The sequence below is a fragment of the Gymnoscopelus microlampas genome (assembly GCF_963454915.1).
Source record: "Gymnoscopelus microlampas genome assembly, chromosome: 4".
Classification (NCBI taxonomy): Eukaryota; Metazoa; Chordata; class Actinopteri; order Myctophiformes; family Myctophidae; genus Gymnoscopelus; species Gymnoscopelus microlampas.
In genome coordinates, this window is record NC_139941.1 from 30,082,632 (window position 1) to 30,226,810 (window position 144,179).

Here is a 144,179-nt window from a genome sequence, read left to right on the forward strand (position 1 = left end):
GTCTTTCCTATGATTCTTTCCTTTGCAGACTGGCTTCCAGAAGATCAACTGAAAACTACCAGGAAGGCTGTACTTGTCAGCCATCTGTTAGCTCAATGGGTTGAGACGCAGTATTCATGATCCAGAAGCCATGAGTTCAAATCCCGTTGATGCCTTTCCTATGATTCTTTCCTTTGCAGACTGGCTTCCAGAAGATCAACTGAAAACTACCAGGAAGGCTATATTTGTCATCCGACTGTTAGCTCAATGGGTTGAGACGCAGTATACATGATCCAGAGGCCATGAGTTCAAATCCCACTGATGTCTTTCCTATGATTCTTTCCTTTGCAGACTGGCTTCCAGAAGATCAAGTGAAAACTACCAGGAAGGCTGTACTTGTCAGCCATCTGTTAGCTCAATGGGTTGAGACGCAGTATTCATGATCCAGAGGCCATGAGTTCAAATCCCATTGATGTCTTTCCTATGATTCTTTCCTTTGCAGACTGGCTTCCAGAAGATCAACTGAAAATTACCAGGAAGGCTGTACTTGTCAGCCATCTGTTAGCTCAATGGGTTGAGATGCAGTATACATGATCCAGAGGTCATGAGTTCAAATCCCACTGGTGTCTTTACTGTGATGCTTTCCTTTGCAGACTAACTTCTAGAAAAACAAGTTAAAACCACCAGGAAACCTGTAACTCTCAGCCAACAGCATAGCTCGACTGGTAGAGCGTCTGTCCAATAACATGACTTGACTTGAGTGGGTTCGATTCCCACTCGAGTCAAGTGTCCCAGGTGACTTGGGGCAACGGATAAATTGACTGATATCCGTAGAATAACTTGTAGGAGTGTGCTGGTTCAAATCCAGTACAACCCAGGACCGAGCGGTCCTGGGTTCGATTCCCACTAACGTCAAGTCCCCGGTAAATTGGGGCAGCGGATAAATTGACTGATATCCGTAGAATAACTTTTCTTGTCTGGATATCAGTGAATTTATCCGTTGCCCCAAGATACCGGGGACACTTGACTCGAGTGGGAATCGAACCCACTCAAGTCAAGTCAATCAAGTCATGTTATTGGACAGACGCTCTACCAGTTGAGCTATGTTGTAGGCTGAGAGTTACAGGTTTCCTGGTGGTTTTAACTTGTTTTTCTAGAAGTTAGTCTGCAAAAGGAAGCATCACTAAGGATATCAGTCAATTTATCCGTTGCCCCAAGATACCGGGGACACTTGACTCGAGTGGGAATCGAACCCACTCAAGTCAAGTCAAGTCATGTTATTGGACAGACGCTCTACCAGTTGAGCTATGCTGTTGGCTGAGAGTTACAGGTTTCCTGGTGGTTATAACTTGTTTTTCTAGAAGTTAGTCTGCAAAGGAAAGCATCACAGTAAAGACACCAGTGGGATTTGAACTCATGAGCACTGTGAAATGTTAAGCTTAACTCGCCCTTAACTTTTCCAATGCAAAGTCTATGGTAGTCTTAACTCACTACGGATGCAATACCGTGTTTGGCCACCGTTTTATCTCTATGGCAGGTCTGTGGCGCTGTTCCTCACTCTGCCAGCCAATCACAGGCTAGCTCAGTTTTGCAGGAGCAGCCATCTTGCTTTTAGTTCTTGTGCGGACAGGACCCATAGAGTTAAGACTGGCAAATATGTTTGTATTTAACGATAGAACGCAAAAGTACACTACTAAACACGTGCATGACATAGTACGTTTAGTCAGAATGATGTGTTGGCCATGTTTGATTAAGAAAATGGTCACGGAACGTACATTTTAAATGGGTTCCAATTGGCTTTTCAGTTTGCATATCCGGTCTTGAGCGGACACGGAAACAGCGTTGTGTATTGTGCATGTGCCGTACCGGATACAGTAGGCGGGGGGTCCAGACCGGACTGAACTGTAAATGGACGCGTCCCCGAAAATACTGCGAGAGTTTTTTTTTTCTTTTTATCATGGTGGAAGGGCACCAGTGCATTACTAAATAGGCTGTGACATAGTCTGTTTAGTCAGCATGCCGTTTTTGCGTTTTATTTGGGCCATCTTTATAATTAGTTACTGTTATCCTGTTAGCTCCGTTTCATTGTAATGATTGTATACATCTGTATAGCCAACATGACCGTCATATCATGACAGTCATGGCTAGTTGTTCCTGTTTTTTTTAGATTTCTACATTGACAACCCGTACATCTACATAAACGTTAACATTTCAAATATAAAGTGCTGGCCCCATGGCCATGAATGTAACAAGTTAAAACGTCTGGGTCTAAGTACCTGTATCTTCTGTATTGTGCAATAAAAAGCATTTTAATCCGATTGGCGGCCATTTTTTTATAGAGTTATAATGTATCAGAGTGCAGTACACCTCCCAACCGATAGGGTTGCATTGTTGAAAGCATATGAAAAAATGGCCACCAATTGGATTAAAAGGCTTTGTATTGAAAAATACGGAAGATACGGTTACTTAGACCAGGGCGTTTTAACTTGTCACATCCATGGCCATGGGGTCAGCACTTTATATTTGAATTTTGAACATTTATGTAGATATACGGGTTGTAAATGTAAACATTTTAAAAAACAGGAACAAGTAGCGCCATGACGCTTGTGACAGACGAGCGTCATGTGAACCATGGCTTACAGCTGTTCAGAGTCGCACACCCAACCAACCCCGCCCCCTCAGTGGGTGCGCAAAGTTTACCCACGGACTGAACGGTCAGTCGGCGGTCAGTGTGAGAGAAGAACAGAGAAGACGATACATGATTATTACTGCAATTGATTTCGTTCGTTACACACAACAAAGGTAAGTCACTTGTTTTGGATGAATGAAAAGTTGACTGATGAATACATGTGCATGTTGTCTTGTTATTTGGGTATGGATAAAATGGCAAAATGCCCCACTCGACCCATGTAATCTCCGATTGTTTGCAGTCATTTGTGCCATATTGGTGAATGTAAATTACATTTAAATAAGATGGTTAATCATTGTCGTTGGGTATTTGAACACAGATAATAATAATACACATATTTGTATAGCACCTTTCATGACATGAAATGCAGCTCAAAGTACTTCACAGAGCAAGAATACAATAACAGAAAAAGTAGCCTACAACTAATTTAACAATAAAGCAAAAAAAGATAAGCAAAAGTATAAAACAACATTAAAATAATTTTAAAAAAGGCAGTAAATCAGGCAAAACAGTGAGGACAAGACGGACAGATGGACAATGGTTGGTCATTGTGGTGTTTTGATTGATGTGTAAACACAAATGATCATTACATTCAAAGCTGTTGAAGCACTTTGTAGTTGTTGCATGTTAATCCGTCACCCTCATTATATAAACTTCAGTTTAAATATAGGTATTACATGAAAATACGATTGGTTTTACTAGTAAATTTAGGTGTTGTTGGACTACTGATTTCTATGTTCTGTATACAGCTGTACTTGTTGTGGCCAGTGAATTTCTGTAGGCTAAGTTCTCCCCCTCCCCCATTCACTCACTCTCATTCAACTAGCATACTCTGGTTGGTTGTACAGTTCATGTTGAGAATGTGAGACTGATAGTCAGGCTCCCTGCTGCTGCTGGTATGCTTGCATTGTCTTGTACATGTGATAAACATCTGCTGTGGTCTCCCCCCAGTGATGGAGAGAGACATAGTGAGATATAGTCAAATCAATCATCATAATGTTTTGCTACTACTACTGTTTTACTTCTAGCTTTATCATTTTTAAATCTTCTATATCTTATTATTATCCATACCGTTGAGGAAGCTTTAAGTGCCCTGTGTGTCTGTGACAATAAACACAATGAAACATTGTAGGTTTGGCCAAAATCACTCTAGATTTAGATCACACTTGATTGTTGGTTCTGTCATTGTCAATCAGGGTTTCTTGGTTTATTTCAGTAATATGCTTTGCATATTTACGTTATTTGCCACATCTGCCTGGTAGTATGTTTACATATAAATCCTTATTATTTGTATATGATAATTAATCATCAACTAAAAAGCCCTACATACAGCAGCAGTGAAGTTTACCATTTGTTGAGGCCCATGATATAAGCTGTGTTGTGAATAAAGTCTAAACTATACTGTGGGACACAAGCCATCTCTCATAGCTCTGGGCATTTACAGAGCTATGAATCATGAGCCATGGCTTCTCACACACAATACAATTATAATATAATTAAAATATCAACTTGTTTCAAAAACTAAAAATGTATAATGTATAAGTCTAATACTTTCTCTTCTTCATTTGTGATAGGCAAACATGCACAGAAGAATGTCCTATTTCCCTGGAAGAGTACATGTTACTTTCCGGAAGGGGCCACGTGGATATCTCCTTGAGGGGCCTTCAGATGAGGCAGCACTTATTATGGACAACGTTGGTGCAGACAAGCCTGACAAGCCTGAAGCATTGCCAGAAGACCTGGTTAGACGAAACGCCTTAACTGTTGTTCGAGAGAGAGGAGGGGATGCCTCAGACAGACAAGAGGTGTTTGGGGAATATGTCCGGCAGTTTGGCAAATACCAAGGGAAGTCCTTTCGGTGGCTTCTAGAGAACGACGTGGGATATATGATATTCCTTACCAATAAACTACAAGCAGAGGAGGCTGCAGGAGTCGTTGAGAAAGAGGGACACAACAAGGACAGCTTACATTCATTTATCAACTATGCCCACAGCTTTGATGAGATCCAGTCTCTTATAAGATACAAGTCGCAAAAGCCATCTGGAGACAGATACAAGTCACAAAAGCCATCTGGAGACGACGACGATCTGGTTAGATTTGGTCGTCATAAGGACAAAACTTACCGGGAGATTTGGGACAACAGGGCCGGTGGCTACGCAGCCTTCGTACTGCAGAAAAAGTGGTCCAAAGGTACATGGCCGGACAAGCTGAAAACATACCTGATGAAGAAGAAGGAATCTGCCTCCGTTTCCTCTGCGTCTGTGCCTGCCTCAAGTACTTCTACGGAAGGTTGTTTTTTAATGCCAGCCGTAGTATTTTAGTAAGATGTGTCTGTAAATGTATTACATTTCATCTTCATTACAGCTCAATCATTTTAACAGATGCTGTTATTTTAAAGCAACCTATGTACTGTGTAGAAATTACATTTTTACTACATTCTACATATTTTCTGTCTGCAGGCATCACAGACTTTGGAGACGATGATTTGGACAGCTTCATGGTGATAATGGGGTCCCCCTCTAAGTTAGCGGTGCATTGCTGTAAGTACACATTTGTGTGTGTTTGTTGCTTTCTTCACTGATTGGACATTAAAGATCAATTATGGCTCAATCTGTTTGCTATTAATGTATGTCTGCTATTTCAATCTTTTTGTGTTACCAGCTGTTGAAACATCTTCCTCAGTTTCTGTACCAGGACAGGCTACAAGAGAAAAGGGTTTGTTTTGAATGAAATATACAATTTGTGTGACAGGTTATTGAGACACCATGAATTTATCTCATAACCTGAACAAAACCTTTTTTTTGCCTGTTGTGTTTTCTGTGTTCTGGTCATGTTCTGGCCATGTCCGTGTTCTGTGCATGTCAGTGTGCTGTCCTGTCCACGTTCTGGACTTGTTCCACTAACCATTGTTTGCATGCGAAAGTTCTGCTAACTGAGATAGGGAACATGAATTGATCCAGCCACGATGATGGTGAGTACCCATTTTATTCTGTATCTAGCCTAGTTATAAGTATAAAACATACAGTATTTTTTGTGCCATTTTGGTTCCCCTGCTTAGACTATTATGTAATGCATTTGACAATTGAGTATCAACCTATTTAAAAATGTACTGGTGTGTATGAATGAATTTGGTCTTTTCACCACATTGAATATACAAGATGTTATTAGTATAATGTAATATACATGTAATGTCACGAACAATATAGTAGATGCAAACATTATTTTTTTTGTATGGGAATAAGATGGTGTGTGCCTTTAGCTAACCATTTGTATATTGCCAATCCTACAATGAGTGACACGATTTTGTCTGTTGTATAGTACCATCTGCTACGATGTCCAGACCACCTGCTGGTACTGAAAGTAAACTGCAGAAGTCGCCAAGAGATGGTAAATACGCTATGATTCTATTCATCTGTCCAAATATGTGTTATGCGGTGTGGCGGTATCTGTTATGCATAAATATGTACTTTTGTAGACTCAGATGTCCCTGCTTTGAAGACGCCCCCTGTGCCTATTCCGCCAGAGCTGATGTGTCTGATGCCAGCAGGTCCCCCACAAGTGGAGAGGACAGGTTCTGCTGCAGGCATGTATTATTTTAAGTGATTTTCATGTTCATTTTATCTTCATTCTACACTAACACAACATATCCCTCTTTTCAGGAACTACACCAAGTTCAGATAGACACTCTGCGTCAGATAGGCCTGTTGTTTCACACACTGTCCCACATCCACTAGTGGCTCCACGTGGTAAGATTTTTTCTCTGTTTTCTCTTAAAAGGTTACTGTGCTGCAATTGCTTCCTCCATAATTATATTGTAATAATTATATTGTAATAAACAATTTGATCATATTATCATTACATTTCAATAATGTCCTTTTCATCCTTGTTCCCTCAGTTGGCCCATCGGTCCCTGTTCCTCCACACATCACATGTGACACCAGTGAAAGCACTTGGAAGTGCAGTAGTCATCAGCAATGGTTCATTAAAGAAGAGCTCAAATCTCTTGGGCTGTGGCCTAACTTTGAGCATAACCGTAAAGCAGGACATGCCATTTCGTTATGGCGTCACCCTTTTCAGCCAGAGCTCCTCGACACCGTGTCGACACTCCCACCCCGAAACTTCTACCAAATGCATCCGTTCTTCATTTGGAAACCAGAGAACGAGATAATGGTCCGGCTGAGGAACACTTATGTACTGCCATGCCTTTATGGCTGTCCAAAACCTAATGTAGCACAGTCTGGTGTGGGTAGGCCTCGGGTGGTTGTTGGCATCAGTGGACAGTATTATATATTTTCCTCTCGCCTCCAATGCAAGGTGTGCAAGAAGCACTGGTTTGCTGACAAACCTAAATGGCTGGAGAAACTACCCAAGAGGTTCACAAACATTTTGCCATCAGTCCTTACGTACAAGAAGGCCCTCTGCAAGTCTGTGATTGATGAGCTGAGGCGCACTGGCAAGTCACCCACAGATATGGCAAACCAGTTAAATGAAATGATGCACCTCAAATATGAGCGAGCTCATTTGGCATATCTCCACAACATTCAAAATGTCTGGGATGCTGAGGCTGGGATGTACGGACAGAGGACAATTACACGGATGGTGAGGAAGGATGACACACCCCAGCCTTTTGGAGAATATGACGACATAAAGGCCTGGTGTGGAACATCAGTTTCTGGACACTACGTGACCGACTGCCTCATTGACGAGTACCGACGGCAAGAGCCGGCCATCACCAAGATGCTTCAGGGCACCTTCGGACAGGTCTGTATATGTAGTTATTCATACTGTATATTCACAGGTGATATAATGATACTGTATATTCACAGGTGATATAATGATACATGCATATTTATTAACGTAAATTTATATTTATTGACAGACTGAACATGTTAACTAATTCAGAGATTGAGTGCAGATATTTAGGCCCAAAAGCTCAGTATATTGATTTAATCTTGATTTGGTTCTTTCTTACTGCTGTTGTTGCAATGACATCTGATTTTCCCTCTGGGAATATCAAATGGCTTATCTTATCTTAGGTCTGGCGGTCTGACCACACCAGGAAGGTGGCACGGAAGGTTACACTGTCATCTGGTGCCATGTCGAGCTATGCAGTGATGAATGAGAACTGGATGATTGTCTCCTGGGTGATGGTGCAGGCTGAGACAGAAAGGTCGCTGCGGCCTATGTACGACGGGTTGGCTAAGAGGTACAGTGATGCAGAGGTGGAGAAGGCCAGTTACCAATGGGTGGACAGGTGAGAATAGTCATATTTTCTTTCTTTATTATTGTATTGCCTATCACCCCCACCCCTCCAAATCACACAAGGTTTCACCTTAATTTGTGTGATAATACTGTACATGTTGTTTTTATGCTTATTACAACACACCAACCTTAGTAAGTCAAATGTACTTGTATGTGCAAGTACAAAGGGATAAAGAATTATGATGTGTGATTCTCAAAATTACGTTTGAAAAGCCTTTTATATGCCTCTTTTTTTCATCCAGGGACTGCTGTGCACCATTTAAGATCCCTGACACTCTCCCTGATGAGCACCTCAATTGGGATGCCTGGAAGACAACAGATTACATCATCACTAACGCCACCGCTGGGCCTATGGAGAACACCTGTGCATCCCGGATACACTTCAACTCCAACATTGTTGTCAAGTTGGACCTGTTCCACTGCATGCGCCGTTTCTCACGGGAGTGCACATCTGAGCATCATCCTTTGTTCAGCACCTTCTGTGAGTTACTCTCCACTGCCTTTTCCTTAGTGGATCAGGAAGACCTGCAGAGGCTGAAGGATGCCTATAAATTCTGTGCAATACATCCACATAATCCAACAAAACAACACGTACGACAGCACTGCCGGATCAGAATTCCATGCCCAGCATTACTGGTACAAAGAGTTGAGAGTGTACTAAAAAACTTTCACCAGATGACCGACCCAAACAATGTGCCCTTGTTCAAACCATCTATGCTGAAGTTGTGGCGTATCCAGAGGGTGCACATTCTCCGTGGGTGCCTCAGTGACCCTGAGCTCACAGAGGGGATCCTGTACCGGTATGGGGGAACTCTGCAGCTGAACCATGTCCGTGGTGAAGGAGCAAAAGTCCCCATCTGGATCCCAGTCAGAGGGACATCACAGCAAGAGGGGTTCCACTTCCACCAGGCTCAGTGGATTACTGGAACTCATGCCTCCTGTGAATTGTTCCAGGCCCAGGGCATGACAGGGGTGGCACGTTGGAACTACCAAAGACTTGTGGATCTTAAGCAGCCAGGTGTGATCCTCCCACGTGTGTTTGATCCATCGTTGTTTATAGATCTGAACTCTGCTTCAAAGAGAGTGACTGGCCAGGAGAAGTACCCTGCAATTCACCTCTCTGACAGGGACACAGGTGAAAGGTTTGGCCTGGAATACAGAGAGCCAGAGTGCCGCCCAGTACCACTTGACTGGGACAAACACAAGGCAAAAGAAAGTGATTCTTCTGTTCCTCTGCCCCCTGAACTAGCACCACCCACAACTGGTCTGGCATTGGCAGCACCATCCTCTGGCCTGGCAGCATCTACTGTGTCACCAACATCATCTGGCCTGGCAGCATCCACTGTGTCCCCAACATCCTATGGCCTGGCAGCATCTACTGTGTCACCAACGTCCTTTGTCCTGGCAGCATCTGCTGTGTCCCCAACATCATCTGGCCTGGCAGCATCTACTGTGTCCCCAGCATCGTCTGGCCTGGCCGCATCCACTGTGTCACCAATGTCCTTTGGCCTGGCAGCATCTTCTGAGCTGTTTTTAGTGCCTAAGCAAGAGGTGTTGTCCCAAATACACATGGAGCCTACAGCTGAGAGTGAGTTGACACTTAAATATTACAAATATTTTACATATTAATATGTGAATATATACATTAATGGTTTTACTGAATAAATATTAGTACAATACTATAGTACCAAATCATTGAAACTGTTTTCTTTGTTCTAGTGCGCTCCATACCCCTGCCAGTACAGTCCTCACCAAGGAGTGCCCGCACTGGACCCATCAAGACAGGTCGGAAACTGTTTGTTTTGGACTACAAACGTTGGCCACAACCAATGAAAGCAGCTATTGACAGTCTACTAGTCAAGTACCATGGGAAAAAAGACATAATGCAACTGGTAGATAAAGATTATGCTGCCATGGTCCTTCAGTCTGCCACAGATCCAAATAGTTTGCTACACAGCACAACCAAATATCACATAACACAGTACTCAAAACATCTGGCCAAACTGATGAACACCTCCTCATCACTGAACACCAGTCCTGAAAAACTTGTGGAGACACAAAACCTTTGGTACAGTCTAACTCAGGGGAGTGAGACTGTCCATGTCCCAGTTGTTGCAATTCCACCAGCCATCGTGAATCCAGCAGAACCTGTGTCACAACGAGCACCTCAAATGCCAGTGACAAAGGAAGAGATCCAGAAAATGGTGCTGGACATAGTGCAGCAGCAGCAACAGCAGCTGCAGCAGCAACCAGATACACAAACAAGGAAATGTCTCTCCTGTGGGCAGCCTAAATCCCGGTACTCAGCAGGAGATGGATCCTCAATTCATTTCTTCTATCAAAAATTGCCAGTGCGATATTTTTACTGCTCCACTAAGGTGTTCAAAGCTTACTCTGCAGAGGGTTTGACAAATCCCAAAATGACATTTGAGGAGTTTGCACAGACTGAGTTCTTTCAACGTGAACTGGACTCAACAAAACAGAGAGTGGAGGCCAAAGCCCAGAGAAAGAGGAAACTCCCAGACACTCAACCTAGCGGACGACTTTGCCGTTTCTGCCGCCAGGGGCTCAAGCAGGGCCCAAACAGTCCACATATTCACACTGGGTTTCCAGGAGTGACTGGGAAGTACATTTACTGTCCGTCTAAAGTACTTTCATTGTACAAAGACAAAGGCATGGCAAAGGAGATATCATGGAAGGAATTCCAACAATCCTCCTTCTATGCCATGGAGAAGGATAGGTGGACAGCAGAGAGGAAGAAATGAGAGATATGCTACCACCCCCCCCCCCCCCCCCGCCCCCCCTCTCATTTTTCCCAGCAGCTTTCAGTGCCCTGATCATGGACAAAGACTGAAAAAAACTGTAAAAAAAAATCTCAGCAACTATTTGCAAAATGTACATAGACAAGTGAAATTGACATTTATATTATATGTATGTCTTCTGCTTCTTGGACATTTTTATATACTGTGAATGATGTCTGCTTCTAGCACATTTTTACATGTATGACTTCTGCTACTTGCACATAACCCATGGCTGCAAACAATATCATACATGCCTTAAGAGTTCTGTCATACCTGCAGTTCTACCTGTACAACATTTACCTCTGTCTTACCTATAATGTGTATATAGTGTATATATATATATATATATTGTTATTTCATTATATCCAGAATTATTACGTTTTTATTATCTTTTGTATTGTGTTGTATTAGCAGTCTCTGCAAAACATATCTGGTTCATGTTTTTTGGAAAATAAATAGTTTCAGTGATTCTCAACATTTTTGCTTTCAAGGACCCTTACTTTGATAAGCATTTGACCACGGATGAAAAGGGTAGCACACACATCCATGGCTCAGGTGCAAGACAAACAAAAGTATTATAAAAAAGGAATAAAGTCTGCACACTGGAAATGCTGAAAAAAGCGTTTGTCAGCGTTTCGGCCTGTTCAGACCTTTTTAAGGACATATACGGTATATGTCCGGACTGAACAGGCCGAACCGTTAACAAACGCAATAGATACAAAGCAGAGCTTTTTTCAGCATTATCAGTGTGCACACTCTATTCCATTTTTAGACCACGACCCCCATACATTTTAAATCTCTGGAATCACTTACATATATTGCAATACCATGGACATGCTAAAGCATACTGAAATCACATTGGCTGGCATTCACTCCCATGATCGACAGGGATGCCCCTTCCGCCGCCACCACGGCCAGGCACGGCCGTCTCGTCGCGGGGCAGGAGCTGATAGTAACGGTTTATTAGCAAAGCATTATTGATCTGTTATTACAGTGCGGTGCTGCCACCATCTGGAGGCCAAGTATACTGTTTTGATGTGTGCTGGTCTCAAAGTGGCCCTACCACGATATGCTGCCTCCTGTTGACTGGACATTGATACTACAGGGCCTTCGTGTTGGGAAAGCTTGATGCGATTCTATTGGCTGTCAGTGAGTGACGACTATTCACGTCTCGCCGTCGCGGGGCAGGAGCTGATAGTAACGGTTTATTAGCAAAGCATTATTGATCTGTTATTACAGTGCGGTGCTGCCACCATCTGGAGGCCAAGTATACTGTTTTGATGTGTGCTGGTCTCAAAGTGGCCCTACCACGATATGCTGCCTCCTGTTGACTGGACATTGATACTACAGGGCCTTCGTGTTGGGAAAGCTTGATGCGATTCTATTGGCTGTCAGTGAGTGACGACTATTCACGTCTCGCCCACTAGGGGCAGGAGCTGATAGTAACGGTTTATTAGCAAAGCATTATTGATCTGTTATTACAGTGCGGTGCTGCCACCATCTGGAGGCCAAGTATACTGTTTTGATGTGTGCTGGTCTCAAAGTGGCCCTACCACGATATGCTGCCTCCTGTTGACTGGACATTGATACTACAGGGCCTTCGTGTTGGGAAAGCTTGATGCGATTCTATTGGCTGTCAGTGAGTGACGACTATTCACGTCTCGCCGGATTGGGGCAGGAGCTGATAGTAACGGTTTATTAGCAAAGCATTATTGATCTGTTATTACAGTGCGGTGCTGCCACCATCTGGAGGCCAAGTATACTGTTTTGATGTGTGCTGGTCTCAAAGTGGCCCTACCACGATATGCTGCCTCCTGTTGACTGGACATTGATACTACAGGGCCTTCGTGTTGGGAAAGCTTGATGCGATTCTATTGGCTGTCAGTGAGTGACGACTATTCACGTCTCGCCAACAGGGGGCAGGAGCTGATAGTAACGGTTTATTAGCAAAGCATTATTGATCTGTTATTACAGTGCGGTGCTGCCACCATCTGGAGGCCAAGTATACTGTTTTGATGTGTGCTGGTCTCAAAGTGGCCCTACCACGATATGCTGCCTCCTGTTGACTGGACATTGATACTACAGGGCCTTCGTGTTGGGAAAGCTTGATGCGATTCTATTGGCTGTCAGTGAGTGACGACTATTCACGTCTCGCCGTCGCGGGGCAGGAGCTGATAGTAACGGTTTATTAGCAAAGCATTATTGATCTGTTATTACAGTGCGGTGCTGCCACCATCTGGAGGCCAAGTATACTGTTTTGATGTGTGCTGGTCTCAAAGTGGCCCTACCACGATATGCTGCCTCCTGTTGACTGGACATTGATACTACAGGGCCTTCGTGTTGGGAAAGCTTGATGCGATTCTATTGGCTGTCAGTGAGTGACGACTATTCACGTCTCGCCCACTAGGGGCAGGAGCTGATAGTAACGGTTTATTAGCAAAGCATTATTGATCTGTTATTACAGTGCGGTGCTGCCACCATCTGGAGGCCAAGTATACTGTTTTGATGTGTGCTGGTCTCAAAGTGGCCCTACCACGATATGCTGCCTCCTGTTGACTGGACATTGATACTACAGGGCCTTCGTGTTGGGAAAGCTTGATGCGATTCTATTGGCTGTCAGTGAGTGACGACTATTCACGTCTCGCCGGATTGGGGCAGGAGCTGATAGTAACGGTTTATTAGCAAAGCATTATTGATCTGTTATTACAGTGCGGTGCTGCCACCATCTGGAGGCCAAGTATACTGTTTTGATGTGTGCTGGTCTCAAAGTGGCCCTACCACGATATGCTGCCTCCTGTTGACTGGACATTGATACTACAGGGCCTTCGTGTTGGGAAAGCTTGATGCGATTCTATTGGCTGTCAGTGAGTGACGACTATTCACGTCTCGCCGTCGCGGGGCAGGAGCTGATAGTAACGGTTTATTAGCAAAGCATTATTGATCTGTTATTACAGTGCGGTGCTGCCACCATCTGGAGGCCAAGTATACTGTTTTGATGTGTGCTGGTCTCAAAGTGGCCCTACCACGATATGCTGCCTCCTGTTGACTGGACATTGATACTACAGGGCCTTCGTGTTGGGAAAGCTTGATGCGATTCTATTGGCTGTCAGTGAGTGACGACTATTCACGTCTCGCCATGGCCTCTGGATCATGTATACTGCGTCTCAACCCATTGAGCTAACAGATGGCTGACAAGTACAGCCTTCCTGGTACTTTTCAGTCGATCTTCTGGAAGCCAGTCTGCAAAGGAAAGACATCAATGGGATTTGAACTCATGGCCTCTGGATCATGAATACTGCGTCTCAACCCATTGAGCTAACAGATGGCTGACAAGTACAGCCTTCCTGGTAGTTTTCAGTTGATCTTCTGGAAGCCAGTCTGCAAATGAAAGAATCATAGGAAAGACATCAATGGGATTTGAACTCATGGCCTCTGGATCATGTATACTGCGTCTCAACCCATTGAGCTAACAGTTGGATGACAAATATAGCCTTCCTGGTAGTTTTCAGTTGATCTTCTGGAAGCCAGTCTGCAAAGGAAAGAATCATAGGAAAGACATCAATGGGATTTGAACTCATGGCTTCTGGATTATGAATACTGCATCTCAACCCATTGAGCTAACAGATGGCTGACAAGTACAGCCTTCCTGGTAGTTTTCAGTTGATCTTCTGGAAGCCAGTCTGCAAAGGAAAAAATCATAGGAAAGACATCAATGGGATTTGAACTCATGGCCTCTGGATCATGTATACTGCGTCTCAACCCATTGAGCTAACAGTTGGATGACAAATATAGCCTTCCTGGTAGTTTTCAGTTGATCTTCTGGAAGCCAGTCTGCAAAGGAAAGAATCATAGGAAAGACATCAATGGGATTTGAACTCATGGCCTCTGGATCATAAATACTGCGTCTCAACCCATTGAGCTAACAGATGGCTGGCAAGTACAGCCTTCCTGGTGCTTTGACTTGAACAACAAACAAGACAAATAACTTTAAAAAAAATGTGTTACAGCATAAATATATTTTTTTTTCATGGGGGGCCCTGACGATACATCTTTTCACATTGGGGTCCACTGCCCAAATACATGTCAATTTGGGGGGTTGACAACAAAACGTTTCAGAACCACAGATTCCAAGGAAACAGCTGTAGGTGAATGGATAGAGTCACTGACTAGTGAGCCGCAGGTAACAGGTTCAAGCCTCAGCTACAGCAGCAAGTCAGGATGTCAAATCAAATAGGTATTATTAGGAGTGAAATGGTTGTGTTTCTTCACCCCAACTGCACATGACATCAGTTTACATGTACGTTATTTTCAGTGATGAAGACAAACCGCACAGACGTTCACTGTACTTTAGTACATTTTGTAAACTTATGACTCTGAGTAGAGTATAGCCTGACTTAAACAAACAAATAACAACTTAGTATAGTCAGATTATTTTTTACACAACTTACATTTTGTAATCAAACTACCGAAACGAAAGTTGGTCACCACCGAAACGAAAGTTAAATCCGAAAAAATCCGAAGAAACTAAAACCTTTATAACTACGGTTACAAATCATCTATAAAGGTATTTTATGACTATTCATGAATAAGACATGTATAATACATCTGTAAATGATTATTACATCATTTGTAACTGATGTTACATAATATATACAAGCTATTGGTAGCTTGTTCATGTTTAACATATGCTTTGTTAAACATTCCTAAAGTATCTATAAATCCTTAATACATGTTATTATGTGCCCTATAGTAAAGTGAAGACAGTTCATCATTTACAACTGTCTGTTAATGTGTTTGTTCATGTTTAACATATGCTTTGTAAAACATTCCTAAAATATCTATAAATCCTTAGTACATGTTATTATGTGCCCTATAGTAAAGTGAAGACAGTTCATCATTTACAACTGTCTGTTAATGTGACTTTCTCCTTACCTGTTGCAAACTACCTGGCTTTCATGAATGCAGAAGCCAAACAATTACTAGAATTATCTTTCATGTTTAATGTATGATTCGTAAAACATTCGTAAAGAGTGTGTTGACCATTTGCTAACGTTATCATGGGCCTTGTTGTAAAGTGAAGACTATGCATTATTATTTCATGTTTAACAGATTAGTAAAACATGTGACACCAAAAAGTGGCAAAAGTAACGTTATATAGTATACAAGTATACAACAATTTATTAAGATATAAAATGTAGCAACTCTTGGCCACAGCACACACACTGACATTTAAACAAAGAAATTAATCACAACAGAATCACAGAGTAGCAGCTTGGAGCCTCTGCAGTCACCACCTCCCAGTGCAAGTTAGCTTTAGCTGCTAAGCTAAACTGCTAAGCATGGAGGACATTACTAGCCTACACATCAAAACAAACATTGTGGATACAAACAGCCACCATCAAAATACCCCCTAGTCATAATGCTACTTCATGTGTGTAAGATTAGCCATTTTATGTTACCTCGATCACCTGCAACAAGACAGTTAAAACACATAAAACATGAATTAGTCATATTTCTGTCCAGTCTGCAACTGCATCACTGTTCACTTCCTCCCTAGTAGGCTACTGCAGGTGTAATGCAGGTAATCAGTGTGTTGCCAGATTTTGCAAAAGAAACAAGCGGACAGGTCTATGAAAACAAGCCCAAAAGAAGCAACTAGGCTCAGGCTCATGATAACGTCTGCAAATGGTTTACATACTCTTTACGAATGTCTTACGCATCATTTGCTTAACATGAATGATAATTCTAGTAATTGTTTGGTGTCTGCATTCATGAAAGCCAGGTAGTTTGCAACAGGTAAGGAGAAAGTCCACATTAACAGACAGTCATAAATGATGAACTGTCTTCACTTTACTGTAGGGCACATAATAACATGTACAACGGATTTATAGATATTTTAGGAATGTTTTACAAAGCATGTTAAACATGAACAAACACATTAACAGACAGTTGTAAATGATGAACTGTCTTCACTTTACTATAGGGCACATAATAACATGTACTAAGGATTTGTAGATACTTTAGGAATGTTTAACAAAGCATATGTTAAACATGAACAAGCTACCAATAGCTTGTATATATTATGTAACATCAGTTACAAATGATTTAATAATCATTTACAGATGTATTATACATGGCTTATTCATGAATAGTTACTAATACCTTTATAGATGATTTGTAACCGTAGTTATAAAGGTTTTAGTAATCATTTACGAATGTCAATAAACAGGTTGTTAATGATTTGTTAATAGTCTACAAACTGCTTATAAACGTTTATAAATGCTTTAGAATGGGTCGTTACAAATGATTTAATAATCTTTTACAGATGTATATAAATGGCTTATTCATGAATAGTTCACTACTTAATAATACTTTACAAATGATTTGTAACTGTAGTTATAAAGGTTTTAGTAATCATTTACGAATGTCAACAAACAGGTTGTTAATGATTTGTTAATAGTCTACAAACTACTTATAAACGTTTATAAATGCTTTATAACGGGTCATTATTGTAAAGTGCTACCCACATTTTCACTGTCCATCTAAATTCTATAAGGTGGTTTAAGTATTACGTTTCCTTTTAGATTGTCCGAACCTGTGTGGCTCAAGAGATAAATACAGGGTCTGAAAGCAGAAGATCTGGGGTTCAAGGCTCCTGAAGAACATTTTCTCTGTCCATCTAAATTCTAAAAGGTGGTTTAAGTATTACGTTCTCTTTGTATCATATATACCTGTGTGGCTCAAGAGATAAATACAGGGTCTGAGAGCAAAAGGTTTGGGGTTCAAACCTCCTGAAGAACATTTTCACTGTCCATCTAAATTCTATATGGTGGGTTAAGTATTACGTTCTCTTTGTATCATATATACCTGTGTGGCTCAAGAGATAAATATAGGGTCTGAGAGCAGAAGGTTTGGGGTTCAAATGTCCTTTAGAACATTTTCACTGTCCATCTAAATTCTATATGGTGGGATAAGTATGACGTTCCCAATTGTAGCTTCCATGCCAGCGTGGCTTAAAAGATAAATACGTGGTTCATAATGCCAGGGTTCCTGGTTCAAAGCTCACTCAAAACAACTCAAACAACAACAACTAAATAAAAACTGAAAGGGTAAAACAACTAAAATGAAACTGGGATCAATACAAAAACTGGTGATGGAAAAAAAACACTGAATAATAAAAAAAAGCAATAAATAAATAAATAAAAACTCAAGCAACTTAATGTGAAAAAACAGAGCCCATAAAATCACAAAATTAAAGAAAAAAACTTTGCATAATATGTAAATTTCTTAAGCTCCTCCCCCTGGGGGTGGGCTCCCTCCATGCTCCTCCCTCTCCTACCGGATTCTTAAGCTCCTCCCCCTGGAGGTGGGCTCCCTCCATGCTCCTCCCTCTCCTACCGGAGCTAAAAGAGGGCGTGAGGAGGGAGGCGGGCTTCATCCATGCTTCTCGCCTTAAAAAGACCGAAAATTGAGATCTTCCCTGACCAAGATTCAAACCCACAACCATCCGCTTGTGAAGCCTATGCTTTTCTCTTGCACCACCAGGCCTTTCACACTAATTAGGATTTTGAAGTTATATTTAAAGTTAAAGCAAGAGGTGACAGGTCAAAAGATGAAAATCCACAGCAAACACCTCTACCCCTGACAGAATGACTGAATCTACTAGATACACCCTCTGATGATCAGGGAGAGGGTTCATTATGACACAACTGAGATTTAGGTTGTTTAAAACCATCTGTTAGAAAACGTTTACTCTGACTGAGTCTGAACCCAGATTTACACTTTCATTGAAAGCAAACAGAGAGATGTTTCTTAATGTCATAAAAATTCATACCCTTTTTGTCATTTATAAATTCCTAAGTTTGAGATGATCAAAACTATAGCAGTTTTGGTGTTAAATTAAGTAGGCTACATTGTTCTCACTTTGGACTGGACATTAAAAAATATGTCTGTAAAGTGTTCAACTATAGTTGAACACTTTACAGACATATTTTTTAATGTTCCTCAAACTTTCCTCAAACATGTTTAATAGTTCCTCAAACAGTGCTGTATTATGACCACAGATCCTCTTTGATTAGCTGAATTAAGTTTAAGAAAATACCACTTTGCACTCATGGCATGCAGCATATCAATCAAATCATATAGGCCGAGCTCCATACTTCGTTTTGAGGTATTCTAGTGACTCAGGGATAACAAATTACGTAAATTGAATCCAACCACTTAAATGTAATTTATTTATTGCAACAACCAACCAAACGGCTGAGTTTGTAACAAAATGAGGAAACTCACAAACAAAGAAGGTTTAAATGATTTTATTAAAACTAACTTAACCCCATATGGGTAAGCGGTGTCCCTCAGGGCTCAATACTAGTGTATTTTCTGTTTTGTGTTATTGTGGGGAAAGCTTTGGCTGAAAATGGCCGATCGACAAGCTCACAACGTGTCGTAGTGAGCTTGTCAATCGGCTATTTTCTGCTAAAGCTATCCCCACAATACGGATACTGGGGTGGTTAACAGTGCTTAAATGGAAAGACCACTTTCATAGACGTTTGGGTTGTGTAGTTACCTTTCCATGATGCATCTCCAAAGGTGGGCAAAAAATCTAAAATAATTTCTCCATTGATTATTCAAAATATTCTCATTGAATTACATTGTATGCTGAAACAGCTCTCAAAGTCACTCTTTTAGCACAAACGAACGCAAATAAAGTTGATTCAGACAATATAAAACATCACCAAACCCAGTACCGTTTCTTTTTGAAATAAGGCTAACATCCTGTTGATTTTGCCATTTTTATTAAAAAGAAAACCCGGACTGGATCCGCAGATCAGGATTCGGATCTTCAAATAGTAAAATCAGCAGGAAGTTGACATTTTTATTAAAAAATAAAAAAAAACAGTACTGGGTTTGGTGATGTCCTATATTGACTGAATCGCTTTGTTTGTGTTCGTTTATGTGCTAAGAGCGTGACTTTGAGAGCTCTTTTACCGTACAATGTAGGCATATTTTGAATGATCAATTTCTATTCAATGGAGCAATTATTTTAGATTTCTTGTTCACCTTTGGAGTTACATCATGGCAAGGTAACTAACTACACAACCCAAACCTCTACCAAGTGGTCTTGTCCTTTAACAACCAAAATCCAAAAGGCTGGAGTGCTTCCAGTGAGCTTCATGGTGTGAGAGAGAGAACAGGAGTGAAGTCCAGCCACCTCTTTTATAGAGGACAATCCAGATGGGCCAGATCTCCACTGATGACACACTCCGCCCTCCAATCATTCTGAAACACATGACACATGGTTAGTAACCATGACAACCACACCAGTTACCCTGACAACCCCCAGGGTTGTCACAGGAATTAAATATAAAAATAGATAGCTGTGCTGTGAACAATTTAGGCTGACAAGAACAAAGTATTTTTTTTAACGACAGGACTGGATGGCATTTTGTTTATACTATAGTATTGTATGGCTTCATTTTTTATGACACAGTACGAGTTTAGTATGACTTTTCTCATATACTTTGACTATACACTCCTCATGTTTAAGCCTAACTGAATTATATATTTATGGACTTGTATATAGATTGTATCTATTTTTGGACGACTTGTCCATTTAATTTGTCTGCAATACTTTGCCACGCTTTCTCCCTGGATCCATTTATTGCGGCCGTGTTTCCTTTCTTGCTTATAATACATTTTACTTCCTCGTATGATTCCGGGGAGACATCAAATTTCTCTTTTGGGTCTTGAGGCAAGACCCCAGCTCCCGGGGAAACATCAAATTTCTCTTTTGGGTCTTGAGTCCCAAAAGAGAAATTTGATGTCTCCCCGGGAGCCTGGGTCTTGACTCAAGGCTCTTTTGGGTCTTGAGTCTTGGGACTCAAGACTCAAGATGTTTTATATATTTTGTTTAAGACTTACAGTAAGCTGCCTTGCCCCACTGGAATACAGTGACTGATATGAATTAATAATATACTGGACCATACGTAAAATGAAGAATACCTTGTGATGTCAGTAACATTTTTTTACAAATGAAAATAAAAATAAGAAACAGTGCAGTAACAATACGTTTTCGTATAGCAGCAATTTTGCACAATATAAATACAAATATATTGTCTGGCTGAAACCTCATCATGGCCAGAACTGTTACTTCTCAGCATAAACATTCTAAAATAGCAAAAACAGCAGATCGACAAAAAAAAACAAGACTTGTTTACTTCCCGTATCTGCATAGTCTCGCGTCTTGCGTAGCTATCTGCGTGAAGTGGGTGGACGCCAACCTGCTTCCAGTCTCCAAAAAAGGTGTCCGCCCACTTCACGTAGATAGCTACGCGAGACTATGCAGAATGCAGATACGGGAAGTAAACCGGAGATGGTGTGTCTTGCCGATTTTTGTTGCGCAAGACGAGATTGAAATCTCGAGATTTCAGTCTCATCTAGCGAGACTTAGGTTTTTTTTTATTTTGTTTGCATAGTGTTCTGTCACTATGAACATCAGATCTCACAAAAAAAACAAAAAAAAAGCTTTTAAAATATGTGATCTAACCTAAGGCCTATCCGCGCACCTTTTAAGCTCTGGCGGACCAGGGGTGGAGTTATGAACATTTTCTACAGTACCATTCATCCTAAGATATCATAACATCATAGAAAAGGTAATAAAACTTTAGTCCAAAATTCTCCTTTAAGCATTGGTTCTCAAAGTGGGGTCCTTGAGGGGGTTCCAGGGGGTCCCCAGCAAAATGTTATTATTAAATATGGCTCTTTTATTGCCACTTTTAACTTTTTAATGGATCCTATGTAAGTCAAGCCTGATAAAAGTGTCAAACTGGAAATGACATCTTCTCTGTTAATAATTTCCTGTGGTGGAGGGTGGTGGGCTACAGAATTGTGTCATCATGTTCATCATTCACACAAATGATTGAGCCAAAATGTCAATCTGACAAAACAAATCCAACTTTATTATTCAAACAAGCATTACACCTCAACAAAATAGGGAGAGAAATCATGATGATTATATGCTCTTGGTAATAAAACCGTAGTGGTGCAATAACCTTTCCACCACTGGAGAGGGAGATGAGATTTTGCTCAGAGCAGACTCGTAGGAATACAAAAATATGTCATACAACCTCATGTTATCAATGGTGTCTAATACAATAATGTTGCTCAAATTCAGCCATATATTATTATGCTATGACTTCATATCTTTTATGGGGTATCATGGTGTTGCATATTTTACATCACGGTCACAGTATAGAACTCAACATCAGAATAAAAATCTATGGTTAGACATTCCATGCTAATTGCTTACCTGGTGACAGATGTGTGTATTAGCATGCCAAAAGGCAAATTTCTTATAACATCAAAATTAGCAATCACAGTATCATTACTGTAAATATTGTAAACATGATTGATTCTTTGGAGAAAAAAAATGTAAACAGCATGCAAATAAATCTTATCACATTTGAAGCACACCCCTGAGGTTTGAAGTTGTTTTTGTGTCACTCACATGCAGCCAAGTGTGGTTCACTGTTAACCACAGAATATGAATGAATAGAATGGTTATTCCCTAGTGCATAATCCCTTGAAGCTAAGATGGCTACAGATGACGTTTACAGTAATACAATATTTGGATTACTGTAAAATGATTGTGTAAAATATAGAATTGCTATTCGGCATAAAAACAAAAAAACAATCTATTTCAATTCATAATTTTTAATTTATAACCAGAGTTATTGAACTTATTTATGAGGTGTGTGTGTGTGTGTGTGTGTGTGTGTGTGTGTGTGTGTGTGTGTGTGTGTGTGTGTGTGTGTGTGTGTGTGTGTGTGAGAGAGAGAGCCTACTCGCTCTGGCCGGTGACCATTTTGCAGCAGAAGTATTCAATGTTCCCATATCCAAATCGTTTCACACAACAGAACATTTCCATAACACTAGGAGAACACAAGTGCTGTGTTCAGTGAAGAGCCATCCTGTCAAGTCTGTGGTGCTTCCTTTTTATTTGAAGGAATAGATTTCATCATCATATTCCAACTCGATTTCCTCATCTTCATCCAGGAGGCCGTACTTGAACTTACGATACACAGTGCCGTCCTGTCCCATATACACAATATCGTCATCATCATCATTCTCCTCATCATCATCCTCACAATCAATGATGCGGTCACTGTACTCCCCAAATGATGAAGCAGTGTTTTGTGCGGTGCCGCCGCCATTGCTGTCAAGTTTCTCATAGCCTCCAGCTTTGTTTTTAAGAGTGCTGCCGATAGGAAGTTTTTTGGACCGAGCTTGGAGGAAGACATAAACTCCTCCACCCACCACAATGATGAGTAACACACAGGCAGTGACAAAGATTCTGGCACTGCTTCCTGAGCCCTCCAGCTCAAGCTCTTTAGCTCCCCTGAACACAAAGTTGACACTCATGACGCACTCCGCTAAAAAAACAGAAGACAGGACAGAGGGTTAGATCAGATGTTAGAACGTGGATAATGCAGCTTTGCTATTGTAACATTGTATGTATTCATGTCCCTATCAAGGTATGTCACTAACTCAACTTTTGGGGACCTCTTCCCCAGTGTTACTGTGCCTTCCTGTTTCACAGGCTTCCATCATGGACTATGATTGTGGACCCCCTGCTGTGGATCAAGGGTGTGATTGCGGACCCTCCGGCTGTGGAGTGCGGACCGAGGCTTTCCATGGAATATGTCGGGGGACTGTTATTATATCATACTACTATCATATCTGCTCTCAGAATTGTTGTTTATATAATTATAGTTGTTAGTATTGTTGTTGCTATTGCTTGTATCTGACTCTCTGTCTCTTTTCTTTATCTCTCTTTCCCCACGACATAGCTAACAGAGATGGCCGCCCACACCACCTTGTCTTGAGACAACCTGTTGTGATTAGGCACTATAATAAAATGTAATTGAATTGATAAAGTGCGTACAAAAATCCAAAGTCTTTCTCCAGTGTTGCATGCATTACATTGGAAAAATGACTTCATTGACAACTTTCTTTGTTTACCTCTTGAGGCCTGGCAGTCGCAGCAGTCCATGGGTATGGGTGCACCATCCATACGTGATTCATTCCCACAGCAGGACATGCAGCGGCCATCATCTGACAGGATTTGGAGGGCAGGACATCCTGTGCAGTTCCACTTGCTGGCACCCCGACAGTCCAGGCAGGACGGATCACATGCCATACAATCTGCCTCTGAACTCACGGAGGCGGGGCCCTGGAGCCACGTGTGAATATCATAATCAGTTTACTGGCATAGTCAATGTCATACATACAGTACAAAGAATTTGACTTGGTAGGTTTGGCTATACAGCATGTGTTCTCACATTACCACAAACAAAATAAGAAATGGAAAATAAAAGCCTTGTGGATTTCAAAATATAAATGGAAATGCTAACTAGACAACATGAAAAAAATCCACCTGTAGGGTATGTTGTGACATGCGAGCATATGCATACACACCAGACACAGAGGGACAGAGAGAGGGAGAAAGACGCAGTTTGATGTTCCTACCAAGATTTGCGAATACACACACACACACACACACACACACACACACACACACACACACACACACACACACACACACACACACACACACACACACAATCGTTACCTGAGAGGCAGGATAGTAGCCTAGGAGACACGGGGAGTCACAAATGCCTGCAAATAGTCTATATCCTTCGTAACAGGACTGACAGGCCAGAGGACCTTCAGCTGGAGGAGACAAAGAAAGAAGTTAAATGGTTGCTACGGATACAATTTGAAGATACAATTAATGCCAATACAATGGTTCTGACTCTGAAACCACATTGCATGACTATGCTGGAACGGCTAAACCAGAAATGAGTCAGCAAAAAACGAATTTATATATCTCTGCTGTCTGGCAGAAACCAGAAACTCCAAAATGTTCATTTTTCAGGAAAAGACAAAAACAAAACAAAAAGTGGAGTTAGGAGGTTTTGTTCATCATTGATAAGAACACCTAAATGGACCTCAAAGCTCACAATGAGGTTGGAGGTCAAAAGGGGGTGGAGCCTGGAGTCAGCAAAACCAGCTAACTCCACCCCCCGTTGGTGGACGTAGCTGGTTTAACAGAGAGTTTGAGGATCCAATGAAGTTAGCTGGTTTTGTCAGAAGCGCTTTTTAATACTTTTCATTGGTTCAATATTTTTTTAAATCAACACACAGACGTAAAGGGTGTTCAATAGTACTGATTTATGGAAAAAAAAATAAAAGCAGGAAAATGGAGTTAGCTGGTTTCTGCCGGACAGCAACAACATTTTGCCTCAGGACAATTATATTTTACATAAGTGCATGTTTTAGTATTTTGTGCATGGATTATTTGAAATGTCATTGGGGGCACAGCTAAGCTAATGTCCTCCAATTCTGGAATGATCCCGTACCTCTACAGGTCTTGCAGGTTGGGTGGCATTTGCGGCAGGCCTTCGACCAGGTGTCTTGATAGTAGTGGACAGGGCAGCTCTGCAGACATTGTCCCCACTGCCTCAGGTACAAGTAGCCCTCCCGACAGCTCAGACAGTCGCTGCTACTATGACCCCAACACTGGCCACACGAGGGGTCACAACGCTCACATACCCCAGAGGATATGTTGCCATAGTGACTGATGGGATCAGACAAGATTAATTGAAAAAAAATCAGCAGCAAGAAACACATTTATAAAACCTCACACAAGATAGCTAAGCATACATCCACTGAACAAGAAGTTAAGAACTAGTTCATTTTATAAAGCATCCAACTGCTGGTGTACTGTGTGTGTGTGTGTGTGTGTGTGTGTGTGTGTGTGTGTGTGTGTGTGTGTGTGTGTGTGTGTGTGTGTGTGTGTGTGTGTGTGTGTGTGTGTGTGTGTGTGTGTGTGTGTGTGTGTGTGTGTGTGTGTGTGTGTGTGTGCTTTTCTAACCTCTCTGAGCAGGTCTCTACACAACTGCGACCCTCTCTGAGGAGTCCAGGTTTACAAGTGACACACTGCACGCTGTGACGTCCCTCACATGACACACAGCTAAAGTGACAGCGCTCACATGCACGTTCATCCTTGTCGGCATAGTAACCCACAGGACACTGCTCCACACAGGTATTGTCTGATGGGCACAAACATGGTTACAAAGTTAAAAGTCTCCGGATAAGAGAACAACAATCTACTATGTTAAGTTGCAGCTATGGACAAATAGTAAAAATCAACAGCAACAATGGTCATGCAGATTGGTTATTTTGGCTATTTTCAGAAATTGGTGCCGATAATCACATGCCCAACAGGGATGCCAGGGTCAAAAATTAATTTTGTAATTTAAATGTTTTTGTTTTTGCCTCCTAGATACACAGCTCCTCACTACACACATCAGAGAGGTCAAAACATAGGATCAGCCGCACAGCAACATTTTTGGGGTTCATTGTCATTGTCATTGCCCAAACATATCACTTAGCAGGATTATGATTATGAAGCTGATTGGCTTGAAAATGGATTGACTGCTGTACTGGCTAAAGGTCAAATAACCTCCATAACTCACTGAGCACAAAGTATGGGTGTTTGCAGCTGAGGCAGTGGTCTTTGCCAGGCCCAGAGCAGCGATGGCAGAGTGGGTGGCATTGCGGGCACTCCCCATTGTCATCCCTGTACGAGTGCATAGAGCACTGGCTGTACCACACACAGTGCCCACTGCTATCTTTACGCATGTTGTTATCACAGGTGAGGCAGGAGGAGGGTTCAGAGCCCGAACAGGTCAGGCACGACCTATCACAGTCTGGGGAAAATAGTGAGTCATGAGACACAGCCTATAAGAAAAGACTATGAGAAAAGTGTGCATTGTGTGTGTGTGTGTGTGTGTGTGTGTGTGTGTGTGTGTGTGTGTGTGTGTGTGTGTGTGTGTGTGTGTGTGCGCGAGCGTGTTTATGCCTATGTGTCAGCCCATCCTTACCCCTGCATTCAGCAGTGGCTTTATCATGGTATGTATTTGTGGGACACTGAGTCAGACATTCTCCATTGTAGCGGACGGCCTTTGGGTTCCGACACACGTCGCAGTCATCTGCATCCGGCCCATCACATGAAGTGCAATCGGCATGACAACGCACACACTCCTGCTGCTCCACGCTGGCAAAATAGCCAGTGGGACAGTCGTCCACACACGTGTCATTATGGAGGTAGTAGTACTCTGCACATTCTGGGAGTAAATGGAAGAAACAGAGTGATTGGTGAAATCTAAGCAATGATTGTAATGTTATGAAATGTGATCATAATGGCCAAGCGGGAATTTCCAAAGCAAAAGCCTTTCAGAGCTTACGCTTGATTTACTCAAAACACAAACCATCTGTGCATTTTGTGCTCATCATGGCAGTGCCATGATAGCACGTCCATTAAGACACAGCCATTGTTACATACTTTACACACTGTTTTGGTCTTTACCATTCCTGTAAACACCACAATAACTTTTACGCGTATTTACGTTTCACTTCTACCCTAACCTTGTTCTCCGATTTATCTCACAAGGACATAAAGCCTGGAAAAGAACTACTGGCGTGTCTAACCAGAAGTACAGGAAGTAAATGATGTCCAGTTAGACAATTTTGGCAGTAGTTCTTGTCCACTTTTATACTGACTAAAAACAGATTATTTTGACATTGATATGTCATATTAAATCTACTTCAGTTTGGGTGGATCTGAACTGAAGACAGCACAATTTGTTTTATTTGTTGTTCATATTTGAAATCTAAATTGAAAAAGTGCAGAAAGAAGAAGCCATTTCAAATGATGTTGATCAAATCAATCAGGTGTAGATGTTTCCTTTGTTGTTCTAATTGCACTTACAAATAAAATAAAGTATGTATTTGATTTCAGTTTAAAAAAAATAATATAACCAGTGTTTTTGAAAGATTGCAACTAGTTATGGCAGTCAAAACAAGTTAAGAATTTATAAAAAATCATAATGAATCGCAGAATCACAACATACTGAATTGTGATCTCATCAAATCGTGGCCCAAGAATCATGATAGAATGGAATGGTGAGGTCCCTGGTGACTCCCAGACCTAGGCTACACAGTCCACCAGGAGTAACAGGTTTTGTCAGATTTCCTCTATTCAAGTGTTTTTCAAACTTTTCTTACCCTGACACAGGCCATCATGGTTGCACACCTTACAGTCAGGCGGGCATCGCAAACACTCTGTCTCTGTGGCATAGTGCCCTTCAGGGCAGTGGCCCTGGCAGGAATGGTCCACTAAAAGGTATTGTATGGCACAGCTCAGACAGTGAGTGGCATTGCCCTGGCATGACGCACAATTTGGGGCGCAAGACACACACACACCGCCTTGAGGAAACCCCCTGAGAAAAGAGAGAGAGAGTAGGATGCCAGAGGGAAGAGAGGAGTTGGATAAAGGTGAGGAACTGATACTTAGCTACAAGTCACCGAGACGTTATGGTGTTATAACGTGACCTAAATCGTTCTTTCAGCTTTCTTGTGTGTACGTGTGTGGTTTGTGTGTGTGTGTGTGTGTGTGTGTGTGTGTGTGTGTGTGTGTGTGTGTGTGTGTGTGTGTGTGTGTGTGAGAGCAACATACAGACAGATTTATAGATATTATAGATAAAGGATAAAACAAATTACACAGACACCTCTTACACTCCGCCACACATACACCACCCTGCAGGTAAAGGTGTGTGTGTTCACTGAGGCAATGTTGGCAGCGCTTGTTGTCCTGGCAGACGGCACACCCTGGCAGACATTCATCACATTGGCCAGTTGTCCTGTTAGCGAATGTACCAGATGGACAGCGGGACACACAGGACTGTTGGGCAGTCAGAAAATGGCCTGGAGGACAGAGATAAAACTAAACACACTGCTAATGAAATTCAATGTGCTTTAGAAACAGTAACAGACAGAAAGACTTTACCTAAGTCACAAGTGTTGCAGTCTCCCTTTCCCTGACCAGAGCAAGTCTTACAGGACGGGTGGCACTGCTCGCAGTCACCACCACCTGGTGACATAAAAACAACAAACTTAGGACATAAATAATTGAATGTCATGACAGTAGAGTAAAAACTTAAGCTTGAAATTGAGGGTAGTGTTGGACTCTTTATGCTCCTATAGACTAGAGCATGAGGACCTGGGATAGAATCTGATCCCCGTCTTGTCTTGCATCTCTCCTCTCAAAAAAAGGCAGAGCTAACTAGATGCTGATGAGTCGAACCACACTCACACACATTCATTTCAGATAACTAATTTCAAAGTATTTGAAATAACAAGACGTTTCAGAATCAGAAACACTACCATAGTTGCTGTTGAATTACAAAATCTAGCCTCCATACAATACTATTTTTATTTTTATTATCAGCCCCCCTTTTTTCTCCCGATTTAGTGTTCTGCCAATTCCTATTCCCCTGGTACTGTAGTCCCTTGTCTCTTCTGACCCCTACTACGAGCATGTGTTCCAGGATGTAAGACATGTGGAGGGACACACTATTCTTCTGCTTCCCACTGAAGATGCTCTGACCAACCTGTAGGAGTCGCTAGTGCAGTGACAAAGAACGACCCCCTCACCCGGTTTACCCATAGAGGTAGGGTTTACCTCCCTCCCTCCCAGCCAAGCCGCATGCGCTGCAGTGGATAATCTAGTCTGGTCTAGTTTAGTCTAGTCTATTGTAGTTTAATCTACTCTCTGCGGTGGTGTGCAGGAACTTTACCCCTGCATTACCTGAGCAGTAAGCCCCCAAAGATTTTTGGAAGGTAGATTTACCTTCGACATTAACCTACGTGGATAGTTGAACAGAATCTTAAAACAGTATTTAGCATGCTGGCTGGTAGCTAGGGAATCTTCCTAACCTGTGACCCCCAACATATTACTTTGGTACTGAGTTAAAGCAAATGTCCGCCGACCAACGTACTGTTTCTGAAGCGCTTGTCAGGGCAGGGGGCCAACCTCCGATTATCCAAACACTCCCCATCCTTCAGTGTGAAGCCGTCCTCGCAGGAGTCACAGTCATTGTATTTTGGCCCGCCACAGGTTGTGCAATCACGATGACAAGGCTCACAGTCCTCACTCTCTCCGTCCACAAAGAAACCCTCACTACAATGATCAACGCATTCTCCATCTGGGGGGAGACACAAACAGACATAAAGCACAACCACTTATACACAGTAAAATCCTCAATGTTAATTTGAGAGTGTACAAATACATTTGTATATTCTAGAACAGTGATTTTTTTTTGGGGGGGGGGGGGTTTGAAAATAGCCGATCTTCATGCTCACAACGCCGTGTGTACAAATTAGGGCTGGGACTTTAACTGATTAATTTAGATTAATTAATTACAGAAAATTAACGTGATTAAATCGCATTTTAATCGCGCTTAGTTTATGCACCACAGAACTCTCACTGGACGAGTTTCAGGTGTACCGATCATACCAGTGCACCAACCAACAGCCAACACACCCCAGTGCACGCAATGGGACAAGAAGCCAATCAGACTGCTTTGCTTGGCCCAGTGGATGGGAAATTTAGATTTAAAAAAACTCTCTGATGGAAGCGTGGATAAAAACATGGTTGTGTGCAGAACTATTTTTTGTTGCTTAAAATTATGTATTCACTCATTGATTCACCCATATACCAAAATCTGTTTTAACTGAAAAGAAATTGCTTCTCAGGTCAAATATTGATATGCGATTAAACATGCGATTAATTTAGATGAATTAATTACAAAGCCTCTAATTAATTAGATTCATTTTTTTAATCGAGTCCCAGCCCTAGTACAAATGGAACCAGATGGACCCTTATGGATCCATCTCACCCTCAGAGTTATGGGGGTCCATGAAATTAAATCGTTTGAGAACCACTGGAGTTGCAAATGGATAAATTAACACAGAGAGAGCCACAGAGAAAAAAGGGGGGCTGATAATAAAAATAAAAATAGTATAGTATAGAGGCTAGATTTTGTAATTCAACAGCAACTATGGTAGTTTTTCTGATTCTGAAACGTCTTGTTATTTCAAATACTTTGAAATTAGTTATCTGAAATGAATGTGTGTGAGTGAGTGTGGAGGGAGACACAGAGAGAGAAACAGAGGGTTTTACAGATTTTAACTGGCAACATAGAGATCTAGCCTATTTGTGATATGCGGGAGACCCACCCGGGAAACAAAACTTCAAAAATAAGTATTAGGATGTATTAGGCTTCTGGTGCAGAGCTGCTCTGCTACATTCACCCCCCCCCCCCCAACAAAGTTTCTCTTAATTGAAAGCATGTACATGTGGCATAAAACTTTTGAGCAGTATTGTTTCTTTCAAATTCATATGCATAACGCGTCCTAAAGTGTAATTGGTACCGGAAACATAGAATCCATCTTCACACCAGTAGCACTGGTCCTGGTCACAGTTAGCACAGCGGGAGTCCACACATCCAGCACAGGTCATTGAGTCGTTTACACTGTAAGTCCGATCTGGGCATGATCTATGGCAGTCTGTATTATACCTGAGAGAGGAAAAGGAAAGCAGATACTGTATTAGGGTTAATTTGGTTACATGTGTACTCTCAGAGTTAATTTAACACTGAGGTTTTAGAATGTATTGTAGGATATACACTGTATAGTATACCCCATATAGAGAGAAATCAGTTTGATCTGAATGATCTATTTCATACAACAGTCTTTTACAAAACAGGGTCAATCAAGCTATATTTCTGGTTTACTCTCTGTCCCCAAAATGTGATGATTTTATACATCAATAATGACAACACAACCGAGAAAGGAAGGTGAGCCATAAACAGGGTCAAAGATGTTAAATTAAGTGTCATTAATGTATGAAATAAATGATTACTTGTAGTAGCCTTCTTCACAGCTGAGGCACACAGTACCCTGTTGATGTAGCCTTGCGTCCTCTGCAATGGAGAATAAGACATGTTGCATTTATGACAACTTACAACAGAGTCTAAAGATTAATTTAAGAGTAGGCCTACATGGTATTATCCTGAAACCCAGAACTAATGCACTGAGTATATGTAGTCATAGTTCAAGTGACTTACCCATCATAAATGTGCTTTTTGTTGATTACTAAACAGTAAAATTCAATTTGGATCACATAACCTTCGACTTCTTTGCTGAGTGTGTTCATCAATGTTTGCACAAAGTGTTAGTTGTCTTTGGAGGTAAACAGCAGAGTTCTACTAGATATATTATTGTTCTGAGTTCCTCTCATCACATTATAAATCTCTTACTTCCAAATTATTTTGAAGACTTGCTTTTTTAATGTTCTACAACATGGTACTGGTTCTCTTGCAGACCCCAATTTCTCTTCTAACCAGCAGGGGGCACTCTAACATCAGACAATAAAGTTACTATGCTCACTGTGGAAATGAACTGGACACTAAAGTCAAACATCTGTTCAGCTGGATCAATGCAGAACAAGCTGCAAGCATTTGTACTTAACAGTCTCCAGGCAGTAATTACTGAGTAATCGTATTATTTTCCATTTTATGTAAAGTTTAATGCTGTCACTATGTTGTAGGTATGTGTGTGCTTAGATGCTTGTGTGTGTGTGTGTGTGTGTGTGTGTGTGTGTGTGTGTGTGTGTGTGTGTGTGTGTGTGTGTGTGTGTGTGTGTGTGTGTGTGTGTGTGTGTGTGTGTGTGTGTGTGTGTGTGTGTGTGCGCGCGTGCGTGTGTGTGCGTGTGTCAGTCAGGAAGATCATTTCTCCTTCAACCTAATTAATTCCTCCTGTCAATCAAAACCATCCGACTGGTAACCATGGTATCGCTATCCTGTCATCCTGTAGCACCATACTGTCAGAACAACCCCCAAGGACATAGAGATCTAGGGAGCTAGACACAGACAAACTGTCAGAATGGAGAGGTACGCACCAAGGTTAGGCCTATTATAGTTTTGCATTTTTCATTAGTTCTTAAACTTATTTTGTTTTGAATTAATTGTTCTCTATTTCAGTTTAGGTTCGATTCATTTTTAAAGCGGGTTTGCTGGCTTAGTTTAGTTAAAACTAATTAACGCAAGGTTAGTTTTGTTTTTTATATTTTTTTATATTAGTTGCAGTTTTTTTCTTGTAATATAGGGTAGTCAGGGCAGAGATTCAAAACATTCAGACAAATAGAAAAACAAATGCAGATCTAGAAGCTTACAAGGCATTGTGAGCTTGTAAATCAGCTTTTTTTCTTATTTTTTGAAGAAAGATATTGGAAAATTTCATATCCACCCAAAATTCTAGGCTTATGTATGATTTTTTTTTTGTGAAGCCTATTTTTAATTTTAATCTCAGTTAACTAAAATATTTTGTCAATTCTAGTTTTCATTATTTTGTTAGTTTTAGTTATATGATAACCCTGGTACACACACAAAGGGAAAGCACAAACATAATAGCTGATCTACAGGCTCACAATGCCTCGCAATGCGGCACATGTGAGCTTGTATCAGCTATTTTCAGTTAAGTAATTATTTGAAAACTAAAGTTTTCAAATAATTGTAGAGGAGTAAAAAGTGGGTAGCCTACTTGCCACTGAGATGTAGTGAAGTAGAAGTTTAAAGTAAAAAATACAAAGTAAATATACCTTATTGTACTTAAGTACAGTACTACATGTATTAGTTACTTTCCACCAGAGACAGAGACAGAAAGGCATGCTTAGTAGTGCAAGTCTCTACCAGGATGCATGCCTACCTCCCTCCATCTTCCAGTCTGTCTTGGAAATGGGATGGTCTGCATTTCCATAGCGCCTTTACCCAAAGCGCTGTACAATGTGCTTTAGTTAGCAGTGTAAGGTACACCAGACTGTAAATAATGTATATAATAAAGGATTACCCCCATTATGGTGAAACCACTTGCTTACAGTAGGCTTGTCTCTACTGTAAACTGAAATCAGACAGAGCGGCCTTTATAAATATATAATTTATAAACACACAGACAGACAAACAGGGGTGAATGCAACATATCTGCCTGGTGGAGATAAGAAAAACCTCAATCTGTATAGACACAGCCCTTCTGGGACATTCTTACATCTTACTGTTGAGAGAAGCAACACCACCCAGCACCCACAACCTAACACACATTATAGGTTTGCACGTCAATACTGTCGACATGCCACTACCTGTGAGAGTAATTACTCATGCAGAGAGAGACTGACAGCGGACAGGAGGGAGGGACGGAGGTAAAGAATAAAAGACAGAGCACGAGGAGCCGGAAATCATGCCTTTGGGCTATCTGTTTGTGTGATAAGATATAATAGTGCCCACATAAATATTAATTGCGCAAGACGGTGGGGAAACCTCTACTGACTTTAGGTTTGCATGCACAACCTCTCAAGTATATACTACTCATGTGCACATGTTTACACACACACACACACACACACACACACACACACACACACACACACACACACACACACACACACACACACACACACACACACACACACACACACACACACACACACACACACACACACACACACACTAGTAGCAATATAGCTCCTGATCACGTGGCTAGGGAACAGTTGGTTCCCAAGGCTACTTACTTCTACTGTACATTAACAGTACAGGCTTTTGCACATGGGCGAGCACATGCACGCACAGACATGCGCACGAGACAAGTTTATTCATGCACATACAAACTGAGCGTACACACTCCCGTTCACTGTCAGTCTACAGTACAGTGAAGACAGCTGACACTAAACTGAAGTATAAATTAGGCTTAAGTCTACAATGGAGTATTAATCACTTGGAATCAGGACGTGGTGTGATTTGCTCTTCATGTCACCACTTGGAGTGAAAACGATAGGGCAGAATGTATTTCTAACTAAAGGTGAGGAGAGAAGGATTACAGAGAGCAAAGAGAAAGATTGAAGACACGTTCAGTAAGTAGGGCAAATTCTATCAAATATCAATCCTCCAGCTTTTTAATTCTATTGTACTTTAACCAACAAAACGGCTGACATTCTCACTCTTTTCTGGGAACCATTGAGCATGTTCAGTGCGGCATGTAAGCATACCGTTTAACCTGTGTACTGCAGCTCAGTGGGTAAAGCATGGCATTAACACTGCCACAGGGCATCCATTCCTACTGGGACCACCCAAGAATATCTACTCTCACGGTACTGTATGGAAAAAACCCAACATCTACCAACTGGATGCAGTCACTTGCTTGTTTCATTTCACTTCTGTGCTCCTTTCCCCAGCCAAGGCCTCTCCAGTCAATCTATTTAAAAGAATGGGAGAATGTTTTATTCCATTTCATGGCAGGCAAACAACATGCCCGTGCTCCATTCAACTGAATATAAATATGAATACACAGGGATGGATAATAAGAAATGTTTCAGTCTGAGTTGGCAGGGTGATCTAGAGAGGTACAGTCGAGAGGCTTGCTAACAATTAGAAGATTGCCCTTCTCCTGGCCTTTCACTGGCAGTGTTAGAGCCATGTTGTATGGATTACAACCACTGAGTTAAAGTACATACATGGACTGAATCAAACCAAAGCAAACCAAAAACCTGTGAACTGACATGACACCTACTCTTCCTACACAGGCAGTGGAGGCTCCCACTCATAGCCACAGTGCCATACTCTAAAACTACAGAACTACAGTCAGTCCAGTTATCCCACGGCTCCACAGTGCCCTAGTGTAGATGTAGCCAAAGGATCTGAGAGATGGGAAGATGAGAGAGAGTGTAAAAAGTGATGATAAGCAGAGAAGAAAGGGACAGAAATGACATGATATGAGAGATGGGAATGGAATGGATAGGGGCTGCTGCTTCTTATCACATGCTATCAGGCTGGTATTCTCTGCAATGGGAGCTCACACACACACACACACACACACACACACACACACACACACACACACACACACACACACACACACACACACACACACACACACACACACACACACACACACACACACACACACACACACACACACACACACACACACACACCACAATAAAGTATAAACCGAGGCAATCACAGTCACAAACACACGTACGTCCATGTCAACTAAGATTCAAATGAATCCAAACAGATACAGGCACTGACGCACATGTAACAAATGTGTGTGCGCACACACACGCACGCACACACACACACACACACACACACACACACACACACACACACACACACACACACACACACACACACACACACACACACACACACACACACACACACACACACACACACTCCAGTTTTTATCATCACGCTGATTACTCCATTCATTCCGTCTTACTTTAGCCTGTGGCATCACATTGCAAGGGCAACAATCTCCAAGTTTCCACCTAATCTGCTGACTGACTCGTTTACAGTGTCAGAATTGTGATTGCTGAAGGAGAGTGGGTGGTGGGTTGGCTGTGATGGCAGTGAGAGTGAGGAGAGATATTCCACCCAGAATACATAATAACACTGTGTCAGCCTGGCTCCTCCTCACACCAGCTCAACACAATGCCAGCGTTCTTTGGGATGTTGGTTATCACCTACAGAAGAAAGAAGGATTCTCCACTGCTGACAGGCTGAGCTGTCTTGGTTATGTTATGAGTTATTAGCGCTAACGTTTCAGAACGAGGTTGCCACATTTAGGGAAGACTCAGAGAGATAGAAAAATAAAAATGTGGTACACCGATATTATGTTCAGATATTTATTAACATCTTTATTAGTAGTAGTAGTAGTAGTAGCAGTAGTAGTAGTAGTAGTATCCTTTTATGCTCTTTTTGTATGTTTCTCACACATTGTTTATGATATTTTTCTATTTTGTAACTCTGCTTTAGAAAGTGCTATACAGCTTAAAGCAAAAAACAAGAGTGTCATTGACATTAGCATTGTACCCAGTGTACTGTATAACTCTTTGAATAAAAATATGTTATTATCATTTTGTAATAATAAAGTGCTATGCAAATAAAGTTTATTATTATTATTATTATTATTATTATTATTATTAGTTTAATTAAAATCATAATAAAATATGAGATTAATCCCTTATATCTTTAAAAGATGTTTGTCCCATACTGGGATTTGCTCTTAACAAATCCCAGTATGTAGTATGATATGTTTTGTTTTTACAGTTCTGTTGGGTTGGGAGGACTAACTCTATAATGATGATTTACGGTAAGTCATTATAGCAAGGTGGTGATCAGCCAGGGTAGCAGGGAGACAATCCAATTACTTAACCCTTTATGGCAGGGATTCCGAGAACTTTTCAGCTCAATGCCCAGAAGTTAAATGTGGTGTCTCCCTGTCACCCAAACTGACAAAAATACATTATGAAGTCCTATTTCAAAAATAGTAGATTGGCTATTTTCACTATTTCTTTAAATTTGTAAACATGTATTGAAATATTTTCTTTTGTTTTTTAATTTCTGAAATAATTTAGAGGTTGTTATAGTAAACTTCAAAATAAAAAATGGGATAGCCGTGTCCCCAAAATGGGTCCTGACCCATTGTTTGGGAAACACTGGTTTTTGGCACAAAGCAGAAGTAATGATGCCTAGCTAAAAAGAGAAGATTCAAGTTCCAAGTGGTTTTCCCCTGTGTACGCTATCACAAGATGATCATTACTACAGTTAAGTTTAAGTAAAGTCATAAATCTTGATCTTCTCTAACAAAATGAGTCTGGGCAATACAGTGGCTTCTGTGAAGGTGGAGAGAAATATAGTCTACATCTAACCAGACGTGGTCTGAGGTTGTCTAGTATTGTACTTCTAGACGGCATTAATTAAATTCTCAGACTTCCCACTGACAGCTCTAGCACACAATTGTGTGTATTCACAATTGTGTACAATACACACATTTGTGTGTATTCCAACTGCTATTCTTTGGATTATTGGGTTTTACTTGCTGATACTTTATTTATTTGCTGAGACTTGTCACAAGACATTTCAACTTAGACTGAACAACAAAGAATAAAGAGAGTGCACAGGGAAGTGTGACAGGATGGTATCCAACAAATGCAGGTTTTAAATCCACAGTGTCACAAGTGTGGTATCTGTCCGGTCCTGGCGTGTTACGCCATCACGCCCCTCATAGCATTTCAGTCTATGAGGTTGTGTCGAACTGTATAATCCACTTCATGTCTGAAACCTGTATTTATCAGCAACCTTCTTACATTGATACAAAGTCAGTTTCACTTCTGAAAAGATTTTGGGCAGCCATTAGAGTATTACAGGGGTTACTCAGACATGCACCATACAGTAGATGTGGCTTTCAATTGTAAACCTGTTGCGAAGGAAACCTACATTATTAATTAAATGCAGAAAGAAAATAGAAAAAGTGCTCCTCGGAGCACAGGTCTCCGCCAGTGCAGTTATACGTAAAAACAGTAACCGGCATGTTATAGCGTGAGGCTGATTTGAAAATTTAGTGTGGATAGTGTGGGGCAGCAATGTTTGGAATTCGCCAATCAGGCTGGAATGTGAAAAATCAGGCGGATCGGACGGATCCGTCTTGATCAGTTGACTATAGAGATCATGTGTACCGATTTGCGTGATGTTTGGATAAAATCTGAAGGAGTAATATAAAAAAAAATATTTTTACATAAGTTGGCCTCCTGGTGGTGCTATAATAGGGCAATGTTGAAGGGGTGGCATTTGTTTGTCAACGTAGTGCAAATGAGCGTGCGAAGTTTCACCGCAATCGGACGCTGCATTCATGATTTGCAACATTTTGTTCAAAACGGGCCACTCCTGCAAACTTTAGATGTCAATCTTAGCCAATCAGGATGGAATATGAAAAATCGAACAGATCCGTCTTGATCACATGACTATAGAGATCATGTCTACCGATTCGTGTGAAATTTTGATAAATGAGTAATATAAAAAAAAATGTTTTATATAAGTCGGCCTCCTGGTGGCGCTATAAAAGGCATATGTGAAAAATGCAGGAAAAATCCCTGAACTCTAGGGAGTGCACATACAAAGTTTTACACAGATCGGTGCAGTTATAGGTAAAAACAGTAACCGGCATGTTATAGCGTGAGGCTGATTTGAACATTTTCAAGTGGCATTTCTTCCTCGGCCTAGTGGGAATGTGCGCGCAAAATTTCACGGAAATTGCCAGCTGTGTTCATGATTTGAGGCATTTTGTTCAAAATGGAGCACTTCTGCAAACTTTGGAATATGAAAATTTTAAAAGACGTGTTTTCGGGGGTGGGGGAGCAGCGTTTTGTCAACGGGGGGGCGGGGCTAGCGCGGAGCACTGCTTAAAAATTTCATCATTTTCACCGTTTATGTTTTTTTCTTCACGCCGTTTGGTGCCCCCCCCCCCCCCCCCCCCCCCAAGGTTGGTGCCCTGTGCTTCAGCACCTCAAGCCTGTTGGATAAGCCACCACTGCGTGTTTTGTGTAATGACTGTAGAGATACTGAGTACAGATTCACGTGACGTTTGGGCAAAATCTGTAGGAGTACTGTAAAAAAATGTGTTTTGCAAAAAGCGGCCTCCTGTTGGCGCTATAACAAGCCCATGTGAAAAATTTGGGGCAAAGGTTCTGAATTGGCATCCAGGGAGTGTGTGTGCACAGTTTCGCTGCAATCAAGCCAACGGTGCCGGAGATTACCTGTTCGCAGACGGACACACACACGGACGGACACACACACACGGACGGACAGGGTGCAAAACATACTCTCTCGCCATGCCTTTCAGCCTGGCGGAGACAATGAAGATGAACCAGAGAGAGGTACAGGGAAAGAAAGAGACATGGGGAGGGGGAGGGGTGTGCTTAGTTAACTCACTTTGTTTGCATTTCTTACAGCCCTCCTCACAGGGTATACAGTCCTCATACTCTGGGTCTGCCACTTCACCTGATGGACAGAGAGGACAACAGTAAGGACACAGCACAGAGGGATGTGATTTTAGGAAATAGAAAAAGGAAAAGCATCAGTCGACACTGACATGGGGCTTCTTTTTTCCCCTGTCACACAAAAAAAGTATATTTGAACTGAGCATGAACAACAGCACAGAGAGAGAGAGAGAGAGAGAGAGAGAGAGAGAGAGAGAGAGAGAGAGACACACACACACACACACACACACACACACACACACACACACACACACACACACACACACACACACACACACACACACACACACACACACACACACACACACACACACACACACACACACACACACAGACACAAAGAGCTATACAGTGAGAGACATAGTGGACAGATAAATGGACAGTAAAGTACAAGGCCACCTCCCGTGCCAGCCATAGGTGTGGATGCAGGTTCTGGTTGAGCCTGTCTGAAGGGCTCTGGGTACACAATGTGTTCAGACGTGTCTACCACATGTGGCAAGAATTTCCCCTCTTCCTTCCCCTGCTTGACCTTAAACACTCACAAACACACTCTAATCCTTCCTCCACACTGTGGTTGGCTTTTTCTCAATACTGCCATTTCTCTCTCTCTCTCTCTCTCTCTCTCTCTCTCTCTCTCTCTCTCTCTCTCTCTCTCTCTCTCTCTCTCTCTCTCTCTCTCTCTCTCTCTCTCTCTCTCTCTCTCTCTCTCTCTCTCTCTCAGCTATAGGGTTCATTTGGTTAACTGAGACTTGATGCAGTCCTTGAAGTGATATGGTGTCTCTCCTAAATCTAACAAACTCTGTTCTACTGTGCCAGGTGATGGTAGCTCAGCAAATACCCTGCATTAGATCTGTACCATACCCAGTGACAGCCATTGAGGAAGTCCCTCGATCCCACATCTGTCATACAATACTACTGAAGAAAGTAGAAACTACTGTTCCACCATAAGTTTTAACCACATGAATCCTACTATCCCTATGCTGTGCATGTCATATATGCAAACGTTCAGAAAATATATAGGCCAACACTCAGGGAGAATTGCAGATTTACAAACTCACAATGTTGCGATGCATTGTGAGCTTGTAGATCTGCCATTTCACATACAACAAAGTAGGGTTTAAGTTGTTAAAATCCTGCATTACTGCTGCAGGGGGGGGAAACTGTCCTCTTGGAGGAAGAGGAGCCCTTGCTGGTGCAAATCGAGATACTTCTGTGGGGGGGGGGGGGGGGGGGGGCATGTGTGTGTGGATCTCAGTACACCAGCATCTCTCACCATCACCACACTCCAGTGGAACACAGAGTTCATCTCTGAGGTTGTGTGCCGGACTGCAGTGAAGGCATCGGTTAACTGCAGTACAAACGGTACAGTTGGCGGAACATGGCTCACAACGTCTCCTCCAAGAGTGGAAATACCCCTCAGGGCAGGTGTCACGACACTCTCCCTCAAACAGATATCTGTCCACCCTAAACTTATCTAGATGGAGGATGAATAGAGTGAGAGAATGAAAGAGAGAGTTAGAGAGAGAGAGAGAGAGAGAGAGAGCGAGAGAGAGAGAGAACAGGGAATTACCATGTGAGCACCATCTTTAAAAGTACATGAACACACAAACTAAATGCAGACACACAATACACACGCTCATACGAACTCTTCTACACATGCATTAAATACAGAAATACACCTGTACACACCTGTACAAATCTACTGAAAGTTTTAATTATGAATCTGAAGGAAAATAGCTGTTCATAACAATACATCCTAGTTACTGCACAGTGCACACTGTTTTAGCAGAATACATTTGAATACTCTAATGTAAAGCAGCAGCACAGGTCTGAAATAAAGAAAATAATTAACTCATCTATTTACTAGTTTAAGCAAGTGTTTGTTTGTGTGTGTGTGTGTGTGTGTGTGTGTGTGTGTGTGTGTGTGTGTGTGTGTGTGTGTGTGTGTGTGTGTGTGTGTGTGTGTGTGTGTGTGTGTGTGTGTGTGTGTGTGTGTGTGTGTGTGTGTGTGTGTGTGTGTGTGTGCGTGCGTGCGTGCGTGCGTGCGTGCGTGCGTGCGTGTGTGCGTGCGTGCGTGTGTGTGTGTACATACATCTTTGAGACTGTTTCTTCCCTGTTCCCTCCGCATGTCTCCCCTTGACTTTTATCCAACTCACTCTCAATCTCAATCTCTTCCATTGTTCCCTCTTGAGAGAGCAATAGGAAAATCCAACCTCAACCTCAAAGTTTCTTATTCAAAGGTCAGTGCCATTAAATGGCTGCTGGACGTCTACCAGTATTTGTGCATGCAGTCATGTGCATCTGCCTTTGAGTGTGTGCGGATGGAGGCAGCGTGCTATCAAGTGTACCCCGTATGACTGGCTGAGATAAGGGAGCTTCATTTGAGTGAGAAATGAATGAGACACACATGGAGGGTCTTGTCATGTTATTATTGTTATGTCTCATTGAGCTTCAGACAAACCCGCAGTTAAATGGAACCACATTTTCAAACACTGTCTGACAAACTAACTGGTTAATTGAGAGTGTCTGTACACACGTGAGAAAGTGTGTGAAGGAGAAATCTGGTATTAATCATCCCCTTGGCTGTCTGGTCTATAAGGGCGTGTGTGAGTGTGTAACCGTATCTCTCTAGTGTAAATACACATTCTGAGAGACACAATACTGCCTGTAATACACACACACACCCCCACACACAGTGTTATTATTTTAATGTATTTATTTATTTTGGGCATTTTTTATTGCTTTACTAATTCCCTTGCTAAGCCAGGTCCTGCACATACGTACATTGGGATGCCAGAATAAAGGAAGAAGAAAAAGAGTTAGCTGGCAAGGGACTTGGACACAAATAAAAATGTATTAAAGCGTTTTCTTTTGTTACAGCTAACGTCACTGTCCTTTTTATTGATTTGATTGCATTTTTATGTTGAGGTTTTTCTAGGTGTTTCTATAAGTTATTTTGAAGGTACTGTAAATGCACTGTGAAAACAACACAGCGATGCATTGATATTAAAAATAAAATGTAGCATACTTTTGAATACTTGCGGAAGTCGAGAACGATGCAAGTTGGGAATGCATGCCTCACCCAGTCACCCGGTTATGCAATACCCATTTTACCAGTTGTATCTATTGTTAGAGTACCCGTATGCTTGTCTGTGTCCCTTTTATACCCATATATGGAGATATCTGTATCTGTCTGTGTCCCTTTTATGCCCATATATGAAGATATCTGTATCTGTCTGTTTGACCCTTTTATGCACATAAAAGGGTCTGGACAACCGCTGACCCAACCGACTTCACGCCGGGCACCACGCCCTCTTGGGTTCTCGGTCACACGTGTGTCGAGTTTGAAATCGATTGGACGGACATTTCTCGAGATACATGAAGGACAGCTACGCACACTGACACGCATGGAGAGATTTCGTGCCTTCTCCCACAGTTTTCGTGGCACACAGACGAGTCATAATGTCAAATCACCCGGCTTCATCTGGAATGGTTTACTTGTTTTTGCTAAGCTATTTGTTTTATTGTTCAATAAAAATGTATTTAATGCTGATTATGTATTTAATGTCTTCCCATAGACATCTATCAGAAAATGTGACAGACAGCTTTTTTTCGCAGAAACCAAAGGGCTACAGTTGTCACACTTGGTAGAGAGGTTCACAGTCCAATGAATGGCCTATGCAGAAAAATATATAATAATACCAACAGGCCTCATGGTTTTGGCCCGACTCCTGAACCTTAGATTTTAGAATCTAAATGGATTTTTCCTTGGATTTCTTCGATTATGACACAACACAACTCACATTTCTGTCAAACTGGATTTTACGCCATTTTGAATTTGATTCAAAACACACTTTTTGCTACTCCTGCTATTGATTTTGTCCAAACCTCACAAGAGTTGGCACACATGATCTCTGGACTCATGTGATAAAAACGTATTATACAGATACGCTATTTTTCCCAGTGGATTCCCGAGGGGTCCCGAGGGCCACAACCACGACTTGCGGCCGGGGCAACCACTTGCAATTTCACAGAATTACAGCTTTCTAGTTACTTACTGTATATTATTATTTTCTACCTTTGTCACAGCTGGTGCACTTGTCAGGGCCCCCGTCACTGCACTCTTGACAGGTATGGTGACAGAGGTGACATTGCCTCTCCATGGCATAGCGCCCCCTCCGGCAACGAATGTCACAGCGCCCTTCATCAAAGAACCTGCATGTTTGGGTTTGGTTGACATGAACATACAACATTAGTTTCAAATGCACAGTTCATCACAGATCCTGATAATGTTTTATGATGCCATGAATATTTTTGAGTTGAGTCACTACAACACGAATATGTCTTACAACTATTCACCTTATTCCTAGCCGCGCCCACTGGGTCCATTTGGTTCCATTTGTACACTCTCAGAGTTAAATTGACATAGATTTTACAATAAATTGCGGTCCAAGTGATAGAAATGCCATTTAATGGGGGTCTGTAGCCCTAATGCATGTCAAACTGGGGGTCCTTGAAATTAAAATGGTTGAGAATCACTGCTAGAGCCGTAAAAAATCTTCTCTTATGGGTGTCCCTGGCATATCTTTTGAAATGGGGGTCCGCGGGCTAATAAGTGTCAATTTGGGGGTCCTTGACATGAAAAAGTTTGAGAACCACTGCTCCAGTGTACATATTTTTGCTCAGCGCCTGTACAGTTTAGTTGAGATGTGCGTGCTTCCCTTTGGACTGATAACTGTGCCTCAAGACTGGATAAATCATTGCTCCGTCTCACCGTGTGGGGGGACAGCTGATGCAGGCCTCTGTCTCAGGACCCATGCACTGCTGACAAGTGGCATCACAGAAGTGACATTTCTCTTGTGGACTCATATACTCTCCTGTAATGACAGTGAACAGCCGCAATTCAATATACCATCTCTCCATCATCTAAATGGTTTTTGAACATGAAAACATTCAGAATCTATTTAAAGGCACTCTTTTGAGTCTCAAGGCTACTATTTTGAATTGTTTAACTGTTTAATTGTTTTTCAATAAACATAGAGAACGATTTAGCTCTGAAATGGTTGGTAAAGGTGATTTTTCTTACTTGAATGAAAACAGACACCCCCACCCAACCCCTCCAAACTACAGGAAATCATTAAAAAAAATCATGTTTTTAAAACTGGCTGGATCTAAATACAATTGAGCCGTAACACCATCAATATAAATATATGCCTAGCACACAATGGTACTTTTTTCCTGCATCAGTAGGCCCATGGCCTATTGTCAGTTTCACTCTCAATACACATAAACTTGGAATGCAAAAGATGATGTACAGACAGACAGTACGTCCGTCTGTACATCATCTTTTGCATTCCAAGTTTGAAGGTTAAGATGCATAGGCTCAAATGATCCAGCTTGGACTCATGGTAGCATTATGAAAGAGCTCTTACAGGGAGGCATAAACACTGTCTCCCCGCTGCCCTGCCACCTTTGTATCAAAAGTAAAAGATTTTAGTTCAGGGTGGGGGAGAGGTGGTATGATGTGTCTGTGAATCCTTCAAGGCAGCGGCAAGGATGTTGTCTCTGGCTTTCTCTGAAAAACCGGATTGTTCTTTTCAAAACAAAAGAGCTTTTTTGTGTACAAACACAACAGACAGAAGCTTCCCATTCAGCAGAGCTGGACCGCAGCCTTTCAAACAGCCCCTGAATGTGCACCATCACACTCTCCCTTACACACATACTGCATTTCCCCCTCCCTCCCTCTCACTCATTCTCTTTCGCCCTCGCATGCACACGCACTATCTCTCTCTCTCTCTCTCACACACACACACACACACACAAACTCCTTAAGGGACAGAAAGCAGCGTTCCTCTACTCAGCAAAATTTCTGACTCCACAAGGAGAAGAATGGAGTGCATCCCTTAGGGATCTCAAGCTTTCTTCTGTTATAAAAAAAAATGACTGACCTTGTGATGTCATTATCTACTATCTGCATACCTGAATCCCAATTCATTCCCACATCCATCCCTATACTGCACTTCTAGGGAACTCCAAAACAAAGGGGTTTGTTTACAATACACATGGTCATACACAAAACAGCATCTACAGATTATGTACAAAGCAGAAAAGATCGACTACTGACGGAAAAGTGTTTCACTGGGCTATATAATCATAACTTTATCAAATGTAACTGTCGATTCAGCAATAATAAAATGCAGCAATTACTAATTACTGTACAAGTCTGTGCCTATCTTTTAAAAATGTTTCGTAATATAGTGTGAAATTATTCAGCCTCTTCAAAACCGCATAATTATAGTTTAAGTGATTACGTTTTGCAATACTTAAGCACTACACTCAAGAAAGCTATGTTGAATTGAGGACAATGTAGAGAGGTGTTTATATATACTCGCGCCCCCACTCTTAAGCACCCCTCCGCGGGCGTTAAGTTAAGAGACATCCTGCAGCCGAGGGACCGAAGGGACCTGGTGGTACGAACGCAGTGGCCCCCTGGGGGGCTACAAAGGGAACTTAGCACTAGCAGACTGACACTGGGCCAGGCCCCCCTCATCATGGGATTAAAATGGTAACCGAATGCAGATCAAATTCTTTATATTTTCTGTACCCAATACCATTGCTCTCACCCTCCAACATCATGCCATTTTTAATTTGTAAAAATAACAAATTAAATTCAAATGGGGGATGTAACTCTAACTCAAATGAGTAACATAATGAATGAGAAATATAAAGAAAAAAGCATGAACAGATTAAACATTTTAATAAGAACATTTAAGTAAAAAAAAAGGATTTTCAAAACTAGGCCTTTGAGTAACATTAATAATGCATTGTCAGGTATATCACAGGTACACAATAAAACAGTTTTCATAGGAGGAGAGGGGTGTATGCGTGTTTACTACCACACAATCTAAGTCAATTTGAGTCATCTTAAACAATGACCAAAAATACGTTTGTTAACCAAAAAAGGGATTCATCAATTTTTATTACAAATCATCAAGAACCATAAACAGTCAACAGTACAACAATTCATCTAATACTGTAATTGCTCAAGCTGCAGGAGTGAAAACCCACACAAATAGAATAAGAATCTTAAACATTTTGTTGTTCTTTATTGGAATCCAGTACCAGTCGAATAACCTTGGAGTTCCTTAGGTTGTAAGGTTCTGAGATTCAGGCAGACAGACAGACAGACAGACAGATACACAGACAGACAGACACCCTGATCCAAAGCCACACATCTGAAGCTTGTTTTGTTGTTTGTGGGGGGCTGCAACACCACAGTTTTTGCCCAAAAATGCATGGGTGAGAGCAATTTGAAGTGCCTTTGTACAATAAAGGCTCAATGTTTGACATTTCATTAAGAAAACATGAATATGCAACCTGAACATACCCCTGTAGTGCTTAAATCCCTTTTCCTGCTCCTGATGCTGAAACTTTTACACCAGGGTGACCATTCACTCATGATCGAACTCTATACTTTATTGATAAGGCATTCATTTTTTTAATTATGTCTTATTACTATGACTACTCTTCCTGTGAAGCAGGTTTAAATATTGTATTTTTTAATCTACTTCCTGAACAAACTGAGATGAAAGTGAATAGAACCCCCCCCGCCCCCCATCTGTCTACCTATTATGCTTAATACTCTGTCGTCCAACTGTGTCGCATGTCAAAAATAGCAGATCTACAATCTCACAATGCGTCACGGATGCGACGTGTTGTGAACTTGTATATCAGCTATTTTTGCCATGTGGCATCATCCTACGACAAAGTATAAATCAGGCTTTAGAGATCACTATCAGCAAATGAAACGCACTTAAAATGAAAACATTTGTTTTTGTGATCGCTGAGCCTCCACACCAGATATGTTAAGCAATACTTCAGTTGGTATACGCCACCATTACAATAAAATAATCTTATATACTCCTAAAACTCAGTTTTGTTTGAAAATATCATAGCGATGCACCAATACTAGCTGGCTCGAAAAGGTATTGGGGAACTTCTGCCAACGGCCACGTGATATATTTTTCACACATACAAGGATCTTCCATTTTCTCAAATGGAGGGATATGGATTATACCTCAATCGTTTGATCAAACAACTGCAAACTAATCATCCAAGTGTGGATTGTTCAGTGGTAATTGTTTGGATCAGTACATGATGATAGCAATGTTTAACCACATGATCCTCCAGGGATCCCCAGGTCCTTAAGGGGGTTCCAGGAGGTCCCCAGCAAAATGAGGAACAGTTTCAACACTTATGCCCCATTTTCATTTTCAGCAACTCTTAACAAATCTTCTCTTGGGGGTCCCTGACACAAAATCTTTTAAAATGGGGGTCTGTGACCAAATACATATCAATTTGGGGGTCCTTGACATTAACATATTTGAGAACCACTGGCTTAAGTGGTTAAACCTTTTAGTAGTGTGAATCATTCTTGGCAGTTAAAAAAAGGGGTATTGGTGCATCCATACTAACAGAGTCATTTTCACTGCCAAGTTTATTACTCCATACAGAAAGATCCGGAAGGAATGACTATTGACGTGCTTAATAGTACCACAGTAATGAATCAATGCTGTCTGGTTTTACATCAAGGAATGTTGGCCTTCCCCTCCCCCACACCAAAAGAGACAAAAACACGCATCTCTCTCACACACACACACACACACAAACAAACACACACACGCACTTCACGAACTGAGGTGATTTTGTTCACTCATGGGCATCAGTTTGTATATGGTGCCACTGTAAATCCCAATTTATATTCCGTGGTATGGTGGGGTCGCTTGCCGGCAAGAAATTATTTTCAAGCCAACATTGTGCGATGGACTATAAATGAAAAACACCTGTATCTTCAAGTGTCTGTTTCCGTTGAGTGTATGTGTATATAGGTATCCGTGTGTGTGTGTGTGTGTGTGTGTGTGTGTGTGTGTGTGTGTGCGTACGTACGTATAGTATATGCATGTTTATCTGCATAAGGTGTGTAATGACCTGCATGTATGAATTGTTGTTTATTTACACACATACACCTGGGGCCTTTCCTACTGTACATGAATCAATTGCCACATGTGCATCGTTGATATTGGATAGCATTGGAGGAAGAGGAGCCAAAATAAAAATGCACAAAGACGTAATGAGAGATTCACAGGCTGAATGGCTCCTGCTTAGCTACTCACCCTACACTGGCAACAAAAAAATAGAAGGTACAATTATTTTGGCATCGATGCTTTGGTCACAAAATACCGACACTTTTGCTCATTTGTTCTGTTTCACTTTTGTTTTTGTTTGCTTGTTTGTTCTTGAAGTAAGTCCCAGTCATTTTACACCCTGACCGCGTGCGCATGTCCCACTACAGGAAAAAAAAAGGTAGGTTTGTTGTAGTCCTGTCATCGCACCTCCGATGCAGTCCCTTAAAGAGGCACAGATTCTCTTATAAATTATGTGACTATGAATGTGTGGGCTGAGAGGTTTGAGGAGGAGGGGTGCCCCTTGTTCCCCTGCATCCGGTTACGCCCCCCACTTATGCCCGCTGAGGACGTTCTGTCACCCCTTTTGCGAACACGTTCTGCAGCACAGCTGCTGCAGCACTTTCCTCTGGCAGAGATTGTTCTTTTTTACGAGCACACAGAAACTGCCTTCCGCCCAAGATTCTTCATTTGCTTTCCATAGAGCAGAAAGAAGAGATGAAGGGGAATGGCAGGAGGAGGGAGGAAAACAACAACAACAACAGCAAGGTGCACACACAGCGTAGAACCATCATAGGTTGGTCAGGAGCAAAAGGCAGAGCCATGTGATTGGTCAGGAGAGGGGTCAGGTGACAGGAAGAGTTTTGAGGATCCAATCACAGGTGTGATGTTCATCGAGGTGGGAAAAACGATCGTAGTCCCGCAGGAATGATTGGATCCATGTCAGGAAAAGGGAAACACAGATTTGGGAGGAAAAAAAGAGAAACAGTAAGAAGACAAACGTCACACAATCAACAGATGTTTGATTTCAAGTCAAAAGGTAGTTTTGCATAGGTGAAAACAGTTGAAGTGGACCACCAGTCTGCCATGAGAATTACGTTTTAAGTCTTGTTGCCAACTGCACTTTACCAGTAAAACTGTGAGCTTCATCAGCCATTTGGATCTGATAAAAGGGCCAAAACATGACCAAAATATTGTGAATTATTAAATATTGGGAGCTTAAAGCTACACTATGTAACTTTTTTTGTGAATACATTTTTATTTTGACCAATCTATATGGCAGAGTATGCTAATACAATATAACCAACATAACTGTGGTGGTTGTAAATGGTCTCCCAGCTCTTCTATTGAGACATTTATATCCTGTGGTCTGGTTTGACCACTACTGGATGACAATTGGTACTGCCTGAAGGTCAAAATTCAAATTTCTCCCCTGAACAGGCATGCAGGCCCTATTAGCTCAGTGCTAAAAATGTTAGCACTTGGGTGGGGGACTCGGTTTCAAATCCAGAGTAGACCATTCAAGTTAAGAGTGTAGCTTTAATTATCAGTGTGCAGCTATTTCTTCCTATTATTATGTTTTTATCGTGCACCTGATCCCAGTTAGGTTGGATATTGTCACTGTCGGGCGGAACATTTTAAGTCCAAAGCCATTACTTTTCAGGAAATGGGAAAAAATAACCTGTGTTCCAATGGATCCAATGTAGCTATCTATAAGCTCACAACATGTTGTGATGCAACCAGTTGTGAAGCTTATGGGTCAGTTATTTTTGCTACTTTAGCATGACACTGTCATATGACTAAGTATAAAATAGTGCATTCATTTATGAAAAAAACATAAAAAGATGAAATATGGAGATAAGGTTTCTGCACGACATTGACGATATATACACACACCAGCTCACATTTTCAAAAATAACCGGTGAGAAACAGACTGAGGGTGCACTTTGACTAAGTAAAAATCTCCATCATCATCATCATCATCAACATAACCAGAAAGGACACACAGGAGATATATTTTGATCCTGAAATGTGACAGACTGGTAAGGTTTATGGGCGTTTTAGCGAAAAGGTCATAGTAAAGAGCGAACCCAGAAATTATGAACCTTGTTAGTTGTTAGCCACATAACCAGATCATCACCTTGACCAGTCTGTAATATACAGGATATGTACATTAAAATAGCAAATGTACTGCGTTAAAATAGCCTTTCATAATGCCAAAACATGCACAATTTAAACAAGACTGGAGCAATAGAGCATGCAGCAATGAAAATAGAGTGAGTGGAATAGAGTGTAAAATAAAGTAGACAAGCCAGTATTGACTAAGCACGTTGAAAGGAAGCAGTTGAAAGGAAGCATTTGAAAAACAAATGAAATAATACATAATAAAACAAATTTCTTAAAGAGACGTGAAAAATATGTTGGCAGCAGTGCGTGCCGGTGTGAATGCGCCAGCCCGTGCGTCAAAACCAATTACACCATTAAATGAGTACGCTTGAACTGAACCTTTAGATAAATAGTGAAAAGGTTGGACAGACAGGACTGAGCAACTTTGCAGAGCAGAGCAGATCAGAGCAGTGAGCATTTTGACGGGTTAGTAAAAAGCTGAAAATGAAAGACAGAGACCAGTGTGTTCTCTGCTGTTATTTTACGCCAAAGCTCCCTTTTGGCAGCCACTGTGCATCTGCCCTGTGACAATTTAATTCGATTAGGAATGCAAAATAGCATGCATTTAAGCAATGCATTCTCAAAGCGTATGGAGATCTATCTACAACTTAGGCCTAGTGCACACTTGATCTACACAGTAAAACCTTCAGTGTCATTTGTAACTCAGAGTTACTGAACAAATAGATAAATTAACCAACCACATGAACCCTGACATTGGAAAATAGCCCATCTATAAGCTCACAACAGCTTGTAGATTGGCTATTTTCGGCAAAGACATTTGGTATACTATAGAGGGGGGAAAAGGATGGGGCCAAGCACAGAGCCCTGGAGGACCCCGGTCAACAAAGTATTTAGTGTTTAATTAACACTGAGTATTTTACTGTGCACACAATTAAACTTTGTGCCACACATTTCGCTGCTTGTACCTTTATGAGTAAGTGACAAATAAACCCTTCTAGATTCTTGATTCCTTGATTGACCAGGACAGTGGATTGGATATGCCTCAACATATACAGTACATATATATGTACTGTACATTTATTTTATAATTTGGAAACATAATACTTCAAGAAATCATTCTTGTGAGAATGTTCTTTAAATAAAAATGAACATACATACATGCATGCATGTATGTATGTTTATTTCTTATAATACAGTTACAATTATACAGATTTTATTCTTTAAATGCCTTACAATATGTACATGTAGTATAAAGTATGTATTTTGTCTTGCTGTTGTGGCTTATATCAGATCCAATACACAAGTTGATCAAGGGTTTCATTCCATTTCCACATGCTAGTCAAGAGAATGTTTCATAGAACAGAAAGCTGATAACTCACCATCTTTGCAGATGGTGCTGACCACACAAGCTGTAGCCTCCAGGTTGTAGCCAGTGACACAGCTGCTGCAATTATTTTCACCAGGCCCTGTGCACTCATAGCAGCTATGGTCACACCTATGGGTGCAGATTTGGCAGTGTCATCACTCTGTAGAATATTACTTTGTATTACTATATCTCTCACTAACAATTGTAACAAAGGGTATTTTTTAAAGTATAAAATATGGCTTAAATCAGAGGTCTTCAACAGGGGGTCCGCGACCCCTAGGGGGTCCACGGAGGTACTTCAGGGGGTCCGCGAAATTGTTGTTTGATAAAAAAAATATGTTTTAAAAACTTTTTGTTAATTTATTTTTCAAAAATGTCAATATCTTTAAACATAACATGACATATTTTAATAGCTTAGTATTGAATGCACAATAACATGGTATGTTTATACATATTTTGTAGAGAAAATATGTTTAAACTACTGGGACAACCTGTGGGTAGGAGCAGGCTCAAGGCAACCATTTGTTCATGTTTAATTGTTTATACATATAAAACACAATTTTATGCTAATAATAATAAATTCATAATAATATACTATATATGTGGTGGCCTACCCCCTACCCTACGAGGTAGGGGGTCCCTGCTCCATCACCCCATCAGTTTGGGGGTCCCTGGCCTGAAAAGGTTGAAGACCCCTGGCTTAAATGATTAGAACCAGGAAAAGACAACACATTTACAATATTAGGATATGAAAAAAATCCCAGACGATATCTAGTCTCATATGCCCAGCCCCACATAGAATGGATATCAATTCATGGCTGGTCATACTTTGCTGGGAGACCCAATGGCATTTATTGCTATTGCTGGATACAATAACCAACACATCTTCATATTGAAAAAAACACCTTCACAGAAGCCCCCATGAATTGATTACTTCAGCAGACCACTTGCGTTTCTGACACAGAAGCATGGCGTTTCTATGAATGGATATGTCTCTTCTATGCATTTATTTCTATGGGAGAAGCTGACAAAAGGGCTAATGGTCAAATGTGTGAGGGGTCAGAATTGTCTACCTTTAGGCATGTAAACTGGTTAGGGGTGAAAAAGGTGAGAAAGTTGCATGAGCAGGGAAAAGACTGACTTGCTAGGCAGTATGTCTCAGTAGAAGACTGCTGGCAACAATGTGTATCATTATGGCAACATAAACGTTTTTGCAATGTGCCAGCAATGCATTGCTGTGATTGTTTGCATAGTTTATTTCTTTGTGTGACCTTTGCATGACCTTTTTTATGTTTGGGGGGGGGGGGGGGGCTTTGAATAGCCATAGATGTGTCAATCTTTCGCTTTGAGTAGCCGTAAATTACTCTTTCACTTTGAGTAGGCAGGCATACATCACTGTTTTACTTTCACTTTGAGTAGGCAGACACACATCACTGTTTTGCTTTTAGTAGCCATACAGCCATACTCTTTTAATAGGAACACATAACTCTACTGTTTTAAGTGAGCAAGCATCACATCACTCTTTCGCAAGACAGGGAATGGTAAGAATAATATCCAAGTCTCTCATTTTTGGAAATAAAGTTCACTGAGGGTCAAGAAGTTGTCAGGAAGTATACCAATACTGCCAAAGTTTTGACACAGCACAGGTCTACTGTGGTGTTTTCCCTTTAATTTGCAGGCGCTTATTTAGGGTTTGACAGACATTTATTTTGGTCCAGTTTTGGTTCTGGTCCCCAAGAGAAAAACTAGCTTGGAGGCCTGAAACCTCTCTGTCATGAGCACATTAAGAGAATGATTGACAGGTACACACAGTATATTGGTGTTGAGATACACAGTTAATGTCGAAGCTGTTTATATCTGTGGTGACTTGAATAGTCGAATTGCAGATTTGAAAGATTATGAAAGATTCTAAATTCTGTGTGCTTAACAGAACTTCACGTCTATTTCTACACAGGGTAAGCTGTGGTAGACTATATTGTGACCCCACATGCCAATTAAAAAAACTTGCCATGAATTCAGTGTTTACACACCCTCTGAGCTTGTACACAGAGTTGGATATGAAGCTGCTAAATTGTTGGATGAGCACAGGAGACTGCCTGATTATTTGGTGCTTTGAAGGTGACACAGAAAGCTGCCTGACAAGGCAGAGATGTGAAATAATTAGACTGTGGAACTGCCTTACTCAAATGCCAGAAGAGAGGCTTGATAAAAGTATAGTTAATTGGAGCAGAACACATAATCATCTGTGGATAAGAGAGGTTTCTTAAATCTTCTCAGGCTCTGATCTAAATATATATTTCATGAATAAATTGTATAAATAATATATAGTAGTAATATAAATAAATGAAAAATTGTTAATGTTACATCAGGAGCAATTTAGGGTAGACATTTTGTAAAATGCAAAGTTAACAAATGATGTTCAATTTAAAGAGTATGTCACTGAACCTTATGTTGAATTTAATTTAAAGCAAGGACAGAGGTCCCTCTGTGCCCAACAAGATCTGGTTCCATACCTCTGGCAGTTGAGACGTCTTAGTGTATGTACATGTAGTATATATACACCAAGACCTCTAACTGCCGGTCACATTATGTGAATCATGTAATTGTCTTGAGAGCCCATGTGGGCTGGGCATCTTGTGGTGGAGGACACTATAATAAAAATATCAATCAATCATACAGGTAGTGTAGGCTGACTTACTTCTTGCATGACCTTAGCGCCTGCCCACCATCTGAGGTCTGCTCTGCCAGGTAGTAGCCAGTACTGCATGTTGTCACACACCTCCATTCCTCTAGCAAGTATCCCTCTGCACACTTAGTACATGCCTCTATCCCTGTACCTGTGACAAGATGCAAACAAGCTTACCATCTGATCAGAGCAACTAACTGATTTAATCGATTATAATAAAAAAAAAACTAATAATAATAAATCCCTATTTTGGGCATATCTTTATAGGAAATAAGTCACACAAAAACTCAAAAATAGTGAAAGTAATAAGTAAGTAATAAATAGATAAGTAATCAACAGAAAAATCGCTAAGAAAATAATCAATAGTTGCAGCCCCCCTACAACACTGAGTAGCACAGTAGTAAAGGTGGGAGAATATATTCTCAAATCTCAATTGAAATGAATGCACATTTGAAGACGTTCCGTACCTGCACAGGTGGCACACGCCCGATGGCAGGGCTCACAGGTCCTTCTATGCCCATTGTAATAAGTTCCTGGGTCACAGGTCATCTGACACTTGTTTCCTTGGAGACTGGACACAAACAATGCCATGCACACGGTTACAAGCCTTTCACACAGGACTGGCATAGGCGGCACGTAAAATTGATGCTCGATGAAGAGTGGTGCAGTCTCTGGTGTGGCAGATCTACAGCTCACAATGTGGCGCGATGTGAGCTTGTAGATTGGCTATTTTCAGCAAAGAGATTTGGTGTAGAGGGTAAAAAGGAGCGGGCCAAGTATAGAGCCCGGGGGAACTGTAAGTGGTTAACTGTTAGAACAGGAAACTGTTTGTGAGGAAAAAAGGGATTTTCTATCTAAATCAACGGGACTTGCTAGTTGCTAATCCAAAAAGGTGGAAATCCTGTGGAAGCATGTTTCCATCACTGATTAAAAATACCCCTCCCCCTTCTGATTTTATGTCTCAGAATGAGACAGAATGAGGTTCTTTTCCCCTTACAACTGCAATAAAACATAAAGCCAGAATTGCAAGGAAAATAACTCACAATTAATTAGTATCTATATTATTTAGTGGCAGAAATGGACTTCAATTAATTAATGGAAGAACTAAAAAGAAAAAAGGAACCTGACAAATTACACATTAAGGGAGAACTACTGCTGAATTATAAGCGGTCATGCTGATTTGTAGTCATTTTTTCTCAGTTATTTACAGTGAATGTAGAAATTCCGGCCAAGTAGAAGTTAATCACTAAGCTTTGAGATAACGCTTGTAGAAAAACAACCCAACTTTAGCTCCAATGATACTTAACTTTGTGTGGGTGGTCAGGACACCGACTGGCCTTTTGCTTTTAGACAAGTATTCAGGAATGTGACCATCCTGCAGTTTAATTTAAGGTATATATGTACTTGTGCATTTATTTTAACTCATACACATTCAAATCCTTGTTGTTCATTTATCCATTTGTAACTTTGAGGGTGTGCAAATGTAACCAAATGTAACTAAATGGAGCCTTAGGGGTCCATTTAGTTACCTTTGCACACTCTTAGACTTAAATAAACAAATGTCTTTACAATGGCAAGCGGAGGGGCAAAAGTCCATTAGAGAGCAGGGTTGGAGGTTATAAACCCAGTTCTAAGAAGTCAAAGTGAGGACAGGTTGGTCCTGACTCTGTGCTGAGTTGAAAACCAGCTGGGCTGTGTTAGCTAATGTTTCCCAGAAAGGGTCTGGTTTGGTCCTCACTTCCTCCTCTCCTCCCCACCAACCATAAACGGTGTACTGAATTGGAGAGGGGAGACATTGTGTCTGAGTGCATGTGTGTACGTGCATCTGTCTTATTGTGGTCTCGTCGGCGCTTGGAGACTACTATTCACATGTGTCCCCCAGCTCTGTCTCTGACTATACGCGCTGGGTTCAGGACCACAATGTTTCCAAATGTTTCACAAGTGCTTCCTTCATGACCTATCAGGGATCCCAGCACTCTGGAACGCCCTATCCCGTATCAGGTCAAGTGCGGTCACTGTGGTTTAAAGAGGTTGCCGTGGAAGTGGCCAGAAAATGAACTGGGACATGTCAGAATAGATAACTGACTGGTTCAGATCAGGGGCTCTTAAAATACAGGTCAGGAGTTAAAACCGGCCACAGGTTTACTTGTTGTGGGTCTCCACATGACAAGAGTACATGGACTTTTTTAATATGCCTGGGTCATAGGATGAAACTTACAGTAATGTACTTTTTTTAGTCCCAAGTGGAAAAGGTTTAAGAACCCTTGGATTCAATAGTTTACAAAGCTAACCCAAACCGCAAAGAGACGCACGCTAGCCGAGTATAGCAAGACTCCTACTGCTTTGGACTCAACAGTTTGAAATCTTTTATATTGAATTCCTACTGCTTTAACTGGACAAACGTTTACTTTACTCATACAAGTACAATAATTTTATGCCCTATATATGGCCTTTTCGGGCTATAGAATAATCCCATGTCAGGATTTCTCCCACTATATCCATGATTCTGTTGCATTTGTTTTGATAGATAAGGTGCAAAATAATGCTCTCAGGCTAAGCCAAAACACCACATTGTGATGGAAACCATACATTGTATTATTACAACTTTATTTCAGACAACAGCCGTTAGAAGGATGTGTTGCATTCATAGGTCAGCTGTCTGACAGTAAAGAGTTCAATGGGAACATGTTAAGTGCTTGGTTCAGCATGGCTAAGCAAAAAGCTATCGATCAAATTCTACCTTCATGTTGCTATGTGTCTGGAAATGGGATAATGGGTAGCTTATGCCAGAGGTTCTCAAACATTTTCATGTAAAGGATATGTATAATGCCGTAGAGTCCCATTTGAAAATGCTTCGTGCCAGGCACCCCCATAAGAGAAGATTTTTCAACATTTGTCAAGATCTTTCAACATTTTTCAAAAATAGCTGATCTACAAGCTCATAACGCATCGCGTTGTGAGCTTGTATATCGGATATTTTTTAATAGCCAAACAATTTAACAGGGCTCATATTATTCAACTGTTCCTCATTTTGCTGGGGACCCCCTGGAATGCCCCCCCACCCAAACAAATGATTTCAATTTACATTTTGTAACATTTTTTTAAACGTTCACCTATGATGACATGCCCAAAATAGGGATGCCAGGTTAGTTAAGTCAGTAGTTAAGTAGTTTAGAATATTTTATTAGGCAAAAAAAGTAAACAGCACAATTACATTTATAATACTTTGTCGAAAAGGTCCGTCCAAAAAAGTCTGTGCGGTCTTGTTTCCATTGGGGTCCTTGGTATTCAATTCATAGACATATATAGTAGCAACCAAACAGTTAAGTTACCTCATCCCTGGTTTACATTCTGTGCAGATACTCGAGGTGGTGCACCTCTTGCAGTTCTCAGGACATCTCCTGCACATGTTGGAATCTGGAAGACGGAAGGTCAGTCAGTCATACACAGTGACTAATACGAACCAGAAGTCTGGTCACATTCAAAATGAAGGAGTGGATGAAGGGAGTAGGGGAAAAGCAGAACAGCGAGGGTAAAGGTGAAGAGGGAGGGTGAGAGGGCCGATGTGTGGCGGAGGAGGTGAACAGGAGGCAGGGGAGGGAACGGGGCTGAACAGAAAATGTCATGAGGCTGAGGTGGTCAGAGATGTATTATACTGCAGAAGAGACAGCAGAAGCCGATAGGGCAGACAGCAGTGCAGAGTATATGAACATTTCAAAGGGTAGACTATATGCCATGATACACCTTTGAGGCATTGCACATGGGCAAAAAGTCCCCCTTCCCCGACCCCAAAGAAAAAAAGTAAAACACGAACGAAATGACAAAAGTCATATTCTACCAGGTGCTGTGTGTGTGTGTGTGTGTGTGTGTGTGTGTGTGTGTGTGTGTGTGTGTGTGTGTGTGTGTGTGTGTGTGTGTGTGTGTGAGATTGTTTTCATAGACCTGATTACTTGTTTTTGGGATTGCTTGTTTCTCGCCAAACCTGGCAACATTGAACCTGCGATGCTAAACGCTAATAATGTTTTTTATATAAGTGGTGGCAACATTTTTAGACAGCACACGGGTCTTCCCAACAATAGCGAAGATTGAAGTCAATGTGAACATGGCCAAATAATAACTTAATAGCAGATCTACATGCTAGCAAAGTGTTGCACGCTTTGTGAGCTTGTAGATCGGCTATTTTCAAAAAGATCTTGAAAAGAAAAAGTTAAATAATATATATATATACTTATATTCTGTCATTCATTATACGTATATTATAATGAATTGATTACTGCAACAAATTAATGATACAGCACTATTATTACAACTTGTGCAACTATTATTTCAACTTAACCACAACAACAATATCATTATGTGCATGCAAATATGCACTGAAGGGTAGAGCAGATCACTCACTCCAGACCGTTCTTTGCGATTCGGGGCGACCGTGTTTAGGGGCGAGGCAGAACGGCGCTGATCGCTCACCACAGACCGTTGCGATCAGGGGCGACCGTGTTTAGGGGCGAGAGATAGTGAAACAGAGTTGTGGCTCGTACAGATTTTCGGTGCCTCAACACGTATGCTCGTCTGTTAAGAGGTGTAAAGTAACTAAGTACATGTACTCCAGTACTGTACAATGATTGTGAGCTTGTAGATCGGCTGTTTTCAGAGTATTTCAGTATGCGCGTGTGTGAGTACTCTGTGTCAAGGTGATTGAAACCGACGGCATAGCCGTTTCAGTCATTCAGTCCAACTTGACTGTAGCAGCCTTTTCATATGTTTCCTGTGTCCTCATCTTGCGCTAATGCACGCAACTGTTGCGCCAGGTTGTATTGTTGTTGTTTTGCATAAAAGCGTGCATCTGTTGTCCGTCAACAACACAGCCAGGCTCTCTCCCCAACTCCCTTTCGCGTCTCTACTGGGTTGGGTGCCTCGGAGGCGAAAGGAAAACGCCGTTCGCGTGCTCAAACATGTTCATGGACCACCAGATTAATATGTATTTGTCCACAGCCCCCCCCCCCCATCTATTTTGTGCCAGGGAACCCCCTTCCCTGCGGGGACGGGCGATGTGAAGACGGCAAAAATGTTCTGTCTGTCTGCCTACAACACAGAGGAGGTGTAAAGTAACTAAGTACATTTACTCAAGTACTGTATAAGCGCGCATCAGTTGTCCGTCAACAACACAGTCGATGAAATAGGAGAACGCTGTTCGCGTAAAGTAAGTAAGTACATTGACTCAAGTACTTTTCTTAAATGTTATCCTATATATTACTCTGTGTCACGGTGATTGGAACCGACAGCAGGCGTATGTAGTACTAGGCATAGAGGCGAGAGGCGTGTCTAGTCCCATAGCTTGGGAGGACGAGGCCACCCGTTCAGAGTATGGGAAAATATCCCCATTGGTTTAAAGGACAGCCAATGAGGCAAATCTGTCGAATGCAAATCTGTAATCTGTCGAATGCAAATCTGTCGAATGATGACTAGTAAGTCTGCCTCTTCTTAGACTCAGGCGCTCTTCAAGCACCTGGTAAAGAATTAAATAGTGAAAATAGTAAGCTTTCACCTTTTGAGCTTGTGGATCGGATGTCTTCACTAGTTATCATACGACAAAGCATATAGGGCTTCATTTGTTAAATCTACATGGATAGCAGTTTTACTTCTCGTAGACTGTCACAGAACACACTAAGCAACATTCCCTAAAAATGGTTTCCACGAATCATGACATATGTTGTGTCAGCAAAATCGGATCGTGTTTCTACGAATTAGGGGGAAGGAGGGAGGCTAAAGCCTAGTTCAGACCAAAGATTTGTGACGAGATTAAACTGATGCAACATTATTCATATTGCCTCCTAGAACAGTGTCACAAGCCAAAAATAAAATACAAGCTCACAACGCGTTGCATCCGTGACGCGTTGTGAGCTTGTATTTTAGCTTATATGAGCTTATATGTCTGCCATTTTTGGTGTGTGACAGCATCGTACAACAGAGCCCGTTCTTGGGTATTTTTACTTCCCAGAATCTGCAAATACAGGATGCTTTCCACAAAGATATAGAAGGATCACGCTCAACAAACAAGGTTAATTTCTGTATTTCTTTCCACAGAAAATGGAGATATTTCTTTTCAATTCAAATGAATTTATTTACAGTGAGGAACTTTGTGTAGAAAGTATTACAGATGTTATGGTTAAAATGGTCAGTAATGTCAGTCATTACGGTCTATGATAAAACCAGAGCCCATTGATGTTGGAAACAAATGTTATCATTATTTCCAAAAATCGTTTACTTGGCAAAGAGTACAGAGGATTGTTAATATGGCTGGCATTAAAGTCTGCAACCCACCATGCTCCAAGAAGAACCCATCCGCACAGCTGGCAACGCAGGTGTTGGAACCCTCGCTGAGGTGGTACCCCACCCTACAGGTGGTGCACTGGTCGCTGCGGCTACCAACACATGTCTCACATGACGACCAACACTTCTTGCAGCGCTTCCTGTCGTCACGGAAAAACCCACTGGGACACTCAGGTACACACATCCTAGAAAAGAGAGAGGTACAGTAAGAAGGAGAGAACATGTGGAATGGAAGCGTGTGTGTGATAGTTGGACGGTGATGGCGAGGGAAAAAAGGAGGTTGACATTTTGTATGCTAGTAGTTCATATGGACTTGTTGAACAGGGGAAACATCTGAGTAATAAGGGTCCATCCATTTTTACACTCTCAGGGGCAAATTCGCAAAAGGATTGCACAGCTTTAATGGCTGTTAATCTGCTCAAATGAAGCAAAAAGAAAGAAACAGTGTAAACTTAAAGGGTTGTCCACACCAGGAATGCTAACTATAAAGCTCATTATAATGATAGATGATGTGAGCATCCACACTGATGAATGATAACATTTTGCTTGAATGTGACATGTACATTGGGATGGATATTGATTGGATATCAGTGTTCCTATTATTAATCAAATCGCTGTGAAAGTGATTCCAATGACATCATTCCCCACTGTTGTTGTCGTTATATTTGTAGTGTGGACTCCACCAACCGGGAACAAGTTTTAAAATGATATATTTATAGTTATTGTTAGAGTTATTATTTGATGGAATACTTTATTGACATCTTTAAAAGTACAAAGTACAATAATTAAGAATGCCAAAATGGATAAAATCACAGAAAAGCCATAGACTGCGGTCCAGTGTTCTTGCTATGGAAGGCCCTTAATTCTCAAAGCACCAGTAAAAAAGGTGAAATGCACCCTTAACTGCACGATACCATTTGCACATGTTTAAATGGAGGTATACATTTGGACCCTTTTATATTCAAATGGGCCTCATTGCAGAAAAAAAAGAAGTCTAATTCAAAAACACCAGTGAAAGTTATTAGCGTCTTCAGAGAGTTGGTGGTAACTGAAGCATATGTATACGGTCTGTCACGCCCAGACTTTCTAGTGATCATGGCAGCAGTTATTATAACCAGACTACGGCATCATGCTCATGAGCAGATATTTAAACCCTCTACTACAGGTGTGTCAAACTAATTTGAGGTCATGGGCCGATTGGCCAAAATGCGACTTTGACACATTACTTTTTGTCTATACATGGTGCATTCTTATGGGTAAGATCCTTAGGCTAGGGATTTCAAGTCTAGGGCTAAACAGGAATGTTTACACTAGTATATAGTATTTTATTTCTAGTTCATACATTGTCCTGTGTACAGCAGCTTTCAGCCTGCAGGGTCCAAGCATCTAACGGCCATTCAACGTGCCTACGGTGCACGCTGTGCGTTCTATGATGAAACGAGTGTGCAACCAGTGGACTTAATTGTGGCAAGGTAAGACGTGTAATATACTTTTACAAACAAAACATCAAAATGCCTTCGGTTGAGTGCATTGGCTCTAATAAAACTACATGTTTTTCTTTGTACACTGGGCATTTTCAGGCTTTTGTTAAGCTTACTTAATGCCTTGGCACCACAACTCCTCAGCAGTGTTGGGAAGTAACTAAAGTAATATGTAACTTAAAGTAATATTATTACCTTTTCCCAGTAACTAGTAACGTAACTAATTACTTTCACGTTTTGAGTAATAATATTACCTTTACTTTTTTTCAAAAAGTAACTTATTACTTTTTTTCACGAGCCTCGTGGTACTCTGGGTTTGAGTGTGTTTATTTGATCCTGTGTTGTTTTTGGTCCATTGATATAATGGTAGACTGGTTGGGATCGATTTGCTATGCAGGTGATCCGGTCTAGAGCGGATACGGAAACGTTGTGCACTTGTCTGTGTGAATTATTATCAGCTGCGGAAGGGCGGGCCGCCCTTAAACCGGAACAAACAGTGTTGCCATGTGTCTGCTTATTATAAGCGACTTGTTAACCGATGAAGATGCGGCGTAAGCTTGTAGGTCGGCTATTTTCTCTATATATATAATATAGGTCACTGACTGTTTGACGTCTGTTTTCTGTCTGACGCAGATTGTGTCTCATGATGAGTCATTATCTGTTTGAGCCCAGGTGTTTGAATTTGAATATTTTATTAGGCAGAAAATACATTAAATACATTTAAAATACTTGTTTCCATTGAGGTCCTTAGTATTCAATTCATAGTCGTCAAACGGTTTTCATTTAGTCTGTAAGTTATGAATTCATACACTGTAAAAGTCTTAGTGTTAATATAATTCAAATGAGTGTACAATGAGGATTTTACAATGTAGGCTGCAGAAAAGAGAAAAAAAACAACTACTAATGTTGAAAATGCAAAGTCAGACTTTTGGGGAGAAAGGATACAAATTACTGGGGGCGAGAAAAAAAAAGTAACTAAAGTAATAAGTAACTAGGTACTTTTGGCAGGGAGTAATAAGTAAAGTAACTACATTACTTTTTAAACAAGTAATATGTAATAAGTAACATATTACTATGTTTTAGTAACTATCCCAACACTGCTCCTCAGTGACCGTCAAAGATGCATCGGCACTCAGCACACAAATAAATAGTGCAGCGTAAAGCCACCATTTAGTTATACTTTGCCACATAGATAATTGCAATCAGATGCAAAACGAGGGCAAATTGCACTCAGCTGCAAAATGTTATGGGTGTGTTTGTGCTGCCATATCATTATCGCAATATCTTTTGTGAATTAGACTTTAAGACGGGGCAGATAGCGGGTGCAAGTGATGTGCAATACAAGTTACTATCAGTGGCCGGAATCCCTAAAGAGTTAAATGAAAGCACTGGATTTTTGCAGTGTATGCTTGTGCTTACAGTAAGAGGAGGGAGAGAAAGTGTGCGTGCCTGTAATTGTCTGTCTTATATGGGGAACAGGTGTCACATCTGTTGGATAACTTCACAGCCCTGCACTCATTAACACTTTTTCACACATTACAATGTTCCCACATATGGCACGCATGCAGCACATTAAGTCTACTTAGTTGCACACTGGTGGCAAGCACCGAAAAGAGCAGATCTACAACGCGTTGCGAGCTTGTAGATCGGCTATTTTCAATGTGCGACACCCACGTACAACAAAGTATAACTCGGGCTTAAGTGCACACAATCTTGTATTATGACATTTTCACCCTCATCTCACACTGGACTCTATGTGGGTGAGCGCGCACACACACACACACACACGCACACGCACGCACGCACGCACGCACGAACGCACGCACGCACGCACGCACGCACGACTCCCACTCCTTCCAGTTAGTCAAGGCCATCAAAGACATAAGGAGGGATGTAATTACCTGAACATTAAACAGCACTTCTGCTTCTCTAGTCCCACCCCTCCCAGCGTCATTCATCAATTGCTCCCAATGGAAGTGTTAAAGTGCAGTGCATCTCTAAAGTGGACTAATGATAAGGCAGTGCCTGAGTTTCCCAGCTTGCCTGCATGCACCTGCACAGCTTGTCTTTTATTAGACCCACAACACAAAGGCAATTACAAAGGACTTTGATCCATGAACAAACACTGTGACACACACACACACACACACACACACACACACACACACACACACACACACACACACACACACACACACACACACACACAGGATCTATTCTCCATCACCTTGATATGTCCAGTGGTGGAAAAAGTACTCAAATGTTTTACTCAAGTAAAAGTATCAATACTGCAATGTAGAAGTACTCTGTTACGAGTAAATGTCCGGATTTACATTTTTACTTGAGTAACAGTCCAAAAGTATTGGTATCAAAATGTACTTAAAGTACAAAAAGTAAAAGTACTAAAATAAAAATATTTTCAAATAGCCTAGGTATAAAATAGGGCTAAAGTGGTTATTGTGTGTTTTATAATGTAACATTTATATCTGCAAAGTAATTAGTAACTAAAGTTTTCAAATAATTTTAAGACTTAACACTGATATTCAGCAACATAAGGAGAACACCCAGAAAATCTAGAATGTTTGGAGAATAAAAAAATATTCTCATGTTTGTGGAAAATACAATGTGCCCCGTTATCCTCAAAAAAAGAGGACTACAATTTCATGCTCAAAGAGTTGAGAACATTTGAATCTGACCTGGTATTGTTCTTGAACTTGAGGAAATAATGGAGGCAGTTGATGCAGTGATGGGGTCCAGGACCCTCACAGCCATTTTCATTGCACTCCGAGTCGCATGGGCCTAGAGAGACAGAGATGATGAATCAACACAGGTAAAAGTTTTATAATCAACTAAATATGAGTTATGTAGACAAACGCTAAAGAAAAACAAAACAAAACAAAAAAAAAAACCTGTCACCAAGCTGTGTCTATTACACTATGGAAAACACACAGATGCCAGATCCATAGACAACCAGGTGCTACAAGCAAATAGCTTTTGGCGGGCAGCACCTGTTTGTCTGGCCTCAATTCCTTACCATTGTATTCCTCTGTGAACTCCTCGTCAGTGGGTGCCACCAGGTCTGTGGAGCGGGGCTTGTCACTACGTAGGGGCGTAGAGTATGGATGCACAGACGTACCATAAAGCACCAGTGACCACTCCTTCAGCTTACCTTTACACAAAAAAGGCATTAGGAAAAACAACCTAGATTAGTAGCTAGTGGTGCAACAGTAAATGGGAAAAAACGGTAATCATTTTTATCGACTACAAAAAAGTAATCCATAATAGATTTTAATAAAAAAATAAAAAAAACGATTTTAACGTTTTATTTTTTTTCCTTTCAAATGTATTTAGAAATAGCAGCAATAGCAGATCTACAAGGTCATGACACGTCACAATGTGACATGTCGTGAGCTATTTTGTGCGAACTAATACAAAGTTATTGAATAGGGCTTAAGTGGTTAATCAGACTAATCGATTTAGTCTATTGTATAGGCTAAGAAAGTAATCGATAGTTGCAGCCCTATTAATAGCTATATTACATACCAGGTACTTTTTGGCTACGGAGCTGAGATGGTGAGTCATGGATCTCTAGGATCCAGTCTCCAGCAGCCTTTTCTCCCCAGCAGTGGGTGGTCATGAACTCCCAGTTCTTAAAGCCCTCCATGGAATGGTCAAACAACCTAGACAAAAGAACACACACACGCCAAATGAACACATGCCCACGCAAAGTATGCCATTGAAAGCTGTTACAAACAATCAAAACCAAGAAAGCACGCGCAATTAATGTCAGTAACCCGGTTGCAGATACAGAAAGTTGCAACAGGATTTTGTTCATTTAAGTCTAGGCATTTCTTTACATCACACACTCCATATCCACTTTTTATTGATATGATCAATGTAACATCCACAAAAACAGATAAATAATCTTGGACATTAAAATTGAAGAAAAGACCATAATGTCTGGAGAAAAAACAAAACATGAATTGTTCGCTGTAAAATGTATTTAGGTCTAATTAATTCATGTTAATTTCAAATCAAGCCACTAATCACCACTGCAGTGTGTATTTAGACAGTACATTAACTCATTCAGTACAACAGTTTCATAATATTGCTGCTGTCGGGCAGGAACCTTGTATCGCCATATTTAAACGTTTTTTTTTTGGTAAATTAATACCCTACTTCGTCGTACAAGAGTATCACACAAAAGTAGCGCAAATAGCTGATGTTTAGAACCTTATTGAAAGTGAAAGTGGTTAAGTGTGTCTTAATATAAATATGTAACCAATGAAAAGGTATTAACAAGAGTTTGTGACTAAATAACTACATGGGATTCATTGGAACACAGGTTTTTTTTCCACAAAAGTGACGGTTTTGGACAAACAAGTGATGATAATATAATATATAATATAATATAGATAGCACAAGGAGATCAGGGCTCATGATGAGTCTTACCTGTTGGCAAGTAGCTGAGACTTGGTCCCTGAGGGGGAAGTGAGGTTGATTGACAGGTCCCCTCGACGGGGGTGTGTGATGGTAATGCGTACGACCACATGCTCCAGGTAGATCACGTGGTGGTTGGAGTTGTCAGTGCAGCCCGTTGCCTTGTACACAGTGCGCACTACATGCTCCGGGCGGATAGTTCTGAAACATAAAGATACCAACCAATCAGTTGGCAAACATTATTAAACTGCTAAATCCACAGTGTTACTTTTCAGGATTTTACAGTGTACAGACTTTGGGGTTTGTCTAAACAAATACAAATCAACCCTTAACCACTTGAGCCCTAGGAAACGTTTGACAAAAACACTAGCTCAACGTTGTGAGCTTGTAGATCAGCTATTTTTGACGAAGAGGTTTTGTGTAGATGGGGGGGGGAAAGAGCAGACCAAGTACAGAGGCAACTCATGTCCAGTTTAGAGGGTTTACGTATAAAACCCTTAGTAATACGTTAATATTATAACCTTCTATGAGGTTGGGCGGTTGGTGATTAAGGGACACTTTTTAGAGCAGGTCCATAGACAATGAACAATTTCTGTGTTTCAAAGTATTCTGGACTTAGAACATTTCAAATGTATAAATAAGCAAAACATTTATGCACTGTGGTAAGAAGGTTTATTCTAAGCCGTGATGAAAGAAAGCATCATCCAAGCGAATATTAGTGCCACTGCCATTCATATATTTCATTTTTCAGAACATTTAAAGGAACTTTGTGAGCTTTGGAGAGTTTCAAGTTATTCAACTATTCTTCAAAATATTCTATAGAGCACAAAAACATCAGCATGATAACATTGTGACAACGTCAGTATACAATGGGGGAATGTCGACATGCACAAAACTGTTCATCTGAACTCTATTCAGATGTTTGGTTCAGTAGAAACTCTGACAAGAATGAGCCTGATAACAAGAACAGTGTTATTTGTTCTGTCTGCTATACATAAACTAACAGCAGCACATGGTCCAATAGCCAATACAAATATCGGTTGTATGACATATGAATAACAGACTAAAACAGCTGTGGTATGATGTCATACATGAGCCATAGAATAACCAAACAAAACACCAATGGTCTGGTCCAGTACATGAAGCAGTGAATGTCATCGTGCCAGAATTGGGCTTAGGAGAATAGAAGAGTCATAAGTTATTATTCTACAGCAGTACAACGTGAGGCTAGCCAGTGCCTGGGCCAAATCAACATGTCTACAACACTGGATCAGAGACAGGTTCTGTTGCTGGAAACTATAACCTAGCTGGCAGAAATGCACAAAAGAATCACTGTGATTTAATTTCTCTGTCTCTGTGACGGTAATGACTTGCCTTGTTTAGTCTTGTATTGGAAACCAGGAAATTGGAATCACTGTTGTCAGGGTGGCATTGATATTTTAACCTCTTAAACCCAACAGTATATCGTTTGTTGTACGTCAAGTAGCGACAATAGCCGATCTACAAGCTCACAACTAGTCACGTTGCACTTGCAACACGTTTTGAGCTTGAAAGATGTTAACAAACCCAGAATAGGGACGCTAGGGTTCATGGGGTTAAAAAGGACTTAACTGATACAACACAGATGTAAATTAATATAATCCAATAAATCTACAATGAAAAAAAGAGGTTCATTTTGTTCTTCTGAAGATAAAACATTTCATGGAATGTATTGCTTAAACTTGGCTCAAGGATTAAATCTGAAAATATAATAACGAGGGTCCTTTGACAACTGAAACTTGTTACTTGCCATAAAAATCATTGACAGGTCTCTCTACACCCAAAAAAAAGAGGTTGGAAAAAATCTATATATACACTCGAAATATTTTGCAGGATTTTATTGTTATATTGTTTTTCATGCATATGACCATTTTCCTCATAGATCTAGTTTAATGTGCCAACTTTTAACCAAGTTGAAATGATGTAATCATTTTCCTGATGATCCATCAGTGAAATATGCCAGTAATATCGTTAACCACTTACAGTATACCCTATATACTTAGTTGACCAGGTCCCCCAGGGGTTTATCCTTGGTCCCCTCATGTTTTTCCTCTACACCAAATATCTTCTCCAAAAATCGCAACGCATAGCAACGCATTGTGAGCTAGTAGATCTGTTATTTTCGCCAAAATGTTCACCCGAGAAATGTGGCTAAAGTCCAATAATGAGTGTTAATACAATTTCTCTCTATAAACGTAGCTGTTAGGCTTCTTGCATGCCTTTTATTTTTCTTCTGACAGCAATGTCATAGAAGGTTAAATCCCTGTTGAGATCTCTTTTTCCAAGGAAGAGCAGGCTAAGGAAGCCATGAGCACATCGAATTACAGACAAAGCAATCCAAAAGGACTCCCTCTCCTTGTCCTTGCTCCAGGCTGGCCTGAATCCATCTCATCTCCCAACAGTAGTCGATTACTGATTGGAAGGCTGACAGTGATGAGGAGAGCTGGGGACGACAATGGCTGACTTCATGGCATTGGCACCTCTACACAACAACCACAACAACGTCCAGAAGTAGCAACGCCAGAGCAGTATCGAACACTTAACCCCTATATACTGTACTGTGTCGACCGGGGTCACCTCCTTCTTTCCCTCTACACCAAATGTCTTGATAGAAAATAGCCCATCTACACGCTCACAACGTGCCGCAATGCATTGTGAGCTTGTAGATTGGCTATTTTCACTAGTATCACCAGGATTTAAGTGGTAGACACAACACTGGTGTTACCGAATACACGTTTACTGTGCAGTCTTTTCAGTTCAAGCATTGCAACAAGAAGTTTGTTTCCAGTTGAAGTCCAAAAATGCTAGAGGGGGCTAGCAAAGTCTTTTGTTTACCACTGAGTTCCCTTGTTTTCCTTAACATTAATTTAACCAGATTAGCCCTCATGAGATCTCCTTTTCTTCTTCAAACCACTCAGTCCATCTCCTCTCTTAGCGGTAGTTGATTACTGGCTCAAGAACCAATAGCAAATGTAAATATTTAATATTAAATCATTGAAAACAGAGAAACAGGCCATGGTGATATTTTACTCTTGCATAAGCCATGGAACGAAAAGAGAGAAAAAAAACTAAAAACAAATGCCTCTTCCAAAAGTAGTCTATTACTGATTGGATGGATGACAGCAGTAATGGTTGGGGAGAACAGGGCTGACATCACACCTCTGGCTTCTCAACAACAACACAGATATCGAAACCATACGCATAGAACTGACCAGAGCAGATGCAGGGCCAATTAGGACATGTCTGATCGCACACAGATCAGCCAGTTTTCCCCGCGTGTGCTCCAAGGGGAGTGAAGCGAACGATTGCAGACAGACATTACCGAACGCCCTCTGAGGGGCCAGCCAGAGGGTGTGTGGGAATGCGGCAAATCTGCGGCGGCTGTGGTTATGTAGCAAGCTAAAGGTGCAATAACACAAGGACACAGACATACGCACATGTACTGTAGGTTCTCATATGCACACAGACACGTGACACATGCACAAGTCTGATCTACAAAAACAAATTTAATTGCCGATCTACCAGCATCACAACGCATCGCAATGTGATGTGTAGTGAACCTGTAGATCTGCCATTTGAAAAATAATATGAATAGTAACATTTCCCAAATCTTTCGCCTATAATGACATGCCCTAAATAGGGACGGCAGGTTAAGTGGTTAATCAAGGGCAGACCAAAACCTTTACGGCTCAATAAAATGTCTTTGTCTGTCACTGGCAACCTCATGCACTTAGATACATGTACTCTACCACAGGCTCAATGTCAGAACAATTCACAGACCAAACCCTTAGGATAATTCATACTTTGAGGATAGGGATGTTTTGTTTTCCAGCTTGTTTTGGGCAGATTAACATGGCCTTTTTGCAGCGTGAACTTGTTTACCGTCTTCTTTTTAACAAACAGTATTGTTTACAGTGGCCACTTTATAACCACCACCGTGTGTGTGTGTGTGTGTGTGTGTGTGTGTGTGTGTGTGTGTGTGTGTGTGTGTGTGTGTGTGTGTGTGTGTGTGTGTGTGTGTGTGTCAATGGTACAGTAGTAATGTGGCTGGTAGTAATGTGGCTGGTAGTAATGTGGCGGTTATAAAGGTCTAAGTAAGAAAAGTACTACCCCCCCTCTCCAAAGTGCATGTGCGCACACAGACACACATACACAAAGTAACTGTAAGTGAGTCAGGTAGAGGTACGGTGCTGTATCATTCTGTGTGTGTGTGTGCTTGTGTGTGTGTCCATGTTTGTGCGTGCGTGCACCATGTGTGCATATGCGTGCATGCGTGTGTCTACCTGATCTGTCGGTCTGCACTCTCCACACAAACGTGCTGGCCAGGAACTTGCTTCCATTGCTCTGCCTCCTTCACCATTGCCTCGGCATCCATCAGGCCAAAGCCATACAGGTGGCTGACTATTAAACACAGAGCTGTCAGTCAAAAAGCCCCCCAGTGCTTTCCTCTGGAGTGCCGCCAACATTGGTAAAGATTTTTCAGCATAGTGAAGAAATTGTTCAGGACTTCTCTCTTGCCACATATTCAAGAACTGTTTGCAGTGATTGCAGCATATCAGAAATCCCCAAGGGGACAGGGTATTTCTTACCACGTAACCGAATAAGGAGCCCTTGATAAGACTTTCAGTTTTTATTTGTAGTCATCAATGCATCAGTCTAAATGTGCACAATGGGAACATAAACATGTATCCCCAAATTGCTTATTAAACTCCAAAAGTACTCCCAGTGTGCAAAGTCGTAACTTCCCAGAGTTAATGTGTGTAAAGCAGAAAGGGCAGATGAGAAAGGGCACATTTTATTAACACAGCCTTCACAAAAAGGCTGCAGAATCAGTTTTTCATTAAGAAACTGAAACTTCAGCGAAAGGGTTTCTACAGTAACTTGTCTGTATAGCTAATCAAATATGGATTCTTTAAATACTTCCGTCCACATTTTAGCTCCAATATGCTTTTGCCTGCGATCCCTGCCTGTGTTATGTTGCCCCCTCCCAGACACACCACACACTCCTAAATTCCTCACCACTTGGAAAGTCACTGGGCCTGCTGCCTGGCTGACCCCCAGCTCGCGCTCGCTCTCTCTCTCTCTCCCTCTTCTCTCTCTCTCTCTCTCTCTCTCTCTCCTCTCTCTCTCTCTCTTCTCTCTCTCTCTCTCTCTCTCTCTCTCTCTCTCTCTCTCTCTCTCTCTCTCTCTCTCTCTCTCTCTCTCTCTCTCTCTCTCTCTCTCTCTCTCTCTCTCTCTCTCTCTCTCTCTCTCTCTCTCTCTCTCTCTCTCTCTCTCTCTCTCTCTCTCTCTCTCTCTCTCTCTCTCTCTCAAACATGCACGCACGAGCACACACATACACACAGTTATAATCTCTCAAGACAGATTCTGCTAACAGCAGAATCTGTCAGCACCATTGCCCTAAACATGTAGTGTTGTTGTTAGTAGGAATAAACACAGAAGCACCCGGGAGAAAGTGTACTAAGAAAGGGGAGGAGCCAAACCGTGTTCCTGTTTCTACACAAAAAAAGGAGGTGGTGCCCCTAGAGGCAAAAACAAAAGGAGGAAAAAATCAAATCTTTTTTTTTTTTTACCAAATGGGCTCCCAGATTGTGAAAAAAAGAACATCACATAGCTGGCAGCAAGTAATGAGCTAGTTTATGTAGATTGTGTGATCTAGACAGAAACATGGAGATATGAGTAAGGAGGATTGAGCAAACCAAAGTGTAGGGACTGTGGTAAAAAGACTATATACACAGCAGAATCTTGAGTGTCAAATCAAGTCAAATAACACTTACCATTGTAACCAGCCGCATTGGTCTTCCAGTCAGGGGCGTTGAGATGTCCTGCTCTTGAGGTCTTCACGATAATATGTTGCACATCTCTCCATGACAGCAGAGGACTAGTGGAAGTGAAAACAGACATTATAATATTCAGTCAGAGGAGTAACCAATTAAAAATAACAAAAAGTAAAATGTATGGTGCCAACAACTTTTACATAATAATTTGGATATTCACACAATGAGGTGATTGGAAGGGGGTGAAAGAAATGGAAGGCAGATGATGAGATGACATTTTAAAAGATAAATTACGAAATCAATGTACTATAGATGGATGATCAGTGAGACAGAAAATCACAGACAGGAATAGAAGGGTCACAGAGATGCCTACCAACCTCTCTCACTCCCTACCTCCCACCTACCCTCCCTCCATCCATCCATCCATCCATGCATGCCCACTTTGTCTCAGATCTCACGTGAGATCCATTACAAGATGGCAGCCATGTGTCTCAACCCCTTTGATGTCCAAACGCTACATTAAAAAGGAAAAACCAGGAAGAAGTGGGTCACCAAGTTTCCTGGGAATCCCTTCTATCTCATATGCCAACCAGATGCTCAGTTCCCTCCCCTTGTGCCGCTGCCTCGCCCTCCTAGAGGACCGAATTCCACGGTCTGAATTGAAATTCTGAGGCAGCAGAGTGTTTCTGTGTAGCTTGTAACTTTAATGTGAGTACACCATTGCAGCTGTTTTAGCATTAAAACTTTACGTCCCACAGCAGGATTTGACAATTTGTTAAAGGTTATTTTCAGGCCTGATTGCGTGGTATACTACACTGAGGAGAATAACAGGACTGATTATCTCGAGCAGCGAGATGGGGGGCACAGCAAAGAATCTGATTTGAACACTCAAACAGCCACCAGGATGATGGGCCATCAAAGGAGGTTCTTCCTTGGCTTCCTCCACTCCCGTATTTCATGAGCGAGGATAACATCTGACAGCAGTTAAGCTAACAGTGGACTATCAAACTATCACAGCACTAAGAGCTTGAATAAGAGCTCATCTTTTCACATTAAGCTGTCTATCAGTCCTTGACTTTTGACAGAACATAGTCAAAGGGATCAACAAACTGCCAATTATGCCTCGCTAGAAATGACTTAGGGTCTGAGGGTGCCTTTGAAAATTGCATTCCTCTGATGCCAGATATATTACAGCCATTCACTTTGACTTAAACAGGTTGCTACACATAATTCGTTACTGCACGTCTCTCCATAACCCTTCTCGTCCCCACCGATTTACTCAGAGACAGAAATAAAAGGTCAAAATAATTAAAATATTGTTATAGTATTACAAAATAGATGTGGAGAAGTGCTATGAAAAGCCAGAATAATTAATGATCAGATCAATATTAAATAGGCTTAGCTTTCCCCCTGTAATTATGGTTCCATAAATGTTTCATGGTCATTAATTAAAAGTGGCTTTGGCATCATTATCTAGGCCACAACAGACTCCCTATAAACAAGCCAATGCTAATTAATGGAGCAGCTCATATGGTAAAAAACCATAGTCAAACATATCTCAACATCTCATATAGGTTTTTCTGTGCTACTCCCAAGTGTGACTCTGGATGAAATGCATTCAAGATAGGAGGAGATGGGGAAAGAGGGAGAAGGAGGAAAAATTAAGAGGAAAGAAGGGAAAAGATGCTGCACAGTAAAATCCTGAGTGTTCATTTAAACACTGAGGATTTTACTGTGTGGGCCCAAGATGTTTAGTCAGAGTGACTTGTCAGACTAGCTTCATTCAAAGACTGTCAGCTTTTAGCTCATGAATAGAATGTTATAACCAATATTCTAATTCCCTACCATTTCTGTTTTTGTCACCAAAATGCTCCCTGGAGATTAGGTTCTTAGGCCGGATTATCACAATGAATTTATTGTTTATCCCTTCTTATTTCATTATTTACACTATCACTGACCTTCCCAGTTCTACACTTCAAGGAGGAAGGGAAAATAAACAAAGAAAAAAATCTTAAACTCTAAAGCCTAATTTATGCAACGTCGCACAATCATATCTACAAGATGAGAGATGAATAACAGATTTTCACCCAGTCGTACAATTACATAATTATGAATTACACCTAAACCTGACATTAAACCCAAGTGTATAAGTCTAATTCACAAATAACTCTCCACTCATCAACATCTGATCAGTTAATGTCTAATTAGCCCAGAATTAAGACCTTGGGACAGCACTCTTAAGTATAGTTAGCTAGAAAGATAAGTCTCCTTGGAGCACAGGTCTCCACCAGGCAAGGTAGTAGACGTCAATCTTAGCCAATCAGGATGTAATATGAAAAATCGGCTTGATGACATGATAGAGATAATGTGTACCGATTTGCATGATGTTTGGCCAAAGTCTGTATGACAAAAAAAAAGAAATCGGCCTGCTGATGGCGCTATAATAGGCTATAAAATGGTGGCATTTCTTCCTCAGCCTAATGGGAATGTGCGTGCAAAGTTTCATGGTAATCGGATTCTGCGTTCACGATTTGAGGCATTTTGTTAAAAACTCTTGCAAACTTTAGATGCCAATGTCTGCCAGGCCAAATTATGTATAGCTCTAAAATACAGAGTAAAGTAATGTATAGCTCTACAATACAGAGTAAAGTAATGTATAGCTCTACAATACAGAGTAAAGTAATGTATAGCTCTACAATACAGAGTAAAGTAATGTATAGCTCTACAATGGGGGCGGCAGTGGCTCAGTAGGTAGAACGGCAGCTTGAAAATTGGAAGGTTCCCAGTTCGACCCCAGGCGCTCCCCAAGCTAGTATCAAAGTGTCCTTGAGCAAGACACTGAACCCCCAACTGCTACCGATGAGCAGGTTGGTGCCTTGCATGGTTCCCTCTGCCTTTGGTGTGTGAATGGGTGAATGTAATGCACATTGTAAAGTGCTTTGGATAAAGTCGCTATATAAATGCACCATTTACCATCTACAATACAGAGTAAACTCCTCAGTGTGTAAGACAGGTTTGGCGTAAAGGCGTCTCGATGATGCGCAAGCAGCCCACTTGCTTTAATTCAGCAGATAAAAGGGCAGATATCATCAGCACCGCTCAAAGAGTTTCTACAAACAGTTTTCTTGCAGTATAATGTGTGCCTGCATGTCTACTCAAGCAAGGGACTGAGTGGAAGGATAAGAAAGAGAACATTTGCATGACAGGAAAATTCTGAGAGAAAAAGAGAGAGAGAGCGAGAGAGACTAATATGGCAGGCAAGCAAGAAGCAGTTTGAGATAATCTTGTTGAGGAAACTGGCTTAGGTGGCCATGACTGCCAGGATACAGAGTATATTTTCTACGGAGTGGATTTAAATTGGATTATCCAGGTTAAATAGAATGACCTCAGCTGACGGCGCTTCTCAACTTGTGATAATAGGGAAAAGCCCAATTCAGAGTCTCTGCAGCTGCACTGCACACATTGTGATTCAAGAACCAGGTACATACAGTAGGGTTGATGGGTTCAAAGAGGGGCGGGGAAGGGGGGTTCAGACATGCCATGGACCAGAAACTTCTTATGTTGCCATTTATAAATGGGACAGAAACTAAGTAAAAAGGTCACTCTCACTCTAACCCTCTCTCTCACAATTAGCTCCAGGCCACTAAAATGTCTGTACAGCACTTTTTGTTACAGAAAGTTTGAAATTGACTTAATACACAGTGCTTTTACCTTAGGTTGTATAGCTACCTGGACATGATTTAAATCCAAATATTGTCAATCATCTTTGTTTGCTGCTTCTTTGCTCCACAGGCTGAATAACCTTTTTTCCTCTCACCATGCACTCTGACTAGTAAACTGTCTCAAAATCACACTTCAGGAGCAACCCAATAGCCGAATGGTTAGGGCGCATACCACATGGGTGCAATGCTCTGATAAGTCCCCTAGTTCAATTCTGGGCTGCCCAGACCATTTGCTGAATGTCATCACTCTACACTCTCTGCATTTCCTGTCTCACTCCACAATGCAAAAATAAATATACAGAATATATCACACTTTAATTAAAAAACACCAACTACGCTGATTCTTCCAACATATTAAAAAACATTATTCTGGTAGTTATGTTTAGGAAAGTTAAATTCACTGAGCCAAATAAATTGCCAGGTTACCAATGTTGGTGTAACAGGAGTGATGACAAGTGATGATAGGTGAAATAGGCAAGAAAAAGGTAAAAGGTCTGGTATTCTTAAATATATATCCGGATGCACTTAAAATAAAAATGAGATTTTGAGACCTGGTTCTCCATAAAATGAGAGTTAATGGAGGGGGACAAAATGCTACTTCTGGTTCCTCAATCATGGAGTAAAGCAGTAACAAACTAGAAAAAGTGCTCCTCGGAGCACAGGTCTCCGCCAGGTCAGGTAGGTTAGTGTGGGCCAGCAATGTTTAGAATTCGGCAATCAGGCTGGAATGTGAAAAATCTTTCACACTACGTTGTTCCTCAACGTAGTGCGAATGCGCGTGCAAAGTTTCACCGCAATCCGACGCTGCATTCATGATTTGCGGCATTTTGTTCAAAACGGGCCACTCCTGCAAACTTTAGATGTCAATCTTAGCCAATCAGGATGGAATATGAAAAATCAAACAGATCCTTCTTGATAACATGACTATAGAGATCATGTGTCCCGATTTGCGTTACATTTGGATAAAATCTGAAGGAGTAATATCCAAAAATAGGTTTTACATAAGTCAGCCTCCTGGTGGCGCTATAAAAGGCAGATGTGAAAAATGCAGGGCAAAGGTTTTTCCTTGGCCTCTAGGGAGTGCACATACAAAGTTTTACACAGATCGGTGGTATTTCTTCCTGCCTAATGAGAATGTGCGTGCACAATTTCACAGAAATTGCATGCTGTGCTCATGATTTGAGGCATTTTGTTCAAATGGAGCATTCCTGCAAACTTTGGAAGCCATTCTTAGCCAATCAGGATGGAATATGAAAAATCTGAAAGACCTGTTTCGTTTAATGACTATAGAGATACTGTGTAGCGATTTGCATGATTTTTGGATAAAATCTGTAGGAGTACTGTAAAAAAATGGTTTTACAAAAAGCGGCTTCCTGGTGGCACTATAACATCCAGGGAGTGTGTGTGCACAGTTGCGCTGCAATCAAGCCAACAGTGCCGGAGATTAGCTGTCCACAGATGGAGGGGGCGACTGACACACACACACACGCGCGGACGGACGGACAGACGGACAGGGTGCAAAACAGTCTCGACCATGCCTTTCGGCCTGGCGGAGACAATTATTTGGACTCACTGTATATCATGGACAGGTATCTATTCAACACAAGAGTCTACACTGTTGCAGTCTATATACTGTTAATATAATGCATGGTTAAACACATCTTGTTGGCTATTCTGGAATGCCAATGTATCCCAACCATCGGTCCTCTTTTTATGAAGCAATAATTGAGGGAGCTGTATATGACAATCAGAATATCACTTGCATATGTGATAATAGTCTGAAAGGAACCATTAAGTAGGGATGTCCGGATGGTGCTGAGGTAAAGAACCTGCCCACCATCTCGGATATTGGGATTTGATTCCTCCACAGTTCTTCTGGCTTGGCTACCCGGCCCAAGGAACACAACTGACCCATTATCAGGAGGGGGTGATGGGGACTTGGAAAGCACAAGTACAACTGAAAAGGCAGGGACACGGTCGGGGCACCTGTTCAGCAGGAAGCAGAACTGGGAGGGATAAAGTGTTCCTCTGCAAAGAAGTGTCTGGCGATTTCATGCTGCTCCATGTTCTACCAGCAAGCAAATCATACCAGTTCTTATATTGCCCCAATGAAGGCAAGAACACTTATACTGTATATTGATCTGCAGAAGAAAATTGTGTGCTGTCCGCTCACTCTACAAATGACTCCCTGTTTTACTGTCTAACAGTACGCAACGAACAAAATCCATAAAAAGGGCGTACTGATCTCACCAAGACAAATCCCTCTTTATTACATTTTTATTTTACTTCATCTTGACTGCAATTCTAATCGTTGTTAGAATCAATAGGTTGCATTTCTTAGTTGCTGGGATTGGAGTGCCTCTTTGGCACTGATTTGACAATAAAATGCAGAGAAAAGAACACTGTGTGCTCCCTCCTTAGAGAATCAGCAGGGGAAAGGACCAGAGAGGTGGAAGGTAACCAAAGGTAAGGAGAAGATCGGGTCAAAGGTATAAAGATATGCGGATCTTACTTTGCCTCCAGGGCGAGTGCAATGATGGCAGCAGCCATGGGAGCTGAGGCCGAAGTGCCCGTGTGACTGTCTGTACACCGATGTCTCAGGTCTGTTGTGATCTGGAGAGAGAAGAGTAAAGAGATAGGAGATGGAAAGCAATAGAGAGATAGATCAGGGAAAGATAGGATGAGGGAGTAATGAGGTTGGCAGAGTAGGAACAGGAGGAGAGAAAAGGGGGAGGTGAAAGAGAGCGTTAAGTCTTGAGGATCAGGAGATTTAGACACACCTGAAACTCACATTCCAGCTTTGACACATTGCCCTGCTTGTGATAACACAGACATACAAATATACACTCACAAATAACCCTGCTATACACTAACACTCACAAATAACTATGGTTTTCTATAAGAAACCAATCCAATGACCAAAGAGCAAATAAGGACATGCGATAGAAGTAATACTAGATGGTGAAGTTTGTTGTTAAAACGTGGTATATTCATTCCGACTGTATGGACCTCAGTCAGTCAGCTAGTCAGTCAGTTAGTTTGCCAAGAAAAGCTTGGCTAACTCCCAGTCTGAGCCCCCATCAAAGGACCTTTCCCTAACCAAAGGGCTTGAAGGATTATCTGAAGCCACACATACACACACACATAGTTTGATACGGTTTAGCACGATTTTTTGTTCCAGCAGTACAGAAGGTACTGTAGACAGGATAGAGGAACTCAGGTAGATTACATCGATTGACCTCATGTGTACATGAGTGAAGACAGTAGAACCTTGCAAGTCAAAACCCATAGGTATGGAAATTCTTCCAACCGATGGAATCTGTATGGAATACATTGACAGAATGATGTACCATGCACATTCCAGAATGCCCAGTTTGGGTTTAATAAGGTTTTAATTGAGATTATCAACCCAGGAAATTTAAGCAAACCATGAATGAATGATGAACCCATGTTTTGAAGAATATAACACTACAAAAAAGGTTGCGATTAGTGACTCCTGGGTGTCACTAACTTCTTTCTCTCACATACTCCCTATTGTACATCCGCGTACCCCTAGGGGCACATGTACCCCCATTTGAGAAACACTAGTGTTAACACCTCTGCATCCCCTGTCGGAATCATTTCTATTTACTGAACTTTTGTCACAATGGATGTCAGAAATGTAAGTTAAGATCTACTGTAAGTGTACTAGGCACTGCTACAATGGTCTGTCTGTGTGTGTGCGCGCATGTGAGGTGAAGAGCAGATAGAATCTAACCTCTCAACACCAAGGATAAAAAATGTGTGAGTGTTGCATTAGTGTGAGGAATGTAGCAAGCGATCTCCAGACAAGCTAGCACACAGTGGCAAACTGTCACTGTCCATCCCTTGTTGATCATGAGAGATAGATGTATTAGGTCACACCAGGGCTCGCACAGCACACACACACACACACACACACACACACACACACACACAAACACAGTTTTAATTGTGGTTGTACAATCTAGGTTCAACAGTGGCGTAGACAAAAATTGAATGGTGATCAAGGATCAAAGTTCCATCTCTGCACTGCAACCAACAGGAACATTTCAAAAGTCTGTCTAAAGAGTGAATATTTTTTACTGTACATTAAAGTGCCTAAAATGTAAAGCATTTGCGATTTGAACTAGTTACTCAGGTACTCAGGCCCTTTGAGTAAAAGCCTTTAGAAGTTAGTCATACTCAATAATATAACACTCAACCACACACAGAACCATCCTTACAATCTTTCGGTCGTAATTCTCTCCGCTGCTGTAGGTAGTAGTGAGCGTAGAGGAGCACTCCTCCAGGTACCAGGGTTTGCGTCCACTCTCAGCTGTGCTGGAGATAGAGATGGTGTAGATAGAGTTGGTATAGCCGTCACATGAGCAGTGGTCCCTGCTGCGCCCACCATTGCCCGATGCCCACACAAAGATGGAGCCACGCCCCTTCCTCCCCTGACAGGAAATGACACAGAAAGTATACAGTAAGCAAAATTGTATTTAATCTGCATCTTGTTTCCAAAAACATTTTACCACAAAGAAGATATGATGAAAGAAACACCTCTCTGTGCAATGTAGGCCTAGTGAACGCACACTTCTAACGGGGGCAACTGTTGCAGCTTGCAGTTGCGCTCCAATGGGAGCAGACAGCCGACAGCTCTGTCTTGCATTTCATCAAACTAGGACATTGGGCTCACAAAATGCTATATTTTAGTGGTAATTAATATCACCAAAAACATTTCAAAGCACCACTACCACAGGAAAATAATGTGAAATTAGGAGTTAATGTTTTCTTAATTTTTTTACTGGTCTGCGCAGGCAAATAGAAGGTGCATTTTGCTGGGCCAGAAGGTTTAAATAGTAATTCCAGGCCATTTATAATGTCGATCCCTGAAGAGAATTTTAAGTCTGTAAGTGTAAAAAATGTATCCCTGAGGGGCCACTTTTACACTCTCAGGGCTACATTAACACTCTGGATTGTACTGTGTAGTAGTCAGTCTTTTAAAGAGGTACAGATTGTCAGTGACCATACAATGACCCCATCTCCACTGTGGTGGGTAGGCACTTTACCACTGCACCACCCAGAGTCGGAGACGCCTAACTGATCCAGAATGCCTTGACATCTCACTTTAGTTAATGTACATATGAATGTAGATACATTCCCGTACATATAATGCATATTTGATATCTGCTATTTGATCTCTTTTATTTGCACAAAAGACTGAGGAAGTCCGTCCTTATTACACACTTGTAATGTATGTACATTTGATATCTGATTCGACATTTGGTATTTTTAATGCGATTTGTGGGAAGCTTGCACAAAATAATTTCACCCACTCAAATTCCGGTGTAAACTTGATGTAACAGTGAGTTATCTTTAATTCTGTGAGGAAACACCCAAAATATAAAGTGATGGACAGCTGTCAATGATACTGCTCACACTCAGTTCTCTCCATTAAAGTGTCTCTCCAGACTGTCACACACACTTCTCCAACTTGTTCGCTATCTCCGCTCACGTACATGAGCGCTCACATACTTGCTCACCTCTCAAGGCTGTGACACATATCACCCTTGCCTTGCCGTCTTAAAAAGCCACGTCTGTCATGAGGCCGACGGGAACTCCAGCTGAGCACATACATACACACACACGCAAGCACAGCACACAATCGCACAAAGACAAACATGCACTGCACATAAAGTAGAAATACGACCCATTCACCACCAGCCAGTCTTGTCCCCATCGCCTTCTGTCAGATGCAGAACCATTTTTTCAACCTGCTACATGGTCTGTCAGTCAGTGAGTCGAGACCTTTTGTAGCCTTTTTTAAAACGGCATGACAGCTCTGAGGTCCCTCACGTCTGGCTTCCCCTCTCTCCATCATTTTTACACACAGAGTTAAATTGACACTAAGGATTTTGCAGTGTATACACCTGCTGAACTTGTAAACATGTCAGCCAGCCAATCTGATGGAACGAAAGTGTGCGTGTGGGAGTGTGTGTCTCCCCTCCTCTTAACCTCCATCATAGCATCTCTGCTCCGCGCAGGTCACCTAGCTAGATGTTATGCAAATGCACAGAGGAAACTGTAAAGGATGTCATGAATATGCAAATAGATCAGGGACTCTGATCTAAATGATGGCTGGAGGTGCTTCACAGGCAGAGATAACTGGAGAAGACTGAAACACTGTCATGTAGGCTTGAACACATGCATTTCCAGTGAGAGAGAGTGGGTTTGTGAAGGACATGCGTGTGTGTGTCTGTTGGGGGGTGCACCTCTTTTATGATTCATATCATGTGTCTGCACGTGAGCAATTAAGCTGGTTTCTGTGTCCATTTCTTTCTATTCCCATGTGCACGTTTAGGCAGAAAAAAATACTTTGGGTAACGACTTTTGTGGTAACCGTAACGCTCGCCCCAAAACACACTCGCCCCCCATTTTTTTCACGGACCGCTCGCCCCCAGCAGTTCTTATATTAGTTTTACTGAGGTTAAGGTTAGGAATAAGTTTAGGGTTAGGCATACTTTTACCGAGGTTAAGTTTAGGATTAAGGCTAGGTTTAGGCAGTTTTACCGAGGTTACGTTTAGGATTAAGGCTAGGTTTAGGCAGTTTTACTGAGGTTACGTTTAGGATTAAGGCTAGGTTTAGGCAGTTTTACTGAGGTTACGTTTAGGAACACCTGGTTGCGACCGTTCCAAGGTCGCCAGATTTGACCCGAGGCGAGCATGTTTTGGGGCGAGCATTCTTGTATTCGTTACAATTACTGTAGGTTAAGGTTAAGCAATTAAGCATTAATATAGTGGTGATGGTGATGTTATAGAGAATGACTAACAGTACAAGAAGCTAGATGTGTGTGTGTGTGTGTGTGTGTGTGTGTGTGTGTGTGTGTGTGTGTGTGTGTGTGTGTGTGTGTGTGTGTGTGTGTGTGTGTGTGTACACTTGCAAGCCTGTCTGTCACCTACCGAGCGGATCCCATTCTCAAAAGCCTGTCTGGCCAGTGAAGCTGGCCCATCCACTGTCTTTCCATCATCATCTGGTCCCCAGCTGGCGCTGTAGATGTCTATGTGCCGTGGCTGCAGACTCAGAGACTTGGCCTCCACCATGTCTGTCACATCTCCATCCAGCATACGCACACCTAGGGGTCATCAAAACAACCACATCCAATATCTAACGTAAATGAAAAATGACCATGACTGCATAAGGCAAGAGCGAACATGTAACTCAGAATCAGGCTTTAATAATATAACTTATACCATGTAGAGAGAGGGAGTATATTTATCTCTGCTTAGATGCAGGTAGTCCATTGAATTTGTTCACAGTACAAACGGACACCATTGATTAAACTGTTTCATGACAGTTTTAATTGAAATTGCAAATTGAGTAGTACTTTTTATCAATGAAGATTCTCAGGCTCTATGATAATCACATTATTTAATGAACATCTTGTTGGGATTCATGCATTAACTAAAAAGGGGCACTCCGCAGAGAGCAAAACTCCGCCAGGCTAGGTTGCATAGCCATTCAGGACGCATTTGTGACACCCCCTATGGGTAGAAGTAAAAGTGCTATGAAGGTGCGCTCTATAGATGCCTTCAAGATGTAATTCCAATTTGGGGTTGATTGGATGATGTGTTCGTGACAAGTTCATTTTTGTAAGAAAGAGGCCCCTTAAAGTTAAATATCAAAACTCTGTTTGACGTTTATCACATGACTCCCAAGATCCTTTGTACCAAATTTGGTTAAATAAATCATGTTGTATGTAACAAACACTGACATTTGTAGCATTTGTGGTGCTTGTGAAATTACTTTTGGCTCCGTGTTGTATATAGTTCAATGTGTGAACGAAAAGTCGGATGCTGATCGGTTAAGCGGTTAACATACTGCAGTACATCATGCCAACATGCATCAGCAGTAAAAACTGGAGCAAAACGGATAGATATATTTTTTTTAAGGGCTAGCAAGGGTGACCAACGTTTCGATGTGAACTACATCTTCCTCAGAGTCATGTAAAAAAAGAAGTTAAAATCACTTGAAATACAATATTAACAAAATGGTTAATATTAATTAGGCATCAGAGAAGCAACTCACCTCCTATCCTGGCATTATATGCGATCCCCACAATGCAATGGGAGTTGTTCGCCGCTGCAGCAACTTCACCTGCACACCGTGTCCCATGTCTGAGGGAAGAACAAGAATGGACAATATATCACACATCCAACACATACACCACAAGCCATGTGTGAGTAAAAGAATGTCAGCGGCATGCTAAACTAATGCTAAAGTAAATGTACTAGTAAATGTACACACAAGTATGCTTGTACACACACAATCCAAATATAAAATGCTTTTGAAGTGGAAGGCAGGGATCCTTTCAAGTAAACATACATCTACACAGATAAATGTGTACATTCCTCTAGTGGAATTCCTAAACACAAGACGGTACAGTCCAGTATTACAAATATTTTCCGCAATTCCTCCTCTCTGCCTCGTGGACCTACTAAGGACATTCATGTTGTTTAGTCAGGCTTTTATAATGTCCCTTCCCACGCGTTAATGTGCAGTAATATATAGACTGTTATTTCATCATTCCAGTGACCGTAAACACATTACACAAGCCTGTGCTTTGGCGTAGGCGCGCATATGCACACGTGCGCACACACAGTCAAATATTTCTAATGTCCATTACACATTTCTTATGCCCACGCTCCTAAGATGCCTTAACAGGCACACTCTCTCTCCCTCTCTCTCACACACACACACACACACACACCAGGGTAACATTCCACCAGTAACTGCAGTGGTGACAATCGGTCCAGGTCAGCAACCAGCGTCAACAAACATGAGTGTGTTTTGCGTCCGCTGTCTCCTCCAAAACACTGCTCGCTGGCTCGGCACCAGACACACACCTCCTGCTGGGAACATCTGCACCACAACACCCCCCGGAAACTGCTCTGACCGCTGCCATGGAAACCCAGCATCTAGCTATCAAAGCCCCCAGGGGAGTGACAGAGAGATGGGGGCCAGGGAAGCACTCGCAGAGCACTTTAGAGTGATTCCACTAGTTTCAAGCTAAAGTTACTCTTATTGGCATGTCTTGTCCACACTTGATGGGTATCAAACGGTATCCATACACGATACATAGAAGTCTATGTGAAAAGTTCCTCCTACCTGTAAAGGCCATAAGACCTGCCCATGTCTTGGGTTCTAGTTAGGCTTTTCAGTGACGTTACAGAACCTGCGGAAGACCTGCGACTCTAATACTGATACTGGCCCATAGGGAACTGACTGTCACCACCACTAATTAGTTGGTATCCATTTCAAAAACTATACTTCTAACACATACAGTATAGCCCCAGCATAAAAAAACTAGGTACACACTACACACCCACTCATATTTGGCTATATACTATACTTTTCCAAGAAGATATTTAAAAAAAGCATATTATGTTCTAGAAAATAATATTACAATTATCCTTAGGCCATTAACGCTTGATAACAAAATGATACAGACATGCCTAAACTGTGCATGGTCACAATCACCTTTTCCATTTGAATTTCTGTACAGCTGGGCCTGGCATCACAACTGAAGGTAATCATCACTCTCTCATTTCTGACTGTGCATGTGGGACATTTCTAATAAAAAGTCTTTGGAGTCTTCATGTAAGGGTAGCTCAGTCGATTCAGCTCTTGTCTTTTGACCACAAGGTCATGAGTTCAATCCCAGGCACCACCAACTCAGCATATGAGTAGCGGCAAATTGTGCGGTAAGTATTGGGAGCTGATGGTAGGTGTGGCGCTCCACCGCCGCAATCCATCTCCCAGCGGCCTAGCGCATTACAATGGGGATAGACTCCTGCGTTCTCGGCTGACACAGACAATAAGCCCCTCCAACCTACTTAAGCGGTAAGAGCATTCAGTGATACTTTAAGAGATAATTAGCAATCAATGATCACTGATGATGTTTCTTAGACTATCACAATAGTCTTCTCTCACTCAATTCCACAGCTCAACTTCCATAAACTGTGGCAATCTTTGCTGTTTATAGTCTTTGTTTATGCATCTATTTAGAATTTCTGCCAACTGCCAGTGCTACCCAGGCTCTATTTGTGTCTTAACCTGCACACACGAGCACACATGCATGCACGCACACAGTTACCTCGGTTGCACTTCCATGGGGACAAAATATCTGATGCTGTGTGTGGCACAGACGTGATCACTTCATGGCAGTCTAAGAAGCTATGCAAGGGGGAAGGTTTTGAGTGACTGTTACAACAACCCAAAACAAAAGAAGAAGGCCCTCTTTACACCTCGTATTAACATGGGCTGTGATGGGTGATTGGACTGAAATTGTAGAGAAATAAAACATAAAATCCAAATATAGATGTATCCAGGGTTCATTATGTTATTTTCATAATACGCTGTGCATTTTCCAACTTGGTTGCCTCTCACCAGTAAACAGACTGTCTATTGATTTTAGCGATGGGCTAATTCACATCTACTAATCATATCCATTCAGCTCTTCTGCAGGGAAGGCCCATGAGTGCTGTGGTGGGCTATTCTTGAACTAAACCCATATTCTTTTCTAGTAATTAGACGAGAAGTGATCACCAGTTCATATATCCTGCATGAGTGCTCAGACCCATTTACCACACATGTGGCATTAAAGACCGAACAAACAAACAGTGTTCTTTTTCTTTTGACAAATAATATTGTGGTGGAGTATGAATTCAGCCTTAGAGGGTGATCCTGTCACTGAGCTGTATGTGTAAGCCTCATGTCTCTTTAAGACAATACATTACCAGCTGGGTCTGAGCCCTTGCCAAGGCATTTGGGCCACAGCAGCCAAACACATACACAGCAGCCAAAACACACACACACACACACACACACACACACACACACACACACACACACACACACACACACACACACACACACACACACACAGCACTTGGCCAAATTGGCACAGGATGTTAGGTTCCTAGGCAGGGTAGTAGTGTGGTGACACACACGCTCTCAGTTACGCACACACACACACCACAAGAAACCACAACCCACCCACGAGTCACCTTTAAACAGACTAATATATTTAATTGCAGCCCACAACAAAGTCAACAGCCAAACATACTCAACCCCATTTATGATAGATATTTATCAGGAAGACAGACACGCTCATGTGCGCACGCACGCACGCACGCACGCACGCACGCACGCACGCACGCACGCAAATCTGGTCCTCACAAAGATGCAGTACTGTATACCTGCAGCTGCACTCATCTTCATTTTTACACATACATGATTATGATGTAATCCTGGGTTAGCGCACTGGTGTCTTACTTGTTCTCATTGTTTGCATCATAGCGAGGCATGGGGTCCATATCATTGCCATTAACGTCAAAGCTGGCTTGTGGATCCTTAAGGAGACACAGAGGAGTAGGGTCAGTAGGGTTAGTAGTCACCTTATAAAGGCTGTTTTATACTCGTAATACAATTGGCTGTGGCAATGTGCATGTCAACACCATTTTCATTTGAGTGTGTCATTTATGTTGTCCAATACTTGTATTAAAGTATAAAACAACCTATAAGCATGCAGTAAATGTGAACGGGATAATATTTAAAAAAAAGACTGTAGTACAATTCCGTAGAAAAGTATTTTAGTCAGTGAGTTCGAAGTCAAGAATATAAATCACCTTTGTACACCATACGCGTTTAGTAGCCAAACAATTTACTTGTGTGAGTGTGTATGAGAGAGGGAATGTGACATCTTAACAAATGCAAGGAGCTTCCCAAACCTAATAAAGCATCACGTCAGTTCTGTGGAATCGAATGAAATCAGTGCTAACCCAATTTGGTGTATTGTATGCCCAGGGCATAAACAAATCAAGGCATTAAAAGTAGCAAATAATCTAAATGTGGGGACTATTAAGCAGGGTGTAAATCATTTGATCTACTCGTTTGACTGATGGGCTTACCTGCTGCCTCAAGCACAGAATGAGCTTCAACTATTTGGCCTCCATATAAACAAATACCTCAGCATGTGCATACACAAGCACACCCAACGTATAAATATGTAAACAGCAACACTCATATACAAATGCATGCACACACATGGATGGGAAAGATCATCTTCAAAATGTAATCAACTGCCATGTTTAAATCAAGCCTTTCACATGTGCATTTGGAATGGCATTTAATGGAAGCGGGAAAAGTCAAATTAAATCCCTTAATTCACCTAAACCTTTTACTTTCGCTTGAGGTAGATCATCTTTTTATTCTATAAAACAAAATGCAATAGATTGCGAAGGAAACGCATTTAGATTAAATTAGATGACCAGTTGTTCCTCAACTCGATGCGCAGCTAATAATGAGAAATGATGGTACCAGGTACGGTGGGCTGATAGGGAAATAAACATTCCGTTGTTTGATATGTGCAAAATACGCAGTTAGGCATTTCACTTCCATGCCTGAGGTAGGCTACCTTCTGATATCTGGCCATTTCCTGATTAATATTTGCCAATCCATTTGGCCCTTGCCTTCGATTTCAGACGACCTGAATTGCGGCCATGAGCTCAACACTTCTTCTTCAGTGTTTTATTTGCTTCAACGGATCTGACAGAATCACACCCTATTTCAAAACAATCTTTTTGCAGCATTTAATTAAGTTAAATGGAAATGCAAATGACAGGATAATGACTATAATGATTAAACTGCAATCAGCAATGCAATCCAATGAATTATCTTGGTTTGGCAACACATTTTGCCCTTTCATTTACTTGCCACCTACATCCATACACTATGAAGTTGGATGGATGTTATTAACTTATTTACTGTCATTTGAATAATTGTATGTGGATTACTTTAAGTTTACCATCATTGTGCAATAATGTTTTCATAATGTCACAATCCAGGTGCTTTGTACTCTTTTCAAATATTTCCTTGAGCATTCAAAATAATCAGATAGCTACTTCTCAAAAGTATCTGTCTAGTCTGAGATAAGGTTATCATTGTTAACTAAAACTAACAAAGTAACGAAAACTAGATGTGAAGAAAAAACAATGTGTTCAACTGAAATTTAACAAGGCTTTCAAAGAGAGCCTTAGTTTTAGTCTTTGACAATGTATTTCATAAGCCTAGTATTTTGGGTGGATATGAAATCTATCTTCTGTTGTCATTATAGCGTTTGTCTATACAGAAGTACCCCTGAAAAAGGAATCCTATTTTGGAATGCAACATGTTATCAGAAACGGTATGTATTAATATTCAAATAAAACTTTTATTTCATTGAAAAAGTTACACAGCATTACTTTAAATGATAAATGTATTTGTAGTATTTTAGTACACAATACGTTTTCTGACCTTTTTGAATCTCGCCCCTGACAAATACCCCATATTACAATAAAAAACTAACGCTATAAGTAATAAAAAAAACGAAACTGTTTAAAAAACTAAACTACCCAAACAAAGAGTCAAAGAGTAAATGTATTAAAAATAAAAACCAATGAAAAAACTATTATAACCTCGGTCTGAGAGCAGTATTCAGACTGAATTTCAAGTTCAAGATAGTTGGACCTGTTTGCCTGACCTTGAAGACTACTTTTCAAACCACTGAAGGCTTGTGTTTCATCCTGTGAGTGCCAATCTGTCTAAAAGAAAGACCATGAGACCTGGCATGTAATAACACCAAAGAGGTGACCATGGCTGGAGGCCGGAGCACAGAAAGGTAATCTTACAAGGAGAGACATGCCTGAAATACCCGGCAGTGAGGAACCCACCACTTTTGTGCACAATAATGGCACTCATACGTCTCAATTATATCTAGGGTTGCCAACAGTCCCGTATTAGCCGGGACGCCCCGTATTTGAGCCAAAAGGGGCGTGTCCCGTACGGGACTTTGTTTGTCCCGGACTCCGGTGTAAAGGGAAAAATAAAAAATATATTTCTGTTTGCGCACACTGCAGTGTCTGGCTGCGTGTTTGTGTGCTTTATGAGATGGGCGCTAGGACCGCTCAGTTGACAGGGCAGGCACAGTGCTCGCACGAGTGCTTGTGTGTGTGTGTGTGAGATTTTCTCCGGTGGGAACGGCATCATTGTTTGTGTGGCATGTCAGCCTGTTCCCAACCCTAACCCTAAAACCGAAATAAAGTAACAAAAAAAAGTAACTTTATCCGCGGGAAACGCGCGCACGGGGGAACCATGCACGCGCGCGTGTCCCGTTTCTCCAGTTCTGGATGTTGGCAACCCTAATTATATCAACAACCACAAAAACACGCAGTGTGCATGTGACTGTATTGACGATTAATCTCAAATACACACATGTCTTTCTCTTTTTTTGTATATGGGTGCTATTCATAACATTAAGTGTCATTTTATCTGGCTGTTTATGCAAGAAAAAAAATGGTGACAGATAATAAAATATATAATATCAGGACCAGGAGCTCAAAACCTTTAATCCTTATCCAGGAGGATCAGATTTAGATTTTGGGTAGTTCAAAACCAAAGAACAGCACTCGGATCACTTTGATATCTGTACTAATCAGGAAATCAAAACCAGGCCTTAATCTGGATCAAATGGGTAGTTCCAAAATCACATTGAACAGCATGACGACCTAGGTGGATCTCTGACATATTGATGAAGTGATATTGATTGGAGGATAGTAAGTAATGTGCACAGCATACATTCCGGAGGGTCGTTCTGCGCCTCTGAGATGTTCCGACTAGCCAAAGTAGTTTGACTTCTGTGATTGGTCAGAAGAACGATTGTTTTGAAAAGACGTTTGGTAAGGAGAGGTACTAGTCTCAAGAAATTGCAAAAAACACCTATAATAAAAGCACCCGCTGCTCCTAATAGTTAGGATGGGTAAATGCAGAGAACGAATTACATATATTTAAATGTACAGTGACAAAAATACCCCAACAACAAAAAAAATGGACTAAATTATTATTATTGTTGTTATTGTACTGTCATGTCCGGGTATTTTGGTTGCGATTACTGAATACTACAATGTGTCTGTAGACGAGCAATGAGCTGCACTCAATGCACTTAATACAATACACTCAATACTAATAACCTTCTTCCAGACAACTGAAGGACTTGTTCCATGGCAAGAGACCATTGTGAGAAGAGATCTACTGACCTAGTTGTCCTCCATCTTGTGACAATTATCATCATTTTCTGTACATTCATGTTATCACGATTCTTTTCATGTCTCAGATGGGATGCTTTAAGGCTCAAATATACTCCCGCAAAATCCGGAGGGAGAGACGGGCAGGGGGCGTAGCTGTCCATGCTTTCTACGTGTCCGCTGCACTAAGCTCTGACGCGTAGAAATTGCCTGCAGAGCATGGATGGACCTCCCGCTGGACCTCCCTGTTTCACTGCATTAGTACTGTATAATGAAGCCTTATGGTTGCTCCCTCTTGTCCTCTATGCTCTATTATGGTACTAAGTCTCCTCCACTTCATGTCTTACTTAAACCTGAACAACTTTGTAAAACAAAAAAACCTTACTTGTCAAGAAACACAAATAGTCTACGGAGCTATGCCAGTGTAACCTTGGCATGACAAGGTAGCCAACTACATCCATGTCAAGCAGCCTCTCTCTCCCTCTCTCATCCCCTAGCCTTGAGGCTCTTAGGCCCCACCCAACACCCACCCAAGTCTGAAACATCACATAGAAAAGTCGGTCAAGTAAGCCACCACCACGTTTCACATCAGCATGCCATGCTGTAAAAACAACAACAACATTTTTACCTTGATCTGATGCCACTGGAGGGGTGGATTTATAGTGTATTACCAGAGCAAAATATACTATTATATAGTACTATTAGATTAACTGAAACTTAATGTTTAAATACAAACACAATGTTAAAGTTTTTACATTTAAATAAATAATTATTTGTAGCCTTTATGGTCGATAAAATCTTCATTTATCCCCCCACATTTCTTTTCACATCGCAGAAAAGTGTATTCAATCAAGTATGAGTTTTTCAAAAATGAGTTTGTGATCATTAAAAAGTAATTGTGGACATTATTATCTCCCAGTGCACAACCACGCAATGGTATGCAAATACAGCAACGCATATTTTAGTCCTTTTTTTCATCCATTATGATTTTATGCAAGTGTTGTGGATTTGGAAAATAAAATTCATCAATTTAAAAAAATGTATGTGTTAAAAAGCTACAATTCTGTCCTAGGACAAAACAGCTCATTAAGAATTCCAGGTTGGAATATTAGGACCGCCCACTGGTAATCTCATGTCTGTCTCTTTTGCCAGAAGAAAATAGTGATATTGTACACTCTAAATACTAAACACCCCTATTAATACAACCAGAAAATGTTCCAAAATCATGACACCAGGGACCACAGATGCAAACTGGCTATATAGCCAACTCTGGCACAACAGCTATGTGTGTGTGTGTGTGTGTGTGTGTGTGTGTGTGTGTGTGTGTGTGTGTGTGTGTGTGTGTGTGTGTGTGTGTGTGTGTGTGTGTGTGTGTGTGTGTGTGTGTGTGTGTGTGTGTGTGTGTGTGTTCCATATGTTGTTCTTCATATCCACTATATGGAGATGGGAAAGATTAAAGCCCTGATGTTCAGGATCTGGTCATCTTGAATTGTCTGGGTGATCCAATCATGAATTGCTTTGAGATATCAAGACAAGATTTGTCTGGATTGTCTGATCCTGGATCACAAAATATAGGATTTCAAAAACTGATCCGATAGGGATTAAACATTTTGAACTCCTAGGCCCAGGTGCAAACATAATAACACACATCAAGCAACCAAATGCGTCCATATAGTCTCCCCAGTAGTTGTACATGCACACATATAAACGCACAGTAAAATACATGCAGCCTACACCCACCCACCCACACAAACTCATGCCGCACACGTGCATACATACACACTCACGTAGTTCTGAATGAGGTCTGGGTGGTTTCTCTCGATGCCATCGTCCAATATGGTCACCACTACGTCTTTACCAGTGTATCCCCTCTTCCACGCCCCCATGATGTTCATATCAGACTGGCAGTTAAAGACGTCATCATTACAATGCTAGGCATGGAGGTCAGAGAGAGAGAGGGGGAGAGAGAGAGTGAGAAGGAATAGCAACAAAGATGGTAGAACAGAGATAATTCATTAGGTTCTTGATTGTGATTTCTATTCAATTAATCACTTAAACAATCACTTCACCCATTTTCAATCTATCTTCACATAATTGGTCCTCACTAATGCTCATTATATAAGATGGCACCATTTGTGTCTATTTAATATGTGTCTCAGAGGAGGGCTTTTGGACAATCCAGAAACATGCCTACTGGTGACATCATCGGTAGGCAGATTTGGTAATTTCAAACAAGATTGCTTCCAAACGTTTTTTCTTTTTTATGAATGCAAGAACAATGGCTTTTATTTCAGCATGCTAACTTTCCAGAAAGAGAAAGGCTGTAGTTCTCATTAGCTTGGAATTCCCATCGAATAATCAGATTTCTGAACTGTCCATAGCCCACCAACGAGATGTAGAGTGACTGTGAGTGAGTGGTCCAATTATAGATAAGATATCTATCTATATCTAAAGATAAGTTTGAAAATGGGTGAAGTGTTCCGTTAAACCCTACTTAAAAAAAGACAACAAAAAAACTATGAAAAAATTATGTTCACATTTTTTTAAGCTAGCCGATGTAATCTCAGAGTAATCAGCTATTTTACAAAATGCCCGAAAATAGATAATGACATGCCCAAAACAGAGATGCCAGGGTTAATGTGGTTAACACTGTACATGAGTTGGAGAGGAAGCAAGTTGAAATAATTGTGGACTTTCTAATTAATACTTATAGAACATCATCTATACAATAAAAAGGTACTGAGAAAAGAAAAAGCATTTTCATTACAGAATTTTTAAATACCCCAATACTCAAAATTCTCTTCTGTGATTTTCTTGATGGGAAATGGACAGAATAAACAAGTAATTAAATAAACAGACGTCAAAGGCCAGGGAGATAACAAATGTATTTGGCCTCACACAAACATGCAGGCAAGGGCAGACACACACATTCATGCAAGCACCAGTTATTGACCCAACGTTCAAACAGTTCTGTCCAGGAGCTAAGAAAATAATGTTTAGGACCTAAGGTCAAAGTATTAACAGTTATCTATACAAAGTTAATGGTTAACAGAGTTGAGGTCAAACACAGAGTCAAATATGTCTAGATAAATAAGGGAGCGTATAATTCAATTAATTTGTATTATCAAACAAGCCCACACATTTCCACAGGGTGGAAGGTGGTGGATATTGTGGGGGGGGCTACACATAACATAATAAATATCAGAGGTAAAAGATCTAATACCTCCCAATTTTTATTATTATACCAGTGAATTTACGTGTCTTAACCTAACCCTAAATAGTCCTTTTTGAAATGGACAACAGATGAAATTTCCTGAGTCCTTATCTTCCAATCCCACCACATAGCGCACACACACACACACACACACACACACACACACACACACACACACACACACACACACACACACACACACACACACACACACACACACACACACACACACACACACACACACACACACACACACACACACACACACACACACAATCCCTAAGCTCCTCTGACCCTGCAGTAATAAGGACCAGGTTATAAACCTCCCTGAACCCCTGGCCCCCAATCACAATGACTAGCAGAGTGGCCTTGAATGGCAGAAAAGGGCATGGAACCGAAAAGCACAAATTAGCATTGTACTTTTATATACATACACAAACACAAGCGAGGGGATAAAAGTGCTGCCACACAAGTACAGCTGCAAGAGTCAGAGCGAGAGAACATCAATATGTTTTATTATGGCAAGCATACTCACAATATACCACATACTGCTCCACTTAGCGTCATTATAAAAAATGTTTTGGGCAGTGCTGGTGTGGGCGGGACTTGACAGGGAAAGGGGCGGAGATGGCTTGTAATCTCTCTTGATCCTCCTCTTCACCACCTGCTGCTCGATCCACTCCACCTGAAATCAACAAAGGGTTATAGAAAATGGTGGGACTGTTAGCAGTGAGTATGATTGTGGCCACAGTAATACAAGGCATATTTTAGTCCAGTCCACCTGAAAGAGAGATCTCTATTAGAGAGTGGGAACGTTGAACTACAGCAAGGCTACAGTCAGTAGAGAAGATATAAAGTTTGGAAAACTAAAGCTAGAAAAAATACTTTTCTTTGTAAAAGTGGATAGCGTATTTAATCTGGGCTTGCATAACTCACATGAAAATGTAGGTTTTGTCAGTGCCAATGTTGAAATGTAGCCATGGTGATTCTTCCATAGGCAGAGATTTGGGGGGTTTATGATGATACTGCATGATGTGTGAAGTGCAATGACGGTCGGTAGTAGGCTTATGGGTGTACTGTTCCGAGTGGCATTGCCTGGGCAACTGCAAATTGTAGTTTGCAGTTCCAGGAGTTAACACCAAAAATAGCAACATCTGAATTTGTTGAACTACTAGAAAACTACTAGATTACAGCAAAATGTAGTTAAACTCATTTCATTACTCTGCCCAACTACCCCCAACAGAGAGAGCAGTATGAACCTATACAGTTTGTAAATAGTACAAACTATTCAGTTATGATTCAGTTGTGAATCTAGACAACTAAAGAAAAAGGGGGGGGAAATAAAAAGAAAGAAATAACAGGAAATAATGGGGAGTACAGAGGGGGCAGGAAATGCTGGGATCTCCATTAAGAGGAGTACGAAATAAAGAACACATCCTTTAGTCATGATTGTCTTGTAGCTGAAGACAAAAACGTAGATCATCATAGGAGACTTGCGCAACCACTAGCAGGACAGAAAAATCAAATCACTTAAAACTGAGTTCTTACACCCAGAATTAACTTAAAAGGATGATTTAAAAAATCACTTACAGGGACAGTTATAAAATAATGAGAGAATTACTGCTCCATGAAACTATCAAATACAATCTTAGTTAAACCAGTAAGTCATAAAGAATGAATCACAGCAATGATTTTATATCTGCGACACAGAAACGTCTCCATAATCTTGATCTCTTATTTGCGGTAATTCTTTCGCCTTCAAAGAACTGGTACAGTGACACAGGGATTCTGTGAGGTGCACACACACACACACACACACACACACACACACACACACACACACACACACATGTGCATTCACCCACGCACAAAACATAAAAGTCTCACAGGTATCATCAGTCTCTCTAAAACGTTATGCACTTCAAGGCATGCAGAATTCCTTGGCAGGAACCTTGTCTGAGAGCACCCACATTCAGACAGAATTTTCCGATTTCAAAATCGACATTGTTGGATCAGAGCAAGGCAGCTGGACCTGCTTGCCTGGCCCCATCACCACTTTTTAAACCTCTGAAATCTTGTGTTTAGTCTACCCAAAGTCCTGCAATCGGTCTAAAAGACCATATGAAAACTTGGGAGGTGATAATTGCAAAAAAGAGACCATGGCTGGGGGCCGTAGCATAGACAATTAATATTACAAGGGAGAGACAGAGTATGTCTCAAACTGTGAGAAAAGAAAACCACTCTTCGTATACTGACTCACTAATAATGCTCATATAGGCCTCCTTAAAATTGTTGTCATGTTAGTGAGTATAAACAGCCATAAGTGTCTCCCATTGTACAAAATCTGTTTAGAGCTAACAACAAGGGAAGGGATAGGGTCAAATAAATTGCAGAGAATAAGATACATATGTGGCATATTAGCTATAACTGTGTAGTAGAACCACCAACATGCAAAAGCAAGAAATAGAGGTGCACAGGAGTCTGAGATAACAAAGAAAGCAGTGGAGGAAGACTACACAAGCAGAGACCCAAGTTATCAATGCAAGGGGTTTCAGGCTGTTTTGAACAAGAACAAGTATGGTTTGACAAATTCAAGTCAGCTACAAAACGGGTCTTGATTATGTCTTTCCAGAGCACAGAGACTTCCAAGGCATACAAATCAACATCTGAATTAGTTGTTGACCACAGTAAGACAGTATAGAAGCTGGCATCATGTCAGGGTAGAACAATCTCCACCTCCAGTATTCAACATGGCAATAGAGATGAACTATTACTAGTATGAACGATGATGACTGACTAACATCAGCACCTTGTAGGACACACATTGAATGATGTAAAATTGTATTGACAGTAAAAACCAGGCAGGCACCGTTCACTGTTGGCCGAGTTGTGGGCCTAATTCATCTAAACATCTGTGATGAGAGATAACCACAATGACCAAATCCACTCTCACTCACAACTCTAATCCTTGAAACATCTAGGCTCCACTATTGTTTTCCGCACTAATGCTCAACTAAATTGCACAAGGGATAGTTACAGTGTATTTGAAAATGTGATATTCAAATGATCAGGTGAGAATACAGTGACCGTCTTTGCAGTAAACATTGCATTAACCTACGTACATGACATATATACATACAGTCATGACACAGCTGACACAAACTACAATTACAGCATGTTACTTCGGCTGTATCTTAAGCTGCTTCCACACTGTCTAATGTGAAGTTAATGCTCTTTACGGTCCATTCCACAGTTTTATGAACAATGTGAGAGTGAAAAGGCAAAGCCAGTGCTTTACATCTATACGGCATCAATAGAAGGAGTAGCTTGGAGGAGGAGAGGAATTGAAGTGAATAGTCGACACATAATGACTGCAGAGTGATTATCTGGTCTCATGCACTAAAACAATCTGCCAGCCTCTCTGGAGAGGTGGAGAGTGAGGGAATGAGACCAGATAAGACGGGAAATGGAGAGATGATAAAGAACTGGAGAGAACAAGTCCCAGGAGAGTCAATAAAAAAAAGTACAGAAAAGGGGGGGTTAGAACAAACACAGGGCGAGGCAGCGAGAGAAAGACTCAAAAGAGCCATAGATTTTATAAGTTACAAGGATTTCTCTATGAATTTTAATAACCAAAGAATCTTTATAGCCAAGCATGAAGACCTCTCTTCATTGAGATCAGGAAAAGAAGAGACTGATAAAAGTAAAGAAGTCAGATGGTAAAAGAGAGGCAGAGAAATAGCAAAGGCTTTATTTGATCCCAATGCTAGACCGTCTGCTGAGGTCTCAGCTCATTTCCCTCTAATTTCTGTCATTATCATCAGCTTCAAAGCAAGCGTTTACACGCCATTAACCCCAAAACAACAGCATCATCAGGATATGAGTGTACTTGTCTGTGCGTATCCATGAGTGTGTCAGTGCAATTTGCATACATTAGCGTAGTGCCAAACAAGACCTTTGATCAGTAGCATAAACAATAAATGTACTTAATGTAGTTGACCAATGCATCTGAATTCCATGGAGGTACAAGGATCACTGTGTCACAGCCAGCATGCCAAGCCCTGCCATGTTATTTCCCACACTGACTGAACTCCTTTACTTCTTCTCCCACAGTTCTGACAGAGGAAAATACTAATACGTATTAAAATGCTAAATAATTTTGTTGAAATGTAGTTCCAATTAAAGTTATGTTCTCCTGCAGCACTGGAACAGAGAGTCTGAGAAGATGTTATGTTGTTTTCCTGTTCAAGAATGTGCAATAAATAGAGCCAAGATTGTTGAAATGTCTGCTCATCTAATACACTAGTTCTGGGCTTGTGGAAGGCAAGTGTCAATGTGAATTGAAGTTCTTGTTCAGGTCAGCAGACAGTATTTTGAAAAGATAGAAAGGGTGATTTCGGAATCATCGATTTTGTCGATACTGGACAGGGAACATGCTGGGAAAGACTATTTTCATCACATTCTTTAATGGAATCATGGCTTTGCATTTGGCATTTAATATTACCAAGGAGAGGCCCATCCTTTCTCATCCCTACTCAAAGCACCCTCTGATTACAGACCAGTCTCATTGATTTTGTACCATTTGCCAATTCCTCTCCAAATGAAAAATAACATTGTGCGCCGTGTTTGCTTCAAAAGGTTGCCATGCATCACTGTCTCAGTTTTGATGCCAATACACTGGCATCGTTTGAACCAAGACAAATACATCTGTTCTGTTCTTCAACTCCAGATGTGCAGAGCAGTGGAATGATCGACCAGGGAATATTATTCCCTTATACTCTCACTTTTTCTGTCCCGTTCCACATAGTCCTTTCTCTCTGCAATCTCACCCTGTCATCCTGTTTTTCTCTCCATCCTGGCCAACGTATCTTTCGCTACATCTGCCTGTCTTTCTCTCTTGCATGCCCACTCTCTGATGTGCCTCCCTCCTACTTCTCTTCCTCTCCATCCGTGTAAGGGTTTGCAGGTGGCTCTTACTAGCCGGGTCAGTAACCAGGGGAAACTGGGGTAGAGTTCATTTCAATAGAACAAATGAGAACAAATTGATCCACGTTCACTGCTGTTTTTATGACTCCGCTTGAACTGCAGTCAAAGAACTGAAAGCTAGCAAATTTAAAGAGGGTCAAAGGCTTAAGCAGCGGGATGGCCATGGCAGTCTTTGGACTAACACAGGAAGCAAAGCTGTGTATTCTTCCACTGTGTGCAGTTCAGATACTCCACAGTGTTCCGTCACCTATCGTGTCTTGTAGCTTTCGTGTCTTGTAGCTTAGCTTGAAACTTTATACTGTTAGTTGACAAACAAATGGCTGACGAAAAACTGCAAAAGTGCAACACATCCTATGAAGCCTATAATGCATTATTAACACTTATAATGCATTATAATCTGCTTATAACAATGTGTAATTGTAGTTATATGCACTCTTAAATACTAATGCTTTATAACAATAATCATAACACTTAGGTCAGGTATTATAATACTTCATAATTGCTGGACGAATGTCTTTTTTGGCAAGGATCATAGTGTACTATAATACTCGTAGTTGTAATACATTATATTATAATGTATCATAATTAATTTTATAATAAATTATAGTCACTATATAAGTCACTATAAGTGGTCATTGGGTGCTTTAAGTAAATAATAAACTTTATTTGTATAGCACCTTTCATGACATGAAATGCAGCTCAAAGTGCTTTACAGAGCAAGAATACAATTACAGAAAGGTACAACTAAACAAGAAAAGCAAAAAGTAATGACATTCCTGAAGGTGTAGGCAGAAACATTTAGTTTTTGCTTACAGTATTTAGTGCTATTGTTTCACTCCACTTAATGCACTCTATCACCAGTGTGACATTTAATCACACTATACATAATACAGTAAAACGGCCTAACCACCGCCTGTCATCAGGCCGGCCATGGACTTTTCCTTTTCCTTGTGGATTCACGCAGATCGGTCAAGTGATGGCCGAGACTAGCCGTTTGCAGACGGGGAGGGACAGACAGACGGACAGGACCGAAAACAGAATCCCTTGCCATCGGCCGTTCTGGCTTGGTGGGGATAAAAATAAATACGACGTTCTGTCAATCACGTTGACACACCGCCTCGTCCATCATTCAAAATGGGGTCGATGACAACATTTTTCACATCAATCAGATAGTCTGAAGCCTATGTTGCAGGCTGAACCCTGAACAGCCTATCTGAGGATTCGGTCAAAACATTGCCTAGTGCACACATTTCCAATGTGATGGCACAATTTGGAATGCCGTAGTAAAATTTTCGTTTTTGGCACTATCCAAATGACCGTGGATAAACATTGACATCTAATGTGAATACACATTTATAAGAATTGTAGCTTTCATGGCACTAAAGGGATTAAAACAGATTAAGATTAGATTACAAAAATACTCATATTTTGGAGGTATTAAAATACTGTTCATGTGCCACGACTTCAAGAGGTCTGCAGCCCATCATAAACATTACCCAACCCTGCAGCCTTTCAGCATATCCCTTTAAAAATTCAGCTGTGGATAACTCTTGGCTCGCTCTGTTATTCTGGTTTAGTGTGCACAGCGCACATGGTTGGGTAAAGGGCCACAAGTATAAAAGCGTTTAAAAAGTAAGCAAACCAGCCTGGAATCCTCATGCTTCTGTGACCGAGTTGAGAAAATGCCTGGATGAGTTTAACAGTTGTTTCTTCCTTGTCATCTCTGTGGGGAATTAAGCAGGAAGGGAAATTATGCAGGGAGAGGCAACTATTCTCATGCGTTTCTTTTACCCGTGTCATTGATGTCTTTGTTTATGTGAATTTAAATCAGCTTAATGGCAACCTTTTACTTTTTCCACTCCAACTCTGAGGGCCAACATCATTATTTAACCATTATTAGAACAATTCAGCATAGAACAGTGTATACATGTTTGTAAGTAGTGCTTATGGTTGCAAACACTGCGGAAATGGCCCTGAAGTATGAGTTATCAGTAGAATTATAAAGCGTAGAGAGTCGCAAAGGTAGCCGTCACTACTTTTGCGTGACAGTGTGTGTGACAAAGTATAAAATTGAAAAAGTGGGGGGGGTTCAAAATAAATATGGAGATTCAAGGTTTCTGTGTGATAAATAATATTTTTTATTCATTTCCTAGGAAGAACATTGCTTTTCTCTGTGCATGAGAAAAGCATGAGCTGTACAGATAAACACATTTAGACAGCTGCTCTAGGTTGAAGAGAAGGTTCTGTACTGTAAGGTAGGCTACAATATATAAACCTTGAATGTGGCCCAAGTCCCTTGACAGTATTACAAAAATAAAATGTTTAAAAGAAATATGAAATGTACTGTATAAACAAGCTTTTACCAATGTAGGATCAATCTCTGCAGGGAATTGACTTGGGCCAGGTCAATCACTAGCATCAGCCCTAAGGAGAAAGTGACCTTTAACCCGTGGTTAGGTGACACGGCAGATAGTTTAGTGTAATAAAACGGTAATGGCAACAACTACAAGTACAGTGGCTGGTAGGGCACACCTGTGGCACTGCTACACCCTTCTGACTCACTCTCATACATACACACACGTCATTATTTATTACAAAGCCCCATTGCAAAACATCATTAGGTACATGCCAGATTGTGTCCCCCAGAGGCTCATGGTGCAATGGCTAACGTGACTACGGATCAGAAAATGGAATTCTAGGTTTGACTCCTGGCTGGCTCGATCCTTTAGGGGCGACCGTAGCTTAGTGGATAGACAGGCCGGCTTCTGGTAATCAAAAAGTCACCGGTTGGCCTCTCGGCCCCGGTCGTGTCAACGTGTCCTTGAGCAAGACACTTAACCCCAAACTGCCCCTCCATCTCCCTTCCCCTTTAAGTCTAATTTAGTCATTATACGTGAAATGCATATTTTTTTGTTGCAAGTGCATAAATTAGGCCTAAGAGCATAGTCAGGGTAAGGGAAGCCCGACAACCGGGACCGTCCTCTCCTTCACTGCCTTCTCTAGGTTTATCATGAACGCAACATCCAATCATATCCAAATTGGAATCGCATGTTGAGGAGCCTCTTTCGAGTGTACCTCCAAAACTGCTTTCACTTGTGCCCATAGGAGGCGCCACGAACCCCACAAACTGTATTTCACCCCACAGCTTCGACGTGTCCTGACAGCTGCACCCCACGACTGACACAGCGCTGGGTAGGCAACCAGACCTGGCAGAAATCTGTGCTCCGAGAAGTGCAATTTTGTAGTCTTGTCTTTCGCTTCCTTCAGCTCTTCTCCCTTTCTTTCCTCAGTTCTTTTTGACCCGCACTACTCTACTCTAACCACCCCCCCCCCCTCTCTCTCGTCCCTTATGCCAGCTGGCATCAAAACACAGGCCTACCATGCCGCACTGTCGGTCTGAGAACGAGAGAGAGAGGAGGGGGGTAGAGAGGCAGAGAGAGAGGGAGGGAGAAACACGAGAGAAACAAAAAAAACTAGTGAGAAAGGCAACTACAAAGAAGACTGATGAGACAGGAGGATGGTGATGAAAAGTAAAAACAGCAGGTAGACAGAACAAATGTAGAGCACAGAAACAGAAGTCAGCAGTGCAGGAGGGAAAGAGGAAAACAGAGGAGTATCGCTGGGAACCCACCAAAAAAAAAAAGCATCTCTCACGCGCTTTACTGTGCGCGTAGGTTTGTGTGCGACTGTTCTCGCAGAACCTGGCCACAGCAGGACGTCTGGTCAATGCATTCCAATGAGAATGTGCGCGGGAGAACTTCGCATGTGCGACTGGAGCGTCCGTGCACGGGCAGTGAGAACGGCTGCATTCATTAATATGGAGCAGAAGAAAATCAGCGTCCTTGTGCTTATGCTTGTGCGCCTGGTGGGTTTCAAGCATAAAGGGTTGATGACAAGTACTCGTATCCTTTCCTTCCCTTCTGCCTTTTCGTCCTCCTCACTTCCACTTTTGTCGGCTCCTCACATTCTTTCCTTCTACAATCAGCATGAACTAATAAACACGCAAGCATAACATCAATCTATCTTCATTCCTCAGCAGTCACACAACACATTCAAATGCATGCACGTACGTATTCAGACGCACACTCGTACATCCTGGATTGGAATGCATTCTTCACACATGCCTTCCTTAGCAAATACACCAACGCAGATGTAGGCTCATATGGTTGCCATACAGGCAGGTGCACACTGACTGTACACATGTGCACACCCACAGCAGGGCACTGTTGTCGGGTGAACCTAGGATCGCCATGAAATCCACTTTTCAAGAAAGTTGCAAACAATACATTTTTGGAGCGATGGTTGTGGTGGCTAATGATTTACCTAATTTTCACCCGTCACTCAGCAGCAGACTGACATTGGTGCAAAGAACCAGGATTGTTTATAACAGGGGTTCTCAAACTTTTTTATACCACAACCCCATATTATGAGGGATTGTTTTTTGGCGACCCCAGTCCACCCCGCCCTCGCGATTCCACCCCGCGAAGATTTAATAAGAGACCAAAGCAAGGCATTCATCAAGCATTCCGCACTTCGGTTTATTAACTGATAGGAACCCATCTACTTCAGCCCTCAATACACTCCAATACACAGCCAAAAGTGAAACAAGTCATTAATCAAGATGAGGCCATGTCAATATGTCTACACCTTTTCCACACACAACAATGGAACATGCACCTACTTTCATTTGACAATTCCACAAACTCTTCATGACACATCAAAATGATGAAGGGAATTCCATAGAAGAGAAGAGAAAGGGTTTACACTCAGCCATGCACAGCGGTTAATTTGTTCTCATTTAACATGCGGGGGATGGTGTTTGGGGCTGGTGAGCAGGTAATTCAATGTACAGTTTAAGAATTGTATTTGCATTTTCAACAAGGCCACGTGTCATCCCTCTATACAAAAACTTATGTGTTACAGTAGTGGTACAGGAGTTTCCCAAAAGACAATTTCTGAAACCTTAACATGAGAATTAAGAAACTATTTTCGGAATTGTATTCCATTTTGATATTTCAAGGACATCAATTCTTTGGACCCAAAAAATGTCTGTGTAAATCATTTATGTGTGCTGCGCGCTAATGAATTTCTGTTGGTTTACAGTTTACAGTTATTAAAACAAGAAATAAATATGACTTGACAGTCATATTATTAGCAGCTGCATTCTGTATTGTGTGTGTGTGTGTGTGTGTGTGTGTGTGTGTGTGTGTGTGTGTGTGTGTGTGTGTGTGTGTGTGTGTGTGTGTGTGTGTGTGTGTGTGTGTGTGTTTTCATAGACCTGATTACTTGTTTTTCGGATTGCTTGTTTCTCTCGCCAAACCTGACAGAATCTGCGACGCTAAACGCTCTAATGTCTAGATGGCCACCCTTTCTAGGGTGGCCATCTAGTGACAAGCTTTTTTGACCTGCTGCAGGGACTAGTATTCTTTAATCGTTGTGTTTGTTTGTTTTTCATTCCATGCCATCAAACTTGGCCATGCAGTAATGTTCATACTTTAATCTGTTCCTGCCCTTTCAGCCCATTCATTTCAAAGAGTCACATTCGAGTCAGTGTGTGTTTGTCCTGTATGCATCATCAAACAAGATCAGTCACTAGGAGATGCGGTGTGAGGTTCCATCACCATCAATAATGCAGGTGGGTTTTGATGACCTGGTGCGGTGATGTGAGGCGATAGGATGGAGAGGGAAGGGTTACCTCAGGACAAACACTGTCTGACCTAACATTCACAGTCTGTGAAGAACGTACAACACCGGGAGAACGGGCCTCACTTATCACTATTTATTCATCAGGGTTACGACCTGGTCACAGTAAAAAGCAAGAAGACTAGGGAGAAACGACAGGTATCGTCTGTGGAAATTCATGAGTGTAGACAAACCTATTAATCCTGAACCCAAATTAAAGACTTAAAATGTTAAGGAATATTTTATATGGACATTAGTTCCTATGAATGGGGGCCTACATAATAGCTTATTCTGAATAATCAAACACTGTCAAAGCACAGGTGAGATATTTAACAAGGCCTTGTTTTGGATGCCAATGCCAATCTCAAATGGTTTGTCTTCTCATGTGGTAGTGATTCACAAGGAGCTTGTTTACTGTGAAACATTACTGTAAACTTACCTTGGGCTCCATGGAGATGAAACTATGGCGACCACGGCTGGATAGAGTGGACCTCTTGATTGTTCTACTGTGGAAGAAGTGGTAGTGGTCTTTCAGGTCCCCAATCTGCAACACACAGACATTGTGTTAGTAAAATCCTGAGTGTTAATTTACGTTAAGAGTGTTTAAAATAAAGGAACATTTTCAACATCATTTGTACATAATACATCTCAACAAAATTCAAGTGCATATGTTTTAACAGATCCAAAAAGTAAAGGCAGACAAAGTGAATACAGGTAAACACAGAAACAAAGGTAAATGGAGAGACATGCAGATATTTTGTTGGCGAGGGAGGAATAACAGACAAAAGGACAGACAGGTTTTGAGTAGCTAAGAGATTAGAGAAATATAAGATACGCTGGCAGACAGACAGCAAGCTGTGGAATGGTGATTACTTTTAATAATTGATCAAGTCCACACAATCCCTCAGGTGACCAATCCACTATGGTTGCCAAGGGTCCAGTGGTGCATCACTGATCCATGGCAAACGCCTCCCTGCCACAGGCCCCAATAGATCACCTTTCATCCACACACGCGGACGTGCTCATTGGTTTGACAAACTTCTGGGGGCATTGCGTTGACTTACATTCAGACCATATCTTCTTACCTATCCTTAACCATAACCCATTTGACCCTAATCCTGCAGATACAAGTTTAACCTTTAAGGAACAAGTCAACTTTTTCTTCCAACTTTATTTCCATCACATAGCAGTCCCCAGTAATGCTCACTATAAGATGGTAGCATTTCTATGTACAGTACTTGCTCTGAGTATCAGAGGCAGGCTGCAGATAGCTCAGTGATGAACCTGACATGACATTATTGGTGGGTCTTTCAAGCTGATGGAAACTACACCCTCTCTCGTCCTAGAATATTAAAAGCTAAATTAGAAGCCATAGCTTTGCAAATGTAAAGCATCACCACACACAGCATCCACAAACTCGAGGTGTTCTTACATGATCAAGTCATGGAGGACTCAACACATTAACATAATGTGCCCCATGTTAGCAGATGCCACCCTGGATGAGTAGCTCCGCAACACAGCATGTTTCCTCTCACTGTCAAATCAATTTAGTCTGCATCTAAACTTCTATTCTAGGGACACTGCTCCCTGCCAATATGTCTGTGGCCAAAGTTTAAGACATGGCATTCAAAGCCACATATTCACTGTCCCCTCTTCTCTGCGGTCTGTACTCTGCTCTCTAGAAAACAAGCAGCAGCACAACAATCTAATTTCTAAATGAAGACATTTTAACTATTGGAATAAACATGTGGCATTTCCCTTTTCACAGGCTTCATTGGATGATCTAATTAAGATCATAAGACTGGAAGCTGTGGTTTTATGATGACAATTTTCTCTGGTAACCGTCACACCTATTTCTCTCTGAAATGCATTGAAAGTGATGTTGAACTATGTACAACCTTGTGATATAGAGTACCTGCCCATGATATTAAGTCAAATACAGTATATTTTTCACCTTCTATCTGTTGCTTTGCATGGCAACCAGGTCTCAAAATCACACTTAACACAAATGAGAACCAACAAAGCAAATGATGCCAAAACCTTTTTTGTACCGTCTTTGCTTTCACCCATTTCACCAAATGGCATCACCACTCACGTTACACGAATACTGGTCAACTATCGCTTAGTTTGTACTAGTACAGAACTTTTTTCAAAAGTTAATATAACATGAATACCGGCATTTACCTTTCTCAAAATTAAAAACAGGACTATGGCAGAATTTGTTTAGTTTGTGTTTGATCTTAAATGTGATTTTAAAACCCATTTCTCAAAAGATAAAGATAAGATGATTGACAATATTTGTACTTATATCATGCCCAGGTAGCTATACAACCCAATGTTCTAACGAAGTTCATATCATATTAATGAAAATATGAAAAGACAAGAAAAATCCGCCATGCCAAGTAGTAGAAGTCAATCTTGGACAATCAGGATGAAGAATGAAAAATCGGACAGGTCCGTCTTGATTACATGACTATAGAGATAATGTGTACCGATTTGCATGATGTTTAGACAAAATCTGTAGGTGTAATAGCAAAGTGCGAAAATAGTTTTGCAAAAATCGGACTCCTGTTGGTGCTATAACAGGCTAATGAAAAGGGTGGAATTTGTTCCTCGGCCTAGTGGGAATGTGCGTGCGAGGTTTCACGGCAATCAGGCGCTGCATTCATGATTTGAGGCATTTTGTTCAAAACGAGCCACTCCTGCAAACTTTAGATGCCAATCTTAGCCAATCAGGATGCAGGATAGATCCGTCTTGATCACATAACTATAGAGATAATGTGTACCGATTTGCGTGATGTTTTGACAAAATCTCTAGGAGTAATATAAAAAAGATTGTTTTGCAAAAATATCCTCCTGACGGCGCTATAACAGGCCAATGTGAAAGATTTGGGCCAGAAGTTCGGCTCTAGTCTCCAGGGAGTGTATGCAGTTTCACGCTGATCGGTCCAACGGTGCCGGGGATTAGCTGTACACGGACGACGGACGCACGGACGGGGGCAAAACATAGTCTCGGCGAGACTATGTTGAGATTGAGAGATTTGTAGAAGAAAGGAAAGACCAAGCCCCGATGACCGCAGGGGATCTTTGAAGCAAGCCTGGACTAGAGGTCAAATCTGGTATACGCCTCTGAAGCAAAAGTTTACATGTGGCCAACACTGGTATTGAAAGCTTGGGCCCATATCAAGAAGAAAGTTCATGGATCGACCAAGGGGCTCAACCAAGCCCCCAGAACCCAGTGGTTGCATTGAAGCACATTGGACATGCTGGCCATTCATAGGTACTGCAGCTTAAACGGATGGGGCCAGTGCACAATGTATGAGCGATGGGCTCGACTCACGAGCTTGCGCACAATCTTGCGCACGGGCCGCGCACCTCTGTGGCGTAAAACGCGTCACTTCTGTGACGCAGAACGTATCACAGTGGCCCCAAATAGGCTACGCCCATCACACTTTCCAACCTGGAAGAAGGGGTGATTTCGCCTCATGCGCTGGGTGAGCAACTCAATGCAAGTGGATGGGAGGCGATATCCGGTGCCCTCTCTATTATTTTTAACTCTATGGGCTCAACTCACTGGCTTGCTCATGGGAGGTACTGTAGTTCGTGACATAGGACTCATAAAGGATACCAATATTCATGCTCTGGTAGTGTCTAGTCGAATTTGGGAGAAAAAGGGGTAAAAAAGCAACAACCAAAACATTCAGTCGCCTGAATGGCGACTGAATGTTCCAGTACAATTTTTGTTTTTTTAATAGCTTGAAATGGAATTATATTGCATTGATAATAGACTAAACTAATACACACTCAGGGCGACCAGAGAGCTGAATGGTCATGGCGCAACCCAAATGGATGCATGATGCCTTCTTAAGCGTATCGCCAGTTCAACTCCATGCCGGACAGACTGTTTGCTTGTATGCGATTCACCTGCTCTCTGTCCACCTTTCCTCTCTCTCTCTCTGTCACTGTCACTGTCGAAACAGAAATGTCAAAAGAATATTCTTAAGTACTCTCTTCTGTGAAATGTTTTATTTTCTTGTTTCGATAGGCAGGAATATGAACTATATAGGTATATAGTGTACGTCACATGCACAGCTTTGATTAAAAAGAAGCACCACCAGTTGGTTTCAGTAAGACTGTGTGCTGCATTGTCATTGAAAGACATGCAAACATAGCAACAGGGTCAGAAGCATGGAAGAATTTCACCACATTAAATGACACAGAAGCACAATGCAAACAGATTATCAAGTGTGCTGAGGCCGGTTTCAATAAGCGGCTTGCTTCAGTATTTATACAGCCACCACTAAATTTTAGGCCAGCAGAGAATGACGAGCCATGATCGAAAACACGCAAATACAGTACAGTGGGATTTAAAGACGGTCCCTGAGGCTTTGATGGCCTAGTGGTTAAGGGACATACCACAAAAAGGCTCTGATGTAGACTGACTGCGAGTCGCGGGTTTGATTCCTGAGCCCGACAGCCTTTGCTGCGTGTCACTCCTCGTCTCTCTCCCCGTTTCCTGTCAATCTTCACTCACTGTTCTATCCAAATAAATGCAGAAAAGCCCCCAAAATATATATTTTTAAAAACGGTATTTCTACAAACATGCCCTTGGTTTTCACAGCTAGAGTAACTATGGCTATAGCTTCACTAAATCAAAAGCCCACACTACAGAATACAGATATGCTCTCATTACACGTTAGTCAACAGCAAACAATCCAATTTTCTGTTATGTTAAGAGTAACTTAAGGTGATGGATACATCATAACTCTGCAGTAAGAGTACACCTAGGGTTAGTCTATATATCAATCATTCCACTGCCAATCAAAACTGCCAGTTGTACATTTTAAGCAATATCCAATACCAAGTACAGATTCAATCCATTACTCAGGAATGTGCTCAAAGGAAAAAATACATTTTAATGTGGATCTCCATATAGAATTTGGAAATTCTCCAATACAAACATTAGGAAAGCCACGTATTCAGCCAGTAAGTGATATACAGTATTGTTGGTATATTCTGACCTTGTAGACAATATTGTGATAGGCTAAATTAGGCATGTTGAACTTGTGCACAGATGCTCAACCTCCCAGTTAACCATTCCAAATCTTCTCAATCAACTTAGAAAAAAAGAAGAAGAAAACACTTTGAGCTGATGTCAGTGTCTGAGGGACCTCATCGGCTACTTCAGAATCAGACCATGTTTGAGGTCTGAGCCAGTGTCTTACTCTGGGTAGGGGCCTCTATAGTATATTGTAAGACGATTACCTTCTTTATTCCTCCCCTCTCCTACTTCCACCACCCCTCTCTCAATGTGTCAGCTTATGAGAGATATGATTGTGATTAGGTCATAAAACATTCAAATTAAAATCAGCAGTTTTGCATTCAAGACTTTTTAAGGCCTATAATCGAAACTCAAGGAAAATATCCTTGCATTGCTGATGTTACACTTAAATTGGTAACCTATTGAAGTATGTGACTTCAGAGGTTGCTGTGTCATGTTGCAGAGTTTCTTGCGCCTTTTTTTTTCTTTGATTCTTTAAGCAACGGTGTTTAATCATATGCTAAATTAATAGACTATGTATGTAATAGGCAATGTAAATAGAAACGCAAACCAACTTGGAACACATTTAGCCAAAACATATATTCACAGTGTATTGTTGTTTAGATTAATCATTTTCAACTCACAATATGCAAACACACATCTTGAACTCACATTTCTGTAATGTCACTTTTAATGACATGGACCTAAATTTCAGGTCTAAAATTGCACTGTTGTATATGCAGGTTGTTTAGGTAAGCAATATGTATGCATTTATTTGTGAATGTAAAAAAAAAAGCTCCTATATGCAAGTCAAGTCGTGTTAGCACACAACTGGTGGTAACCATTGTGACACACACTGACCCTAGTTTCCGTCAACCGTCCGTACTGAACAAAGACAAAGGCCCTCATCACTACTGTGGGAAGCAGGGTTGTTGTAGGAGTGGGGAGGTGAGGTCAAAGTTCACATTAGCAGACTAGAGTGTGCTGTTATCACCCTGCACAGCTGACCCCAAATCCAGGAAGTAAAGCAAACCTCTTGTCTATGAGGTGTCAAAGTCCAATGAACACTCCTTATTGAGATGTAAATGAGGGCGAAGGGTGGAGGTTGGGGGCGGGGGGGCAAACTACACTTCTTGCTGAATTCCTAAGGGGGCTACAATTGGGGGGTTGAGGGGCACTACTATTAGTTCCCGTAAATGAAAGGGGGTAAATAGGGCCATTAGGGCCTACTCTCTGGGGAGTATACTGTGTGGGTGGGTTGGAGAGAGGAGGGGGTTCAATAGCTGTTGACTAGGCTACCCCACAACAACCTGTCAGAATGCCCCCTTCTATTCCATGCTGTCTTCACGTTGAGAGTCAAGAAAGCACAAGCAAGTGTGGGCTTGAACTACCAGCCTATTTCGGTCACCATGTAGAGAGTGTGTGTGTGTGTGTGTGTGTGTGTGTGTGTGTGTGTGTGTGTGTGTGTGTGTGTGTGTGTGTGTGTGTGTGTGTGTGTGTGTGTGTGTGTGTGTGTGCGTGCGTGCGTGCGTGCGTGCGTGCGTGCGTGCGTGCGTGCGTGCGGTGGGGGCTCATCAAAGGGCAAATTATTTCAATTATGATGTTGCTAAGAGACCACGTGAATCCCTCTCCCTGCTCAAGCCTCTGTTGTTAAATAATAAAATGACATTCATTCCAAACATAACAAATACAAGTCTAATGCCTTCCATCCCCAACTTTAAAGTTGGGGTTCATTTTGGTCTTAACCATGATGTTTCAGTCCTTGCTTCTGGTCCAAGAGTCAACTTGTTTTTGCAAGTAGGCCTATGGATTGTTGATGATAATGTACCACTGGGCCCAAATTTATTTGTGTTTGGGTGAAAATGACGATGTGCAATTTTTACTTTACGTTTTCACTCAGTGGCGGGCAGCCCAACACCGTTTATGAAAACAACAAGAAGATATCTCAGCTCCCCTCTTCACTAGATACGTTAAAAACTATAACAACTAACAGCAGAACAAATTGCCTGGGAGATACAGTGCTTTAAACCCAATGACAGGCACAGGCAACAGACCTGATTGCTAATGAGAGTAGAGAATGGGTATAGAAAATAAAGGACTCCTCTTCTTTATAATAATTACAATGTAATGTAACAGTATTAGAATAATAAGAAGTAACGCTGGATCATAACAGGCAGCGTAGGATAAGGGTTTCCTCAAGCTGCAATAACAAACAGTATCACCTGACAAATACACCCCTGAATGTTAGAAATGGGTGAAATCGTTTTTTTTATATCTCAAACTCAAACAAAACCCACACTAGCAACCTGACATGACACAGAAACATTGCCAAAAAGGACCAAATGCATTAAATTAGTTAACAGTATTAAAGCCGATGCTTTTTCTGCATGTCCTGCAAACTGACACGTTCCGCTGTGGGGCACCTGTTGTGCCATCGGCTTCCAATCAGTCTCATTGTTCTTTTCTCTCCCATCTCTCTTCCCAGTCTTTCCCTTGGTTCATGGCAGACTCTCTGTGTGTGTGTGTGTGTGTGTGTGTGTGTGTGTGTGTGTGTGTGTGTGTGTGTGTGTGTGTGTGTGTGTGTGTGTGTGTGTGTGTGTGTGTGTGTGTGTGTGTGTGTGTGTGTGTGCGTATGTATACATGCGTGTTTGTGAACGAGGCCTAAAAAGCCGCAAGAGGGGCTGAGTTAACAGGAATCAAGGTATATAATTTAGAGAGGGCACTGTGACTGCACACGTTTAGACTGGTTCTGTGAGACCTAAGGGGTGGGCTGCGAGTCTGAGAGAGGCTCTAACCTTGACGTTTGAACCTCCGCCGTAATGACAGTTTGTTTCTGATCATTAATTACTAATACAAAGAAGTGACCTTTTACGCTTTTTTTGTTCTGTGACGATACAAACAAGACAACACACACAAACAACTAAAAAAAGACAAACAACTTTGATTGAAGCCACAGACATCCCATTCCTACCTGTCCCATATTCCTATAGCCATATTTTTCCGCTATCCGGTCGGCGAGCTCCGGACCCCCGGGTATCCTCACAGCCCAGTGGTTGACGTAAGTCCGAGCGTCGCACGGCGGGGACGCGACCCCCAGATAGATCGCCAGGACGCACAGCAAGCCCCGTCTCGAAGCGGCGTTCAGGACCATCTTCTTCCCCCACTTTTCACCCGACTCTTCTCCCGCGTCTCCCTCCTCCTCCTTAGCCCAGACAAGGCAAACAACCAAACTTCACTTCTTTCTCAAACGAGAAAGATTCTCATAGAAGCCCAACTGTCCGTTCAACCTCCACATACACGCAAAGGGGAGAGAAAAGAGGGGGGGAAGGAGAACAGAACAGAGCCCGAAAAGAAGAATGCCTCAAAAAGCTCCGCGTCCACACGTTCCTCGCGGCTCTGCTATCCACGCGTGTTGTGCATTAGATAGTTTGTGTTCTTTCCACGGTGGAGGAGGAAGTCTGTCTGTGTGCAGAGCCCAACGCTGATTTGTGTTCTCCAGAACAACTCGGATGTTGGTTGTTCGCTCATCGGGCTTTCATGTGGCGAAATGGCTACAGCGAACAGCGCCTCCCCCCAAATAACTAGCGACACTCGGGAGAGTAGAAACAACTAAACCCGCGGGGTTTCCCTCCTAGCTCCGCTGGGTCTTAAAGACACACTTGTTGGAGTGCTGCTGACTCCAGAAAGTAATGTAGATACCGCTTGGACCCCTGGCTTCAAGACATCGATTTAATCAAATTTCTCTCCCATCAAAAAAAAAACCCACTTAATTCAAGCCTGGACAATTTGTATAGTGTAGTGTAGTGCAGAAAAAACTAAGTATTGTGTGTGTGTGTGTGTGTGTGTGTGTGTGTGTGTGTGTGTGTGTGTGTGTGTGTGTGTGTGTGTGTGCGTGCGTGCGTGTGCGTGCGTGCGTGACTGAGTGAGTGTATATGCCTGCGTGTGTGTTAGGGCTGCCAAAAGTGTTGTTGCTATTGACTCTTGTTTTGAGCTTCCAGCGACCCCAATTACCTGGGCCTACTACATAGTACCCCTGGGGTACCTGGAGTGCCAATCAGGCACCTGATTGTCAGCACCATCAATAGAGGATATGCGTGTGACATCATCATCAAACCCGGAAGTTATGCAGGAATGCCTACTGAGTGTCAAAACAATACTTTCTGGCCTTGACAGCCCAAGCATCCAAACAGAAAAGTCATATCTGATTGCATTAAACAACATTAAACAATGTTAAACTCATTTTGCATGTTTCTTTGCCACTCGATTTGCCACTCGATGTGCCATTCACTTTAAGCATGCGCATATCCTCTATAACAACAGAATAAGCTGTTTGGCATTGCAGAGAAGATTTGACAATTATTTCATGGGCTTAACCCACATACTCAGCTGTGCTGCTCATCTTACAAATATGTTCCTTACAAATGGTGCACCTCCAACGGTATAAAAGTTATTGAGAAGCATACAACAGAGATATAATCTACCAAACACAAATTATATATAATATATAGCCTATATACTAGAGGTTTGCGCTGCTAGGTGGCCCTCACACCTACGTTTCACTAGCCTGGGACCAGACGAATCTGCGAGTGAAAAAAAAAATTGCACTCTGCGATTTGGGTCTGGCACCGCTCCATAGAGAATCCATTTCCTGCTCCAGAAGACGTGTGTGACCAATCAGGGCCCAGTATTCGAATATGGGAGACTGTAATTGGTAGTTGGTTGTAGGTCTAACCAATTGCGTCGAGGGCCATTGTTTTTGCTCCCGCCCCTTCGGAAAGAAAATCACACCCTGTGTGAAGAGAGTGGTGCCTTTGATGAGCCCCGTATTGACCCCCGTATTGATGTTGTCATCAATGTTTGTTTATTGGACATACATACATACATACATACATACATACATACGGACGGACACACGGACAAAGTCAGATATAGGAGTGGTTGGCACCACTCAAAAACGTCCTCATGGAAGCACCAGACTCATATCCACGCAGTGATATAGTCTGTCTACGCCAGGCTAACGTTTCACCACCGATTCAAATGTGTCTGATGTCTGACTCATCAGTGTGTCCTTTTTGTGCCCATATTCACCTGTTTCCTAGGCTGTGTGTTTTCCACTTCCTGTCGATTTGATCCAATGAAATCCAATGAAACTGGTCAGATGACCAATGATATCCAATGAAATCGACAGGAAGTGGAAAACACACAGCCTAGGAAACAGGTGAATAGGCCTACTAGTGTATGGAGATGTCTGTTTCTGTCTGTTTACCTGTGTCCCTTTTATGCCCATATATGGAGATCTCTGTATCTGTCAGTCCGTGTCCCTTTTATGCCCATATATGGAGATCCCTGATGTCATCAGTATATGCCCATATATTGTATATGCCCATATATGGGCATATTGGTTGGATCTGTGGTTCTGGACAACTGGATATCCGAACTACTCGACAGCAGGACCCACACTCGTCTGACTGGGGGCCATGCATGTTGGGAACAATGAAAGTTGCTCCATTTATTCTGCTATTTGGCACAAATGTTATGCAACGCTTAATGGCCAATCTGTTAAACCGACGGTCGGGTTAGCTAATCAGGGTCTTATACTGTCATAGTGGCACAAACCCCTGCTTTAAGCCCAATATGTGCAGGATTCAACAACCTTTGCTGGAAACCAGCTGGACATTGGGCAGATGTTTAGGTCCTCCATGTAAAAAAAAGAAAGCCTCTCAAAATCCAACCCTAGGTGGAATCAGGTAATGCTGAATAACAGCGTTTTGACAAAACTGTGGTGAATAGGTAATATGAAGATTATTCCTACAACCTCCCTCGAGTCCTTGCAACTGCGCACGGTTTGAAGTCGGTTGGTCCCATATATGCATAATATGACCATTTATGGGTATAGCGGTTGGATCTGTGGCTCTGGACAACCGGATCTCTATCTGTCAGTCCTTGTTCCTTTTATGCCCTTATATGGAGATAGCAGATGTCATCAGTGTATGCCCACATATGGGCATATGCCCCTTTTGACTGATTTGTTGGGCCTGTTATTCGGCACAAATGTTATGCAACGCTTGGCCAATCTGTTAAACCGACGGTCGGGTTAGCTAATCAGGGTCACATACTGTCATAGCGGCACAAACCATATTTGGGCCTCTCGGCCAATCACAATGCAAGGTCGGATCTAATAGTGACGTGGCGACCATTAAAAATGCTGCTGATGGCGCAGCTACTGTTCATTAAAGTTTTACAAGCATTGTAGAATTTCATTGGCTCCAGCTGGCTTGATGATTGCTAACTTAAATTTCATGATATGAACCAAGGACACAGTTCCAGAACCGAGATGGTTGATGAAGTGACTGCTGCAGGGTCCTTCATAGTGTCACTTTTGAAAATGAAAGGCCTTGATGAACATCAGCTCCAGGTGTTCCAGGAATGTCTCCAGGACTCACTGAGCGCCCACTACCAGCACCACTGGTACCCTGACAGACCGCTGAAGGGCTCCGCCTACCGGTGCATACGTATCAACCAGAGCAGCCCTATTGACTCTCTCTTGGCCCAGGCTGCCAATGGAAGTGGACTTACCATGAAACAGCTGGCCAGTCTGTTGCCTCTGGAGCTGACGCTGTGGGTTGACCCATACGAAGTCTGCTATCGCATTGGCGAGTATGGCTCCATCTGTGTCCTGTACAAGGCCAAGGCCATGTCTAGCCCGGTAGTGAGGCCAGACTTCCTGGGTGATCTGCCGTACGAGGCCACATCTAGCCCGGTAGATGGCACGTCTTTCCCGGTTTCGTCACCAGTCTTCCTGGCTTACCTGCCGTACGACAATAACCACATTGACAATAACAACTACCAGATGACCATGTGGCGGTGACTTTAGGCCAGGGGGTTTCAACAGGGTGGTCCGTGGACCACTGGTGGTCCGTGAAGGTATTGCATGTGGTCCCTGACCATGCATTTAGTAATGTAGAAAGTGAAAGTGAATATCTTCTTCCATGGAACAGTGCAATAATGATCTGGTGATGATGCGTCAATGTTGTCAGTTATTCTGGGAAGTCGGAGGTCAAGAAATTCCACAGAAAATCTCAAGAAGGGGAAGTGGGAGCCGACATTATGATTATGATTATGACATTATGATATTGATTCTTAGTCAGGGTGGTGGTCCCTGATTCACAATCAGTTGAAAACCCCTGCTTTAAGCCTAATATGTGCAGGATTCAACAACCTCTGCTGGAAACCAGCTGAACATTGGGCAGATGTTTAGGTCCTGTAAAAATAAATTTAAAAAAAGGTGGTTGGTCCCATATATGCATAGTCTGGGAGGCATTGCCTCGGAGTTTGGACGGCGGGGGCGCGGCCACTGCGTTGTGATTCAAATCAACAGCCAATGAAGAAAAGGGGGCGGGATCCACATGCAGTGGGTGTTGCATCTAAATAGGATCGACGGGAAGCAATTTCCCCTTGAGAAATTTCGGCCGCCATTGTTGTGTACTGCTGTTTGCCTCTCGTCGGACTTTTTAGACGAGTTGCACAGCTCTCAGACCGGTAAGAGGCGTGTCCGCTCAGATTCAGAGCGTAAATAACATCCCGCCCACAAATCCCAGGGCTCTGGCCCAGAAGTTCCTCGCCGAGCCGGCGAAAACTTCTGGGAACTCAGATTAATATATGCATAATATGACCATTATGGGTATAACGGTTGGATCTGTGGCTCTGGACAACCGGATCTCTATCTGTCAGTCCTTGTTCCTTTTATGCCCTTATATGGAGATAGCAGATGTCATCAGTATATGCCCACATATGGGCATATGCCCCTTTTGACTGATTTGTTGGGCCTGATGCCATGACAACACATTGAGGTTAGACAACACAGCCTATTTGGGCATAGCTGCATTGGGAACTCCTTCTTCCTTTATGGGTATGTATAGTGACATTTGTGTGATGACATAGTGACATGGGCGTGTTTATGGTTATGTTGTCATAGTGACGTGGCATATGTATAGGCTATATAATATATATAAGCTTTATATGCCTACATCTGCATGTAGCCTATGATATCACTAAATTGTGGCTGCTTATATAGAAGAATCTCCAATTGCTGGATAAATATATTGGTTTATTTGATAATTATTGATTTATTATGTCGGTACCTTTAAAAATCTAACCCAATCTCAAATCGACAAGGGAGATAGGCCTAGATTCAATAATTTGGGACACCATGACCCCCCCCCCCCCCCCCCCCTCCCCTCAATAGGCCAATGAAAAACTCTAAAGCTGCATCAGTTTAACACCGCTATGCACAGAAGGGCCACTCTTCGTAAGGCTATGTATGAAATAGCCTGCTATATTATAATATGGAAATAGCCTAACCTGCCACCTTATGTTAAGCTCTGCGTGCACGGAATGCCCCGCATTCCGACACAATCAGAGGCAGTAGGCTAATGCTGTCATTATGGAATCTATCTGCCATGACGTTATTGTCGAGCCTTTCATTCATGCTTTTGTTGATTGATGGTTTTTTGTTTTCTGGCGGTTTCCCGGAGGAACCCAGTGCATTATGTGCACAGGCGAAAACTGTTCTGCATGGGACACAAGCGCGAATCAGCATAATTGCACTAATTGCGGCCAATTTCTCCGTGAATAGACCCCGCTGTCAAATCTCACAACAAGCTGGGGGACAAGAATATCTCACGGTCCTCCGAAATGAGATGAAAGGGAATAAAATACCCTGTGACCGTTCCCCCATTCAGAACGATGGACGGGCTTGTAATTTAAAGAGTTTTTTCAAAGGGATGAACGAAACACGGAAGAAATTGATTTGAGTGTCGAAATCAAGTACTCAGCTCACGAGCCCACGAGTGCTCTGCCTACCCCCCCCCCCCCCCCCCGCCCATTTAGTGGAAAAAGTAGCCTACTCATATTTTTTACTTAAGTAGAGGTACAAAGGTATTGTATTGGTATCAAAATGTAGGCTACTTTAAATAGGCCTATACCAAAAGTAGAAAGTATGCCCTGTACGTTGAGTGACCTAGGCTACTCATTATGCAGAATGTCCCAGTTTTCAAATGTATACAAATCTTTTGAAAATAGCAGATCTACAAGCTCACAATGCATTGTGACCTTGTAGATCTGCTATTTTCAAATGGCCGAAATGTATATTAGGGCTGAAGTGGGTACTAATGTATGTTTTGTAATAATAATCATAATCTACAAAGTAGCCTAAGTAGCCTAGTAAAAGTTTTCAAATAATTGTAGTGGAGTAAAAGTACAACATTTGCTTCTGAAATGTAGTGGAGTAGAAGTAAAAGTAGGCCTACAGAATATTGGAAATACTCCAGTAAAGTAAAAAACAAAACAAAACAAAAAACTCAAAATTGTATTTAAGTAGGCCTACAGTACTTGAGTAAATGTACAATAGTTACTTTACACAATCTTTCAGCGATGCTGCCAGGGGACCCAAAAAATACCCTCTGCATCTGCATGACAGACACCGTGAACCGAATGAACCCCAACAAAACGTCTTTGTCAACATCTGAGAATGGAGCAGCAGTCACAAGTGTCAACAAACACTCGGGCATTCCTGCGTACATTCCTCCCCCTCTTCAATGAAATAATAGGGCTCATGCTTCGGGAACAAAACAACCTTGTGAAAACTCAACATACCGCCTAATGGAGGGCAATGGAAACTCTAGGCTACTTCATCAATTTGTTAGTTAAATTAATCTTTTAATTAAAGTTTATTCAAGCTCCTTATTGACACTCAGTTTTGTCGTGAGGATTCTCAAGAAGTCCCATGGCCCTCATGAAGTACAAAGTGGTGGTTGTAGACTACTGGTGGGCTACTCAAACCTTTCACTATGTAAAGGTACAAATATCATACTCTGACACAAAGTTACTCTAAAAGGTACAACATCAACACGTGTCCTTTAAAGGATCCCTGGCTAATATGCCTTTTATGCCTTAATACATTATAATTGCCCTCTATAACTAACATTTTGAATACAAAACACCTCACATATTTTATTTATTTTATAAATAGTTAATCTTTCACTCAATAGGAACAACTCCTGTCACAAGTTGTATCATTTGTCCATGTGTGGTCCAGCCCTATGGAATGTATGGAATGCATGTGCTAATAAAAATATTCAAAATATTGTTTTGATGCTCATAATATTAACCTTAGGAAGTATTAATTTGGTTATTAGCCAGGGATCCTTTTAAGTAAACTTAAAGCATTTCAGGCTATACATTCCTATAATACATGCCTTCCTTTTCTGTAGGTATTATTATGATTATAATGTATACACATTGAAATGCAACTTGGCAAAACAAAATATTGTTAAGAAACTGTGCATGTCCTTGGTCTGATCTTGGTAGCCTCTGGAAAATACATTTGGGTGGGAGGGACAATGTCCTCTGGCTCAGTGGATTTGTTCCTCATAACTTTCTTTTACTTTTGATAAGTAAAAAAAAAGAAAATAAAGTAGTGCAACTGTAGTTGCCCGAAGTAAAATATAGATATAGACTATAGAGTCTATAGTATAGACTATTTGCAGAAAAAGACAAGGAAAGCTTATTTACATAATAAAAAGGCTTGAGAAATGAAGAACAAAAAGCAAACAGAGTAATGAAATATTGTCGCTGTAGGCCTATGCTGTGCAGCATTCAGTGACAAATAATCAAGGTCAATGTCCAGTTGTATACTTTTCCTACTCACCAAGTTGCACACTATTAGCAAAACATGATGGAAGAGTTGCTTGGATCCGGGCAGTGATGAGAAACACAGATGCCCTGCCCACAAATTCAACCATTCAACTAATTTCTACTCAAAGGATAAATTCCCACATAATGGCATACCATAAGTTCAAAGAACAGTATTACTGTGATCAGTGTCTCTTGCCTTCTTGAACAACTTGGCAGACTAAAGACTTTGTGAACCTTCTTTCTAAAAACACATGCCCTGTTTTCTACATTCTGCTGTTTGGTGTTGAGCCTGATTACATCTCTAATTCACTTTATCAATCAGCACTTAACACCTGATCTGTGGGCAGTCTTTACATCTTAACATTCTTAGATTTTCTTTCTTTGCCAAGCCTGTATCCCTTTATTCATCATTTTATCTTGGTTTTCTTTATTTTCCTTTAGTTACACCTGTACATCCCTTGAGCTCGCTCCTTTTCTTTTATATATTTATTGCAATATTTTGTCCTACACAATACAATCCTCAGTGTTAATGTATCCTTTTGTAACTGAGAGCGTACAAATGTAAGGCATGGCAAGTTTATTTATAGCACATTTAAACAAGGCTTTACATAAAACATGAACAAATTATAAAGGAAAAAAAGACAGAGCAAAATCAACACAATATAAAAGGACGAATGTAATCAAATGGACCTGTAAACACTGTTTTTTTGGGGGGGATTTTACAGCATAGCTGGTCAGCATGTCTTCTTTTCCTAATTGAATTATTGTGCTCACCTTTCTTTTCACATCTCTGTTCTCTCCCATTAGACCACCTTGTATATTTTCTTCATTTTGGCTTTTGGTTCTCCTTTCCTTTATGTGTGTCCTGCATTATACCCATCTTTCCCTCTATTTTCTCTCACTTATCTGTTCCCTATGTGACCTTCCCATACTTCTCCATATCGCTCTCCCTCTCTTGCTGGGTGGGCTTCAAGAGAGCCAGATTTGACCTTTCAACTTCACTTTGACCCTTAACCTTGTTGCTGTATGGGCTCCTGCACTCAGGCCACAATACCACCTGTCACTCATCGATTCTCCCTAGTCTCTGTTCCTTCGCTCTTTCTCTTCCCTTCTCGGCCACATACCAGGGTCATGGACTGTTCTATAGCTCTTAGTCTCAACATTCAGAGTAGAGAAGGATGTGCCATGTGGGAGGAGTCTCCCAGAGTGTTTGGGACACAGGAGAGGGGGGGGGGGGGGGGGGGGTAGGTCCCTCAGCAAAAATCATTTCATTAATGATTTCATATGTTTGTCACCACAATAGAAATCAACCAATCGATTTCATACTTATTTGAGTTGCATGGAGGCAATAATACACAGAGTAGCTGTGGATAAAACATTAGAATGAGTGGCTGGTGTGCGGATTCTGTGAGTGAGAGAATTCTACACAGAAGTGCATGTAAACAACATTTTATTATCGTTTTTAATATTAACAATTATATATTTTACAAATTATTTACAAATTCCCTGTTAAGCAAAATTTGTATGTATATCGGTACAGTGACCAATCCTGTTCTATTGTCTCCTGTCACGTAGATACAAATCTGAAAAGGCTTTGGACAAATAAATACTTTATAGCTGGATAGTCATTGTACCTTTCTCCACTACCTGTTTCCCACTTTTGAGTTTTTTTTAAAAATGCCTTGTATTAGTTCCTCTGAGAATGATGGTTTCAGCACACCACCTGGAGGTCACTAATATGGTTACACTCAGTTTTGGTTTGCAGATTGAAGTTTACCTACTGTACACAAGAGAAGGCTGAGATTCATGTGCACTGACACAACCAAATAAGTCCACTATCATCTCAATATGACGCCAAACACAGATCTGATCAAAGATCATGTTGAATTTTGCATGATCATTGTCCTGTTTTTCCTTTATTTAACCAGGTCCAGGTGTATCCCACTGAGATAGTTATCGCTTTTACAAGTTAGCCCTGGCCAAGGAAGCAACAAGCAGGGCTATAACATAAAATACAGGTACGGTAGTCTAGTACTGAAACTACAGAATCAGAGCTAATAAGAGATATAGGCTAACTTGTCTTGCAATCCACTTTTGCAGTTACTGATTTTCACGTCAGCACAAAATACATATTTAGAAAACATATCGGTGCTCTGAACTGACTACTGTGCCGATGCCCGTTGGGAACAAAAAGTGAATGATCCCAATTCTTTATTTATCTTCTTAAAAATATGCATGGAATGGGGTCCTTCATAAAACATAAGGAAAGTAGACTAGACTATGGGAACAGGCTTTAAGACAAGTCACGTGAGAGAAATGTCTAGAATCAATGGGCCACCTGTGTGTGAGGGCTTCTGTGACCCTCTCAACCTGGGCCACCATATGGCCAAGACCACCTGAAGCCAGACCAAGTCAAGACCAAGACAAGAAGATTTTTTGTCCTAGTCGACACCACCATAATTGTGTTGGTCAAACAACTGTACTAAATTTATAAAGAATTCTTTTTTCCTTTTGAAATATTGGCAAAGTACAAATATCCTAGATATACGGTACACTTTTACATTCAATAACAGTAAAAATTAATAAATGTGATTCAATACTGAATCAAGTGACTCAAAGGGAAGATGAGAGCTCCTTTTCTATCCTAAGTGAGCTACCTTAAAGGATTACTTCATCCATTTTTAACCTATCTTCATATCTCCTCACTAATCTCATATGGTACAATTTTTGTCTACTCACTCGGTCTCAGAGGGCAGCTGTGGCCTGTTCAGAAACAATCCGTGTACGTAGCGTTCAGTTGATTTTCAAAATAAAATCCCAAAATCAAAAATCGGAAATTGTCCGTTCAGTTTATATCCGTTCTTAAGTCCCAAAATCGACAATAAGAAATTGGCTTCATCTCATGAATGGAAAACGGAAATTGACCCGTTTTTTAACTTTATTTTTTTGTTAAACACAATTTTTGCCAAGATATCAAGTATTACTTTATAAGCCCGTATCTTGCGTTCAGTCTATTATTCAATGTGAAATCCAGAATCAAAAATCGAAAATTGGCTTGATTTTCAATTCTAGCCTTTCATCTACATGAATGGAAAACGGAAAATTACCTGTTTTTTAATTATCGATCATTCATATGCATTATTATACAAAGTTACGGATAGGGAGGGGGCGGAGCCGAGTCTCCACCCCCTCGCTACGCGCCATCTTGGTGAGGTCGTAACGTCACGCTTTGATATCACCGCAAAGCAATCTTCCAATCACTCTGCTGCTCCGTCCAGCTCCATTCATATTATCTCGGTGTTCAGACCCACGCTCACTGGTAAGTTGATGAAATTACTTTATTTATTTTTTGCAACACTGGCCAGGCAAGGCAGAGGGACGACAGCTGCAGCGTTATAAAGAGAAACAATAGTTTTATTTTATGTAAATCGGCTTTAGTGCTTATCTTAAGAAATATAGCCCATAGAGGAGAATAGTAGACCAGGGGTCTTCAATGTTTTCCAGGCCAATTAAGGACCTCTTAAGAGATGAAGCAGGGACCCCCTCACTGCATATTGTATAAAATTGTGTTGCACGTTAAACATCTTCATATATTTCATAGACAGCTTCATAGACTTGTTTGACAGCACTAATGTGTTGGATTCATGTTAAGTTGTGCATTGTGAGCTTGTAGATCTGCTATTTTCTGCTAATGTTCCCCTCAGAATAGGGATGCTAGGGTTGAAGTGGTTAATGTAACGCAAAGATTTGGGCCCCTCTGTAGTAACACTGAGGATCCCCTAGGGATCCCGGACCCCCTCTTGAAGACCCCCCTGGTCATGGCCTGTTCCCCAACTGCAACTGCTTCTCAATAGTCTAAGACTATTGAGAATGTTTTTTGTAACCAGTGATGGTTACAAAAAATACTCGTTTTCAGTTTGCTTTGTTTTGTTACATATACCTAGTCTAGCAGCCAGGATGATTATGCTCAACCTGTAATGTACATTTTTGTGAGTAGTGAGAACATTTAATCAAATATGAAGACAGAGAAGTTTGGTTCATGTGTGCACTACTGCAGTTCTTACTATTGACTGTAATGTGTTTAGTATGATAATTGTAAAGAAAATAAAGCTGTATTATGTTATTAGTGAGGTAGAGGCGCTTCATTGTGACCAGCACTCAACAATACACACCTGAAAGGCAGATATTTGTGAGGGGCTTGTATATGTGAGCTTACAGTAGGTTTGCATTATTATTTGATTTTCTGTACAATGATACTGTGTTTATTTTACATTATCGAACCTTTCTTTGTTTTCCAGTACGACCGAGGACTCAAACTCTGGCTGCCTGCCTCTCCAAGACCCCATCTACTGCTGAGAGGGAGGAGTTTGTGCTGGAGTTTTACTAAGACTGGTTGAGGCAGATATTCCCCTTGAGAAAGCTCCCACACTGGCTGCAAAGCAGGGAGGATCCCTTCCAGCTCTGTCCCACTTCCGCTCAGACTACCTGCTAGAGCTGTTACCTCAGTATGTGGAGGATATCAAGAGTGCGGTGGAGTGAAAGGCCATCTATGTTTTATTAGATGAGACAACAGATGCCTGTGGTCGCTGTGTCCTCGGAATTCTTCTGCAACCCGTTGGCGAGCCATCTCTGACATCAGATATTGTGTTCCTTGAGAGAGTCAACTTCAACACTGTGTCACAGGCAGTCATCTCTTGCCTCAACAGCTACAACATCAACCTCAGTGACGTGTGGGCTTTTGTCACAGACTCAGCAAGCTACATGAAGAAAGCCTTCAACATCATTCTTCATGGCCTGTTCCCCAACTCCAGACACATCACATGTCTGGCACATCTCCTCAACAGGAGACATCCAACCCTTCTGCTGCCACTATCCATGGTCAACTTGACAACCTCTACATGTTTGAATACGGCTGCAGTGCAGGGGCTGAAGACTGGCATCCTGGGACCAAAGAGCAGCTGGGGGAGCTGGATGAGAATGAGCATGATGCCTACTCTCAGCTCTTCCAGAAGACCATGGCTAACTGCTCTGCAAAGCTGCAGGCTGTGATGGAGAGACACCCCAGCATGGATCTCTTCAAAGCCCTCCCAGTGTTTTACCAAGCAATTGGCTGGTCTAAGAAAGAACATTCAGGACTATGTCCAGGTGGCCCCTGCCCTTACCCTTGTGTCAGCTGAGGAATGACATCGTTACGTCCACATGGACTAGAGTGATGCTGAGTATGTCAGTCCTGTGGAGTGGTGGGCTGCCAGGGAGGACAGAATGCCCACTCTTGCCCCACTAGCATCATTGTACCTCCATCACCCCGCTACCTCAGTGGATGTTGAGTCTTTTCTCACATTACACTATGCTGCTTACACAGTACCGACGGAGCCTGACTGAACACAACATTACAATGATGCTTATTGCCAAATTCAACTGTCGGCAGAATAACCCCCACCGACTGACTGAAAGCCAGAGGCTGGCTATCTGGCTGGCTGGCTGACTGACTGCCTGACTGAAAGCCACAGACTGACTGACTGACTGACTCAGAATGCCTGGCTGAAAGCCTCAGGCTGACTGACTGACTGACTGACTGACTGACTGACTGACTCACTCACGCTTTAATGGTTGTTAAATGTTGCCTTGTCTTGTATAGAATGTTAAAGTTGTTCTTTTCAAATGCATAGACTTGCAGAAAAAAACAATCATCTGTTTTTCAATGATTATTTAATGTTCCGGAAGTGCTTTGTATCCTCTCTTGAACAAGCACTATATCTGTTGTATGTATTTGTTCCAAATTTATTTATTGAACAAATTAATTAATGTATGTTTAACGATTATGTAAAATGTTCTTTTTTCCCCTCCTTTTAATTAAAAAAAAGAAAATCCAGCATCCATATTCTGGGGATAACATTAGCCAAAAATAGCAGATCTACAAGCTCACAACGTGTCACAATGCGGCGCGATGTGAGCTTGTAGATCGGCTATTTTTATGAGAGAGAATTCGTGTAAAGGAAAGTACAGTTGCAACTCAGGTCTATTTGTCTTAGAATAGAGAGTGTAAGTAGTTAAAGTAAACTGTTCCTTTCCAATGTACAGACTTGCATACATACAGAAAAAACAAACATCTGTGGTTTAATTATAAATTCTTTTTATTTAAATTGTTCTAAAAAAATATCAGTTCTCGCATTTGCACTATACTTATTTATGTATTTATTACATTATTTAGAGAATGAATTTATGTATGTTCATGTTGGACCCATTGGTAAATTATTGTTTTCTTAGATTAATGTTTAATCTACCTGTTCCCAATGCATTTCAGTGGCAAATTTACATTTTATTGCACATTTGTTATTTGAATTGAATATGTACTAAAGAATGTTCATGAAGGAGTGAATTAGTATTGAATAAAAAATGACAAAATCAAAGGTTTGACTAATGGATCTTACTTTGTGGTACTTTAAGATTTATTTAGCATGTTTAGGGTTGTTATTCTTGCTCCAAACACATTGATTATAGTACTGGATAACTGTCTAAAACCTTAAAAAGTCACCCCGCAGAATCCCACAGATTTTCCTCCTGAATCACCACTGAAAAACAGAAAAAAAACTGCAGATTCCGTTTGGGTTTACTGATCAGATCTTCAGGAGTCAGCAGGTGGCGTGTCCACAGCGAACAGTGGCTGAGAGAATGCGATAATGGTGTCATTTTTCAGTACAGTGTAATATATATATGTATAGTTATACATTGAGTACTGTTACGGCCCTATGTGGCCTCATATTGTGTTTTTAACCCTCTGAGTGTTTTCAGTGCCCTACTTGGTAATGGAGGGTGGAGTAGAGATTGGAGGAGTGGCGTGGTGTCTGGAGACACACCTGGGCCTCATTCCTCATCATCATCATAACCTTTATTTCAGCTCGGAGTACAGTTGAGGGGCAGGCCCTCATTTTCAATGTAGCCGAGAAACAGAACACAGTAATCAACAACAGGAATAGACATTCACATACAGCAACATAAGATGCATGAATCAGAATACAGAAATCACTAAAAAAAAACTAAAATACTCAAAGAACTAGAACAGATCTACCTAAATTAAATTAAATAAAGCAGTTACAATCCTGAACAAAATTGTTGGAAGTCATTTCCCTGAAATGACCTAAAGATGGAAGTGATTTGATTTTCAAGGGCCTCTGGAGCTCATTCCAGGCAGATGGAGCACTGACAGAAAATGCTGTCTTGCCTAACTCTGTCTGTGCAAAAAGAACCTTGAGTGTCAGGAGATCAGTTGAGCGGGTCTGGTATGTAATAGGGTTCTGATCCAACATAGAACAAATATAAGGGGGCAGCATTCCTGAGATGGCTTTAGAAATAAATACATTCTGTACCAGTGCTTATCACGCCTCTCAGATAGAGAGGATAAGCCTGCGTTCCCATAGAGTGTACAATGATGGGTACCATAGCTGTCACCAGTGACCCATCTTAGGGCAGAATGGTACACGGTGTCGAGGCGCTTTAAAATTGATGGAGTAGCAGTTCTATAGATAATGTCTCCATACTAATTGTTTTCCTACTGGATGCAGGAAAGCAAGATTTATTTCTATAGAGACAAGGTTTTCAATGTGAAATTTAAAACACAATTTCTCATCTAGCCAGATGCCAAGGTAATTGTATTCCGTGGCCCTTTCTATTGTAGCACCACTTGAAGAGGTTATGACTATATTACTAAGGTTGGTGGTTTTAGCCCTAGTGAACAGCATGAATTTAGTTTTGCTTGCATTTAAAACCAGTCTAAGCTCAACCAGGGCAACCTGAAGAGCATTAAAAGCAAGCTGCAGCTTCCTCAATCAGCCCAGACAGCATAAAAGCCTGGGAGAAGCTCCTCATCAGCCTTTTTACCATCCGTCACCTCCATGTGCTGAACCCTTTCTGTTAGTTAGCTGGTGTTTGCTACTGTAGGTCTATAGGCTGTGTGCCATACCTTTTTCCTGCTTAGTGCGTAAGTAGGTAACTTTATTTACTTAGTGTTTAAAGTATAGACTATTCTTAGATAGGAAACGTAATCATATTCCAAACCTTTTTCCTGAGTATAATAGAGAAGGGAAGCTTGTAGGGATGTGCCGCCATTTATTTTGTTCCCCCTTTTGACCCTGTTTTGTTTAGTTAGGGAGCCTATACTGTAACTTTGTTTTGGTGGAGTTTAGGTTGTTTTCTTTTCAGGTAGGGTTGGGGTATTTTGGCTTTGGCCACCCTGAAGTTTGTTGCTTTCCCTGATCTGCTTAATTATCCATTGTAAACTTAAGGTTGATCCTAATATTAATGTACACTTTTTCGTTACCTGTGTATGTGTTACTCCTTAGCCTCTAGACACCTTATAAGGTCGTAACAAGTACACAGTAGCTAGGCACACATCTGTTTCTGGATCGCTGGAAGAGGAATCGGGTATAGGAAGGGTACAGGATATTCACACCAACTGGGTTTAAATGGTTGAGAATGCGATAATCATGATTTATGTGTCATGCCATGAGTATTACAGTATAATAGTACATGATGTATTCTAAATTATATAACGAACAAATAAAGGGTTGGAATTAAAGAGCTAAGATACAGTATTATGAACAGTATAAACTGGTAGAAATGTGTTAATATGTATTGTTGGCCTATACTGTTTGGACTAGTATGGATGGTGCCATAGTGAAATATAAATGCCAAGACATACAGTAGGCTAGGACGCCTGAAGGTACAATATTAATAATGTACACATTCTAGACAGCAATATCTATAGTGTTAATGTCTTTGTTTGTACAACATATACCCAGTGGTGGAAAAAGTACTCAAATGTTTTACTTAGTAAAAGTAAAAGTATCAATACTGCAATGTAGAAATACTCTGTTACAAGTAAAGGTCCGCAATTCAAAAGTATAAAAGTATTGGCATCAAAATGTACTTAAAATACCAAAAGTAAAAGTACTGGAATGTCCCATTTCAAGTTTTCAAATGTATAAACATCTTTTGAAAATAGCAGATCTACAAGCTCACAATGCGTCACATCGGAAGCATTGTAAGCTTGTAGATCGGCTATTTTCAAATGGCCAAAATGTATATAGGGCTGAAGTGGTTAATGTATGTTCAGTAATAATAATCAAAATCTACAAAGTACTAGTAACTAAAGTTTTCAAATAATTGTAGTGGAGTAAAAGTACACTATTTACCTCTGAGATGTAGTGGAGTAGAAGTAAAAGTATTGGAAATTGGAAATACTCAAGTAAAGTACAAATACCTCAAAAGTGCACTTAATTACAGTACTTGAGTACTTGTACTTAGTTACTTTCCATCAATTCAAGTCTCGATGGGGTGACTAATCCATAGAAAAGGTCATTTTGGGGGTGAAATATCCCAAACACACAAAGTGAATGTTACAGATTAACAGCTGTAGGTATATGTACACACTGTATACCTCCGACTGTACAATACATAACATTTACAGTACACCAGTTTAGTGTTCATACTGTTCTGTATATGTCACATTCATACCTACGCTTACAGTTCATTCTATTTATATATTATACCAGGGGTCTTCAAGGTGTTTCAGACGAAGGACCCCATAGCTGAGAGATGATCAGAGATCCCCACTACATATTGTATACAATTGTGTGGCAGATTCAAACTTTTCATAGATTTCATATAGCTTCATAGGTTTGACAGCACTATATTGGATCCATGTTCATTTGTATTTTCAGACATTTAATCACTTAAACCATAAACTTGACCTTTCACTTGGTCTGCCCCCCCCCCCATCTACACCAAACCTCATTGCCTATAAATAGCAGATCTACAAGCTTGTAGATCGGCTATTTTCCCTAAAGTTCCCTCCAGAATACACAAAGATTAGGCGGCCCCCTGTAACTCTGAGGATCCCTAGGGGTCCCTGACCCCCTGTTGAAGAGCCCTGTATTATACATACACTAATTGTTCTCAACGTGGGGTTCAGGGACCCCCCAGGGGTCCTTAATATATACGTAGCATCAACATCTGTTTTAAGCACCTCCCTGTACATTGGCTATTTGAAATATAACCAAACTCCATGCTCCTCGTCTGAGTCGTCTCAATGTGATGTGTTGTGAGCTTGTAGATCGGCTATTTTCAGAAGAATTTGAATGTTTTTGAAACATTTTACAACACAAACATAGTATGGGGGTCCCTGGGACAAAATATTTTCAGATGGGGCTAATACATATTAATTTGGGGGTCCTTGACATGGAAAAGTATGAGAACCATTGCATTGATTATAGTGATAACACATGATTCTCTTGTTCTCAGCCACTTTCTCAGTAAGAAGAATCTCCTGCAGTTTCTTCCTCCTTGGACATGACACACTGTAACTCAGCTGTAGATGCGAAACTGCATTTTTTTGTCTCAGTAGTGCTTGTACTCTGTGCAGTGACAATAAAGTTGAAACTAAATCTAATCTAAACATCACTCATAAAAACAACTGCTTAATTTAAGCCAAGTAGGACATTTATCAATAGTAGGCTACAGATTACAGAATATGCAAGGCAAATAATGGCATTCAATAAAACATTTTATTCACAATTTAAGTGCAAGCTCTTGAAGTCATCTCTTTTAAGAGCTTGAATCCTCTTCACGAGGCTACTACTGCACAAAGATTAGTACATTTTTCGTTTTGGTGAAGCACATTAAAATAGTAGATATGTAGAGATATACAGTATGTATGTATAGAGAGTTCACAATATAGTAGTATAATATAGCATATAGTAAAGTATAATATTAGTTTAGATTAATATAGCTGTTTTTCCCCCTTTTGTAAAGGCTAGTGTGACTAATCATGCCATGACAGATCCTACACTATCTGCAATGTTGAATCCTCTGCCAACCAGTACAGTACACAGTCTCCAGGAAAATCTGATGGACGCTGGTGGTGACGCTGATCAAACTGCTGGGCTTTTGAGCAGTAGGCACGGCTCTGTTGGTGGCCAGCGTCATGCTGCCTTGCCTGGAGTGACTCTTCTTGTAGCGAGGGTCCTGCTGCTACACGCTGTGTTGGGAGCTGCCTGGAGTGCAGATGGTCTTAATTAGACTCCTTGGAGGTGTTTCAGGTTATTACTTGCAGATGGGTCAAAAACACCTGAGAATAAAATAAACAGGGAATATTACTGTGATAGTACAGACCGGTAGGATATCATTTAACTTTTAGATCATTTTCTTCTGCTTAAATAAGAGAACACTCCATGCTTCAATCAAATAATACATAAAGCATTGTCATTATCTAGTTAAAATGCTGTGGTTTCACTGACCCTGGTTCTAATGAATTAGAACAATATGCTCAATTTAAAATACACAACTCACGTTACCACGCTTTGACTCAGTCGCTGAAGTGGGCCACAAGCACCTAGAGTAAGGTTCTACTGTGTCTTTCCTCTGGACTCTTGCAGCGCAGCACCTACACGGGACCAGACCTCACACAGTCCAGACTTGCAGTCACAGTGTGCGTCAAGCACCGCCCCAGTGTGCTGTGCTCTGGGGCCATGATCCAGGGAGAGGTTGGCTTCTCCCTCGGTTGCTGAGTGCAGCACCTGAGAATAGAGTAAACAGTGATATTACTGTGATAGAACAGACCGCTAGGGTATTATTGTCTTCAGCTTACATAGGACAACACTGCATGCGTGCAACAAAAAAATCAAATAATATCTAAAGCAGAGGTCTTCAACAGGGGGTCCGGGACCCCTAGGGGGTCCTCAGAGTTACTACAGGGGGTCCGCCAAATCTTTGTGTGATTTTTACATAAACCACTTCAACCAAGTATCCCTATTCTGAGAGGAACTTTAGCCAAAGGCGTTGTGCGTTTGTAGATCTGCTATTTTCGGCAAAGTGGTTTAGTATAGCGGGGAAAAAGAGCAGGCTAAGTACAGAGTGAAAGGTCAGGTATAAGTGTTGTTTAAGTGCATGATTAAATGTTTGGAAATACACATTAACATGAATCCAACATGATAGTGCTGTGGAACAAGTCTATGAAGCTGCCTATGAAATCTATGAAAAAAGAAATATTCTATACAATATAATGGGGGTCCCTGCTTTATCTCGCTCTCAGCCAAGGGGTCCTTGGCCTGAAAACGTTGAAGACCCCTGATCGTAATTGTAATTATATCTAGTTAGAATGCTGTGGTGTTACCGACCCTGGTTGTGGTACATTTTGACCCAGTCTTGTAAGACCCTGCTTGTAAGACCAGCCACTGACTGTATGAAAAGTGCTGGGTAACCAGGCTAGTACTTTTTACTTGTGTTTTTCCCCCTATGAAACTCTCAAAGAACAAAGCTTGACTATCTGCATGCCAGCCACAATGGACAGACTCGACTTTCATGAATTATTTTGGGTCATTAATAAGGCCCATATTTGGGCTTTGTTTACGTCTGACTTCTTTTGGGCACACAGTAGCTTAGTCCAGCGTTAGAGTTCTCTCTAAGTTAGAGAGAACTCACTAACGCCAGGGCTAAAAAAGCTTAGCCTTGGATCAAGACTATATATTAGTTGTATTTGATCAAGTCTGACTCAGATAAAATAAATCTACGATAGTCTTGATCCAAGGCTAACAGTAGCCACGCTAACACACAGACTTGCACAGCACTTCTACAGTTCACCAACATTACCTGTCAAACGATAAAACAAAATAATAAAAACAAACTTACTTACCCTTGCACAAATAAGATTGAGCCTCAAGGCTGTTGTAGGCCATCAACTGGTCCATAGTGTAGTAGGCACTGCGTGTAAACACTAAATAATAATCATACAATATCCGGATAATGTATGGCCCGGCGGATAAAGATCCTTATTGACACTAAACTCACTCGTAACAAGCTTATACGGATCGATACCGATAAATGTAATCTTCTCCTCGTATTGTTTCCTCTTAATCTGCGTAAAATGTTCTAGCAGTGACTAGCTAAAGTAGCTGCTATGTGTTTGTTTACAGTGTTACACTTAGCCGGAGCTAACACGGTGCTGCTGGACCGAACCGGACCTCACCAAGATGGCGCGTAGGGAGGGGGTGGAGTCTCGGCTCCGCCCCCTCCCTATCCGTAACTTTGTATAATAATGCATATGAATGATCGATAATTAAAAAACAGGTAATTTTCCGTTTTCCATTCATGTAGATGAAAGGCTAAAATTGAAAATCAAGCCAATTTTCGATTTTTGATTTTTGATTTCACATTGAATAATAGACTGAACGCAAGATACGGGCTTGTAAAGTAATACTTGATATCTTGGCAAAAATTGTGTTTAACAAAAAAATTAAATTAAAAAACGGGTCAATTTCCGTTTTCCATTCATGAGATGAAGCCAATTTCTTATTTTCGATTTTGGGACTTAAGAACGGATATAAACTGAACGGACAATTTCCGATTTTCGATTTTGGGATTTGAGAACGGATATCAATTGAACGCTACGTACACGGATTCAAGAAACCCACCAGTGACATCATCGATGAGGAATCCAAGCTAATAGAAAATGCAGGCTTACTATTGCTGGAAAGTTAGCATGCTATAATGGAAGTCATTGTACTTGCATAAAAGAAAAAGTGTCTACAACAGCCCTCCTATGAGAAACAGTAGGAAAAAAATGGTACCATTTTATCATGAGCATTAGTGAGGACCAATTATATGAAGATAGGTAATGGGTGAATTCGTAATTTAATCAACAGTTTATTTCAGACAACATATACACAACCCTGATTGCTCTACTGTTGGGCACTTGACTGGTCTCAAAGAAAAATCCTGAAAAGTCTGAAGTCCAAGAAAGTGTCACGTCCAAGTACAGACAATCAAAAAGTGGTATTGAGATCAGTCTCCATTACTACAGTAGCCTACTGATGGCCAGGGCACATTACATTTGAGCTCATAGATATTTCTACTACATTAAAAATGTCTAATATAGTTACGAATAAAATAGAATATAATAAAAAAGTGTTGCCTTTTAGATTACTCATATATTGTAAGGAAACCGACATTTCAATTTTTTATTTTTTAATAAATTATTTTCTTCACGATGGCTATAATCATCATTGCTGTAGAGAAAATTCAAACCATGGCTTTAATTTGGAATACATTTTTGATTTACCCAAGATGTAATCATGTATCCTATATACTGTATATCTGAAGGCTATAATACATAATCTACTTTAATCACTTAAACCCTGTATACCTTTTTGACTGGGGTCCCTTGGGGGTCTATCCATCCTTTTTTTCCCACCACATCGAATCTTTGCTGAAAATATCAGAGCTACAAGTCGGCAACATATCGCAAGCTTGTAGATCTGCCATTTTCACCAAATGTTTGCCTATTATAGCATGCCCAGAAAAGGAATGTGATGATCACCAGATCCTCAGACTAGGCACATGGAAGGCCTTCACTTGACAAGAAATTGAATACAAGTATGACAATTGTTGCAACTTGTTTTCAGAAGAGAAGGCAATCTGGCACCCAACTTAGCTTACAACCTTGTACTACTTGGACGACATCTTTAGGCCCATCTCACTACAGTATTTAAAGCTCTGGATAAACACTACTGTAGTCTTCCAAATGGTGAAGACAACTATAAAAACCTTGAGACAATGATAAAATCAACTGAGGTTTGCATGAGCTCCAGTTACTAGAGCAGTGCAATTTATACATAACTTAAATCTTACATGCTCCGGCTTACTTTTGCCAGGTTAAGGTTTGGACCAAAAACGTTTATTCATTTAGGTTTTGCTTTATTTAGTATAGTAGAGACCAGACATTGGGGGAAGAGAGGGGTAAGGTCATGCAACACAGGTCTCCAGTCGGAATCTGACCAGTTAATGCTGCAATTATGGGGTCGACACACTGGTCGACCATCAGTGCATCATGGTTAATAATGCTTGAACTTGCCATTGTACCAATGTATTGTGGTCTAGTGTTCTGTCGCTTTAAGAAACATTACCGGAATGCCGGTTGCCTTCAAGGGAATGATGCACGTAATGGTCTTCACAGTTCAACGTTCTCATACCGATGCGAGAGTGCGGTCTAGCAAACATCAACTCGGGACTCCTGGATCGCTGCCCTCCACTCTCCTATCTAACACCAGGCTCTTGAGCTCTACGCTGTTATGCTTAGCATATCTTCAATGGTGAAAATACATGTTCAAGAACAAGTCCAGTTATCGCACCGTTTACATTGTAGACCGAATACATTACCTCAACTGGGAATCCTCATCTGTGGTGCTTTTACACAACACAAAATCAGACCCGTTATTCCAGGACATCCTTAAACAATTTTAATATAAATAAATGCTAAGTAGCAGGTCATCAGTGTGGTGGCTTCTGTATGAAGATGAGAAGTGTAAAATAATGCAATTTTCCTTCCATTTTTGTTAAATGTTGAGATCTCATATTCTGCATAACTTGTGGGAACCCTGACATAACACCATCACAAATACAAGAGGCTTACATCGGTCACATTTCCAACTGCTTAGAACTTTTATTTCCAGGGAAATGAGGGTTAAAATTAAATTAAAATATAAAATTTGAATGGTCAACGTCTGTCTTTGAAAGGGGGGTGACACAGGGACAAGGTTGAGAAAGAGGCCCTCCGCTCATCCAGAAAACAGAAAAGGGGCAGGAGAGAGTGAGGAAAAACAGGGTCAGAGAACTACAGCTAGTTTTAAAATTAAACGATGTCTGCGGGACGAGCCTGGTCAGTCACAAGTTAATATTGTAAACCCCCCCTCCCATCTGAAATGTCCTCATATGCAGTCAGTGCTATAGCTCTCTCTCCCTTTCTTTTCTGGTTTCTTCCAGGGGAGTTTCTGATCATTTCTCATCGTTGTAGTTCTTTCCATTTGTAATGTAACATCTTTTCCTGCAGTTTTGAAAAAAGTAAACAAAAAATGTCCTTCAAAAATAAAATGCAGCAACCACATTTATGTTCTACTATTACATATACAGTATATATATAAATACATACATAAATATCTTACATGTACAACCAATTTTGAAAAGGGGGGAGAGAGAACCCAAAAAAAAGTATGAGGACTTGTGGAGGCAAGGAGGTGGGGGAGGTGGAGTCTGGGATTGCTCATCATTAGGGTAGTGTGTGTTCTCTTTTTTTGTTTTAGCTTCACACACGCAGCACTCAGACAGCTTTTTAAGGGTGGGTGGTGTGTGCATTCCTCAATTGGCCCAGTAGGGGGAGCTATAGTTGGGCTTGCTGCCTTGTGTCTTCTGCTGCATACTGTTGGACTGGCTGCGCTGACCAGGACCACCCTATGGATTGAGACAGAAATCCCAGTGAGTCAAAATAGGTTGGTGGGGAGAGGCTAGGTCTGTAGTGAAACGATCACAAGCATAATAAAATGTCTCCTTATTAACACAGAAATTACGCTAGAGACCTAGGAATGATCCCTTGACACAGAGAATCATAGAAGCAGAGATGACGTCATTCCAACAACAGTCAGTCCATCCACTCCAATGTTATGAGATGTAGAAAAACACATTTAGCTCGGATTTCTTATTTTTGGGCGGTGCAACCGCCCCTATATGTGAGGTTTGGACCCCCACCCATTGCACGCCCCCAACCCTGCGCTTGGCCACCATTGTACCCCCCTAACCCTGCACCGTGATTGGCCACCATTGTACACTGGTTGACTATTCAGGACCGTGATTGGCTAGTGAAACACATGACACATGTGCAGTCCTATAAATAGGACTGTGCACTTAAAAAAAACACATTTATGTTTTTTTTTAAGTTTTAAATCACCCACTGTGATGACCACACCGCCCACTTCACACTGGGTGTGATTTTTTTGATGAAAACAAGCCATTCAACTGCCAATTACAACAGAAAGGACGATTGCGGTAAAAAAAAATGTTCCGGTGGATAGGTGAGACCCTGCCCCTTCCCCCAGACAGCCTTTGTTTACATCCGCAACGTGGATTTCGTGCCTCTCCGTGAATCGTCAAAATAAGGTAAAAATGCTGGCAGAGGTGGATTAATTAAGTAATACCTGGCAATGAATGTGTTAAATTTCACTTAAAGGAGTAGTTCACCCCAAAAAATATTTTCTATCAATTACACACCCCATGAAGCATTGAATTCATGGTGTTTTTTTCGTGTTTGTCGCATTACTAAGCCAATAATTTGATTACCGGCAGAAAGATGCTAATGTATCCGGTAAGAGACTCAAGGAGTCTCTTTGAGTCTCCTACCGGAAATACACCCAGTCATCAAATTATTGGCCCAGGAATGTGTCAAACAAAAAAATCTCCATGAATTCAAGGCTTCATGCGGTGTGTAGTTGATAGAAAATAGGTCATTTTTGGGTGAACTGCTCCTTTAAGTATCTACATGCGCAATGGAGAGATGTACACAATTTATTGTTTATTATTCATTCAAATCGATACATTTTCTTTTGGCAGATTCAGGGCATTTGTATGCAAAGGTTTTCTTTTAAGCTCAACAATTTTTGTGACGCAGTCCCCATTCGCCAACCTTTGGAGCTTTTACCATACCTGTCCGTCCTGTGCAAGATGGTGGTGCATCAGCTGGGAGTGCGGCTGCTGGTGGGGCAGGATGTGGAGGAAGGGGGCTGGAGCATAGCCAGGGGCACCACCAGGGTTCAGGGGGCCCGTTCCCCCCAGGGCTGAAGGCAGGCTAAAGGGCGGGGGTGTCCCTGTGTGAAAGCCTTGTTTGTCGAAGGACTGGGGGTTGAACAGCAAAAAAACAAGACGACAGTTTAAATGTTAACTAGAAGTCCACTATATCAATCAAATATATACATGTACAAAGGATGGTGAACTTTAACTCTTTGACTGCCAGAGTATTTACACATCTACCCCCCTTCCCTGCCAGAGAATAACATTGCAAAAATAGGTAAACTGTGAATTTTGTCTCCGTTTATTTTTTAACATTGAAGTGAATGGAGCAGAAAATCTTCGTATCGCGTTATCTCCTGCTTCCTTTGTGATAAAAAAAAAAAATTTTTTGAAAAAAAAAAAAAAAAAAAAATTTTTTTTTTTTTAATTTTTAATTTTTTCAAAAATCTCGTCAATCTCGTCGACGGCTGGCTGAGCCATGCGGAGAAAAACGAGAAATCTCGTCAATGGCAGTCAAAGAGTTAAGGGGAGTTCCAATCAGAGGGATCACCAGCACTCACGCAAATGTGTTTTTATTTAATTAAGCATGGGAAGCATACAGAAAACATACACATTTTGCCACACAGCCTCATTCGTAATTACGAGTGCTGCTGGTGATTCCTCTCCTTGGAAACAACTTATCTGAATCGTGCACCCGGTAAAGTGAATACTGCAAGAAACTTGTTTGTACTCGCATTCCCGCAAGTCATGAAAGTTGAAGGTCCCAAATAATAAAATGTCACTTTTTCTTAGTTTTTAAATATGTTTGGGTTCTGTGGTGTCCCTTCTACAAACAGCAAAAATCCAGGCCATGGGTACATTTACTTAGCCTAGAATCCAGACCGATTCGTTACGTTCGTATTTTTCTCACTCTCGCTACTCAGTCTGGCCAGGGTCCTATTTGACTCGTATTTCTATTGCGGAGGCAGGTCAGGAAGTGACTTGAGTTTTACATTGGACAACTCTGGTCTCCCCCCCCCCCAGACCAATCGGGTTTACTCCTGTTTGTGCATGGAGATAGGAGGCTTTCCAGAATGCGAAGCGAAGTGAGAGAAAAAACGCCAAACGTAGCAATCAGTGTGGATCCCAGGCTAACATTTACTGGGTTATATCAGTTAAGACAACTATGAAATTAAGCTAATTCAAGACCAAGTCAAAAAGAGTTCCTACTTATTCATTTGCATGGAAAGAATAAACTGTCAAAAGCATTACTTAGGACATGAAATGATCAGATAAATCATTGCTTTATGTCAAAGTACAAGACATACCTGGGTCTTGCTATAGATGGAGCCTCCCATGTCAGGTACGCCTCCACTGTTGCCTGACCCTGACAGTCCTGGGGCTGAGACACAGAGGTATGGAAAAGAAATCGAAGAGGACAAGACGAGGGAATGGGAGAGAAGAGGACAGGAAAGCAAATGGATTGAGATGAGTGAAGAGGAAATAAGATGGGAGGGAAGGAATAGGAAAGAAAAACCAGAGGGGTGGGAGCAAAAATGCATCCGGTCAACACCAGCATTTGTAACAGTGGCTGAGCACTTGTTCTCGTTAGTAGGGGAGAGGCAGCCAATAGAGAAGAAGCTTTCAACCAACACTGCGCAAATTACACCCTTTTTTCCCTGTTTGCTTTCAACTCTGTGCCTGTGTCAAAGTGCATTTGCAAGTGCATTCATGCGCATGCATGTAGTATACACACCTTGCTGCAGAATATGTTGACCGCTTCATTGCCCATGAATTTGGGCATGCTTTTGTATTTCCCCGGGTCACTGCCCACTAAGTTTATACGAGTGTGTTGTGTACGGTACCCCGGGCCACACAGCCAACTAACTTGGAGTGGGTGCATGTGTTTGTGTGTGTACCTTTCCCTGGGCCGCTGCCGGCTGACTTGGCCTGTGACTGGGCAGAGCCTCCGTACCCTCCCTTATTGTACTCCCCACCGTGGGCTTGAGACAGGTCATCAAAGGCTGAGAGAGGATGAGCAGAGAAGGAGAACAGGTGGACGAAGAAGGATGGAAAGAGCAGGAGAAAAGAAAGGGAAATTGGGGGTGGGGGTTCGAGATGAAGAAAGTAGGAAAATGATATGGAGAGGAGAGAGCAGAAGGAGCAGGGGAGAGAGAAGCAGTAAAGTAACCTGACTCAAGTGGCAGCCTGTGTTCATACTGAGCCGTGACCAACTCCAGCAGGGGGGTTTGAGCTATGCATGCAGCACAAGCAAAAACACCCTCAGACCATAATTCACACACATGCAGCACTTGCCATACCTGTCTACAAGGCGGAAAGTAGATTTGTCTCATTACACACAGACAGGAAACACGTTATTTCCGTAACGCTGAAATATTGCACTAGTGTGATGCAAATGATTTTTAAGTATTAGGGTGTATAAACAAATCAAAGATATATACCAAGCAGTAGCCTTCGTTCCCAGCAAGCCAAATAATCTATTTGGTGTGTGACATTTCACAGAGATACTTTGTGTGGTATACTATCGCAAGATACAACTCAATGGTTATTACTCTAATATGAGTGTGCACGCGCGCGCGCACACACACACACACACACTCGAGTCAACTCAAGTAATGCAAAATGTGCGTAGAATTGTCAGAAGAGTTCATTGGCACTTCTGACAACCACATAACTATTATTTAATTTAAACTAACTGAAACACAAGTAAATTGACCCCAGCTATCATACAGAGAGTTCCTTTCTCCTATCCTGTCCTTCCAAGTACCTGCGCCATAGGCGTGCTGTCCGTAGTTGGGCTGATGCTGTTGGTGGTACTGGTTGGAAGGGTTGGCCAGGCCCATGGCAGGCTGCTTGGCTGAAGTGGGAGGCACGAAGACAGTGGGACCATACTGGAAAGCTGAGGGCACACCAGGCATGCCAGCATAGTATGGCAGACCTGAGGGTTTGATGATATATTGAAATAAATGCAAGCACAATAAAAATACGCAGAACAACAACTTTATCAAACCCTAGCGTATAACGATGTGGTAAACATCTCATCATTGTAAACTCATTCACTGTGTTTTGGCGGCTGTAAATCGAGTGCCCACACTCAAACATTGAGACAAACATTGTTGATGTGCATTTCAGTAATTGTCAATGCCTACCATAATCTACAGAAAACAATATAAGGATGCACAATATTATCGGTAGCATAATTATAATTACATAATTAATAATTATCAGTAGCATGTCTATGAATTGAATACCAAGGCCCTCATTGGAAACAAGACCGCAAGGACTTTCATGAACGGACCTGTTAGACAAAGTATTTTAAATGTAATTGTGCCGTTCTACTTTTTTTTGCCTAATAAAATATTCAATCAAATCAATCAATAACAGACGATATTTCATTGAAAATACAATATCGGTATAGAACCGATGTCAAAATAATTCCGATCATTTTCACCGATATTGATAACGCAATAATAATGTGACCGTTAATGGCTTTGTACTTGCAAAGCAGCCAGTGTCTGTCGCTTTGTACTTGCGAAGCAGCCAGTGTCTGTTTCTTAACACATTGCCTGCCAAGAACGCATATATATACGAGTCCTTTAACACCAATGTAACTCCTTGCAACTGCCATTGGGGATAATGTTTTTCATTACAATAGGGTTAGTGGGGAGGACCAGCAAAAGAAAAAAAATCAGCAATGAGCTCAATATAATATGTAATAATTTAATATATTGTAATTAATAATTAGTACTTTCATTTTGTGCATCCCTAAATATTTACAATACAACCAAAAGACAGAAAATTCCATTTGGTTCCTGTGAGTCCCAGGATACATTGCAGGGGTTGACACTAATGGCTGCTCGATTGCCCAAATTTGTTTGCTAAGCATGCAATGTCTAGAACACTCTCTCTGCTCAGAGCGCTCTCTTGCGCTCTCATTCCTTCTCTTCCCAATCCGTTCCTGATATACAGCAAATTGAACCGTTGATTTTCAGGAAGCAGCCCTACCGAGTACCCAGCTATTTGGATTCTGTTCCTACTAAGAATTTCAATTATACCCAACCCTATTTCAACTCCGCAGAGTGCACCTTTATAGGTTATGTTTGTGGTGCTCCTCGTCTTATTTCAGAGTGCTACCAAAACGAGGGACCTCACGGTCACGGTACTTTCATGGCTACTTTACCAGGAAAAAAAAATTAACCCACATCATAATATTCAAGCTTGCTTTTCCTTACCAGTGTATCCATAACCCGGGGGCAGAGGGGGATTGAGGAAGGCCTGGTTCTGTGTCTGCTGACCCTGGTTCTGTCCCTGGCCCTGCCCCTGGGACCCTGCCTGGGGTGCCTGCTGGGGTTGTGACTGCACCCCACCTGCAGACAGGCTGGTGGGGGGAGCTGGAGAGGAAGAGTCCCCCCTGCCAAACTTGGTCGCCTCGCCTAGAGACGAAAGTTGTTCAAGTAGAATTTATTACTACAGTAGGAAATGGATACTTTTCTACAATGTCAGAAAGTCTTTTTTGAAAGAACAGTCAAATTTTTAATTGGATTACAGTGTTCACTATCGCATCGTAAAAAAGCAATTCACAAAAGACATGTTACCAGAGTAGGGATTGTTGGCAAGGCCATCTCTACCAGGCATGGTAGCCGCAGTACCAGGGAATGTGAGACCATAGTAGTCCTATAAACAGAGAAAATCGGCAAATTACACAAGGGATGAAGACTGGTCACTGCCCAACATTAAGTGCACTAAAGGTCCAATCTGCAAGTCCTGCAGTCGTTTCAAGTATTTCAATAAAGAATGTAAATGGACTGCATTTATATAGCGCTTTTCTCCAAAGCGTTTTACAAAGTATTTCACGTTCACCCATTCACACACCGATGGCAGAGGAAACCATGCAAGACACCAACCTGCTCATCAGGAGCGGTTAGGGGTTCAGTGTCTTGCTCAAGGACACGTAGCCAGGCCAGGAGGAAACGGGGATCGAACGTGGAACCTTCGGATTCCAAAACGGCCGCTCTACTAGTGATGGGTCGTTCATGATCGATTTGTTCATAAGAACTAGTTCTTTGCCGTGAACGTGAACGAACCTTTCACTTCCTGAAACTGTTACGTTCACGATTTTGTTTTGTTTCAAATAAACAAACGATATAAGAGTAGTATTAACACATTGCGTGCCCATCGCGTAGTTCTACGTGAAGTGGTCTTTTTTTTTTTGCCCTCGCAGTGACACATTTTATTGTAGGCCTCCCTCGCAGTGACACATTTCATTGTAGCACAGCCAGATATGGAAATATCCGTATCCGGAGATTTTCGTTCCCACCCGCAGCCGCTCTAAATCTTCCCCTAATCCGCCATTATCTCTGAGTTTTTTTTCTCC

At 41.4% G+C, this 144,179-nt stretch overlaps 5 protein-coding genes and 1 long non-coding RNA gene across 12 annotated transcripts in view; 2 read left to right on the top strand and 4 right to left on the bottom strand.

Moving 5' to 3' along the window:
- Positions 1-4,547: 4,547 nt before the first annotated feature.
- Positions 4,548-6,252, top strand: LOC311044626 (uncharacterized protein). Its single transcript, XM_084056339.1, has 6 exons — positions 4,548-4,957; positions 5,128-5,208; positions 5,330-5,383; positions 5,592-5,639; positions 5,987-6,055; positions 6,144-6,252. Exons 1-4 carry the CDS (start codon positions 4,555-4,557, stop codon positions 5,621-5,623), a joined length of 570 nt encoding a protein of 189 aa, XP_083912465.1. The 5' UTR covers positions 4,548-4,554; the 3' UTR covers positions 5,624-5,639; positions 5,987-6,055; positions 6,144-6,252.
- LOC311044051 (uncharacterized protein) lies at positions 6,001-10,695 on the top strand (the record flags this gene model as incomplete). Its single annotated transcript, XM_084055472.1, has 7 exons — positions 6,001-6,055; positions 6,144-6,239; positions 6,328-6,414; positions 6,564-7,429; positions 7,705-7,922; positions 8,173-9,518; positions 9,650-10,695. 7 exons carry the CDS (start codon positions 6,001-6,003, stop codon positions 10,693-10,695), a joined length of 3,714 nt encoding a protein of 1,237 aa, XP_083911598.1.
- A 12,012-nt stretch (positions 10,696-22,707) lies between these two features.
- Positions 22,708-31,156, bottom strand: LOC311044052 (proprotein convertase subtilisin/kexin type 5-like; the record flags this gene model as incomplete). Its single annotated transcript, XM_084055473.1, has 12 exons — positions 22,708-23,162; positions 23,752-23,962; positions 24,362-24,462; positions 25,152-25,369; positions 25,667-25,844; positions 26,271-26,504; positions 26,679-26,921; positions 27,862-28,076; positions 28,464-28,560; positions 28,643-28,726; positions 29,634-29,840; positions 31,069-31,156. The coding sequence occupies 12 exons, from the start codon at positions 31,154-31,156 to the stop codon at positions 22,726-22,728; spliced, it is 2,313 nt and encodes a 770-aa protein (XP_083911599.1). The 3' UTR covers positions 22,708-22,725.
- Positions 31,157-46,268: 15,112 nt separating this feature from the next.
- On the bottom strand, positions 46,269-114,039 carry pcsk5b (proprotein convertase subtilisin/kexin type 5b). 2 transcript variants are annotated; one of them, XM_084055005.1, is made up of 21 exons: positions 113,475-114,039; positions 105,902-106,006; positions 95,330-95,479; positions 93,368-93,511; positions 87,796-87,872; positions 84,547-84,635; positions 83,421-83,593; positions 80,702-80,914; positions 78,970-79,070; positions 72,736-72,839; positions 71,242-71,359; positions 66,932-67,120; positions 66,023-66,159; positions 65,514-65,648; positions 65,176-65,278; positions 60,990-61,183; positions 58,001-58,085; positions 55,136-55,239; positions 54,681-54,819; positions 51,996-52,111; positions 46,269-49,173 (listed from the first exon to the last, which is right to left on the bottom strand). In XM_084055005.1, the coding sequence occupies exons 1-21, from the start codon at positions 113,652-113,654 to the stop codon at positions 49,067-49,069; spliced, it is 2,763 nt and encodes a 920-aa protein (XP_083911131.1). In that variant the 5' UTR covers positions 113,655-114,039; the 3' UTR covers positions 46,269-49,066. The 2 variants fall into 2 exon arrangements, with proteins under 2 accessions (XP_083911131.1, XP_083911130.1); XM_084055004.1 differs by having other exon boundaries at positions 46,269-49,182.
- A 17,634-nt stretch (positions 114,040-131,673) lies between these two features.
- Positions 131,674-134,565, bottom strand: LOC311043594. The gene is made up of 3 exons (XR_014600619.1): positions 133,887-134,565; positions 132,545-132,771; positions 131,674-132,323 (listed from the first exon to the last, which is right to left on the bottom strand). It is a non-coding gene; the product is annotated as an uncharacterized lncRNA (long non-coding RNA).
- Positions 134,566-136,666: 2,101 nt separating this feature from the next.
- The window catches only part of LOC311044201 (ubiquitin-associated protein 2-like), a 36,027-nt gene continuing 28,514 nt past the window's right edge, over positions 136,667-144,179 (bottom strand). For 5 of the 6 annotated variants that reach the window (XM_084055637.1, XM_084055636.1, XM_084055635.1 and 2 more), the window contains exons 23-29: positions 143,401-143,479; positions 143,038-143,238; positions 141,573-141,743; positions 140,704-140,808; positions 140,113-140,186; positions 138,722-138,910; positions 136,667-137,476 (exon numbers count right to left, since the gene is read on the bottom strand). In XM_084055637.1, the coding sequence (XP_083911763.1) occupies positions 137,384-137,476; positions 138,722-138,910; positions 140,113-140,186; positions 140,704-140,808; positions 141,573-141,743; positions 143,038-143,238; positions 143,401-143,479 (912 nt within the window). In that variant the 3' untranslated portion in view covers positions 136,667-137,383. The remainder of the gene's footprint in view (positions 137,477-138,721; positions 138,911-140,112; positions 140,187-140,703; positions 140,809-141,572; positions 141,744-143,037; positions 143,239-143,400; positions 143,480-144,179) is intronic. The other variant, XM_084055638.1, reaches the window with a different exon arrangement.

Excerpts from the sequence above, each read along its gene's own strand:
- LOC311044626 (XM_084056339.1), top strand. The coding sequence starts at position 4,555 with ATGATATTCCTTACCAATAAACTACAAGCAGAGGAGGCTGCAGGAGTC. Across the intron at positions 4,958-5,127 it reads CTCAAGTACTTCTACGGAAG|GCATCACAGACTTTGGAGAC; the intron begins GTTGTTTTTTAA and ends TTCTGTCTGCAG. Across the intron at positions 5,209-5,329 it reads TAAGTTAGCGGTGCATTGCT|CTGTTGAAACATCTTCCTCA; the intron begins GTAAGTACACAT and ends TTGTGTTACCAG.
- pcsk5b (XM_084055004.1), bottom strand. The coding sequence starts at position 113,654 with ATGGTCCTGAACGCCGCTTCGAGACGGGGCTTGCTGTGCGTCCTGGCG. Across the intron at positions 84,636-87,795 it reads GATGCAAACAATGAGAACAA|ACATGGGACACGGTGTGCAG; the intron begins GTAAGACACCAG and ends TTCTTCCCTCAG. Across the intron at positions 58,086-60,989 it reads TGGGTTCTTCTTGGAGCATG|ATTCCAACATGTGCAGGAGA; the intron begins GTGGGTTGCAGA and ends TCCGTCTTCCAG.